The 144,179-nt window shown below is 38.9% G+C and overlaps 1 protein-coding gene across 1 annotated transcript; it reads left to right on the top strand.

The window, feature by feature from the left end:
* The first annotated feature begins 6,145 nt into the window (after positions 1–6,145).
* LOC122012141 (MOB kinase activator-like 1A) lies at positions 6,146–6,807 on the top strand. The gene is made up of 3 exons (XM_042568592.1): positions 6,146–6,312; positions 6,418–6,581; positions 6,673–6,807. Exons 1-3 carry the CDS (start codon positions 6,258–6,260, stop codon positions 6,712–6,714), a joined length of 261 nt encoding a protein of 86 aa, XP_042424526.1. The 5' UTR covers positions 6,146–6,257; the 3' UTR covers positions 6,715–6,807.
* Positions 6,808–144,179: the final 137,372 nt, after the last annotated feature.

The raw sequence follows: 144,179 nt of genomic DNA, 5'->3' as shown, positions 1-144,179 counted from the left end.
ATTTATGGACTAAAGCAAGCTTCTCGGAGCTGGAATCTTCGATTCGATGATGCAATCAAATAGTTTGGTTTCATCAAGAACGAAGATGAGCCTTGTGTCTACAAGAAGGTTGTAGGGGATATAGTTGTCTTCCTCATATTATATGTGGATGACATACTACTCATTGGGAAGGACATCCCTATGCTTCAGTATGTCAAGACCTGGCTAGGGAGTTGCTTCTCAATGAAGGACTTAGGTGAGGCATCCCGCATTTTAGGGATACAGATCTATAGAGATAGATCTAAGAGATTGCTTGGCCTAAGTCAGAGTACATATATTGACAAGGTACTCCTTCGGTTTGCCATGCAGAACTCCAAGAAGGGATTTCTGCCGATGTCACATGGCGTGAGTCTTTCGAAGACTCAAGGTCCCTCTTCTAGAGAGGAGAGAGACCGAATGGATCATATCCCTTATGCCTCAGCCATAGAATCTATCATGTACGCCATGCTATGTACTCGACCTGATGTCTCGTATGCTTTGAGCATGACGAGTAGATACTAGTCATATCCAGGTGAAAGTCACTGGATAGTGGTCAAGAATATTCTTAAGTACTTAAGAAGGAATAAAGAATATTTCTTGAAATATGGTGGCAATGATGAGCTAGCTGTAAAGGGTTACAGTGATGCTAGCTTCCAGACCGACCAGGATGATTATCGATCGCAGTCAGGGTTCGCATTTTGCATAAATGGTGGTGCTGTGAGCTGGAAGAGTTCGAAGCAGGACACAGTAGCTGATTCTACGACAGAGGCCGAGTATATTGCTACATCAGAGGCAGCAAAAGAGGCCGTTAGGATTCGCAAGTTCGTCACTGAACTTGGGGTGGTTCCTAGCATTGCTGACCCTATTGAGCTCTATTGTGACAACAATGGAGGTATAGCACAGGCGAAGGAACCTCACTCACACCAGTGGACCAAACACATACTACGGTGCTTCCATCTCATTCGAGACATCATCGAGAGAGGAGATGTGAAGATTTGCAGAGTACCTACAGAGGCTAACATCGCAGATCCCTTGACCAAGGCTTTGGCACAGAGGAAGCATGATGGTCACACTAGGTCATTGGGGCTTAGAGCCTACACTGATTGGCACTAGTGCTAGTGGGAGATTGTTAGCTAGAACCTCAGAGCCAATCATTTGATGATTGTATTTTGGACTTGTTGTATCATATTCTATATAAATAAAGGCATTTAGTTTTTGGTTATTATACTTACTTGTATTGGTGCCAAATAAACTAATTATAATAACGTCCTTGAGTAGAAGGTTCTTACCTATAGCAATCGATTGGTTGAATCGATAGTGAGATGATATAGTGAACACTACTCTTAATCATTCCTAGTCAAGTATTAACATTCAGGGACAATGTTAATGCTATAAGACTAGCATGTAGGTCAACTCGATGACTTGATATCACAAGTCATGTATATAGAGATATCAAGTTGATACATGGGTATGCATTAGAGAATATATACTGAATGACCCGCCATGAGAAAGTTTCATGGATCGTTATATGAGTGTCATATACTTTCTCATGTGGCTATTAGTATGACTACTAGTCCTTAGACCTGAAGTCACATGGTTCCCTACATAAGGAGTTATGTACTTTGGCTTCGTCAAACGTCACCCGTAACTGGGTGGACTATAAAGGTGATTACTGGATATGTAACAAATTATGCGGAGGGATGTGAGTGATGTAGATGGGATCTATCCCTCCTATATGACGGGAGAGACATCGGTATTCTTGATAGAGTGAGACCACGAAGTGCATGACCATGCCCAAATGAGTCAATATGAGATATTGATCTCATTTGATTTAGTGAGTCTACTTGGAGTTCGGGATTTAGATTGATCAGAGGATGACACGGTCTATGCCTCACATTGATCAATCTAGATGTCTAGGATAGAAGGACACTTGTCATATATTGTGAGAAGTCACAATTAGTAGTCACATGGTGATGTTAAATCTCAACCTTCTTGTAACTTGGGTAGTAATGATGTGTTGCTAGATACCGCTCATTACTTATGCTCCTAAATGGGTTTAGCACTACAAGAAAAACCCTCATAGACATCGGTGGAACAACAACAGTTTTAAGCAAAAATCGATGTCTTTGAGTATTTTACACCGGTTTTTTCAAAAATCGGTGTCTATGAGCACAGATTTTCGCTCATAGACATCGGTTTTTTAGCCGATGTCTATGAGCACCTTTTTTTTTTGTTAATAGACACCGGTTTTAACAGCGATTTTTAAAACCCGGTGTTAATGAACCAAAAAAAAATAATTTAATTTTTCCACCAGCCAAAATTTACAATATTTCGCAAAATTCCCTCCAAACTTAAACCAATATCACGCCCCTTCTCTCACCCTAAATCTAAACCTAAACCTCCGACCATCTCTCAGCCTCATCTCCCTCTTCCCCTACTTGGATCAAAACCACCTGCTTCGGTCCTAAACAAAATCGCAGCATAAATCCTTCCTGCCTCCTCGTCCAATCCTCTCTTCCTCCTCCTCCTTCCTCTCTTCGCTCTTCCCGGCTAAGGTAGGGGCCAACGAGATCGCATCGAAGCACTTGATTCATTCGATTCCAGTTCTCGTTCGCGAAACCAGTTTCTTTCGATCGAGGTGATGGCGGACGTGCAGATGGGGAGACGGAGACCTTCGCATTCCAGGCGGAGATCAACCAGTTGTTGAGTCTCATCATCAACACCTTCTACTCCAACAAGGAGATCTTCCTGCGCGAGCTGATTAGCAACGCCTCAGATGTGAGACAACGCTGCTTTCATGTTGCTGCTCCCATTTTTTTCCCCTGTGTTGTCGTTGCTGAAGCAAATCGTGTGACTGCAGGCACTCGATAAGATCTAGTTCGAGGGTCTCACTGACAAGAGCAAGCTGAACGCCGCACCTTGTCGCACGATCTGGCACCAAGGAGTTCATGGAGGCACTAAACCTCTTCCAACTCGCGTTGCCTCCCTCCCTGAAGCGCCGGTGAAGATTCAGTCACTTGCCCAATAAACATCTTTTCATGTGGGAGGACGAGTCAGTTATGTGACGCCCTGAAGCGTCCCGAAGATCCATGGGAGGATGGACTAACGTTGTCATTGGGTGCCAATCGCACCTCTTCTTTCGCCGCTATAGTTACGTGGAATCTAGAGGTCAAGGAGTATTTTCACATGATCTCTGAAGCTGAACGCCATATCCAGATTTCTAAATTGCCCACGCATCCTTTTTCCTATTTGTATATTCATTCGAACACTCTTAAATCCACAATTAATGCAGTTATTGAGAAACTATAAGTGCCATTCTAAAGTAATGCAACAGGTACAAGTATCTGAAGAAAGAAGACAAGGTCATCCGTGTCCTCAGCCTGGTCTTGAATAGGTTGTGTTTGTTGAAAGTTCTGAACCACATATGCTTGAGGCGGCATTATTCCGTTAGAAACGGATGCAACTGGCGCTACTTAGAAAGAGTTGGTTTATCATAATCTGGATTACGAAGACGGTTTGTAGGATCTCAGATACTCAAGGATCTGCCACCAAATACAGAATAGTCAGCTGACAGAGCACCGATGTGGCTTGGATTGGCCGGTAATAGGATTTTTCACTGGAAAGATAAGTCTGCGCGTCTCATGGTGGCATTTATCTTTTGTGCTTTTATCCTTTTTTTCTATATTAATACTTATATCACCTGGTAGTTTATCCATCTGCTAGATGGATTCTTTTCTCTACTTATAGAGATTATTTTCCTATCAAATTATTTCGCAAGCATGATAATTGGATTTCATTACTTCATATGCGTTACACTTGCTTGCATTAACCTTGAGAAGCATGACTTTCAAATCTAGATGCTAATTTGTAAATCTTGAAAAAAGCATCAAAATGCTTGTCCAAAAACCATTGTGCTACTGTTTTTTCTGGTGAAATTGGACCTTAGTCAAGCTATGTATTGGTTGCAGTAACCTTCTGATCACTTGGAAGCTATTGAAACATTATGAGTTTGGCAGCCAGTGTTATTCTCTATTGTTGTTATTATTCTCTAATTGTTTCTCAATATGCACTATATATGTTATCGACAGAGAGTGCTCATTCCATAATAAAATGTTTGGTTTGTTTAGCTGAATGCAAATGTTAATATATCGATCATTAGATTATTTATGTGGAAGCATGTGAGAGTGGAAGTATCTTTGAAGGTTTAATGCCAGAAGACCTTAATGTATATGTGACAACAGCATCCAATGCTGTTGAAAGCAGCTAGGGAACTTACTGTCCTGGGATGGATCCTCCACCACCACCACCGGAATATATGACTTGCCTTGGTGACTTGTACAACGTTGCATGGATGGAAGACAGGTTTGAGTTTTATACCTAAACAAGTCATATCTGTTGTCAAGTTCAAAAGGTCTAAACATTTTATTGCATTTTATTTATTTTTTTTCATGTTAATGGGCTGACATTAGATTGTTTGGTTCCGCTAAGGAATTTTTTTTTAAATGTATTTCCTTCTTCAGTGATTTTGTTTCTTTTGAGATGAAACAACACAGAGGCACTGAAGTACAACAAATTGGATTAGAGCATCGAATCCAAGTTCAATTGTTGAATTTTCTGATTAGTAACTTAGTTTTAATTACAAGATGTTAGTGCATTACAGAATAGCTACACTTTTAAGTCTTGCTAATGACATAGCTTAATTTGTTTAAAATTTCCCCAAGAAAATTTTGCTTCGGACATTAAATGCTTTTTACCTTTTACTATTCTCAAAGCCATAACTTGGTCTTTCTTGAAAAACTTTGTCAAGAAATTAGCGTGTGGTTACTGTTGTCACAATAACAGAATGTAAATTTTACTGTTGCAAAAGTCATATCTTGGTTCTTAATTTTACACAGCCTGGTGTGCTAACTCATTTAAAAGATAAAAAGGAGCCAGAACTTCCATTTGTAATGGTATTCCTGTTTTTAAGGGTAGAAATCCTCCAAACATAGGAGCCTTTTCAATATGATGGCATTCCTAACCTTCTAATTATATTTATGGCAGTGAGAATCACAATCTAAAGGATCGAACTCATCGGCAATCTAATTTTTGGATCGGATGTTGCACCTTTAGTCCTCAAAACCGTGAGTCTATCTGGTCAGGCTCTGGTTGATGATTGGGTTTGCTTGAAAACAGTGGTAAATATTGTGCTCTAGCGTATTCATCTTCACAATCTATTTTATTAAACATGACCATGTGTTAACAAAAAACCTTTGGTCCAAGCATTCGAGTTGCATTGTGGATCGCTCACTCAATATGGCATGAAGTATATGTGAGCTTTCGCAAACATATGTAACGAGGGTGTCTCGAAGGATGGGATGGAAGAAGCTTGTGGTAATGTCTGTGGAAGCTACAACTCAGCTAAGTGGAGTCCCTTTATCCATGGCTACAATGCATGATCTTGTATCTCAAAATTGCACGTCTAGTGCAATGTAAGCTCATCAGTGCTCATTCATAAATATATACACACTGGCAGTAGGAATAGTCATATGCTTACTTAAACTTGTTCAAGGGTGTTGTTTCAGATAGTTATATGCAATTTTGAAAGTTGAAAATGGTAAAGATGCAATTTTGAAAGCTGGAAATGGTAAAGATGCAATTTTGAAAGCTGGAAATGGTAAAGATTCAGTATGCAGTTGGTCTTAATTAGTTCGGATATGGTTTGTTGGTCGAGTTTTTACTTAAATTCAACTATTATTTTATTAAAGCTTCTTTTATGGTTCTTTAGCATCAAGAGGTTTACCTTGTATTGAAACTTTTGTTGCATATATTTCTTGATTCATAAATTTTCAGTGTATATTTCTAATACTCTTGAGTAAATTCCATTAATGCCTCCTTATTGCAAGATACTAGTTTCAGTGAATCTAACTTGTTATAATTTTTCCATTTTGTCATAACCAGATTGAAAGTTGCTGATACTTTACCTCCCTTAGGAATCATCATTAGCAGAGTTACCTTTGTGGGTCATGATCCATACATATTTCTTAGAAGAATTGCACGATATTTCATCCAATATCATCATAGGGAAGCAAAATATCAAATTTTGCAGATAATTTACTTCTGTGATCCCGCAATGAGTTGTATTTGTATCATATGTTTATTTGCAGATTTGTACTTGTAGGTACGAATATAGATGGGCGGATGGTGTGCAAATAAAGAAACCTATTGAAGTCTCAGCGCCAAAGTATGTTGAGTACCTGATGGAGTGGATTGAAGTTCAGCTCGACGATGAATCTATTTTCCCTCAAAAGCTCGGTAGAGCCTGTCGATCCAAGTGTTCAATTAATCATTCTTCTAATACAACAACAACTAAGGGAGCTTAAATTGCTGATCTTCATTATCTGATGTTTTTTTTTGTAGGAACACCTTTTCCTGCAAACTTCAAAGACGTCGTGAAGACAATATTCAAGCGGTTGTTCCGTGTTTACGCACACATTTATCACTCTCATTTCCAGAAGATTGTGAGCCTCAAGGAAGAAGCACATCTCAACACCTGCTTCAAGCATTTCATTCTTTTCACTTATGTAAGTGCCTACCTCCGCTTAAAATTTCATTGCTTTCGTCAACCTTTCATACCCATTTGAGAATCGACATGTTCGTGTTATTGTGATGCAGGAGTTTGGGTTGATCGACAAGAAGGAAATCGCCCCGCTGTAGGAGCTGATTGAGTCCATCGTTCTATAAGTTTGTTGCTAATCTAAAGCACTTAAATGATCTTTCAGGTAATCAATCTTATTTCACTGCTAAGTTTCTCTTGAGTGGCTTGTATGTTGATGATGCATTGTTTATTACACATAATTAATGAGTAAATATTAATATGCTTTTGTGTGACCCACCTCCACCACCTGTTCCTTGTGGCTCTAAATCAAGAAATTTTGCTGCCACACCTCCTGCCCTCTGCCAGCGTGGTGAGGGCTCGAGAGAGAGAGAGGGAGGCAGAAAGCGGTAGAATTGTATCATTAGAGTAAAATTTGAATCCTATAAGGACGCTTGGGGCCGGCAGTGGAGAAGGCACTTGGAGCGAGGTTACATTATTGCATCTTTACCATTTCCAGCTTTCAAAATTACATCTTTACTAATATATTATTTATGTGTTTTTACAGTTTACAAATCTCAACTACTCTAGAGTTGAAATTGATGAAATGCGGTTCGATTGGGCGGAATGCATGTTAGATTACATTTGAAGTGCGGTTCTACCTTGATGTGTTGTTAAAAGAATGTTCTATCTTGATTTTGATACCTATTAGCTAGCTTTTGATGTAAAAAGAATGTTTGGGTATTTTATGGATACTGTTGTAAGAAGATTATTTATATAATTTGTGAATATTTGTGTATTTTATGGATATTATTGAATGAAGAATATTTGTATAATTTGTAAATATTTGTGTATTTTTTTTTGTTATTGTCGGTTTTAAAATCAAATTTGTGTTGTTAAAAAATATACATATTACATCGGTTTTCCACCGCTGCAAAACCGGTGTTATTAACTAATATTACATCGGTCATTTACCGCTGTAAAAACTGGTGTTATTAACATACAATATTACATCGGTTTTACACCGTTGATGAAACGTTGTCGTTAAGTGATACTACACCGGTTAATAACCGATTCGAAGACTCGTGTCGTTAAGTGATACTACACCGGTTTTAACCCGATGTCTAAAATGGCAAACTTTTAACATCGGCTTCATAGACATCGGTCGAAAATGAAATAGACACCCGTGGAAAACCGATGTCTATGAAGGTTTTTGTTGTAGTGTAGGGGCATTGCCAACGTTACAATAACCTATAGGGTCACACACTAAGGACAATTAGATGGAGATTACGTTCATATGATGAACCAAGAGGATTAGATTCATTTGATGAATCAAATTGGATTAAGAGTAATCCTAATTGGGCTAATTGAGTTGGACTCAAGTTGATTCATGTGTTCAATGAGTCTAATTTAGATTATGACTCATTGAATCAATTTAATTAAATGAATTAGATTCATTATATTAAATTGGCTTGAATTAAATGGTTGGATTAGATCAACCATGAGAGAGATTAAGTCAGGTTTGACTTGACTTGAGAGGAAGATGAAGAGTCAAGTTTGACTTGAATTTATGCCACCTCATTGGTGAGTTGGCATTAAGTGGCCAATGATGAGGTGCCACATCATCATGTTTAGTACATGTGTGTGCCACCTCATGGAGGTTACAAATCTCTATGGCCACACTTAATGCAAAAATGTGGGTTTCACTTTGGAAAGTGGTCGGCCACTTTTGTAGTGATTGAGAATTCATTTTCTCATTCAAGGCAATTCACTTCATCTCCTTCCTCTAGCTCTCCCTCTCCCTCTCCTCCTTAACTTGGCCGAATCATCAAAAGGTGCTAGCACATCTTTTGTGTGATTTTCCATCTACGTGTTCGTGTGGATACATATAGAGAGTTGTCTATGTTGACAACTTCAAGATCCGACACCATTTGGACGAGCGGGAACGCGAAGGGCTTGGCTTCAAAGGTATAACTTTTTTCCCTTGTAGATCTAAGTAGAAACTCGTACTCGTATGTTTTCAAACTTTTCTTTGCACGGATCCATTGGCTAGGATCTTTCGGGGTTTCCGCGACGCGGAAAAGCGATTTTCGCGGCCTGAAAAACCCAACATTGATTTATCAAACTAAATCTCACCCATTGATAAATCAAAGAAATAATTACTAGGTATACGTACTTGTTATTATATCGGGATTAAGAGTACGCACATCCATAATAACAGGGGTTTTGTTCATTTATGTAGTCAATATAAAAAGAAACAACATTAAATGGTCCTGCTCAATATACACATAGTGTACTAGTTAATTTTATAGTTAAGATAAACCAATACCAAAATACACTGCAACCATTCCAATGGTTTATCCCATTCCATCTTAGTTGTGAGCTACTATTTATAATTTATAAGAAACTGATAACATGATCTTCTGTGTGGCAACACACACCATGTTATCTACACTATAAATTAAATGGACAACATAAATGCAGACATTTAACCAATGTGATTCTTATGTTCATACAAAAAGCTAGGCTTTTAGTATACATCCCAACAATCTCTGACTTATACTAAAAGACTATGCTGCCATATATACTGCCATAACATCTGATTTCCATCCTCTCAACATGCCTATCAAAAGCTCTCGCTGGAAAGGCCTTAGAGAAAGGATCTGCTAGGTTATCTACTGATGTAATATTGGCGACAACAACCTCTCCTCGTATTAGGTGGTACTTGCACTCTATGTATTTACTTACCTTATGGGCTCGTGATTCCTTCGAGTTTGCTACTGCACCACTATTATCACAATAAACTGTAATAATTTTTGGCAAACCAGGAATCACATCTAAGTCCATTATGAAGTTTGTGAGTCATACAGCTTTTATGACTGCCACAGAGGCTGCCACATACCCACCTTCCATGGTGGAGATCGAAACGCATTTCTGCTTAACACTCCTCCATTGTTATGGCTCCACCTCCTAAAGTAAACACAAAACCTCGAGGTCGACTTACTATTGCCCCATTCAGTCCAAATCTGTGTAACCCATAGGGGACAAATTATCTGCCTTGTAAACTAGCATATAATCTTTAGTCCTTATATGCTTTTACGGAAGTCCAATGTCCCAGTCCTGGGTTACTTTGATATCTGCTTACCATGCCCATGACAAAACAGATATCCGGTCTTGAACATAGCATTGCATATATTAGGCTTCCTATAGCTGAGGCATAAGGAACTGCCTTCATGTCCTCTATCTCTTTTGATGTCTCAGGAGACATCTCTTTAGATAAGGGTACTCCATACTGAAAAAGGTAAGAAACCTTTCTTAGAGTTTGCACGCTAAAACGAGCAAGGATAGTATTGATGTATGAAGCTTGGGATAAGGGCAATATCCTTTTCTTGCGATCCCTTATTACTTTGATCCCAAGAATATATCCACATTCTCCCAAGTCCTTCATATCAAAACACTTGGACAACCATACCCTTACATCTGACAATCACTTTGACATTGTCGCCAATGAGCAAATTAAAATGTCATCTACGTATAGTACAAGAAATACCACCACGTTTCCGTCACTCTTCTTGTATACACAAGACTTATCCGGTCACTGAATAAATCCATAAGACTGGATCACTTCATTAAACTGGATGTTCCAAGATCTCTTGCTTCATCATATGTCTAGGGATCAGGTTCATGTTCACCAGGGATCAAGTCCAAAGACTCTCCCAAAAACAACCCTCCCACTATGATGAGACATTACTTGTAATTGTGCATCATTTGTGACACGTGATGCAGTTTCTTGTGGTATCTCATCTTGTACTGTTAGTACTAAAGTAGACGTGTCTTCTCTAATTTCATCAAGAACAATTTTACTCATGGGCTAGTGGTTTATTACATAGTCCTCTTCTAAAATTCGGGCATTGGTGCTAACAATGACCTTCTGATTTTTTTTAGGACTATAAAATAATCCTTCTTTCGTTCCTTTAGGATAACCCACAAACTGGTGAATTTCTGTACGTGATTCTAACTTATCAGTGTCTTCCTTCAGCACATGTACGGGACTACCCCAGATCCGAATGTATTTTAGACTAGGCTTATGCCCATTCCATAATTCTATGGGAGTAAAGGGTAACAACTTAGAAGGTACCAAGTTCAGAATGTACACTGTCGTTTCCAGAGCGTATCCCTAAAATAAATTTTGTTGTATCATGGGAGTTATTGGATTTAGAGTATACAAATTGTCAGCCAACATACCAAAATAGATAACTACTCTATTTTCTTTACTAAAAGAAACAGAATATCCATCCATAATTTTAGAAACTGAAATCAAATTTTTTCTAAAACATGGTATATAAAGACAATTTATCAAAATCAATATTTTATTCCTATCTAAAGATAGATAAACATCTCTCACTGTAATAGCCACCACTTTTGTAGCATTTCCCATGTAGACGGTAATCTCCTCTTCATGTAGTCATCGAGTTTCCTAGAACTCCTGCAATGAATTACAGACATGATCAGTGCTCTCGTATCTACACACCAGGTACCGATAGATAACACCACTAAACATGTTTTAACCACTAGAGAATAAGATATACCTTTATTATTCTCCTTTCATAGAGGGCAGTCCACTTTCCAATGTCCAGACTGCTTGCATGTGAAGCACTTGCCCTTCGGCTTCTTCACACCTGCTTTCAGTCCAGTCCCTAGAGATCGATTCACTTTCTTTGCTTGTTTATTCTTCTTCATGCCTTTCGGTTTAGAAGGAGAAATGTTCTCAGTAATGTGAATTTGAGAACTTTGACAAAACAACCCTTCTGCTGCTTGAAGTTCTGTCAAAAGTTTAGCCAATGAATATGTCCTTTTGTTCATATTGTAGTTCAGGCGGAACTGCTCAAAACTTTTAGGCAGTGTTTGGAGAATGATATCGACTTGGGTTTCCCCATCGATTTCAGCTCCAAGAATTTATATCTCATTTAAATGAGCCATCATTTTGAGGATATGATCCCTCACGGGTGTCCCCTCAGTTATGGTGGTCATCATCAAGTTTCTCATAGCCTCCTGCCTAGCATCCCGATTCTGGTGTCCAAACAGTTCCTTGAGATTGCGCATCATGTCATAAGCTGTAGGCATGGCTCGATGCTAATGTTGTAGTACATTTGACATAGAAGTCAAAATGTAACACCGCGTCATCTCATCTGCCCTAATCCATTTCTTATGACACTCAATCTCCTTTTCACTAGAATCACTATTAGGCAAGCATGGACAGATCTAAAAAAGTATGAACTTATAGCCTTCAACAATTAAGACAATGTCCAGGTTTCGTTTCCAATCAATGTAATTGGGACCAGTAAGTTTGTTCTCTTTCAATATAACAGCAAGGGGATTGAAGGCCATCCTAAGAATCACAAAACATTTGGTCAAGACTTTAGAATTTAAAATAATATTGATTCCTCAAACAATATCATTTAAATTCACCAACACCTCAAATACCGTAAATTTTGTATGCCACGTTAGTGTGGACGTATACAAAATCAAACATTTGTAAGAGGAGGGTTTTACCTATTAATTATCTTGTCAACCTAACTTTATGACAAATAAAATTACCTCAAACACCGTGAATTTTGTATGCCACGACAGTGTGGACGTATACAAATTCAAATATTTGTAAGAGGAGATTTTACCCATTAATTTTATTATCTTGTCAACCTAACTTTATGGCAAATTAATAGTTGGTTTTTCTTTGATCACACAAATAATAGCAGTGACTCCGATGGGGTGGATACTATTAAATGCATCTAAGTGTATACCATTACTTGATATTGAGTCCATTAAATAGGATTGTGCCCTACAGTTGGAGAAGATCACACGCTCCTAAATAATTTCCTATAACCATCCAGTAAGGAAGTTTGATCTAGTGATCTGCAAACAAACTCATCCGTTGTGGAGGAAGGCACTCAGAGCCAACACACAAGTTTGAATGCATCACTTACAAACCAGTAATGGAGACTGTGGAATTTAAATAAAATTCCTCTCCCACTTAGTTATTTAGAAATGAGGGATTTTAACATGCACACAAGCACACAAACGCAGCACATCACAACATAAAAGGCGATAAATATGAAAACTAATTTTCCAACTATTATGGCCTCATCCATAGCTGTCCTCCGTGTGCCACCACCAATGGGTCATGTCGTCACATCTATCTTTCTTCCTTTTTCCGCTGCGCCTCTGGTCCTTAAATAGCACCACGCGTCGCAAGGATACGATCCATGACAAAAAATAAAATTTTACATTTATCGATCCTATATTTCACGAAGGAATGTACATGTAATCTAGATCGAATAGAATGTAAAATCCTAAAACTAATATAGCTCCTGTTGTATTTAATAATTACAATCATGCACACATATAAAATGCCCTCGACATGTCCGAGGTGTTGCGCTTTTCGGGCCGCGAAAATCGCTTTTCGCGTCGCGGAAACCCCGAATCACCCATGCCACTGGATCCGTGCAAAGGAAAAATTTGAAAAATTTCGAGTACGAGTTAGAAAAACTTCGATTTACACTAAATCTACAAAGGTTAAGATGTTTATACCCTTGATGCGTGCCCGACGTGAATCCCGCTCGTCCAAAATGTCGGATCTCTAGAGTATCAAAATAGATACTCCTCTAGAAGTATCCACACAAGCAACTCTAGATGGAGAAGACCAAAACCAAGGTGTGCTAGCACCTATGTGGTATTCGGCCAAGGAGGAGGAGAAGGGAGAGAGCAAAAACTTGAGGAAGAGGATGAAGTAAATGAGGCTTGAATGAAAAATTCATTTCATTCCCCTACAATAGTGGCCGACCACATTCAAAAGAATGTAACTCCCATTTCCACATTAAGTGCAATTAATGTGGAGCCATTAAAGAGTTGTAACCTCCATGAGATGGCACCCATGATGATGTGTAGTAACATCATTGGTCCACATCAATGCCAACTCACCAATGAGGTGGCATAAAGTCAAGTCAAACTTGACTTTTAATCTTCCTCTCAAGTCAAGTCAAACTTGACCAAATCTCTTCCATGGTTGATCTAATCTAACCATTTGATTCAAGGCAACTTAATATAATGAATCTAATTCATTAAATTAAGTTGATTTAATGAGTCATAATCTAAATTAGACTCATTGAATACATGAATCCACTTGAGTCCAACTCAAGTTAGCCCAATTAGGATTACTCTTAATCCAATTTGATTCATCAAATGAATCTAATCCTCTTGGTTCATCATATGAACCTAATCTCCATCTAATTGTCCTTAGTGTGTGACCCTATAGGTTCTTGTAACGTTGGCAATGACCTAAACACATTTAGGAGCATAAGTAATGAGCGGTATCTAGCAACACATCATTACTACCCAAGTTACAAGAATGTTGAGATCCAACATCACCTTGTGACTACCAATTGTGACTCCTCACAATATATGACAAGTGTCCTTCTATCCTAGACATCTAGATTGATCAATATGATGCATAGACCGTGTCATCCTCTAATCAATCTAAATCTTGAACTCCAAGTAGACTCACTCGATCAAATGAGCTCAATATCTCATATTGACTCATTTGGGCATGGCCATGCACTTAGTGGTCTCACTCTATCAAGAATACCGATGTCACTCCCGTCATATGGGAGGGATAGATCCCATCTACATCACTCACATCCCTCTGCATAATTCATTACATACCCAGTAATCGCCTTTATAGTCCACCCAGTTACGGGTGACGTTTGACGAAACCAAAGTACATAACTCCTTATGTAGGGATCTATGGTGACTTCAGGTCTAAGGACTAGTAGTCATACTAATAGCCACATGAGAAAGTATATGACACTCATATAACGATCCATGATACTTTCTCATGGCGGGTCATTCAATATACATTCTCTAATGTATACCCATGTGTCAACTTGATATCTCTATATCCATGACTTGTGAGATCAAGTCATCGAGTTGACCTACATGCTAGTCTTATTGCATTATCATTGTCCCTGAATGTTAATACTCGACTAGGAATGATTAAGAGTAGTGTTCCCTATATCATCTCACTATCGGTTCAATTAACCGATTGATATAGGTGAGTACCGTCTACTCAAGGACATTATTATATTTAGTTTATTTGGCACCAATACAAGTAAGTATAATAACAAAAATCCAAATGCCTTTATTTATATAGAATATGATACAATAAGTCCAAAAATACAATCATCAAATGATTGGCTCTAGGGCTCTAGCTAACAATCTCCCACTAGCACTAGTGCCAATTAGTGTAGGCTCTAAGCCCAAATGACCTAGTGTGACCATCATGCTTCTTCTGTGCCAAAGCCTTGGTCAAGGGATCTGCGATGTTAGCCTCTGTAGGTACTCTGCAAATCATCACATCTCCTCTCTCGATGATCTCTCGAATGAGATGGAAGCGCCGTAGTATGTGTTGGGTCCGTTGGTGTGAGCGAGGTTCCTTCGCCTGTGCTATAGCTTCATTGTTGTCACAATAGAACTCAATAGGGTCAGCAATGCTAGGAACCACCCCAAGTTCAGTGATGAACTTGTGAATCCAAACTGCCTCCTTTGTTGCCTCTGATGCAGCAATATACTCGGCCTCTGTCGTAGAATCAGCTACTGTGTCCTGCTTCAAACTCTCAAGACCACCATTAATACAAAATACGAACCCCGATTGCGATCTATCTGGTCGGTCTGGAAGCTAGCATCACTGTAACCCTTTACAGCTAGCTCATCATTGCCTCCATATATCAAGAAATATTCTTTAGTCCTTCTTAAGTACTTAAGAATATTCTTGACCGCTATCCAGTGACTTTCACCTGGATCTGACTGGTATCTGCTCGAGTACATAGCATTGCGTACATGATCGATCCTATGGCTGAGGCATATGGGATCTGATCCATGCGGTCTCTCTCCTCTCTAGAAGAGGGACCTTGAGTCTTCGAAAGACTCATGCCATGTGCCATCGGCAGAAATCCCTTCTTGGAGTTCTGCATGGCAAACCGAAGGAGTACCTTGTCAATATATGTACTCTGACTTAGGCCAAGCAATCTCTTAGATCTATTTCTATAGATCTGTATCCCTAGAATGTGGGATGCCTCACCTAAGTCCTTCATTGAGAAGCAACTCCCTAGCCAAGTCTTTATAGACTGAAGCATAGGGATGTCCTTCCCAATGAGTAGTATGTCATCCACATACAATATGAGGAAGACAACTATGTCCCCTACAACCATCTTGTAGACACAAGGTTCATCTTCGTTCTTGATGAAACTAAACTGTTTGATTGCATCATCAAAACGAAGATTCCAGCTCCGAGAAGCTTGCTTTAGTCCATAAATGGACCTATGCAGCTTGCATACTCTGCTAGTATGCTGTGGATCTACAAAACCCTCAGGTTGTGTCATGTATAGATTCTCGAGTAGGTTTCCATTCAAAAATGCGGTTTTGACATCCATCTGCCATATCTCATAGTCATAGTAGGCTGCAATAGCAAGCATGATCCGAATGGACTTAAACATCGCTACTGGAGAAAAGGTTTCATCATAGTCAATACCATGAATCTGCTTGAAACCTTTAGCTACCAAGCGACCCTTATAGATAAGTCCATCCATGTCAGTCTTTCTCTTAAAGACCCACTTGCACCCTATGGGTTTTACCCCTTCAGGTGTATCAACTAAAGTCCATACTTGGTAGGTGTACATGGATTCCATTTCGGATCTCATGGCCTCTAGCGATTTCTCGGAATCTGGTCTCATCACAGCTTCCTGATAGGTGGTAGGCTCATCCTCTATGAGCATAACGTCATCAGGGTCAGACAAGAGAAATGAGTATCTCTCAGGCTGATGACGTACCCTATCAGACCTGCGAAGAGGTTTGTCTACTTGAACTGATTGTTGTTCCTCAACTCTTTGTGGATCATCATCCACAACACTTTTTGGTTCCAGTTCAATTTCCATCGAGGCATCAGTGCTATTGTTCGCATCTTGAACTTCTTCAAGATCGAACGCGCTCCACTAGTCTTTCTAGAAACAAAGTCCCTTTCTAGAAAGACCCCAGTCTTTGCCACAACTACCTTGTGCTGACTGGGAATGTAGAAGTAATATCCCTTATTTTCCTTGGGATATCTAATAAAATAGTACTTGTCAGATTTGGGTCCTAACTTGTCTGAGACTTGACGTCGAACGTAAGCCTCACAACCCCAAATCCTCATGAAAGACACCTGGGCATCTCTCCCAGTCCATATCCTATATGATGTCTTTATCACGACCTTGGATGGAACTCGGTTGAGTATAAAAGCTGCCGTGTCTAGAGCATAACCCCAAAGGTATGTCGGAAGATCTGTGTGACTCATCATAGATCGCACCATATCTAATAGGGTACGATTCCTCCTTTCGGATACACCATTCCACTGTGGTGTTCCAAGAGGAGTCAGTTGGGATAGAATCCCACACTCAGCTAGGTAGTCACGAAACTCATGGCTAAGGTATTCTCCACCTCGATCGGATCAAAGTATCTTAATACTCTTGCCAAGCTGGTTCTGTGCTTCATTTTTGAATTCTTTGAACTTTTCAAAGGATTCAGACTTATGTGTGATCAAGTACACATAACCATATCTACTGAAATCATCAGTAAATGTCATGAACTACCTATAACCGCCTCTAGCAGCAACATTGAAAGGGCCACATACATCACTATGTATGAGTCCTAACAAATCAGTTGCTCTCTCGCTGTGCCCACTAAAGGGAGTCTTGGTCATCTTGCCTCGTAGGCATGACTCGCATATCTCATATGATTCAAAATCAAATGAGTCCAACAAACCATCCTTATGGAGCTGGGATAAGCACTTGTCATTTATATGACCTAAGCGACAGTGCCAAAGGTAGGTTTGGTTCATGTCATTTGACTTGACCCTCTTGGTATTTACGTTATAGATAGGGCTCTCAAGGTCTAGAATATAGAGTCCGTTTATCAGAGGTGCACTACAATAGAACATATCGTTTAAATAGACGGAAGAACATTTGTTCTTTATAGTAAACGAGAAACCTTTCTTGTGCAAACAAGAAACTAATATAATGTTCTTAGTTAATGCAGGCACATAACAACAATCTACTAACTCTAGTACCAGAGGGCAGAGATAGAAAGTAAGTCCCTACAGCAACAGCAGCAACCCGTGCTCCATTGCCTACTCGTAGGTCCACCTCGCCCTTTGTCAATGCCCTGCTATTTCTCAGCGCCTGCACATCAGTACAAATGTGAGAAGCACATCCAGTATCTAATACCCATGATTAGAAATAGATAGATTGACTTCTATAACATATATACCTGAAGTGGAAGTCTCACTTCGCTTCTTCTTAAGATCCTTTAAGTATACCTTGCAGTTCCTCTTCCAGTGCCCGGTCTGACCGCAGTAGAAGCAGGTAGCATCCTTGGCGACCCCTCCTTTAGGCTTTAGTGCCTTGCCTTTGCCCTTAGCTTGGGACTTTCCCTTGCCTTTGGGCTTGCCCTTGCCCTTATGTTTCTGAACCATCATAACAGTGTTGGGCTTAGCCTTCTTAAGGTTTAGCTCAGCAGTTCTTAACATGCTAAGCAGCTCGGGCAGTGGCTTGTCAATCTCGTTCATATTGTAGTTTAGAACGAATTGACTTTAGCTATCTGGCAAGGATTGCAAGATCAGGTCAGTGGCCAGCTCTTGACCAAGTGGGAACCCCAACCTTTGTAGGTTCTCTATGTACCCAATCATTTTGAGTACATATGGGCCTACAGGAGCCCCGTCTGACATCTTGCAATGAAACAGTGCCCTTGAGATCTCAAATCTCTCATGCCTCGCTTGACCTTGATACAGTTGACGAAGATGTTCAACCATATCATAAGCGCCCATTAACTCGTGTTGGTTCTCAAGCTCAGAGTTCATGGTCGCGAGCATTAGACATGACACATCTAATGCGTCATCTTAATGCTTCTTGTAAGCATCTTTGTCAGCTCGCGGGGCATTGGCAGGAGGAGCCTCTGGATGGGCTGCTCCAGAACGTACAGTTTATGTTCCTGAGTGAGAACTATTCTCAGGTTCCTGTACCAGTCCAGGAAGTTTGCTCCGTTGAGCTTGTCCTTCTCAAGGGCAGATCGCAGAGAGAAGGTGTTCGTATTCAACGTTATGGTAATCTACAACAGAAATAAAAGCAGAAATAAATACCATATTCTAAATCATTTAATTAGGCCTTTAACTAAATGATGCTCCCACTGAATTCTATAATTCATGTGGGACAAGATCCACATCATACTAACCCTTGAGTTAGCTTTGGCTAATACGCCCAAGACTTAGTATGATCGGTAGGTAACGATTACCAATTACATCTCTATGCAACTCTTGTCTATAGGAAAAAATCCGCATTTATATTAAAACTCGAGTTAGCTTTGGCTAATACGCCCGAGAGTTAATATAAACGTGATTTTGTCCTACCTTTCCAACTATTGGAAGAATGCCTATAGTTGTACTCGATCTAACCGAGTAAACTAGGAATACTCAATCTAATTGAGTTTGTATTCACCCATGCGTTGATAGGTGGGACCAAGATTGTCCCTCCGTACCCTACCAAGATAGTATGTGTTGCTCTGCTTTGGCAGATTCAACAACATCATGCGATCGAGGTAGTGATAGGTATGACGGCATGGTAGGCATTAGAGTTGACGTAATTTAGATATAATCTAAACGTCGATGTGTATCAAATACACGATAGATCTAATCTATTCGATAGGGTGCATCTTGTACACGATGTAGATCTAATCTAATCGTAAGGGTGCATCTTGTGCACGATTTAGATCTAATCTAATCGTAAGGCACTAATTAATTTACTAAATTATGCATCACATACACAAAATCAATTAATTAAATAATTTTTGTGATTTAGTCATGGCCCTACTACGATCTTCTCAAGCCAATGAGAAGATCGGAAGGTCAACCTAGGGTCAACAGCTTCTTAAGCGCTTTCCTTTTGACCACCTTGTGTTGCTCGCGCCCTTCTCGTAACTCCGTCTCGAGTGGACCTTCCACCGCTCCAATTTTGTACATTACACTTTTTTAAACTCGAGTTACATTCGAGTCTAAATCTAATTTACAACAAGAATATATAAAAGAGAGGCACGACTCGCAGGTCGCGAATGATATACAGCACACGCAAACACAAATGACGGCGCGCAGGCCGTATTATAAATTACAACACAATTTTCTAATCCAATTGGGTCTATTGGGTCATGACTATCACAAAATCAATATATAATTCTAAATTATATATTTTCATAATTTTCTGTAATTTTTCATAATTTTTTTACAATTTTATGGGTAGATTTTTTCCGGCGGTCCCGATTAGTGATTTCGGGCGCAATCGCGGAGCAAATCCCCTTGCGGGGTTAGGGGAAGTACCCCTACCCGCGATCTAACCATCGCGAGTTGCTCCTAAGCGATCCAATAGCGCCTAAGCCCGCTGTCCCAAAACGTTTTGGGGTCGAAACTTCGCCTTTTCATTAAAAACTTCTCGGTAGTCGAAGCCTACAAGTGTCTAAACACTTGTGCTTCGTTACTATGAGAAAATAACCCATTAAAACTATAAAAACATCAATTTACAGAAAATTTACAGATCTATATTTTTCATAAAAATACGAAACGAAACTCATACTCGCTTTGCACGTGGCTCTGATACCACTATTGGGCTTTTCGGGCCGCGAAAACCGCTTTTCGCATCACGGAAACCCCGAATCACCCATGCCACTGGATCCATGCAAAGGAAAAATTCGAAAAATTTCGAGTACGAGTTAGAAAAACTTTGATTTACACTAAATCTACAAAGGTTAAGATGTTTATACCCTTGATGCGTGCCCGACGTGAATCCCGCTCGTCCAAAATGCCGGATCTCTAGAGTATCAAAATAGATACTCCTCTAGAAGTATCCACACAAACAACTCTAGATGGAGAAGACCAAAACCAAGGTGTGCTAGCACCTATGTGGTATTCGGCCAAGGAGGAGGAGAAGGGAGAGAGCAAAAACTTGAGGAAGAGGATGAAGTAAATGAGGCTTGAATGAAAAATTCATTTCATTCCCCTACAATAGTGGCCGGCCACATTCAAAAGAATGTAACTCCCATTTCCACATTAAGTGCAATTAATGTGGAGCCATTAAAGAGTTGTAACCTCCATGAGATGGCACCCATGATGATGTGTAGTAACATCATTGGTCCACATCAATGCCAACTCACCAATGAGGTGGCATAAAGTCAAGTCAAACTTGACTTTTAATCTTCCTCTCAAGTCAAGTCAAACTTGACCAAATCTCTTCCATGGTTGATCTAATCTAACCATTTGATTCAAGGCAACTTAATATAATGAATCTAATTCATTAAATTAAGTTGATTTAATGAGTCATAATCTAAATTAGACTCATTGAATACATGAATCCACTTGAGTCCAACTCAAGTTAGCCCAATTAGGATTACTCTTAATCCAATTTGATTCATCAAATGAATCTAATCCTCTTGGTTCATCATATGAACCTAATCTCCATCTAATTATCCTTAGTGTGTGACCCTATAGGTTCTTGTAACGTTGGCAATGCCCTAAACACATTTAGGAGCATAAGTAATGAGCGGTATCTAGCAACACATCATTACTACTCAAGTTACAAGAATGTTGAGATCCAACATCACCTTGTGACTACTAATTGTGACTCCTCACAATATATGACAAGTGTGCTTCTATCCTAGACATCTAGATTGATCAATATGAGGCATAGACCGTGTCATCCTCTAATCAATCTAAATCTTGAACTCCAAGTAGACTCACTCGATCAAATGAGCTTAATATCTCATATTGACTCATTTGGGCATGGCCATGCACTTAGTGGTCTCACTCTATTAAGAATACCGATATCACTCCCGTCATATGGGAGGGATAGATCCCATCTACATCATTCACATCCCTCTGCATAATTCATTACATACCCAGTAATCGCCTTTATAGTCCACCCAGTTACGGGTGACGTTTGACGAAACCAAAGTACATAACTCCTTATGTAGGGATCTATGGTGACTTCAGGTCTAAGGACTAGTAGTCATACTAATAGCCACATGAGAAAGTATATGACAGTCATATAACGATCCATGATACTTTCTCATGGCGGGTCATTCAGTATACATTCTCTAATGTATACCCATGTGTCAACTTGATATTTGAAAGGTAGATTTTAATTTTAAGAAAACTTTCCTTTTTTAACCATGTTCATGATTTAAAAGAGAGTTTAAAAATTAAATATCTCTTTTATAAGTTTCTACAAGAGATTAAGAAAAGATTTGATATCTTTCCTTATTTGTAGATTGAAAGGAGATTTTAATTTTTTAAAGATAACTTTCCTTTTTGGAAATTATTCACATGTTTAAAAGAATGATTTTAATTTATAAAATTTTCTTTTTATAATCCACCATGAAAGGAAAAATTATTGGAGAAATTTTTTATAAAATTTTCGGAAGCAAATAAGGAAGTTTTAATTTGTGTTTAAAATTTTACTTGCTTGGAGATTTTGTTGTGGCCGGCCATTATAATAATGAGAAGAAAATTGTTTTTTAATTAAAATAAATTTTTCTTTTCATGGAAAAAGAATTAAGGAAGTTTTTTATTAAAATTTCCTTATTTGCCAAGGCCAAGGATTATAGAAAAGAGGGTAGAGGTGCCTTCATGGGTGCTAACTCTATTATTTTCTTCCACTCTTTTTCTCCTTGGTGTGGCTGGCCCTAGTGGTTCTCCCTCTCCTCTTCTCTTCTTCTTTAGTGGCCGGTTTTATCCCCTCTTGGAGCTCTTGATGGTGACCGGTTCTAGCTAGGAAAAGAAGGAGAAAAAGGAGGTTTTGTTTCTTACATCCCTTGGAGCTTGGTGGTGGTGGCCGAAACTCTATTTCTCATGGAGAATTGTGGTGACTGAATCTTGCTTGGAGAAGAAGGTGGCTTAGGTGGATTCTCATCTCGGTAGATCGTTGCCCACATAATGTCCGGGATAAGAAGAGGAATACGGTAGAAGAGCAAGAGGTTATTTGCTTACAAAGAAAGGTATAACTAGTAATTATTTTCCGCATTATATTAGTTTTCTTTGTATAGTTATTTTTGGAAATATCATACACAAGAGGCATATGATTCTAGAGTTTTCAGATTTGTTTCGAATTTGTGTTTTCTTTGTTTTTGAATTTGTGATTCGATTGTTCTTTTTGGTTAACCAAGAGTTATTTAAGGAAATTAAATATTAGCTTTCCTTAAAAGGCGTTGTATAGGCGGTGGTGGTTGCTCCCATATCCAAGAAGGTCATGTGCCTCACCATGCAGTCTTGGAAGCTAATTTTGAAAATTAATATTTAATGTAATTAATAACATAGGTGGATTTGAATCAATAGTGTTAAGTTCCGCTTGCGATTCAAATCTAAACCATTAAGAACAGATAAGTTAAATTTGGAATCAATGATGTTAAGTTCCGTCTGTGATTCCTAATTTAACTTCTAAAGAACACAATAGGTTATTTAAGGAAAGGTTCGACACTTGTACAAAATTTTTGTACAGTGGAGCCGGTACAGTTTTCCTAGGACTAACCAACAATTGGTATCAGAGCTAGGGTTTGCCTCTGTGTGTTTGGTTTTCAAATTAGGTTATGCACATGTCATACATAATTTAGTTAGGATAATAGTAGGATGTGCTAACTTTGTGGTTGCAGACTCCAACTATTTTGGCTTATAGATGTTGTGTGTGATTGGACCCTTGGACATGTCTAGGACATTATTTTGTGTGTGCTTGATTGTATGTAACTAATACAGCAGGAGCTGTATTATCCCTAGGATTTTAGAATTTTATTTTCGATCTAGATTACATGTACATTCCCTCATGGAATATAGGATCGATATATATAAAATTCTATTTTTGTCACGGATCAGATTCTTGCAAGGCGTGGTACTTTTGGAGCACCAAAGATGCAGCAGAATAAGAAGCAAGATGGATGCGACGACTCGACCCGATGGCGGTGGCTAAAGATGGCAGGAGCTATGGTTGGATCACATGGAAGACAGTGATGGAAAAAGGCCATAATAGTTGAAAAATAAATTTCCATATTATTGCTTTTATTTAATGTGATGTGTGTGTATGCATGTGATGTATGCTAGGATAGTTTAAAATTCCTCACCTTAAATAACTAAGTGGGAGAGGGATTTATTTTAATAAATTCCATGGTCTCCATTATTGGTTTGTAAATGATGCAAACAAACTTGCGCGTTGGCTCTGAGTGCCTTCCTCCATATCGGATGAGTTTGTTTGTAGACCACTAGATCAAACTTCCATTTTGGATGACTATAGGAAATTAATTAAGAGCGTGTGATCTTCCCCATCGGAAAGGGCACAATCTTATTAATGGACTTAGTGTCAAGTAATGGTATACACTTAGGCAAATCTAATAGTATCATCCCCATCGGAGTCACTGCTATTATTTGTGTGACCGAAGAAAATCAACTATTAATTTGTCATAAAGATAGGTTGACAAGATAATAAAATTAAAATCCCCTTTTACAAATGTTGAGATTTTGTATACGTCCACACTATCGTGGCATACAAAAATTCATGGTGGATGAGGTAATTTTATTTGTCAGTTTGACAAGGAAATAAAATTAATGGGAAAAACCCCTCTAACAAATGTTTGGTTTTGTATATGTCCACACTATCGTGGCATACAAAATTCACGGTGTTTGAGGTAATTTTATAAAGACTTATTGACAAGATAATTACTAGGTAAAACCCTGCTCTAACAAATGTTTGAATTTGTATACGTCCACACTATCGTGGTATCTAAAATTCATGGTGTTTGAGGTGCTGGTAAATTTAAATGATATTATTTTGAGGAATCAATATTATTTCAAATTCAAAGTTTTTGACCAAATATTTGATAGACCAACTATTAATTTTATTTGTCATAAAGTTAGGATGACGAGATAATAAAATTAATGAATAAAATCTCCTCTTTGATTTTGTATACGTGGCATACAAAATTCATGGGGATTTTAAGGTGTTGGTCTTGACCAAATATTTTTGTGATTCTTAGGATTTAAAATGTTTGTCAATCCCCTGGTTCCTATACTATAGAATAGACTTAGTAGTCCCAATTGTAATGATTGGAAATAGGACTTGGACATTTAGGTAGACTGTTCTCTTAGAACTAAGAACAAAATAGGTGTATTTCATTCATTAGTTAATACATGATTAGTGGTGTTATCTACCGGTACCTGGTGTGTAGATACGGGAGCCACTGATCATGTCTGTAATTCATTGCAGAGGTTCCAGGAAACCTGATAACTATATGAAGGGGAAGTCACTGTCTATATGGACACTGCTGCAAAAGTGGTAACTGTTGCAGTGGGAGACGCTTATCCTATGATAGGAATAAAATATGAATTTTTAGAAATTGTCTTTTCATACTAATTTTAGAAAGGACCTGATTACAGTTTCTAAACTATTAAAAAAATAGATATTGTGTCTATTTTGATAACAAAGTTGTTATCAAGAAAATAGGAAAGATATCTGTTCTGGTACGTTGGTTGACAATTTATAATCCAATAACTCCCACGATGCAATAAATGGAAATTATTAACACATTTTCTACCTTTAATAAGAGAAAGTAACCTTCGAAGATGAACCAATCATATCTTTGGCATCTAAAGCTAGGTTATATTAACTTGAGCAGGATTCAAAGCATAATAACTAATGAACTCTTGGGTTCATTGGTAGTGGAAATCTTTCCAATCCTGCGGGTCTTACTTGGAAGGAAAATAACCAAAGAGCTTTTAAAGTCTAAGGGGTGTAGAGCCGAGGATGTGTTGGAATTGGTTCATTCTGATTTGTGTGGTCCTATGACTATCCAGACAAGAGGTAGGTTCAAAAATTTTGTCTATTGTATAGACAACTATTTGAGATATAGATACATTTACTTGATGCACCGCAAGACTAAGTGCTTTGATTAGTTCAAAGAGTACAAGGCTGATGTAGAGAAACGTCAAAGTAAAAGTATCAAGTCACTATGGTAATATCGTAGTGGCGAGTACCTCTTGGGAGAATTTAGGAGTCACTTATCAGAAGAAGGGATTCAATCTCAACTAACTGCACCTGGTGCACCCCAACAGAATGGTATAGTGGAAAGAAGGTATGAGCCTCTTATGGAATAATTAGATCGATGATGAGTTATTAAGAAAATTACCAAATTCATTTTAAGGATATGCACTAGAAACGGAAGTGAACATAGTACCTTCTAAGTCAGAACTCTCTACTCCCATAGAATTGCAGAATAGGCATAAGCCTAGTCTGAAGCATATTCAGATTTGGGTGGTCTAGCACATGAGAGACACTGATAAGTTGGGCAGGAGTTCACTTGTTTATGAGTTATCCTAGAGAAATGAAAGGAGATTTATAGTCCTCAAAATCGGAAGGTCATTGTTAGCACCAATGACTGATTTCAGAAAAGGACTATACAATGAACCACAAGCCCATAAGTAAAATTGTTCTTAAAGAAATGACACGGTTAATCGAGTATCAACTGTACAAGATGAAATATCACAAGAAACTGCAACACGTATCACAAATGATATACAATTGCAGAAAGTGCCTCGTTATAGTGGGAGGGTTGTTAGGCAACCTAAAAGATTCATGTTTTGGGAGAGTGTTTGGACTTGATCCCTTGTGGACATGAACCTGATTCCCGAACATATGACGAAGCACTCCAAGATAAAGATGCAGCATCTTTGCAAAGAGCAATAAATACAAAATTAGAATATATGTATTCTAATAGAGTCTGGGAGCTTATAAAACCACCAGATGGTGTAAAAGTCATTAGGTGTAAAGAGGTCCACAATAGAAAAAGAGGGATTGACGAGAAGATAGAAACTATCAAAGCAAGGTTTGTTGAAAAAGGAAACTTTTCACCGGTAGCCATGCTTAAGTCTATCCTGATTCTTTTATCTATTTAGTAAGTGTATGTCATGACAGCTTTCCTTAATGGAAGTCTTGAAGAAAACATCCATATATAACAACCAGAAGGGTTCATTACAAAGAGCAAAGAGCATCTTGTGTGTAAGCTCAATCAGTCTATGGACTGAAGTAAAGCTTCAAGGTCTTAGTACAACCAATTTAATAAAGTAATCCACACCTATGGATTTATTTTATAACCGAATGAGTTTTGTGTATACAAGAAGTGTGATGGAAATGTGGTGGTATTTCTTGTACTAAACGTAGATAACATTTTTGGTAGTTGGAAACAATATCAAAGTGTTGTCAGAAGTAAGGGTATGGTTGTCCAAACAATTCGATATGAAGGACTTGGGAGAATGCATATATTCTTGGGATCAAACGGATCGTAAGAAAAGAATATATTTTACTTATCCCAAGCTTCATATATCGAAACAATCCTTGCTCGTTTTAAGCATGCAAAACTCCAAGAAAGGTTTCTTACCTTTTTCAGCATGGAGTAGCTTTATCTTAAGATGTCTCCCAAGATATCAAAGGAGATAGAGGAAATGAAGGCAGTTCCTTATGCTTCGGCTGTCGAAAGCCTAATGTATGCTATGCACAAGATCAGAAATCTTCTTTGCCGTAGGCATGGTTAGCAGATATCAAAGTAACCATGGACAAGGACATTAGACTGCGGTAAAGCATATATAGAAGTACCTTAGAGGCACTTGAGATTATATGCTAGCTTACAAGGAAGATAATTTGCTCCCTGTGGGTTGCACGACTTTTGACTTCCAATCGGATAGGGACAATAGTAAGTCAACCTTGGGGTTTTGTGTTCACTTTAGGAGGTGAAGTCATAACTATGGAGGAGTGTTAAGCATAGGTGTTTTTTCGGACTCCACCACAGAAGCTGAGTATATGGCAGCCTCTGAGGTATCTATAGAAGATGTATGGCTCAGATACTTCAAGATAGACTTAGATATGATTTCTGGTTTGCCCAAAATAATTTGGTGCAGTAGCAAACTCGAAGAAACCATAAGTCCATAAGGCAAGTAAACACAATAGAGCGCAAGTACTACCCAATACGAGGAATCGTATAACGAGGAGAAGTTGTTGCCGCTTAGATTGCATCAAGTGATAACTTGGAAGATCCTTTTACTAAGGCCCTTAAGGCAAGAGCTTTTGATGGGCATGTTGAAGGGTTGGAAATCAGATGTATGACAGCAGATATGGCAGCCGTCTTTTAGTATAAGTGGGAGATTGTTAGGATGTATACTGAAAGCCTAGCTTTTGGTAAAAACATTTATCTAGAAATAAAAATCATATTGATCAAATGTCTACATTTATGATAAATGTAGTTGTTCAATTAATTTATATTGTAGATAACATGGTGTGTGGAGTCACACACAGAGGATCATGTTATCAGTACCTTATAAATTATAAACAGTAGCTCACGACCAAGATTAAAAGAAGCAAACCATTGGAAAGTCGTAGTGTAATTAGGTATTAGTTTATCTTAACTATTTAATTACACTAGTACACTTAGAGTGTATTAAGTAGGACCATTAGAGGTCGTTTATTTTTATACTGACTTTATAAAGGAACAAAGACCTCAGTTATTATAGAAGTGTGTGCTCTTAATCCTAATATAATAACAAACACATATTTTTTATATTTATTTCTTTAATTTATCAATGGGTGAGATTTAGTTCGATAAATCAATAAGCCCGATAAGTTGGGAAATGATATTACTTATAGTGTGTGTTGTTGATTATAGAAGGAAACTGTGTCCTAGTAATCTAGGTTGAGAATGAACCCAAGAGGAGCTCATAAGGATTGTCATGTTAAACCCTGCAGGTGGATTTAGTTCGACATGACGATAAGCTTGAGTGGTACTACTCTTGGACTAAGATATTAATTAAGTGAGTTGTCAGTAACTCATTTAATTGGTGTCATTTGACATCTTAAACACTGGGAGACTCTCATACTCGTAATAAGAAGGAGCCCAAAATGTAATTTGGGATTGGTGCGGTAGTTCAATAATAATTCTTTAGTGGAATGAATTATTATTGATGAAATTAAGTTGTGTGTTCAGGGTGAACACGGGAAGCTTAATTTTATCGGGAGACCAAAACCAATTCCTTCTCTCGGTCCCTATCGTAGCCTCTTGTATATAGAGATTTATACCCACCACATACCCACTTCTTACCCAACCTAAAGGGGCTGGCCAAGCCAAGCTTGAAGCTCAAGCTTAGGGTCGGCCAAGCCTAAAGGTTGAGCCTTAAGGTGGCCGGCCACTTGCTTGGAGCCAAGCTTAGGTGGCCGGGAACATCATATTAAAAAAAGATTCTTATTAAAATTATTTCTTATGTGGATATCATGGTTTTAAAAGAGAGTTTGAAATTTAAATCTTTCCTTTTATAGCTTTCTACAAAAAAATTAAGAAAAGATTTGAAATCTTTCCTTATTTGTAGATTGAAAGGTAGATTTTGATTTTAAGAAAACTTTCCTTTTTAACCATATTCATGATTTAAAAGAGAGTTTAAAAATTTAATATCTCTTTTATAAGTTTCTACAAGAGATTAAGAAAAGTTTTTGATATCTTTTCTTATTTGTATATTGAAAGGAGATTTTAATTTTTTAAAGATAACTTTTGTTTTTGGAAATTATCCACATGTTTAAAAGAATGATTTTAATTTATAAAACTATATTTTTATAATCCACCATGAAGGGAAAAATTATTAGAGAAATCTTTTATAAAATTTCTGGAAGCAAATAAGGAAGTTTTAATTTGTGTTTAAAATTTTATTTGCTTGGAGATTTTGTTGTGGCCGGCCATTATAATAATGAGAAGAAAATTGTTTTTCAATTAAAATAAATTTTCCTTTTCATGGCAAAAGAAATAAGGAAGTTTTTTATTTAAATTTCCTTATTTGCCAAGGCCAAGGATTAAAGAAAAGAGGGTAGAGGTGCCTTCATGGGTACTAACTCTATTATTTTCTTCCTCTCTTTTTCTCCTTGGTGTGGCCGGCCCTAGAGGTTCTCCCTCTCCTCTTCTCTTCTTCTTTAGTGGTCGATTTTATCCCCTCTTGGATATCTTGATGGTGCCCGGTTCTAGCTAGGAAAAGAAGGAGAGAAAGGAGGTTTTGTTTCTTACATCCCTTGGAGATTGGTGGTGGTGGAGGACCTCTATTTCTCATGGAGAATTGTGGTGGCCGAATCTTGCTCGGAGAAGAAGGCGGCTTAGGTGGATTCTCATCTCGGTAGATCGTTGCCCACACAATGTCCGGAATAAGAAGAGGAATACGGTAGAAGATCAAGATGTTATTTGCTTACAAAGAAAGGTATAACTAGTAATTGTTTTCCACATCATACTAGTTTTCTTTGTATAGTTATTTTTGGAAATACCAAACACAAGAGGCATATGATTCTAGAGTTTTTGGATTTGTTTCGAATTTGTGTTTTCTTTGCTTTCGAATTTGTGATTCGATTGTTCTTTTTGGTTAACCTAGAGTTATTTAAGGAAATTAAATATTAGCTTTCCTTAAAAGGCCTTGTCTAGGTGGTGGTGGTTGCTCCCATATCCAAGAAGGCCATGTGCCTCGCCATGCAGTCCTGGAAGCCAATTTGGAAATTTATATTTAATGGAATGAATAACATAGGTGGATTTGAATCAATAGTGTTAAGTTCCGCTTGCGATTCAAATCTAAACCATTAAGAACAGATAAGTTAAATTTGGAATCAATGATGTTAAGTTCCGTCTGCGATTCCTAATTTAACTTCTAAAGAACACAATAGGTTATTTAAGGAAAGGTTCGACACTTGTACAAAATTTTTGTACAGTGGAGCCGGTACTGTTTTCCTAGGACTAACCAACACCTAGCTGCTGCCATCTATAGCCACCGCCATCGGGTCGAGTCGTCGCATCCATCTTGCTTCTTATTCCGCTATGACTCTGGTGCTCCAATAGTACCATGCCTCGCAAGAATCTGATCCGCGACAAAAATAGAATTTTACATAAATTGATCCTATATTCCATGAGGGAATGTACATGTATTCTAGATCAAAAAAAAATAAAATTCTTAAAATAATACAGCTCCTACTGTATTTGATACATACAATTATACACACAAAATAATGCCCTTAACATGTCCAAGGGTCCAATCACACACAATATCTAAATAAGCCATAATAGTTGGAGCCTGTAACCAAAGAGTTAGCACATCCTACTATTATCCTTCCTAAATTATGTATGACATGTGCATAATCTATTTGAATTCTAAACACACAGAGGCAAACCCTAGCTCTGACACCAATTGTTGGTTAATCCTTGGAAAACGTACCAGTTCCACTGTACAAAAATTTTTGTACAAGTATCGAACCTTTCCTTAAATAACCTATTGTGTTCTTTAGAAGTTAAATTAGAAATCACAAACGGAACTTAACATCATTGATTCCAAATTTAACTTATCTATTTTTAATGATTTAGATTTGAATCGCAAGTAGAACTTAACACTATTGATTCAAATGTACCTAAGTTATTAATTTCATTAAATATTAATTTCCAAAATTGGCTTCCAGGACTTCATGGCGAGGCATATGGCCTTCTTGGATATGGGAGCAACCACGACCGCCTAGTCAAAGCCTTTTAAGGAAAGCTAATATTTAATTTCCTTAAATAACTCTAGGTTAACCAAAAAGAACAATCGAATCACAAATTCGAAAAAGAAGAAAACACAAACTCGAAAAATAAATTCGATAAACTAGATCTAATTGCCTCTTGTATTTAGAATTCTTACAAAGAAAATAACTAGTATGATGCGGAAGACAATTACTAGTTATACCTTCTCTTTGTAAGCTAATGACCTCGAGATCTTCTACCGTATTCCTCGCCTTGGACGTCGTGTGGGTGACGATCCTCCAAGATGAACACTACCCAAAAGCTTCTTCCTCTTCTTCTAAAATTCGGCTACCACCACCACCAAGGAGAAGAGAGCAAAAGGGAAAAGAGAAGGGAGAGGGAGGGCCGACCACTTGAAGTTCTCCAAGCAAGAGAATAAGAATTGTGTCTCATGAAGCCCCCTCACCCTTCTTTTATATTACTTGCCCAAGGAAAATAAGGAAAAACTTTTTATAAAAAATAAAATCATCCAAGAGTTTTTCCTTTTTCCTTTTTATTTTTCTTTTTCTTTCCTCTTGATTAAATCAATCACCAATTTTAATTTTGTGATGATTTTAATTAATTTTAATATGGCCGGCCACTTGCTTGGGCACCAAGCAAGGTGACCGGCCACCTTATCAGGGGAAAAAGGAAATATATTTTTTTATAAAATTTTACAGGAAATCTCTTATAAAATTTTACAAGCTCTCTTTCCTAAAGTAGGAATTAAAAAAGGAAAATTCTAAAAATTAAAACCATGTTTTAAAATTTAAAACATCTCTTACAAAATTTCCTTTTTTAACATGATGATAGAAAATTTTAATTTAAAAACTTTTCTCCCTTTTTTTTCTTAAACCATGAGGATGGTTAAAAAAGGAAAGTTTTAAAACTTTTAAAACTTTTAAAACTCTCTATTAAAACATGTGGCCAAATTCAAATATGGAAAGTTTTTAAAATTAAAATATCTCTTTTAAAACTTATAGTTTTCTACAAAGAGAAGATTTTAAAAATTCAAAAACAACCCTGCTTATTTGAATATTCTGGCCGATCCCTTCATACTTGGTCACCAAGCAAAGGTTCGGCCCCTATAGAAGAGAATGTGGCCGGCCCTTGCTTGGTCACCAAGCATTGGACCGACCCACTTCTTGGACACCAAGAAGAGCCCTACATTTGGATGGACTTGAGGCTATAATGAGGCTACGACAGGGACCTAGAGTAGAAATTGGTTTTGGCCTTCCGATGAGCTTGAGTATCATGTGTTCGCCCCGAACACACAACTCAAGTTCATCGATAATAACTCATTCCACTAGAGAGTTATTATCGCACTACCGCACCAATCCCAAATTACATTATGGGCTCCTTCTTATCATGAGTGTGTTAGTCTCCCTGTGTTTAAGATTACGAATGTCCACTAATTAAGTAAGTTACTGACAACTCACTTAATTAATATCTAGCTCCAAGAATAGTACCACTCAACTTCATTGTCATGTCGGACTAAGTCCACTTGCAGGGTTTAACATGACAATCCTTATGAGCTCCTCTTGGAGACATTCTCAACCTAGATGACTAGAACACAGATTCCTTCTATAATCAACAACACACACTATAAGTAATATCATTTCCCAACTTATCGGGCATATTGATTTATCGAGCTAAACCTCACCCTTTCATAAGTCAAAGAAATAAATATTAAATATATGTGCTTGTTATTATATTAGGATTAAAAGTACACACTTCCATAATAACTAAGGTCTAGTTCTTTTATTAAGTCAGTATAAAAGAAACTTACCTAAAATAGTCCTACTCAATACATTTAGAGTAGACTAGTGTAATTTATTAGTTAAGATAAACTAATACTTAATTACACTACAACTATTTCGATGGTTTGTTCCTTTCCATCTTAGTCGTGAGCAACTGTTTATAATTTATAAAGAACCGTCAACATGATCTACTATGTGTGACACCACACACCATGTTGTCTACTATATAAATTAATTGAACAATTATATTTAACAAATAAATGTAGATATTGACCATTGTGATTCTTTTATTTCAAAAATAAATGTTTACAAAAGCTAGGCTTTTAGTATACACTTCAACAGTATGTAGATATATCTGCACAAATGCACCGCGCATCATATGCAAATACGCATGCATGCCACATGGTGTCACTCCCACCCATCCCTCCACCTGCCTTATCACCCTGTGTGGCTAAGGGGTCAAGATAATGACAACTATACAATCCTCCAACTAACACTACTCTCGAGTGGTCGAGGAAACAGTGCGCTAAGTAGTTATCTACCTACATAGCGATGGGGTCCCTGACTGCTCACAACGCCATATATCACAAGTCCTAGTGTTCGGGTGGCATGACAGGACAAACGTCTACTTCTCCAACTATCACTACCCATGAGTGGCCGAGTGTGCGGTGCTAAAAAATGACTGACAGCTAGCTCTACCACAAGAGATACATTTGATTGTCAGCATGCAGTGCAAATGATGGGCATGATATAATAATCATGATACAGACCCGGTCATCATTAATGCAACACCTCAATCCATCATAAATACCTTTAGTATAATGATCCATCTAACACCTATATGGGTAGATCCAACTGGTGTCTACTAAACAATAAATACAATAAGTACCAACACCAGACACGTACACATTACAAACGCACGCACCCAACAACATAGGTATAATCAACAAGATATCTCTAATATCACACTATACACATAGTCACCAACATAGGTATTATCGACATAATATCGCCAATAGTCAGATACATGTACATGTAATATAAATACAATCAACATAATTCCTCCAATAGTAAACACTGGACATGTGTACACACAAACATGCAAATAGACAGTCAACAAGGTGACTTCTAAAACTCATACCCAACATGTGTACGCTCAACAACATATACATAATCAGCATGTTAATACAGTCAACTCTACATGTATATACACACTAGAGTATAGATATCCAAAAGTCAAAACTGTATAAGAAATAACCAGAACATCTCTAAGATCAAGTAAATAAGTCACAAGTAGGATAACAAAATGAATAGATTTAAGGTAAAGCAACCTAATCCATTAATCAAACAACCATGCACTAAGTTCAAAGAACTAAAGAGGCAAAGGAAGAAATACCTGCCTTTATCTATCGAATGAGATAAACCAATCCAATGTTGAGACACTCTTCTCGAATCAAAGTCATGCATTTACATGATATATAGATTTAGCTAATTACATATGAATTAAATAGCTAAATTAAATCCCCAAACTAATTTAGGGTAACCACAATCGAAATATGTTCATTCATTAACTCCTGATTGATGATTAACTCTAACTAATATCAATTCCTTGATTGAATTAGATTTAACCCAACATTATCAACTCCTTAATTCATCCATATGCAATCCACTTTCTAACAAATCCACTCAATGTAAAACTGAAATCCACCCTATGTAAATCTGGTATCTAAGGTCAACTTACCCTAATTGGATTGCTCCTTCACCGACTCACAGTTGAAGAGATTCATTACTAGAACAGGATGGATGGAACTATGGATTTCCGACGAATAATGCCGGCTGAATGCTACAAAAACCATCCAAGCATCAAATCTACACATCCCAAACAGAATATGCAATCAACACCATAATAATCCAACACTGAGCATGACTTACCCTTGAACCAGATTCTTGATCTCTCTCGGAGGGAATCGAGATGTTGTTGTGGCGGTGAGCCGAGGCAAAGGATAGGGTGACGCTGGCACTAGGGCAGAGATCAGGCGGAGTGAAATGAATGATCGGAAAGAAAAAGGGGTGATAGTCGATGATGATCGGGAGATCCAGGATCTCCTTGCCCAAAGCCGAACAGGGGCTGTAGGTGATGCTTACACCATCATTCATTGATGACATCAAGAAATCAGGGCATGGCTAAAAGGACTTGGATGCTCAACTTCCAGTGAGCACCAGGTGTCCACGACTCAAAGAGAAGAGCTCGGGTGGTGCTCGGGCGACTGGCAGCCAGTGTTGGACCATGGCGATTAGCAGCGACGCAAAGAGAAGAGTAGAAGAAAGGATAGGGGGGGGGGGGGGAGATTAGTGCGGCCCGGCGAACATCGATCCAAGCTCGAGCATGTCACCAGCCGATGATCGACGCTGACGATTAGTCGAGGAGGAGGAGGATGGCGCTCGCAAGGTGGGGCAGAGACAGGAGAAGGGAATCAGTTCGAGTGAGGATAAGATGAGAAGAAACTAAATATATACTTAGGTTCAATTTAATTAAACACTAAATTGATTCCAAAATTAACTTCCACTTAAGTGGTTATTCCAAACAGGCTTTTCCTATGCTTAATTGATTTATCCCCTTAAACGTGTCATACAGACTCCGTGTAAATTCAGAGAAATTTCTAAAAAATCTATTAAGGTTATTACTCCAATAACACTTATTATTAATTTGCCATATCTTATAGATACATTTTGTGTGAACCAGTGAATGTGTCAACCCACTTTGACACATTTGGATTTTTATTAATTTAGTTGTTTCATCTTGTAAGATTTTATTAATTAGTTTCATAATCAGTTTTGTGGATTTAATTTTGAATTTAGACTTATTTATTGTTCATTACTTTAATGGAACTCGATGATAATTAGTTTTTACATTTAATTTCAAGTTTAAATTTGGATTTGAGTTGTTAAAATTTGTTCATTTATATAGTTGAATTATGGAAATTAATTTCAAATTTTCTTGATTTAATCTTGAATTGACAGTTACATACAAAATGGGAATTAATTATAACAAATTAATTTCATCTGTATATTTTTTATTATTTAAATTAGAGTTTAACATTTAGTTTGAATTTATCAATTTTTTATTTTATTATTATTAATAGTTTCTTAGGGATTTAATTTGTTAAAATTTGCATTTTTTTTTTGAATTTTGGTATTTAAATTTGATTTATTATTCATTGTTTCATAATTAAATAGTACATTATTATAGTTAGTTAAATTTGAATTTTCAGCATAATTAAAATTTAACCTCTTATTTCCTAAAATTTTAAGATTTAATTTTGAATTATTAAGACTTAAATTTAAATTCTATATTATTTCATAATTAAAGGGTAATTTATTATAATTTATTAAATTTAAATTTATAGTATTAACATTTGGACTAGAATTCTTAAAATTTATAGATTTTTAAAATTAATATTTGAATTTTTAAGGTTTATCTTCTTAGAATTAGAGTTTATTTTATTTATAGTTGGGTCTTTTAAATTTGTTTTATTTGGGTAATTATTATTTAAAAATTTAAAAATTATTATTAAGATCAGAATTCATATTATTGAAGTTTAAGGATTTATCTTATAAAATTTTAAGATTTAATTTTAAATTTTTAGAATTAGAATTGATGAAATTATTTTTAGGGTTATCTTGATTAATTAATTCATTATTTAATTCCAAGTTATAAAAATTTATAACATTTGTATTAATTCAATTTGATCTTGATTGGTTGAATTATTAATATTTATTAGGCTAGATTTATCTTGATTATTAATTAAACTATTTGAATTTTTCGAACTAAATTATTTCATCATTTTACTTTAGTTTTTAATTAAATTTGAATTAATTTTATTACTTAAATTTGAATTTTTAGATTAATTTTTTTTAATATTGTTTTAGATTTGTTGAATTAAATATTATATTAGTATATTATCGATTCCATCGGTGCTGACGTGATCATTTTCTTTAGTTCTATTTTAAATAATTTTAATTAATTCTAAATTTTCTTGATTTAAATTTTTAGAATTTAAATTTAAGTTATTAAATTTATTTTGATCATTATCGTATCACATCCTGAAAAGAGTCGGCAAGGTAGCTTACGAACTAGAGCTGTCTCAGGAGATATTAGCTATCCACAATGTGTTCCATGTTTTAATACTCAAGAAATATATTCCCAGTACGGACCAAGTGATCGAGCCACAAACAGTGCAAGTTCAAGAGGACCTGAGTTATGAAAGTCGACCTATTCAGATACTAGATCGAGAAGTTAAAAGACTAAGGAACAAACAGGTGCCCTTAGTAAAGGTCCTGTGGCAAAGTCAACGGTTCGAAGAAGCCACCTAGGAACGCAAGGACGATATAAAACGAAAGTACCCAGAGCAATTCCAAGTTCAAGGACGAACTTTTTATGAGGTATGAGAGATTGTAACACCCATAAAGTCTCAAGTAACTTTATATAAATTTTTGCATGATTAGAATAAGCCTTATGTGGTCTCTTTTAAAAAATAATAATAATAATAATAATAATAATAAGAGAAAATAGAACCAAAAAGAAGCATAGCCAAGATTCGAACCTTAAACCTATTAGTAAGTGACAAAGCTTTAGGTGGTATGGGAGAACCATTAGCTCAAGAGGGAATGCTGTTAGGAAGGAAAGGGAAATTGTAGTTAAGGGTAGGGAGAGTGAAGGGACACCTTTCTCCCTTCACTTAGAAGGAAAAGTTTATCTTTCCTTTCTCCCTTTACTTAGAATGAAAAGTTCATTTTCCTTTCTCCCTTCATTTAGGGAAAATAAAGTAAGAGAATGAAAAGGTGGTTTTCCCTTTCTCCCTTCATTTAGAATAAATAGAAGTAAGAGAAAGAAAAGTTGTTCTTTTTCTTCTTCCTCCTTCTTCCTCCCTCCACCGAAACCCTAAGCCTCTTCTCTCCCATTGCCGAATTCTAGCTAAAGGTTTCTTCCTAGGAAAATTTCACAAAGAGAAGTCCTTAAAACCTACTTCTTCTTACAAGCAAAATAAGGAAAAGGGAGTTCTAGAAGCGAAAAGTCTTCTTCTTCTTCTCCACCAAAGGGTATTCTCTTAGTAAACCAAGCAAGAGGATGTAAGTATTCCCCTCACCTGCAGTACAAGCAGTTTCTTTGTTGTTGTTTTTTTTTATGTTGCTTAAAAACCTAGGATCATGCTCATGAAGTTTCAGCCAAGAAGAGATAAAAGGCTTAGGGAAGTTTAAACTCCAATTAGACTTACTTATGCTTTCTCATGATACCTAATATGTTATGTGATGTTATTAAGATGCTATTCATGGTTGATGTTGCTTAAAACCTAGGAACATGCCCTTGAAGTTTTGGCCAAAAAGAAATAAAAGGCTTAGAGAAGTTTAAACCCCCAATTAGACTTGCTTATGCTTTCTCTCATGATACCTAATATGTTATGTGATGTTATTAAGATTCTATTCATGGTTGATGTTGCTTAAAAACCTAGGAACATGTCCTTGATGTTTCGGCCAAAAAAAAAAAAAATAAAAGGCTTAGAGAAGTTTAAACCCCAATTTGACTTGCTTATGCTTTCTCTCATGATACCTAATATGTTATGTGATGATATTCATGGTTGATGTTGCTTAAAAACCTAGGAACATGTCCTTGAAGCTTCGGCTAAAAAAAAAAGAGAAATAAAAGGCTTAGAGAAGTTTAAGCTTCAATTAGACTTGCTTATGCTTTCTCTCATGATACCTAATATGTTATGTGATGTTATTACGATGCTATTCATGGTTGATGTTGCTTAAAAATCTAGGATCATGCCCTTGAAGTTTCGGCCAAGAAGAAATAAAAGGCTTAGGGAAGTTCACACTTCAATTAGACTCGCTTATGCTTTCTCTCATGATACATAATATGTTATGTGATGTTATTAAGATGTTATTCATGGTTAATGTTGTTAGTTAGAACCCTAGAGCCAATCATTTGATATTGTTGTATGGAATCATTGTATCATATTCTTATGTATATATAAAGACATTTGTTTATGATTATTATGCTTACTTGTATTGGTGCCAAATAACTAAGTATAATAACGTCCTTGAGTAAAAGCTTCTTACCTATATCAATTGATTGGTTGAATCGATAGTGAGATGATATAGGGAACACTACTCTTAATCATTTCTAGTCAAGTATTAACATTTAGGGACAATGTTAATGCGACGAGACTAGCATGTAGGTAAACTCGATGACTTGATCTCACAAGTCATTGATATGGAGATATCAAGTTGACACATGAGTATGCATTAGAGAATGTATACTGAATGACCTGCCATGAGAAAATATCATGGATCGTTATATGAGTGTCATATACTTTCTCATGTGGCTATTAGTATGACTATTAGTCCTTGGACCTGAAGTCACCATGGTTCCCTACATAAGAAGTTACATACTTTGACTTCGTCAAACGTCACCCGTAACTGGGTGGACTATAAAGGCGATTACTGGGTATGTAACAAATTATGTGGAGGAATGTGAGTGATGTAGATGGGATCTATCCCTCCTATATGACGAGAGTGACATCATTATTCTTGATAGAGTGAAACCACTAAGTGCATGGCCATGCCCAAATGAGTCAATATGAGATGTTGAGCTCATTTGATTGAGTGAGTCTTCTTGGGATTTAAGATTTAGATAGATTAGAGGATGACACGGTGTATGCCTCCTATTGATCAATCTAGATGTCAAGGATAGAAGGACACTTGTCATATATTGTGAAGGGTCACAACTAGTAGTCACAAGTGTTGGTTGCTACTCGGAAAACCTAATGGTTCCACTGTACAAAAATTTTGTACAAAGGTCTGAACCTTTTCCTAGCTACCATGTGTTCTTTTAAATTAAACTTGGATCGCCTGCGGAACTTATCACGTTTGATCCAAAGTTTAATCTATTTGTTCTTTTAGGTTTAGACTCGGATCTCCTGCGGAACTTAACACGTTCAATCCAAATCACCTAGGTTATTAATTTCATTAAATATTAATTTCCAAAATTGGCTTCCAGTACTGACGTGGCGAGGCACATGGCCTTCTTGGATATGGGAACAACCACCACCGACTAGACAAAGCCTTTTAAGGAAAGTTAATATTTAATTTCCTTAAATAACTTTAGGTCAACCGAAAAGAACAATCAAATCACAAGGAAAAGAAAAAAAAAAAAGAACACAACATCGAAAACAAATTTGAAATACTAGAATCGCATGCCTCTTCTATTTGGTATTATTTCCAAAAATAACTAGTATGATGCGGAAAGGAAACATACTAGTTATACCTTTTAGAAAGACCTCTTGATCTTCTACCGTATTCCTCTTCTAACCTCGGACGTTGTGTGGGCAACGATCTTCCGAGATGAGAACCACCAAGCACCTTCTTCTTCCTTACAAGTTTCAGCCATCAAAACTTCTCCTAGTATGAAGAGGTTCAGCCACCACCACCATGCTCCAAGGGATGCTAGAAACAAAACTTTCTTTCTCTCCTTCTTCTTCTTCTTCTCTAAACTTGATCCGGCCACCATATGAATCTCCACAAGAAGGATGAGGTTCGTCCATCAAAGAAAAGAGAGGAGGAGAGGATGGCCGGCCACACCAAGGAAGAAAAAGAGGGAGAAAATAGAATAGAGTTGTTCACCATGAAGCATTCTCTACCCCCTCTTTTATAATCCTTGGTCTTGGCAAATAAGGAAAATTTAATAAAAACTTCCTTAATTCTTTTGCCATTCAAAAAGAAAATTTATTTAATTAAAAACAATTTTTATTTTCTATTTACAATGGCCGACCACACCATAAAATTTCCAAGCAAATAAAATTTTAAACACAAATTAAAACTTCCTTATTTGCTACCGGAAATTTATAAAAAATTTCTCCAATAATTTTTCCCTTCATGATTGGTTAATAAAAAGGAAATTTTATAAATTAAAATATTTCTTTTAACATGTGGATAAAAAGAAAGTTATCTCTAAAAATTAAAATCTCTTTTAATCTACAAATAAGGAAAGATATTAAATCTTTTCTTAATCTTTTGTAGAAACTAAAAAAAGAGAATTTTTTTAATTTTTAAACTTTCTTTTAAATAATAAACATGATTAATAGGAAAGTTTTTACCAAAATTAAAATTAACCATTTAATCTACAAATAAGGAATGAAATTTAGCTTTTCTCTTAATCTTTTGTAGAATCTTATAAAAGGAAAGATTTAAATTTTTAAACTCTCTTTTAAATAATGTTATCCACATAAGAAAATTTTTTAAAAAAAATCCTTTTATTTAAATTTGGGCCAGCCACACCAAGCTTGAACCCAAGCTAGGGTCGGCCACCTTGAAGCACCCATGAACCAAACTTTGGGCGGCCCAAGCTTGGTCTCCAAGCTAGCTTGGCCGACCCCTATGGGATGGGTAAGAAGGTGGGTATAGGTGGGTATAGTACTCTATAATTAAGAGGCTACGATAGGGACCGAGAGGAGGAATTGGTTTTGGTCTCCCGATAAAATTAAGCATCCTGTGTTCGCCCCGAACACACAACTTAATTTTATCAATAATAATTCATTCCACTAGAGAACTATTATTGAACTACCGCACCAATCCCAAATTACATTTTGGGATCCTTCTTATTATGAGTGTGTTAGTCTCCCTGTGTTTAAGATGTTGAATGCCCACTAATTAAGTAAGTTACTGACAACTCACTTAATTAATATCTAGCTCCAAGAGTAGTACCACTCAACTTCATCGTCATGTCGGATTAAGTCCACCTGCAGGTTTTAACATGGCTATCCTTATGAGCTCCTCTTGGGGACATTCTCAACCTAGATCACTAGGACACAGTTTTCTTCTATAATCAACAACACACACTATAAGTGATATCATTTCCCAACTTATCGGGCTTATTGATTTATCGAACTAAATCTCACCCATTGATAAATTAAAGAAATAAATATCAAATATATGTGCTTGTTATTATATTAGGATTAAGAGCACACACTTCCATAATAACTGAGGTATTTGTTCCTTTATAAAGTCAGTATAAAAGAAACAACCTCAAATGGTCCTACTCAATACACTCTAAGTGTACTAGTGTAATTATATAGTTAAGATAAACTAATACCTAATTACAATATGACCTTCCAATGGTTTGTTCCTTTTCATCTTGGTCGGGAGCTACTGTTTATAATTTATAAGAAACCGATAACATGATCTTCTATGTGTGACACCACACACCATGTTATCTACAATATAAATTAATTGAACAATTACATTTATCATAAATGTAGACATTTGACCAATGTGATTCTTATTTCTAGATAAATGTTTATACCAAAAGCTAGGCTTTTAGTATACATCATAACAAGCTCCCACTTATACTAAAAGACTAAGCTGCTATATCTGCTACCATACATCTGATTCCCAAACCTTCAACATGCCCATCAAAAGCTCTTGCCTTAAGGGCTTTAGTGAAAGGATCTTCTAGGTTATCACTTGATGCAATCTATGCAGCAACAACTTCTTCTCGTTTATACGATTTCTCGTATTGGGTGGTACTTGCGCTCTATTGCGTTTACTTGCCTTATAGACTTATGGTTTCTTCGAGTTTGCTACTGCACCACTATTATTACAATGAATTGTAATAATCTTTGGACAAACCAGAAATCATATCTAAGTCCATCTTGAGATTATTGAGTCATTTAGCTTTTATGGCTACCTCAGAGGCTTGCCATATACTCAGCTTCTATGGTGGAGTCCAGAAAAACACCTATGCTTATCACTCTTCCATAGTTATGACTTTTCCTCCTAAAGTAAACACAAAACCCCGAGGTTGACTTATTATTATCCCTATCTGATTGGAAGTCAAAATTCGTGCAACCTGTAACACCCATGGAATACTTAGCAGGATTTTAGATATATTTTTATCATAATAAAAATAAATAGGCCTTATGTGTACATTTGCAAAAATGATAAAACAAAATAGAACCAAAAAGAGATGACCAAGGCTTGAACCTTGGATCTCTTATTAGATATATGTAATTGTAAACCAATAGACCAAGAGAAGTTATAATTAAAGAGAGAAGTAACAATATAGTTAAGAGTAAGAGAAGAGTTTTTCTTTGAGAAAGAGAAGTTAGAGTTGCCTTCTCCCTCTCAAAAGAAAAGAGGATTCTTGTTTCCTCTTTTCATTAAGGAGAAATAAAAGAAAGGAGAAGGAAAAGTACATTTTCCCTTCCTTCTCTCATGATGAATAAAAGGGAAATTAAAGAGGAAAACTCATTTTCTCCTCTTCCTCCTCCCTCCTTCTCCTCACCGTGACCAAGACCTCTCCTCACCTCTCCTTGCCAAAATCCAAAAACAAAGGAGGACCCCTCTCTAGGAAGGCTCCACAAGCAAGATATTTCCATTAAGTAAATCAAACAAGGATGTAAGTATTCCCTCACCTATGGTACAAGTCGCTTACGGTATTTCGAAAGATTTGAACTCTTGAAATTTAAAAAATAAAAAGAGAAGAAACCATGCTCATGAATCTTAGTATGTTATGATATGAATTTAGTTAGAAAATAAAAATTATGTGTATGATGTTTTAAGCTTGATCTTCTTATGAATAAGTTTATTGACCTTCTCTTTTCTTTTATAAGGTTCGGCCATGATGAAATGTAGGGTTCATGAAGCTTAAAACTTAATTTAACATGCTCATGAATTTATTTATGATGTGTTATGAAATTAGCTAGAGATTCATGTTTATATGTTGTCTAGAAGTCATTTTCTTGCTTGAGTAAGTTTCGGCCATGATGAAATGGTAGGGTTCATGAAGCTTAAAACTTAATTTAACATGCTCATGGATTTATTTATGATGTGTTATGAAATTAGCCAGAGATTCATGTTGATATGTTGTTGAAAAGTTTAACTCTTGCTTGAGAAAGTTTCGACCATAATGAAAATTTTAGGGTTCATGAAGCTCAAAACCTAAGCTAGTATGCTCATAGATCTCCATATGATATGTTATGAAATTAGTTAGATATTTATGTTTACATGTTGCTTATAAGTTTACTCCTTAGCTTATGAAGTTTCGGCCATGATAGAGTTTTAGGGTTTCATAAAGCTCCAAACCTAATTTAGCATGTTCATAGGCTTCCTTGTGATATGTTATCAAATTGGCTAGGTATTCATGTTCAAAGGTTGCTTAGAAGTTTACTTCTTGTTGTATGATGTTTCAGCCATGATAAATTTTTAGGGTTCAAGAAGCTCAAAAACCTAAGTTAGTATGCTCATAGACTTTTTATGATATGTTATAAAATGTGCTAGAAACTCATGCTTATATGTTGCTTAGAAGTTCATTTCCTACTTGATGAAGTTTCGGCCATGATGAATTCTTAGGGTTCATGAAGCTCCAAACCTAATTTAGTATGCTCATAGACTTCTTTATGATATATGATGGAATTAGCTAGGTGTTCATGTTACATGTTGCTTAGAAGTGTATATTCTTGACTTATGAAGTTTCGGCCATGATAAGGATTTAGGGTTTCATAAAGCTCAAAACCTAATCTAGCATGCTCATAGGACTTCTTTATGATATGTTATCAAATTGGCTAAGTAATTATGTTCATATGTTGCTTAGAAGTTTACTTCTTGTTATATGATGTTTCGGCTATAATGAGGTTTTAGGGTTCATGAGACTCAAAACCTAATTTAGTATGTTCATAGACTTCTTATGATATGTTATGAAATTTGCTAAGTATTCATGTTGTATGATGCTTAGAAGTTATCTTTTGTTATGAACTCTTGGCCATAACTATAACCTAGGATTCAAGAAAGTTTAAACTTAAACTTAGCAAGCCATGAATTTTCTTTATGATATGACATGAAAGTAGTTTGCTGTTTTATGTTCATGTAGAACTTAATTCCATACTCTTAGAGGTTCGGCCACAACTAAGTTGAAAGGGCTGAGAAGCTTAGAACCTACTACCTATGCTCATGACATTCTTATTAGCTTATGACATGAATTTGATTTAAGGTTCACATGCTTATATGTAGTTTTAACCTAAAACGTAGCATGGAGACTCTCGGCCACCATATAAAACTAGGGTTAGAGACCCAATCATGACTTTGCTAGGTGTCTCACATACTAGAATGTGAACTAGGAGATACTAGTAAATGTTTTCCATGTATGATTATGGTTGCCTACGATAATTTATGTACTTAATTAAGGATGCTCATGAATTATGCATGATGATGACCCTTATGATATGTTTTATGTTAAGTATGCATGCTTTATGACAAGACCAGTAACATGTTTGATTATGTATGTTATGAATTATGCATGATATGATTCTTATGATGACTATGTACTCAAGCATGTATGATTTCAAATGTGTTGCATGCTCATTATGTAAGCTTATGAACCAAGCATGATAATGGTTTTATATGATGGCCATGTGCCAAGAATGTATGCCTTATGATATGATAAGAAAATGGCAAAGAGTTGCTTCCCTTAAGTTGGGATTAAGAGCACTCTTCATGTTAAGACAAGAGCATGACATCTATGATGATATGATATGACAGTTATGATGATATGATATGCATGACATGTACTTTACTTTGTATGGCTTGTACCAAGGGTGGGCTCCATAAGAGCCCCTAGACCGACGGACTATGAACGGGTCTAGTAAAAAGGGATGGGGTCCTTAGTACGCTCCTAGGCCGACGGACTATGAACGGGTCTAGATCCCTAGTAGGTTCGGGGCTAGCTACCCTGTCCTAGGGATTGCGCGCATTTATGTATGTATGTGGTACAAGCCGGGGCCTCATGATGATGATATTATGTTCAAGTATTAAAAGATATGTTTAAAGACATCTTGCACTCGACATGACATATGTTTTAAAAGGATATTTTGCATAATGCACCCATTCGTATATGATATGTTTCTTCTATGTTTCATATAATCTGATGATATGTTATGCTTCTCATGACTCTCCTCATATGATTCCTTTATTTATGATATGTTAGAAACATGGTTCATAAGGATACGTTATGATTAGAAATTATGCTCACATTTCATATTGATAGATGATTATGTTTTCAATGATGATATGCTTATATGATTATGCTTGAGATACAGTTTTTGTGAGTAGGAAAGAATCTTACTGAGATCATGTGCTCATAGCTTACTTCCTTGTACCACATATAAAGGCAAGGGATGGATGACCTAAGGGAGCTGCAGGATAGGCAAGGAGGTGTGTGTGGAAGTGGCTCGACTGAGACAAATAAGACCTGCTATAATGTTTTGTTATGTTTGACATGAACCATTGTATTTATGTTACATTCCAGTAAAACTTTATGACATTTCCACTGCTTTATGTTATAAGAAAGAAGTTTTAAATATGCATGTATCCTGGAATAGTTAAGTAAGTAAGTAACCCCGTCCCTTTGAGTAGCAGGGAGGGTGGGCGTTACACAACCCACAGGGACCAAATTAACTGCCTTGTAAGCTAGCATATAATCTCTAGTGCCTCTAAGGTACTTTAATATATGCTTTACTGCAGTCCAATATCCTTGTCTAGGGTTACTTTGATATCTGTTAACTATGCCCTTGGCAAAATAGATTTCTGATCTCGTGCATAGCATACATTAGACTGTCTATCTTTCGAAGCATAAAGAACTGCCTACATGTCCTCAATCTCCTTTGATGTCATCGGAGACATCTCTTTAGATAAAGACACTCCATGCTTAAAAGGTAGAAAACCTTTCTTGGAGTTTTGCATGCTAAAACGAGTTTGTTATATAAAGTTTGAGATTAGCACAACATTCTTTTCTTGCGAACCTTGTTCCCAAGAATATGTGCTTATTTGCCTAAGTCCTTTATAACGAATTGCTTGGACAACCATACCCTTACTTCCGATAACACCTTGATATTGTATCCAACTATCAAAAATGTAATCTACGTATAGTACAAGAAATACACCACGTTTCCATCACACCTTTTGTATACACAAGACTTATCCGGTTACTAAATAAATCCATAGGTCTGGATAACTTTGATAAATCGGATTTTCCAAGACTTTTGAAGCTTTGTCTCAGTCCATAGACTGATTGAGCTTGCACACAAGATGCTCTTAGCCCTTTGCAATGAACCCTTCTGGTTGCTTTATATGGAAGCTTTCTTCAAGACTTCCATTAAGGAATGCTGTCTTGACATCCACTTGCCAAATAGATAAAAGAATCCAGATAGACTTAAGCATGGCTACCAATGAAAAAGTTTCCTTTTTCATCAAGCCTTGCTTTGAAAGTTTCTACCTTCCTGTCTATCCCTCTTTTCCTATTATAGACCTTTTTATACCCAAAGGCTTTTACACCATTTGGTGGTTCTACAAGCTTCCAGATTTTATTAGAATACATATATTCTAATTCTAGTATTCATTACACTTTGCCAAGATGCTGCATCTTTATCTTAGAGTGCTTCATCATATGTCCGGAGATCAGGTTCATGTCCTCCAGGGATCGAGTCCAAAAACTCTCCCAAAACATGAATCTTTTTGCCTAACAACACTCCCACTATGACGAGGCACTTTCTGCAATTGTGTATCATTTGTGATACGTGTTGCAGTTTCTTGTGATAATTCATCTTGTACAGTTAGTACTAGGTTAGACATGTCCTTTATTATTTCCTTAAGAATAAATTTACTTATGGGCACATGATTTATTACATAGTCCTTTTCTAAAAATCGTTCATTGATGCTAACAATGACCTTCTGATTTTTAAGACTATAATCCTACTTTCATTTTTCTAGGATAACCCACAAATAAGTGAATTCCTGTCCAACTTATCATTATCTCTCTTCAGCATATGTGCTGGACTACCCAAATCCGAATATGCTTCAAAATAGGCTTACGCTTATTCAGCAATTCTATATGAGTAGAGAGTTCTGACTTTGGAAGGTACTATATTCACTTCCGTTTCCAGAGTATATCCTTAAAATGAATTTGGTAATAACTCATCATCAATCCACTTATTTCCATAAGAGTCCTATACCTTCCTTTTTCTACACCATTCTATTGGGGTGTACCAGGTGCAGTTAGTTGGGATTGAATCCCTACTTCTGATAAGTGACTCCTAAATTCTCCCAAGAGGTACTTGCCACTACGATCTCACTGTAGTATCTTGATACTTTTACTTTGACGTTTCTCCGCATCAGCCTTGTACTCTTTGAATTAATCAAAGCACTTAGTCTTGCGGCACATTAAGTAAATGTATTTGTATCTTGAATAGTTGTCTATAAAATAGATGAAATATTCGATACTACTTCTTGTCTGGATAGTCGTAGGATCACACAAATCAGAATGAAACAATTCCAACATATCTTTGGCTCCATACCCCTTAGACTTAAAAGATTCTTGGTTATTTTTCCTTCCAAATAAGACTCGCAGGTTGGAAAGATTTCCACTACCAATGAACCCAAAAGTTCATTAGCTACCAATGAATCCTACTCAAGTTAATATAACCTAGCCTTAGATGCCAAAGATATAATTGGTTCATTTCCGAAGGTTGCTTTCTCTTAAAGTTAAAAGATGTGTTATAATTTCCATTTATTGCATCGTCGGAGTTATTGGATTATAAATTGTCAACCAACATACCAGAATAGATAACTTCTCTATTTTTCTTGATAACAGCTTTGTTATCAAAATAGACACAATATCTATTCTATAATAGTTTTGAAACTGAAATCAGGTTATTTCTAAACTTAGTACGTAAAGAAAATTTCTAATAATCCATATTTTATTCCTATTTAAAGGATAAACATGTAACGCCCGAAAATTCTCAAACTTGCATTAGAATTATTCTACGATTTTTCTGGAATTTCTAGATATTTTTCCGGAATTTTCCGAGTAGCGGAAGTAGCAAAAATAAATATAAGCGTAAAACGGCCTAGGCGGGGATTGAACCGAGACCTATGGTTTAGTGGACAAGGCTAGTAACCAGTGGACCCAGCAGGGCTGTGCTGAAAGGAAAGGGGAACAATCCTAGTTAAGTGGGATTTGGGCGGAACTTATCACTAAGTATAAATAGGAAACTTAAGTTGGGTTTGGGTTAATTTTGGTTCGGCAGCCATCTCCTCATAAACCCTCACCGTGACCTATCCCTCTCCCAAAAACCTGCACCGCCGCCCACACCTCTCCCTCCTCCTCTCTCGGCGCCCAAGCCCCAAGGGCTCTCGGATCACTTTCCGACGACGACTCCAACACGAAAAGGGTTCTTCTCCGCGAGAGGAACGCGAAGACGTGAGCGGATCGTCGAGAGGACCATCTCCACCGGAGTTTTAGCGAATAGAATCGTAAGAAATTACGATTAGGAGGTAAGAAACCCCTCACCTGCGGTATAATAGCTTCCGTTTGAGTTTTTATGCTTTAGTTAGGATGTATGCAGATTTTTATCGATATCTAAGGTGTATTTAACTCTCTTTTCAGATTAGGGTCTTAGTTGAACACCTTTAGATGGGCCGGGCATGTCTTCCCTCTTCAGATAGGAGGTTAGATGTTGTCGGGTGCCTAGAGGTGGTCTCCCTAATAGAGAGGAGAGTTAGGGCACGCTAGGTGTTCGATAAAATAGCTAGTTTAGTAAAAATGCACCCTAGGCATCTTTAACAGCTCAGTTAGATACATTAGAAGTATCTATTCAGTATACTCAGTTTATTACAGCTTATATGGATTAGATATCCAATGGGTGGGCTCCCATAGGCGCCTCTAAGTGCAGATAACCTGGTTCTAGGTTCAAATAACCTAGTTAGTAGCTACTTCAGTATTTTACTTTCAGTGGCACTGTACTAGATTAGATATCCATTGGGCTGGGCTCCCATAGTCGGTCCCTAGGTTTAGATAACCTAGCTAGGTTTAGATAACCTAGTTAACCCTACTAAATTCGGGACTTGCAAACCCGGGTCTAGTAAGGGATGCGCGCATAGCAAGTACAGTTGCCAGGGCCCTACAGCAGCATGTTTAGTATTTTCACTTACTATGTATTAGTTTTCAAAACTCAAGAAAAATCAGTTATACCAGTTGAGTTTGATTGCAGCTTCAGTTTAGTTTAGCTTAGCTCAGCATTATGCTTCAGTGTAATTTTCCATGTTAGATCTATGTTCAGCTTATGTTATGCCATGCTTGTATGATACTATGCCATGCCATGCTTGCATATTCAGTATGTTTTCCAAAAGCATGTTTTAAAAGCATATTTGCATCGTATGCATAATTTAGTGAGGTAGATGGTTTCTTACTAAGCTTTTTAGCTTACAGATACTATTTTCCTTATACTGCAGATACAGGTAAAAAGGAAAATGGACTAGCAGCGGAGGCTGGAGGACAATGCGAAGATTGTGTGTGTGTGTGGAACTGGAATCAAAGGTCCTTAGGGGACTTAGCAGGATGAACATTAGACTCTTTAGCCTGTTTACCTTAGCACTTTACAGTTTATGGTTTAATATTTTCATCTTTATGCACCTTTAGTTTTGGAACGTACTAAACTATGAAAGAATGAGTTAGATTGTTAGTAGTCATTATGGGAATGTTTGTTAATGCATGTTAGAAGTAGCTTCAATTGATTTAGAACTGCTGTGTGAGGTTTTGGCACGCCAAAGTGCTGAAATCAGAACTTCCGGGTGAAATCAGACTCTGATCGGTCTCCAGACCGATCAGGGTCTGAGCTGTGCCACTGGATCGGTCAGCCGACCGATCCAGCGAGATACAGTATGCTACTGTATCCTCCTGGATCGGTCAGCCGACCGATCCGAATGCGAACAGAGGGTGCAGCAACTCATGGAGAATTCCAGGTTCCTGGATCGGTCAGTCGACCGATCCAGGCATACCTGGATCGGTCTGCCGACCGATCCAGCCTCTACTGGATCGGTCCCCAGACCGATCCAGCCAGTGTTCGCATGGGGGTCAATGGATCGTTCCACGGACCGATCCAAAGCTCCAATTTTGCCTCCTCAGCCTAGCTATGAATATCTAGAAGGTAGTGGGACATGAAATCTCACTCTCACAGAGTTAACAGAGGCAACTACAATAGTTTAGTAAAATTTTTATTCAGCCCAGTTTTCCGCATTAGTAATTTAGCTGCAGTTAGCAAAGAAACTGTAGCGGTCCGCCTTGCAGCCGAGCAGTAGAAGGTGGGTCGTTACAAAACATCTCCCACTGCAACAGCTGCCACTTTTACAGCAGTGCCCATGTGTACGGTGTTTTTATTTTCATTTAGTTGTCGGGTTTCCTGGAACCCTGCAATGAATTGCGAACATGATTAATGGCATCTGTATCTACACTCCAGGTTCTGGTAGATAACACCACTAAACATGTTTCAACTAATGAATTAAATACACCTATATTGTTCTTTAGTTCTAAAAAGACAGACTACCTTAATGTCCAAGTCCTATTTCCAATTTTTACAATCAGGACTACTAAGTCTTTTCTATAGTATAACAGCTAGGGAATTGACAAATATTTTAAATCCTAAGAATCATAAAAATATTTGGTCAAGATCAATTTCTTAAAATCCTCATGAATTTTGTATGCCACGATAGTGTGGACGTATACAAAATCAAAGAAGAGATTTTATCCATTAATTTTATTATCTCGTCAACTTTACTTTATGACGAATAAAATTAATAGTTGATCTTTCTTTGATCAAATATCTGGTCAAAACTTTTGAATTTAAAATAACATTGATTCCTCAAACAATATTATTTAAATTCTCCAACACCTCAAACACCGTGAATTTTGCATGCCATGATAGTGTGGACGTATACAAAATTAAACATTTGTAAGAGGAGGGGTTTACCCATTAATTATCTTGTCAATAAATCTTTATGACAAATAAAATTACCTCAAATACCGTGAATTTTGTATGCCACGATAGTGTGGACGTATACAAAATCAAACATTTGTAAGAGGGGTTTTTAATTTTATTATCTTGTCAACTTATTTATTTGACAAATCAATAGTTGGTTTTCTTCGGTCACACAAATAATAGCAGTGACTCTGATGGGGAGGATACTATTAGACGTGCCTAAGTGTATACCATTACTTGACACTAAGTCCGTTAATAAGATTGTGTCCCTTCCGATGGGGAAGATCACACGCTTTTAATTAACTTCCTATAGTCATCCAAAATGGAAGTTTAAGCTAGTGATCCGCAAACAAGCTCATCCGATATGGAGGAAGGCACTCAGAGCCAACGCGCAAGCTTGTTGCATCACATATGAACCAGTAATGGAGACCGTGGAATTTATTTAAAAATAAATCCCTCTCCCACTTAGTTATTTAAAGTGAGGAATTTTGACTATGCTAGCCTACTTAGCATGCATACTAACAAGCACACACAACACAGCATAAAAAGCAATAAATAGAAAAACTAATTTTCAACTATTATGGCTTTTATCTATTGTTGTCCTCCGTGTGTCGCCAACCCTAGCTGCTGCCATCTTTGGCCACCGCCACCGGGTTTAGTTGTCGCATCCATCTTGCTCCTTGTTCCGCTACGCCTCTGATCCTCAAAAGGTTCCACGCCTTGCAAGATTCGATCCGCGACATAAATAATAGAATTTTACATTTTTCGATCCTATATTCCTCGAAGGAATGTACATGTAAACTAGATCGAACATAAAATAAAATTTACATCCATCGATCCTATATTCCATAAAAGGAATGTACATGTAACTAGATCAATAAATAAAATCCTAATAAAACTAAATACAGCTCCTGCTGTATTTTATAATACAATCATGTACACACAATAAAATGCCCTTGACATGTCCAAGGGTCCAATCACACACATAATAACTATAAGCCATAATAGTTGGATCCAGCATCCACAAAGTTAGCACATCCTACTATTAACCTGCATAAATTATGTATAACATGTGCATAATTAAACTAATACCAAATACACAGAGGCAAAACCCTAGCTCTGATACCAATTGTTGGTTGCTACTCGGAAAACCTAATGGTTCCACTGTACAAAAATTTTGTACAAAGGTCTGAACCTTTTCCTAGCTACCATGTGTTCTTTTAAATTAAACTTGGATCGCCTGCGGAACTTAACACGTTTGATCCAAAGTTTAATCTATTTGTTCTTTTATGTTTGGACTCGGATCTCCTGCGGAACTTAAAACGTTCGGTCCAAATCACCTAGGTTATTAATTTCATTAAATATTAATTTCCAAAATTGGCTTCCTGTACTGACGTGGCGAGGCACATGACCTTCTTGGATATGGGAACAACCACCACTGACTAGACAAAGCATTTTAAGGAAAGTTAATATTTAATTTCCTTAAATAACTTTAGGTCAACCAAAAAGAACAACAAATCACAAGGAAAAGGAAAAAATAAAAGAACACAACATCGAAAACAAATTTGAAATACTAGAATCGCATGTCTCTTGTATTTGGTATTATTTCCAAAAATAACTAGTATGATGTGGAAAGGAAAAATACTAGTTATACCTTTTAGAAAGACCTCTTGATCTTCTACCGTATTTCTCTTCTAACCTCGGACGTTGTGTGGGCAACGATCTTCCGAGATGAGAACCACCAAGCACCTTCTTCTTCCTTGCAAGTTTCGGCCATCAAAACTTCTCCTAGGATGAAGAGGTTCGGCCACCACCACCATGCTCCAAGGAAAGATTTAAATTTTTAAACTCTCTTTTAAATAATGTTATCCACATAAGAAAATTTTTTAAAAAAAATCCTTTTATTTAAATTTGGGCCAGCCACACCAAGCTTGAACCCAAGCTAGGGTCGGCCACCTTGAAGCACCCATGAACCAAACTTTGGGCGGCCCAAGCTTGGTCTCCAAGCTAGCTTGGCCGACCCCTATGGGATGGGTAAGAAGGTGGGTATAGGTGGGTATAGTACTCTATAATTAAGAGGCTACGATAGGGACCGAGAGGAGGAATTGGTTTTGGTCTCCCGATAAAATTAAGCATCCCGTGTTTGCCCCGAACATACAACTTAATTTTATCAATAATAATTCATTCCACTAGAGAACTATTATTGAACTACCGCACCAATCCCAAATTACATTTTGGGCTCCTTCTTATTATGAGTGTGTTAGTCTCCCTGTGTTTAAGATGTCGAATGTCCACTAATTAAGTAAGTTACTGACAACTCACTTAATTAATATCTAGCTCCAAGAGTAGTACCACTCAACTTCATAGTCATGTCGGACTAAGTCCACCTGCAGGGTTTAACATGACAATCCTTATGAGCTCCTCTTGCGGACATTCTCAACCTAGATCACTAGGACACAGTTTTCTTCTATAATCAACAACACACACTATAAGTGATATCATTTCCCAACTTATCGGACTTATTGATTTATCGAACTAAATCTCACCCATTGATAAATTAAAGAAATAAATATCAAATATATGTGCTTGTTATTATATTAGGATTAAGAGCACACACTTCCATAATAACTGAGGTATTTGTTCCTTTATAAAGTCAGTATAAAAAAAACGACCTCAAATGGTCCTACTCAATACACTCTAAGTGTACTAGTGTATTTATATAGTTAAGATAAACTAATACCTAATTACACTATGACCTTCCAATGGTTTGTTCCTTTCTATCTTGGTCATGAGCTACTGTTTATAATTTATAAGGAACCGATAACATGATCTTCTGTGTGTGACACCACACACCATGTTATCTACAATATAAATTAATTGAACAATTACATTTATCATAAATGTAATCATTTGACCAATGTTATTCTTATTTCTAGATAAATGTTTATACCAAAAGCTAGGCTTTTAGTATACATCCTAACAACAAGGTGATGTTGGATCTCAACATTCTTGTTACTTGGGTAGTAATGATGTGTTGCTAGATACCGCTCATTACTTATGCTTCTAAATCGGTTTAGGATTATTGTCAACATTACAAGAACCTATAGGGTCACACACAAATGGCAATTAGATGGAGATTAGGTTCATATGATGAACCAAGAGGATTAGGTTCATGTGATGAACCAAATTGGATTACGAGTAATCCAATGTAAACTAATTGAGTTGGACTCAATTTGGTTCATGTGTTAAATGAGTCTAATTTGGACTTAGACTCATTGAGCCAATTAATTCAATGAATAGAGATTCATTAAATTAAAAATTGACTTGAACCAATGGTTAGATTTGATCAACCATGGAAGAGAAGTGGTCAAGTTTGACTTGACTTGAGAGGAAGATGAAATGTCAAGTTTGACTTGACCATTGCCACCTCATTTGTGAGTTGGCATTGAGTGGGCTAATTATGATTGCCACATCATCAAGGCTAGCACATGTGTGTGCCACCTCATAAGGGAGATCAAGAGTTGTGACTCTTGATATCCCATGGAGGTTTGAAAGCCTTCCTTGAAGTGACCGGCCACATTACACTCTTATGTGAGTTTCATTTTGGTTTTGTAACCTCCTTCTTCTTCCTCATCTCATCTTCTTCTCCCTCTCCTCCACCTTGGCCGAACCTTCAAAGGTGCTAGCACACCTTTTGTTTGGTTTTTCTCCACATAATCGTTCGTGTGGATACGTATAGAGGAGTGCCCACTTGAACACTCTCGAGATCCGGCAAACTTGGTTGAGTGAGATAAGCGAAGGGCTTCGCATCAAGGATAATCTTTCTACCATGTAGATCTAGAGTAGATCTAGGTTTAGAAACTCATACACGTAAAGTTTTGAAATTATTTTCTTCGCACAGATCCGGTGGCATGGGATTTCGAGGTTTCCGCAACGCAAAAAGCGATTTTTGCGGCTCAAAAATCCCAACAGTGGTATCAGAGCCATGTTCAAAGCGTGTATGAGTTTCGTTTGTATTTTTATGAAAAATTATACATCTGTAACTTTTTGTAAGTTTGTGATTTTTATTTATTTTATGGGTATTTTTCTTGTAGAAGCGAAGCAACAAGTGTTTGGACACTTGTAGGCTTCGACGACCGAGAAAAACCTTCCGAAACGGCAAGGTCTCGCCCAATCAAATTTATTTTTGTTTGGGACAGCGACTTAAGGTGCTGTAAGATCGCTTAGGAACACTCGCGATAGTTGTATCACAAGTAGGGGTGCTGCCCCTAACCCCGCAAGGGTCTTTGTTCCGCGATTGCGCCCGAAAATCGCTAATTGGGACCGCCGGGAAGTTGTGACTCATAAAATTGTAAAAAAAATTAGAAAAATTACAGAAATTTATGGAAATCACATAATTTAGAATTATGTATTATTTTGTGATGTTCATGGCCCAAAGAACCCAATTTGATTGGAAATATGTGTTCTAATTCATAATATGGCCTGCGCGCCATTTTGTGTGTTTGTGCGTGTTGTACTTGATTTGTGACCTGCGCGTCATGCCCTTCTATTTATATTCATGTTGTAAAATAGTTTTAGACTCGAATGTAACTCGAGTTTCACCTTTTTGTAATGTACAAAATGAGGCAGTGGAAGGTCCACTCAAGGAGGAGTTATGAGGAGGGTGCTTGCAACACATGGCGGTCAATGGGAGGAGCTTAGAGAAGCTATTGACCCTAGGTTAACCAACCGATCTTCTCATTGGCTTGAGAAGATCGTAGTAGGGCCAAGACTAATCATAAAATTTAATTAATTGCTTGTGTGTGTGTATGTGATGCATGCTAGATTAGTAATTAATTAGTGCCTTAACGATTAGATTCGATCTAAATTGCGTACTTGATACAAATCGTCGATTAGATTAGATCTCAATCGCGTCAATTCGAAATTCCTACCATGCCGTGATACCCATCACTACCTCGATCACATGTTGTTGTTGAATCTGCCAAAGCAGAGCAACGCATATTATCTTGATAGGGTGCGGAGGGACAATCTTGGTCCCGCCTATCAACGCATGGATGAGTACAACTCAATTAGATTTAGTAACTAGTTAACTCAATTGGATCGAGTTTAACTATAGGCATTTTTCAATGGTTGGTAGATAGGTCAAAATCACATTTATATTAATTCTTGGGCGATTTAGCCAAAGCTAACCCAAGTTTTAATATATATGCAGATCTTGATCCTATAAACAAGAGTTGCATAGAGATGTAATTGGTAATTAGTTACCTACCGATCATACTAAGTCTTGGGCGATTTAGCCAAAGCTAACTCAGGGCGTAGTATGATGTGGATCTTGTCCCGCACAAATTATAGTTGGTAAGAATCTAGTAGGTGTGGTTTGACCACATCCATGACTTGATTCTACAAAAATTCTATAATTCAGTGGGAGCATCATTTAGTTAAAGGTCTAATTAAATGATTAATAGAATATGATATTTATTTTCTACATTTTTCTGTTGTAGATTTCCATGTCGTCAAACACAAAATCCTTCTCCCTATGTTCTGTCCTTGATAAGGACAAGCTTAATGGAGCTAACTTCCTGGACTATTACAGGAACCTAAGAATCGTTCTCACACAGGAACGAAAATTGTACGTCTTGGAGAAGCCCATTCCCGAGGCACCTCCTGCCACTGCCACACGAGCTGACCGAGATGCTTACAAGAAGCATCAAGATGACGCATTAGATGTGTCATGTCTAATGCTCGTGACCATGAACTCGGAGCTTCAGAAGCAACATGAGTTGATGGGTGCTTATGATATGGTTGAACATCTTCGTCAACTATATCAAGGACAAGCTAGGCACGAGAGATTCGAGATCTCTAAGGCACTGTTTCAGTGCAAGATGCAAGATGAGACTCCCGTAGTTCCATATGTACTCAAGATGATTGGGTACATAGAAAACTTACAGAGGTTGGGATTCCCCCTTGGCCAAGAGCTGGCCACTGATTTGGTCTTGCAATCCTTGCCAGAGAGCAACAGTCAATTCGTCATGAACTACAATATGAATGAAATTGAAAAGCCACTGCCTGAGCTTCTGAGTATGTTGAGAACTACTGAGATCAATCTTAAGAAGGTTAAGCCTAACTCCATTTTGATGGTGCAAAAGGGCAAAAGCAAGGGTAAGCCTAAAGGTAAGGGAAAGTCTCAAGCCAAGGGCAAAGGCAAGACACTGAAACCCAAAGGAGGGGTTGCCAAGGATGCTACCTGCTTTCACTGCGGTCAGACCGGGCACTGGAAGAGGAACTACAAAGTGTACCTGGAAGATCATAAGAAGAAGAGAAGTGAGACTTCCACTTAAGGTATATATGTTATAGAAGTCAATCTATCTATTTCTTCATCATGGGTATTAGATACCGGATGTGCTTCTCACATTTGTACTAATGTGCAGGCGCTGAGAAATAGCAGGGCATTGACGAAGGGCGAGGTGGACCTACGAGTAGGCAATGGAGCATGGGTTGCTGTTGTTGCTGTAGGAACTTATTCTCTATCTCTGCCCTCTGGGCTTGTACTAGAATTAGATGATTGTTGTTATGTGCCTGCTTTGACTAAGAACATTATATCAGTTTCTTGTTTAGTCAAGAAAGGCTTTTCATTTATAATAAAGAACAAATGTTGATCAGTTTATTTAAATGAAATGTTCTATTGTAGTGCACCTCTAATGAACGGACTCTATATTCTAGACCTTGAGAACCCTATCTATAACATAAGTACCAAGAGGTTCAAGTCAAATGACATGAACCAAACCTATATCTGGCACTGTCTCTTAGGTCATATAAATGAAAAATGCTTATCCCAGCTCCATAAAGATGGTTTGCTGGACTCATTTGATTTTGAATCATATGAGACATGAGAGTCATGCCTACTGGGCAAAATGACCAAGACTCCCTTTAGTGGACACTGCAAGAGAGCGACTGACTTGTTAGGACTTATACATAGTGATGTATGTGGACCTTTTAATGTCACTGGTAGGGGTGATTATAGGTACTTCATTACATTTACTGAAGATTTCAGTAGATATGGTTACGTGTATATGATGACACATAAGTCAGAATCCTTTGAAAAGTTCAAATAATTCAAGAATGAAGTACAAAATCAGCATGGCAAGAGTATTAAGATACTTTGATCAAATCGAGTTGGTGAATACCTTAGCCATGAGTTTCGTGACTATCTAGCTCTCACTCCTCCTGGAACACCACAATGGAATGGTGTATCCGAAAGGAGGAATCGTACCTTATTAGATATGGTACGGTCTATGATGAGTCAAACAGATCTTCCTATGCATCTTTCGGGATATGCTCTAGACGCAGCAGCCTTCATTCTCAACTGAGTTTCATCTAAGACTGTAATAAGGACACCATATAGGATATGGGCTGAGAGAGATGCTCAGGTGTCTTTTATGAGGATTTGGGGTTGTGAGGCTTACGTTCAACGTTAAGTCTCGAACAAATTGGGACTGAAATCCGATAAGTGCTATTTTATTGGTTATCCAAATGAAACGAAGGGATATTACTTCTACATTCCTAGTCAACACAAGATAGTTGTGGCTAAGACTGGGGTATTTCTAGAAAGGGATTTTATTTCTAGAAAGATTAGTGGGAGTACGTTCGATCTTGAAGAAGTTCAAGATGTGGACCATAGCACTGAAGCCTCGATGGAAGTTGAACTGGAACCACAAAGTGTTGTGGATGATGTTGTTCCATAAGGAGTTGAGGAACCACAACCAGTTTGATTAGACCTACCTCTTCGCAGATCTAATAGGGTACGTCGTCAGCCTGAGAGATACTCATTTCTCTTGTCTGACCATGATGAAATTATGCTCATTGAGGATGAGCATACCTCCTATCAGGAAGCTGTGACGAGACTAGATTCCGAGAAATGGCTGGCCATGAGATCCGAGATGGAATCCATGCACACTAACCAAGTATGGACTTTGGTTGATCCACCTGAAGGGGTCAAACCCATTGGGTGTAAGTGGTTCTTTAAGAGAAAGACTGACATGGATGGACTTATTTATAAGGGTCGCTTGGTAGCTAAAGGTTTCTAACAAATTCATTGTATTTAATATGATGAAACATTTTCTCCAGTAGAGATGTTTAAATTCATTCGGATCATGCTTGCTATTGCAACGTACCACGATTATGAGATCTGGCTGATGGATGTCAAAATCGCGTTTCTGAATGGAAACCTGCTCGAGGATGTGTACATGACACAACCTGAGGGTTTTGTAGATCCACAACATACTGGCAGAGTATGCAAGCTGCATAGGTCCATTTATGGACTAAAGCAAGCTTCTCGGAGCTAGAATCTTCGATTTGATGATGCAATCAAACAGTTTGGTTTCATCAAGAATGAAGATAAACCTTGTGTCTACAAGAAGGTTGTAGGGAACACAGTTGTCTTCCTTGTATTGTATGTGGATGACATACTACTCATTGGAAAAAACATCCCTTTGCTGCAGTCTGTCAAGACTTGGCTAGGGACTTGTTTCTCAATGAAGGACTTAGGTGAAGCATCCCACATTCTAGGCATACAGATCTATAGAGATAGATCTACAATATTGCTTGGCCTAAGTCAGAGTACATACATTGACAAGGTATTACTTCGGTTTGCCATGCAGAACTCCAAGAAGGGATTTCTGCCGATGTCACATGGTGTGAGTCTTTCGAAGACTCAAAGACCTTCTTCTAGAGAGAAGAGAGACCGCATGGATCAGATCCCTTATGCTTCATCCATAGCATCTATCATGTACGTCATGCTATGTACACGTCCTGATATCTCGTATGCTTTGAGCAAGATGAGCAGATACCAGTCAGATACAGGTGAAAGTCAATGGATAGTGGTCAAGAATATTCTTAAGTACTTGAGAAGGACTAAAGAATATTTCTTTATATATGGAGGTGATGATGAGCTAGCTGTAAAGGGTTACAGTGATGCTAGCTTCCAAACTGGTCAGGATGATTATCGATCGCAGTCTGGGTTCAAGTTTTGCATAAATGGTGGTGCTGTGAGCTGGAAGAGTTTGAAGCAGAACACAGTCGCTGATTCTACAACAGAGGCTGAGTATATTGCTACATCAGAAGCAGTAAAGGAGGCAGTTTGGATCCTCAAGTTCATTACTGAGCTTGGGGTGGTTCCTTGCATAGCTGATCCCATAGAGCTCTATTGTGACAATAATGGAGCAATAGCACATGCTAAGGAACCTCGCTCACACCAGCGGACCAAACACATACTACGGCGCTTCCATCTCATTAGAGAGATCATCGATAGAGGAGATGTGAAGATTTACAAAGTACCCACTGAGGCTAACATCGTAGATCCCTTGACCAAGGCTTGGCACAGAGAAAGCATGATGGTCACACAAGGTCATTGGGCCTTAGAGCCTATACTGATTGGCACTAGTGCTAGTGGGAGATTGTTAGTTAGAGCCCTAGAGCCAATCATTTGATGATTGTTGTATGGACTCGTTGTATCATATTCTTATGTATATATAAAGGCATTTGTTATGCTTACTTGTATTGGTGCCAAATAACTAAGTATAATAGCGTCCTTGAGTAGAAGGTTCTTACCTATATCAATCGATTGGTTGAATCGATAGTGAGATGATATAGGGAACACTACTCTTAATCATTCCTAGTCAAGTATTTGTTGGATTCTTCGAGCCGCGAAAACCGCTTTTTCGCGTCGCGAAAACCCCGAAGGACCCAAAGCCGTAGATCCGTGCAAAGATTCGTATAAAAATTCGAAAAACTATTTTTTGTACGAGTTCAAAAACTGATCTACTACTTAGATCTATGAGGAAAAAGTGTTTACCCTTGATGCGATGCCCTTCGCGTTCCCGCTCGTCCAAATGATGCCGGATCTCAAGACCGTCAAGCGTCGGTCCTCTAGAAGTATCCACATGGACACACTAGATGGAGATGACCAAAAACCAAGGTGTGCTAGCACCTATGTGGTTCGGCCAAGGGAGGAGAGGGAGAGGGAGAGCTTGAGAGGGAGAAGGAGGAAGATGCACACAAGTGAATGAAAAATGAATTTTTTCACCCAAAAACCAAGTGGCCGACCACATTTCAAAATTCATATTAATTGCATTAATTGCAATTAATATGAAACCATAAAATCACATTAATTGCATTAATTGCAATTAATATGAAACCATTAAGAGAGTGGCTTTGTTACTTCCATGAGGTGGCACCCATGATGATGTGGAACATCATTATTGGTCCACCTAATGCCAACTCACCAATGAGGTGGCAAAAAGGTCAAGTCAAAATTGACCTTTGGTCTTCCTTCTCAAGTCAAGTCAAACTTGACTCAATCTCTACCATGGTGGATCTAATCCAACCATTTGATTCGAGCCAACTTAATATAATGAATCTAATTCATTAAATTAAATTGATTCAATGAGTCAAAATCTAAATTAGACTCATTTAACACATGAATCAACTTGAGTCGAACTCAAGTTAGCCCAATTAGGATTACTCTTAATCCAATTTGATTCATCAAATGAATCTAATCCTCTTGGTTCATCATATGAACCTAATCTCCACCTAATTGTCCTAAGTGTGTGACCCTATAGGTTCTTGTAACGTTGGCAATGCCCTAAACCCATTTAGGAGCATAAGTAATGAGCGGTATCTAGAAACACATCATTACTACCCAAGTTACAAGAATGTCGAGATCCGACATCACCTTGTGACTACCAATTGTGACTACTCACAAAATAATGACAAGTGTCCTTCTATCCTAGACATCTAGATTTATCAATATGAGACATAGACCGTGTCATCCTCTAATCAATCTAAATCTTGAACTCCAAGTTAGACTCACTCGATCAAATGAGCTCAACATCTAATGTTGACTCATTTGGGCATGACCATGCGCTTAGTGGTCTCACTCTATCAAGAATAGCGATGTCGCTCCCGTCATATGGGAGGGATAGATCCCATCTACATCACTCACATCCCTCTGCATAATTCGTTACATACCCAGTAATCGCCTTTATAGTCCACCTAGTTACGGGTGACGTTTGACGAAACTAAAGTACATAACTCCTTATGTAGGGATCCATGGTGACTTCAGGTCTAAGGACTAATAGTCATACTAATAGCCACATGAGAAAGTATATGACACTCATATAACGATCCATGATACTTTCTCATGGCGGGTCATTCAATATACATTCTCTAATGCATACCCATGTGTCAGCTTGATATCTCTATATCCATGACTTGTGAGATCAAGTCATCGAGCTGACCTACATGCTAGTCTTATTGTATTAACATTGTCCCTGAATGCTAATACTCGACTAGGAATGATTTAGAGTAGTGTTCCCTATATCATCTCACTATCGATTCAACTAATCGATTGATATAGGTATGAACCTTCTACTCAAGGACGCTATTATACTTAGTCTATTTGGCACTAATATAAATAAGTATAATAACCAAACAAATGCCTTTATTAATATACAAGAATATGATATACATGAGTCTGTACAATCATCAAATGATTGGCTCTAGGGCTCTAACTAACAATCTCCCACTAGCACTAGTGCCAATCAGTATAGGCTCTAAGGCCTAAAGACCTAGTGTGATCATCATGCTTCCTTTGTGCCAAAGCCTTGGTCAAGTGATCTGCGATGTTAGCCTCTGTAGATACTCTGCAAATCTTCACATCTCCTCTATCGATAATCTCTCGAATGAGATGGAAGCGCCGTAGTATGTGCTTGGTCCGCTGGTGCCTTCGCTTGTGCTATAGCTCCATTGTTGTCACAATAGAGCTCAAGGTCATGATGCTAGGAACCACCCCAAGTTCATGATGAACTTGCGGATCCAACGACCTCCTTTGCCTCGATGCGGCAATATACTCGACATTGTAGAATCACTCGTATCACTTGAACTCTTCCGGTGTGACACCACCATTAATACAAAATACGAACCCTGACTGCGATCGGTAATCATCCTGATCGGTCTGAAAGCTGACATCACTGTAACCCTTTACAGTTCGCTCATCATTACCTCCATATATCAAGAAATATTCTTTAGTCCTTCGTAAGTACTTAAGAATATTCTTGACCACTATCCAGTGACTTTCACCTGGATCTGACTGGTATCGGCTCGTCATGCTCAAAGCATACGAGACATCAGGTCGAGTACACAGCATGGCGTACATGATCGATCCTATGGCTGAGGCATAAGGGATCTGATCCATGCGGTCTCTCTCCTCTCTAAAAGAGGGACCTTGAGTCTTCGAAAGACTCACGCCATGTGACATCGGCATAAATCCCTTCTTGGAATTCTGCATGGCAAACCGAAGGAGTACCTTGTCAATATATGTACTCTGACTTAGGCCAAGCAATCTCTTAGATCTATCTCTATAGATCTTTATCCCTAGAATACGAGATGCCTCACCTAAGTCCTTCATTGAGAAGCAACTCCTTAGCCATGTCTTGACAGACTGAAGCATAGGGATGTCCTTCCCAATGAGTAGTATGTCATCCACATACAGTATGAGGAAGACAACTATGTCCCCTACAACCTTCTTGTAGACACAAGGCTCATCTTCATTCTTGATGAAATCAAACTGTTTGATCGCATCATCGAATCGAAGATTCCAGCTTCGAGAAGCTTGCTTTAGTCCATAAGTGGACCTATGCAGCTTGCATACTCTACTAGTATGCTGTGGATCTACAAAACCCTCAGGTTGTGTCATGTACACATCCTCGAGTAGGTTTCCATTCAGAAACGCGGTTTTGACATCCATCTGCCATATCTCATAGTCATGGTAGGCTGCAATAGCAAGCATGATCCGAATGGACTTAAACATCGCCACTGGAGAAAAGGTTTCATCATAGTCAATACCATGAATCTGCTTGAAACCTTTAGCTACCAAGCGACCCTTATAGATAAGTCCATCCATGTCAGTCTTTCTCTTAAAAACCCACTTGCACCCAATGGGTTTTACCCCTTCAGGTGGATCAACCAAAGTCCATACTTGGTTGGTGTACATGGATTCCATTTCGGATCTCATGGCCTCTAGCCATTTCTCAGAATCTGGTCTCATCACAACTTCCTGATAGGTGGTAGGCTCATCCTCTATGAGCACAATGTCATCATGGTCAGACAAGAGAAATGAGTATCTCTCAGGCTGACGACGTACCCTATCAGACCTGCGAAGAGGTATGTCTACTTGAACTGGTTGTTGTTCCTCAACTCCTTGTAGAACAACATCATCCACAACACTTTGTGGTTCCAGTTCAATTTCCATCGAGGCATCAGTGCTATTGTTCGCATCTTGAACTTCTTCAAGATCAAACGTGCTCCCACTAGTCTTTCTAGAAACAAAATCCCTTTCTAGAAAGACCACAGTCTTGCCACAACTACCTTGTGCTGAATGGGAATATCCCTTAGTTTCCTTGGGAGATCCGATGAAATAGCACTTGTCGGATTTGGGTCCTAACTTGTCTGAGACTTGACGTCTAACGTAAGCCTCACAACCCCAAATCCTCATGAAAGACACCTGGGCATCTCTCCCAGTCCATATCCTATATGGTGTCTTTATCACGGCCTTTGATGGAACTCGGTTGAGTATGAAAGCTGCCGTGTCTAGAGCATATCCTCATAGATATGTCGGAAGATCTGTGTGACTCATCATAGATCGTACCATATCTAATAAGGTACGATTCCTCCTTTCGGATACACCATTCCACTGTGGTGTTCCAGGAGGAGTGAGTTGAGATAAAATCCTACACTCAGCTAAGTAGTCACGAAACTCATGGCTTAAGTATTCACCACCTCGATCTGATCGAAGTACCTTAATACTCTTGCCAAGCTGGTTCTGTACTTCATTCTTGAATTCTTTGAACTTTTCAAAGGATTCAGACTTATGTGTCATCAAGTACACATAACCATATCTACTGAAGTCATCAGTAAATGTGATGAAGTATCTATAACCGCCTCTAGCAGCAACATTGAAAGGGCCACATACATCACTATGTATGAGTCCTAACAAATCAGTTGCTCTCTCGCTATGCCCACTAAAGGGGGTCTTGGTCATCTTGCCTCATAGGCATGACTCGCATATCTCATATGATTCTAAATCAAATGAGTCCAGCAAACCATCCTTATGGAGCTGGGATAAGCGCTTGTCATTTATATGACCTAAGCGAGAGGTATGTTTGGTTCATGTCATTTGACTTGAACCTCTTGGTACTAATGTTATAGATAGAGCTCTCAAGGTCTAGAATATAGAGTCCGTTTATTAGTGGTGCACTACAATAGAACATATCTTTCAAATAAACAGAACAACATTTGTCTTTTATTATAAAAGAGTATCCTTTCTTGTCTAAACAAGAAACTGAAACTATGTTCTTAGTAAGAGCAGGCACATAACAACAATCATCTAAATCTAGTACAAGCCCAGAGGGCAGAGATAGCTGATAAGTTCCTCCATTGCCTACTCGTAGGTCTATCTCACCCTTCGTCAATGCCCTGCTATTCCTCAGCGCTTGTACATTAGTACAAATGTGTGAAGCACATCCGGTATCTAATACCCATGATGAAGAAATAGAGAGGTTGACTTCTATAACATTTATACCTGAAGTAGAAATCTTATTTCTCTTCTTCTTAAGATCTTCCAGGTATTCTTTGGAGTTCCACTTCCAGTGCCTTGCTTGTCCTTGATATAGGTGACAAAGATGTTCAACCATATCGTAAGCGCTCATCAACTCATGTTGCTTCTGAAGCTCAGAGTTCATGGTTGCGAGCATAAGATAAGACACATCTAATGCGTCATCTTGATGCTTCTTGTAAGCTTCTCGGTCTGCTCGCGTGGCAGTGACAGGAGGAGCCTCCGGAATGGGCTGTTCAAGAACGTACAGTTTACGTTCTTGGGTGAGAACTATTCTCAGGTTCCTGTACCAGTCCAGGAAATTTGCTCCGTTGAGCTTGTCCTTCTTAAGGGCAGATCGTAGAGAGAAAATGTTCGTATTTGACGTCATGGTTATCTACAACAGAAAGTTTGCAGAAATAAATATCATATTCTTTAAAATATTTAATTAGGCCTTTAATTAAATGATGCTCCCACTGAATTCTATAATTCTTGTGGGACAAGATCCACATCATACTAACCCTTGAGTTAGCTTTGGCTAATACGCCCAAGGCTTAGTATGATCGGTAGGTAACGATTACCAATTACATCTCTATGCAACTCTTGTTTATAGAATCAATATCCGCATTTATATTAAAACTCGAGTTAGCTTTGGCTGTCGAGAGTTAATATAGATGTGATTTTGACCTATCTTTCCAACTATTGGAAGAATGCCTATAGTTGACTCGATCCAACCGAGTAACTATGAATACTCAATCTAATTGAGTTTTTATTCACCCATGCGTTGATAGACGGGACCAAGATTGTCCCTCCGTACCCTACCAAGATAATATGTATTGCTCTGCTTTGGCAGATTCAACAATACATGTGATCGAGGTAGTGATAGGTACAGCACGGTTAGGCATTTTAGAGTTGGTTCGATCTAGATCTAATCTAATCGAGAAGAATGCATCTTGTGCACGACTTAGATCTAATCTAATCGCAAGGGTGCATCATGTGCACGACTTAGATCTAATCTAATCGTTAAGGCACTAATTAATTAATTAATTATTAAACATGCATCAAATACATAATAATTAATTAATTAATCTATTTGTGATTTAGTCATGGCCCTACTACGATCTTCTCAAGCCAATGAGAAGATCGATTGGTCAACCTAGGGTCAACAGCTTCTCCAAGCGCCTCCCTTTGACCACCTTGTGTTGCTCGTGCCCGCCTCGGAACTCCGTCTCGTGTGGACCCTCCACCGCTCCAATTTGTACATTACAATTTGAAACTTGAGTTACATTTGAGTCTAAATCTAATTTACAAAAGGAATAAAAGACGAGGCACGACGCGCAGGTCGCGAATAATAAAATAAATACAACACGCGAAAACACATCACGGCACGCAGGCCGTATTATGAATTACAACACAACCAATCATATTGGGCTTTGGGCCATGACTATCACAAATTAATATATATAATTCAAAATTATATATTTTCATAATTTTCTATAATTTTAAAATTAATTTTTACAATTTTACAAGTAAAATTTCCCGGCGGTCCCATTTAGCGGTTTCGGGCGCAATCGCGGAACGGATCCCCTTGCGGGGCCCAGGGGCAGTGCCCCTACCCGCGATCTAACCATCGCGAGGGTTCCTTTGCGATCCAACAGCGCCTAAACCCACTGTCCCAAAACAATTTGGGCCGAGACATTACCGTTTCGGAAAAATCTTCCCGACAGGTTCGTTTTTAGCGATTTCGGGTGCGATCGCGGAGCAAATCCCCTTGCGGGGTTAGGGGCAGCGCCCCTACCCATGATCTAACCATTGTGAGTTGCTCCGTTGCGATCTAAAGGCACCCGAGTCCGCTGTCCCAAAAGATTTTGGGTCGAAACGAAGTCGTTTGGAAAAATTCTTCCCGATAGCTGAAGCCTACAAGTGCCGAGACACTTGTGCTTCGCCTATAAGGAAAAATTACACATAAAAACATAAAAATTGAATTTTTACAGAAAATCACAGAAGCTTTTTGTTTTCCAAAAACCAAAAACTAACTCGTACAAGTCTTTGCACGTGGCTCTGATACCACTGTTGGATTCTTCGAGCCGCGAAAACCGCTTTTTCGCGTCGCGGAAACCCCGAAGGACCCAAAGCCGTAGATCCGTGCAAAGATTCGTATAAAACTCCGAAAAACTATTTCTTGTACGAGTTCAAAAACTGATCTACTACTTAGATCTATGAGGAAAAAGTGTTTACCCTTGATGCGATGCCCTTCGCGTTCCCGCTAGTCCAAATGATGCCGGATCTCAAGACCGTCAAGCGCCGGTCCTCTAGAAGTATCCACACGGACACACTAGATGGAGATGACCAAAAACCAAGGTGTGCTAGCACCTATGTGGTTCGGCCAAGGGAGGAGAGGGAGAGGGAGAGCTTGAGAGGGAGAAGGAGGAAGATGCACACAAGTGAATGAAAAATGAATTTTTCCACCCAAAAACCAAGTGGCCGGCCACATTTCAAAATTCACATTAATTGCATTAATTGCAATTAATATGAAACCATAAAATCACATTAATTGCATTAATTGCAATTAATATGAAACCATTAAGAGAGTGGCTTTGTTACTTCCATGAGGTGGCACCCATGATGATGTGGAACATCATTATTGGTCCACCTAATGCCAACTCACCAATGAGGTGGCAAAAAGGTCAAGTCAAAATTGACCTTTGGTCTTCCTTCTCAAGTCAAGTCAAACTTGACTCAATCTCTACCATGGTGGATCTAATCCAACCATTTGATTCGAGCCAACTTAATATATTGAATCTAATTCATTAAATTAAATTGATTCAATGAGTCAAAATCTAAATTAGACTCATTTAACACATGAATCAACTTGAGTCGAACTCAAGTTAGCCCAATTAGGATTACTCTTAATCTAATTTGATTCTTCAAATGAATCTAATCCTCTTGGTTCATCATATGAACCTAATCTCCACCTAATTGTCCTAAGTGTGTGACCCTATAGGTTCTTGTAACGTTGGCAATGCCCTAAACCCATTTAGGAGCATAAGTAATGAGCGGTATCTAGAAACACATCATTACTACCCAAGTTACAAGAATGTCGAGATCCGACATCACCTTGTGACTACCAATTGTGACTACTCACAAAATAATGACAAGTGTCCTTCTATCCTAGACATCTAGATTTATCAATATGAGACATAGACTGTGTCATCCTCTAATCAATCTAAATCTTGAACTCCAAGTTAGACTCACTCGATCAAATGAGCTCAACATCTAATGTTGACTCATTTGGGCATAACCATGCACTTAGTGGTCTCACTCTATCAAGAATACCGATGTCGCTCCCGTCATATGGGAGGGATAGATTCCATCTACATCACTCACATCCCTCTACATAATTCATCATATACCCAGTAATCGCCTTTATAGTCCACCCAGTTACGGGTGACGTTTGACGAAACTAAAGTACATAACTCCTTATGTAGGGATCCATGGTGACTTCAGGTCTAAGGACTAATAGTCATACTAATAGCCACATGAGAAAGTATATGACACTCATATAACGATCCATGATACTTTCTCATGGCGGGTCATTCAGTATACATTCTCTAATGCATACCCATGTGTCAGCTTGATATCTCTATATCCATGACTTGTGAGATCAATCATCGAGCTGACCTACATGCTAATCTTATTGTATTAACATTGTCCCTAAATGCTAATACTCGACTAGGAATGATTTAGAGTAGTGTTCCCTATATCATCTCACTATCGATTCAACTAATCGATTGATATAGGTATGAACCTTCTACTCAAGGACGCTATTATACTTAGTCTATTTGGCACTAATATAAATAAGTATAATAACCAAACAAATGCCTTTATTAATATACAAGAATATGATATACATGAGTCCGTACAATCATCAAATGATTGGCTCTAGGGCTCTAACTAACAGTATTAACATTCAGGGACAATGTTAATGCGACGAGACTAGCATATAGGTCAACTCGATGACTTGATCTCACAAGTCATGGATATGGAGATATCAAGTTGACACATGAGTGTATGCATTGGAGAATGTATACTGAATGACCCGCCATGAGAAAGTATCATGGATCGTTATATGAGTGTCATATACTTTCTCATGTGGCTATTAGTATGACTATTAGTCCTTGGACCTGAAGTCACCATGGTTCTCTACATAAGGAGTTACGTACTTTGGCATCGTCAAACGTCACCCATAACTGGGTTGACTATAAAGGCGATTACTGGGTATGAAACAAATTACGTGGAGGGATGTAAGTGATGTAGATGGGATCTAACCCTCCTATATGATGGGAGTGACATCATTATTCTTCATAGAGTGAGACCACTAAGTGCATGGCTATGCCCAAATGAGTTAATATGAGATGTTGAGATCATTTGATTGAGTGAGTCTGCTTGGGATTCAAGATTTAGATTGATTAGAGGATGACATGGTCTATGCCTCATATTGATCAATCTAGATGTCAAAGATAGAAGGACACTTGTCATATATTGTGAAGGGTCACAACTAGTAGTCACAAGGTGATGTTGGATCTCAACATTCTTGTAATTGGGTAGTAATGATGTGCTGCTAGATACCGCTCATTGCTTATGCTTCTAAATGGGTTTATGAGCATTGCCAACGTTACAAGAACCTATAGGGTCACACACAAAGGGCAATTAGATGGAGATTAGGTTCATATGATGAACCAAGAGGATTAGGTTCATGTGATGAACTAAATTGGATTAAGAATAATCCAAAGTAAACTAATTGAGTTGGACTCAATTTGGTTCATGTGTTAAATGAGTCTAATTTGGACTTAGACTCATTGAGCCAATTTAATTCAATGAATATAGATTCATTAAATTAAAAATTGACTTGAACCAATGGTTAGATTTGATCAACCATGGGAGAGAAGTGGTCAAGTTTGACTTGACTTGAGAGGAAGATGAAAAGTTAAGTTTGACTTGACCATTGCCACCTCATTTGTGAGTTGGCATTGAGTGGGCTAATTATGATGTGCCATATCATCAAGGCTAGCACATGTGTGTGCCACCTCATTAGGGAGATCAAGAGTTGTGACTCTTGATATCCCATGGAGGTTTAAAAGCCTTCCTTGAAGTGGCTGGCCACATTACACTCTTATGTGAGTTTCATTTTGGTTTTGTAACCTCCTTCTTCCTCATCGCATCTTCTTATCCCTCTCCTCCACCTTGGCCGAACCTTCAAAGGTGCTAGCACACCTTTTGTTTGGTTTTTCTCCACCTAATCATTTGTGTGGATACATATAGAGGAGTGTCCACTTGAACACTCTCGAGATCCAGAAATCTTGGACGAGCGGGATAAGCGAAGGGCTTCACATCAAGGGTAATCTTTCTACCATGTAGATCTAGAGTAGATCTAGGTTTAGAAACTCATACACGTAAAGTTTTGAAATTATTTTCTTCGCACGGATCCGATGGCATGGAATTTCGAGGTTTCCACAACGCAAAAAGCGGTTTTTGTGGCTCGAAAATCCCAACAAATGTTGCTTAAGACCTAGGATTAGGTTTTATAAGTTTCGTCCAAGACTTGAAATTAGGGTTAGAAACTCATTTGCGCTTGCTAAAAGTCTCACTTGCCATGCCATATATTATGTGATGTTAGTTTAAAGTTTTATGTTTGAAGTTGCTTAAAAGAAACCTAGAATCATGTTTCCAAGTTTCGGCCAAGACATGAAATTAGGGTTAGAAACTCATTTATGCTTGCTAAAAGTCTCACTTGCCATGGCATATATTACGTGATATTAGTTTAGAGTTCATGCTTAAAGTTGCTTAAAAGGAACCTAGATTCATGCTTTATAGGTTTCGACCAAGAGATGAAATTAGGGTTAGAAACTCATTTTGTTAGTTAGAGCCCTAGAGTCAATCATTTGATGATTGTTGTATGGACTCATTGTATCATATTTCTTATGTATATAAAGGCATTTGTTAATGGTTATTATGCTTACTTGTATTAGTGCCAAATAACTAAGTATAATAGCATCCTTGAGTAGAATGTTCTTACCTATATCAATCGATTGGTTGAATCGATAGTGAGATGATATAGGGAACACTACTCTTAATCATTCCTAGTCAAGTATTAACATTTAGGGACAATGTTAATGCGACGAGACTAGCATGTAGGTCAACTTGATGACTTGATCTCACAAGTCATGGATATAGAGATTTCAAGTTAACACATGGGTTTGCATTGAAGAATGTATACTGAATGACCCACTATGAGAAAGTATCATGGATCGTTATATGAGTGTCATATAGTTTCTCATGTGGATATTAGTATGACTATTAGTCCTTGGACCTGAAGTCACCATGGTTACATATATAAGGAGTGTTAGCTAGAGCCCTAGAGCCAATCATTTGATGATTGTATTTTGGACTTGTTGTATCATATTCTATATAAATAAAGGCATTTAGTTTTTGGTTATTATACTTACTTGTATTGGTGCCAAATAAACTAAGTATAATAAGGTCCTTAAGTAGACGGTTCTCACCTATATCAATCAGTTAGTTGAACCGATAGTGAGATGATATAGGGAACACTACTCTTAATCATTCCTAGTCGAGTATTAACATTTAGGGACAATGTTAATGCAATAAGACTAGCATGTAGGTCAACTCGATGGCTTGATCTCACAAGTCATGGATATAGAGATATCAAGTTGACACATGGTATGCATTGGAGAATGTATACTGAATGACCCGCCATGAGAAAGTATCATGGACTGTTATATGAGTGGCATATACTTTCTCATGTGGCTATTAGTATGACTACTAGTCCTTAGACCTGAAGTCACCATGGATCCCTACATAAGGAGTTATGTACTTTGGTTTCGTCAAACATCACCCGTAACTGGGTGGACTATAAAGGCGATTACTGGGTATGTAACGAATTATGCAGAGGGATGTGAGTGATGTAGATGGGATCTATCCCTCCTATATGACGGGAGCGACATCGATATTCTTGATAGAGTGAGACCACGAAGTGCATGACCATGCCCAAATGAGTCAATATAGGATATTGAGCTCATTTGATTGAGTGAGTCTACTTAGAGTTCAAGATTTAAATTGATTACAGGATGACACGGTCTATGCCTCACATTGATCAATCTAGTGTCTAGGATAGAAGGACACTTGTCATATTTTGTGAGGAGTCACAATTACTAGTTACAAGGTGATGTTGGATCTCAACATTCTTGTAACTTGGGTAGTAACGATTTGTTGCTAGATACCGCTCATTACTTATGCTCCTAAATGGATTTAGTGGAATTGCCAACGTTACAAGAACCTATAGGGTCAGACACTACGGGCAATTAGATGGAGATTAGGTTCATTAGATGAACTTAAATGATTACGTTCATATGATGAACAAAATTGGATTAAGAGTAATCCAAAGTAGGCTAATTGAGTTGGACTCAATTTGGTTCATGTGTAAAGTGAGTCTAATTTGAATTTAGACTCATTTAATTAATTTAATTCAATGAATAGAGATTCATTAAATTAAAATTGATTTGAACCAATGGTTAGATTAGATCAAACAAGGGAGAGAAGTGGTCAAGTTTGACTTGACTTAAGTAGGAAGATGAAGAGTCAAGTTTTGACTTGACTTTGACTTGACCAATGCCACATCATCAAGGCTTCTTCATTTGGTCAAGTTTGACTTGACCAAATGCCACCTCATGGAGGAGATCAAGAGACTTGTCTCTTGATATTCCATGGGGGTTACATGTCTTGAAGTGGCCGGCCACTTTTAGGTGGAATGAAAAAATTGATTTTTCATTCAAGTGGTTGTAACTCCATCTTCTTCTTCCTCTTGAGTTTTCTTCTTGCTCTCCCTCTCCTCCCTACTGATCTCTAAGGTTGCTAGCACATCCTTAGAGATTTTTCTCCATCTCTTGCTTGTGTGGATACACATAGAGAAGTGTCTACTTTGACACTTTCGAGATCCGGCGAACCGAGGACAAGCGGGATTGGAAAGGGCTTCGCATCAAGGGTATATTCTTTCTTCATGTAGATCTAGGAGTAGATCTAAGTTGTAAACTCATACTTGTATTTTGTTCTATACTCTTCATACAGATCCGTTGGCTAGGGTGATTCGGGGTTTCCGCGACGCGAAAAAGCGATTTTCGCTGCCCGAAAAACCCAACAGTGGTATCAGAGCCACGTGCGAAGCGAGTATGAGTATAGATTCGTATTTTTATGAAAAATATAGATCTGTAAACTTTCTGTAAATTCATGTTTTTATAGTTTTAATGGATATTTTTCTCGTAGAAGCGAAGCACAAGTGTTTAGACACTTATAAGCTTCGACTACCAAGAAAAATTTTCCGAAACGGCAATGTTTCACCCCAAAATTTTTTGGGACAGCGGGATTAGGCGCTGTTAGATTGCAAAGGAACCCTCGCGATGGTTCGTTCCGCGATTGTGACCGAAAACGCTAAACGGGACCGCCGGGAAAAATTTACTCATAAAATTGTAAAAATTACAGAAAATTATGAAAAATATATAATTTAGAATTATATATTAATTTTGTGATAGTCATGGCCCAAAAAGACCCAATAAGATTGGAATTGTGTTGTAATTCATATTACGGCCTGCGCGCCATTATTTGTGATGTGTGTGCTGTATTTATTTTTATTTTTATTTTCACGACCTGCGCGTCGTGCCTTTCTCTTATATTCTAGTTGTAAATTAGATTTAGACTCGAATGTAACTCGAGTTTCAAAATTGTAATGTAAATTTAGAAGCGGTGGAAGGTCCACATGAGACGGAGTTACGAGGAGGGCACGAGCAACACGAGGTGGTCAACGGAAGGAGCTTAAGAAGCTGTTGACCTTAGGTTGACCATCCAATCTTCTCTTTGGCTTGAGAAGATCGTAGTAGGGCCATGACTAAATCACAAATTAATTTAATTAATTACTTTTGTGTGTATGTGATGCATGCTAGTTAATTAAGTAATTAATTAGTGCCTAACGATTAGATTAGATCTAAGTCGTGCACATGATGCACCCTTCGATTAGATTAGATCTATCGAGTATATGATACGCATCATCGTTTAGATTAGATCTGAATCACGTCAACTCGCAATGCCTACCATGCCGTGATACCTACCACTACCTCGATCACATGTAGTTGTTGAATCTGCCAAAGCAGAGCAACACATGCTATCTTGGTAGGGTACGGAGGGACAATCTTGGTCCCGCCTATCAATGCATGGGTGAGTACAACTCAATTAGATTGAGTATTCCTAGTTAACTCGGTGGCTCGAGTATAACTATAGGCATTCTTCAAACGGTTGGAAAGTTAGGTCAAAATCACATATATATTAACTCTCGGGCGTATTAGCCAAAGCTAACTCGAGTTTTAATATAAATGCGGATTTTGATTCTAGAAACAAGAGTTGCATAGAGATGTAATTGGTAATCGTTACCTACCGATCATACTAAGTCTTGGGCGTATTAGGCAAAGCTAACTCAAGGGTTAGTATGATATGGATCTTGTCCCACATGAATTATAGAATTCAGTGGGAGCATCATTTAGTTAAAGGCCTAATTAAATGATTAAGAATATGATATTTATTTTTGCTTTTATTTCTGTTGTAGATTACCATGACGTCGAATATGAACACCTTCTCCCTGCGATCTGTCCTCGAGAAGGACAAGTTCAACGGAGTAAACTTCGTGATCAAGAACATAAACTGTACGTTCTGGAGCAGCCCATTCTGGAGGCTCCTCCTGCCACTGCCTCGCGAGCTAACCGAGATGCTTTCAAGAAGCATCAAGATGACGCATTAGATGTGTCTTGTCTAATGCTCGCGACCATGAACTCTGAGCTTCAGAAGCAACACGAGTTAATGGGCGCTTACGATATGGTTGAACATCTTTGTCAACTGTATCAAGGTCAAGCGAGGCATGAGAGAATTGAGATCTCAAGGGCACTGTTTCAGTGCAAGATGTCAGACGGGGGCTCCAGTAGGCCCATATGTACTCAAAATGATTGGGTACATAGAGAACCTACAAAGGTTGGGGTTCCCTCTTGGCCAAGAGCTGGCTACTGATCTAATATTGCAATCCTTGCCGGATAGCTACAGTCAATTCGTTCTAAACTACAATATGAACGAGATTGACAAGCCACTGCCCGAGCTTCTTAGCATGTTAAGAACTGCTGAGCTAAACCTTAAGAAGGATAAGCCTAACACTGTTCTGATGGTTCAGAAACATAAGGGCAAGGGCAAGCCCAAAGGCAAGGGAAAGTCCCAAGCCAAGGGCAAAGGCAAGGCACTGAAGCCTAAAGGAGGGGTCGCCAAGGATGCTACCTGCTTCCACTGGAAGAGGAACTGCAAGGTATACTTGGAGGATCTTAAGAAGAAGCGAAGTGAGACTTCCACTTCAGGTATATATGTTATAGAAGTCAATCTATCTATTTCTACATCATGGGTATTAGATACTGGATGTGCTTCTCACATTTGTACTGATGTGCAGGCGCTGAGAAATAGCAGGGCATTGACAAAGGGCGAGGTGGACCTACGAGTAGGCAATGGAGCACGGGTTGCTGCTGTTGCTGTAGGGACTTACTTTTTATCTCTACCCTTTGGGCTTATACTAGGGTTAGTCGATTGTTGTTATGTGCCTGCATTAACTAAGAACATTATATCAGTTTCTTGTTTGGACAAGAAAGGTTTCTTGTTTACTATAAAGAACAAATGTTGTTCTGTCTATTTAAACGATATGTTCTATTGTAGTGCACCTCTGATAAACGGACTCTATATTCTAGACTTTGAGAGCCCTATCTATAACATAAATACCAAGAGGTTCAAGTCAAATGACATGAACCAAACCTACCTCTGGCACTGTCGCTTAGGTCATATAAATGACAAGTGCTTATCCCAGCTCCATAAGGATGGTTTGCTGGACTCATTTGATTTTGAATCATATGAGATATGCGAGTCATGCCTACGAGGCAAGATGACCAAGACTCCCTTTAGTGGGCACGACGAGCGACTGATTTGTTAGGACTTATACATAGTGATGTATGTGGCCCTTTCAATGTCGCTGCTGGAGGTGGTTATAGGTACTTCATCACATTTACTGATGACTTCAGTAAATATGGTTATGTGTACTTGATGACACATAAGTATGAATCCTTTGAAAAGTTTAAATAATTCAAGAATGAAGTACAGAACCAGCTTGGCAAGAGTATTAAGATACTTCGATCCGATCGAGGTGGAGAATACCTTAGCCATGAGTTTCGTGACTATCTAGCTGAGTGTGGGATTCTATCCCAACTCACTCCTCCTGGAACACCACAGTGGAATGGTGTATCCGAAAGGAGGAATCGTACCTTATTAGATATGATACGATCTATGATGAGTCACATAGATCTTCCGATATACCTTTGGGGCTATGCTTTAGACACGACAGCTTTTATACTCAACCGATTTCCATCAAAGGCCGTGATAAAGACACCATATAGGATATGGACTGGGAGAGATACCCAGGTGCCTTTCATGAGGATTTGCGGTTGTGAGGCTTACGTTCGACGTCAAGTCTCAAACAAATTAGGACCCAAATCCGATAAGTACTTTTTCATTGGATATCCCAAGGAAACTATGGGATATTACTTCTACATTCCCAGTCAGCACAAGGTAGTTGTGGCAAAGACTGGGGTCTTTCTAGAAAGGGACTTTGTTTCTAGAAAGACTAGTGGGAGCGCGTTTGATCTTGAAAAAGTTCAAGATGAGAACAATAGCACTGATGCCTCGATGGAAATTGAACTGGAACCACAAAGTGTTGTGGATGATGTTGTTCCACAAGGAGTTGAGGAACAACAACCAGTTCAAGTTGACATACCTCTTCGCAGGTCTGATAGGGTATGTCGTCAGCCTGAGAGATACTCATTTCTCTTGTCTGACCATGATGACGTTATGCTCATAGAGGATGAGCCTACCACCTATCAGGAAGCTGTGATGAGACCAGATTATGAGAAATGGCTAGAAGCCATGAGATCCGAAATGGAATCCATGTACACCAACCAAGTATGGACTTTGGTTGATCCACCTGAAGGTGTAAAACCCATTAGGTGTAAGTGGGTCTTTAAGAGAAAGACTGACATGGATGGACTTATCTATAAGGGTCGCTTTGTAGCTAAAGGTTTCAAGCAGATTCATGGTATTGACTATGATGAAACCTTTTCTCCAGTAGCGATGTTTAAGTCCATTCGGATCATGCTTGCTATTGCAGCCTACCATGACTATGAGATATGACAGATGGATGTCAAAATCACGTTTCTGAATGGAAACCTGCTCGAGGATGTGTACATGACACAACCTGAGGGTTTTGTAGATCCACAGCATACTAGCAGAGTATGCAAGCTACATAGGTCCATTTATGGACTAAAACAAGCTTCTCGAAGCTGGAATCTTCGATTCGATGATGCAATCAAATAGTTTGGTTTCATCAAGAACGAAGATGAGCCTTGTGTCTACAAGAATGTTGTAGGGGATATAGTTGTCTTCCTCATATTGTATGTGGATGACATACTACTCATTGGAAAGGACATCCCTATGCTTCAGTCTGTCAAGACCTGGCTAGAGAGTTGCTTCTTAATGAAGGACTTAGGTGAGACATCCCGCATTCTAGGGATACAGATCTATAGAGATAGATCTAAGAGATTGCTTGGCCTAAGTCAGAGTACATACATTGACAAGGTACTCCTACGGTTTGCCATGCAGAACTCCAAAAAGGGATTTCTGCCGATGTCACATGGCGTGAGTCTTTCGAAGACTCAAGGTCCCTCTTCTAGAGAGGAGAGAGACCGCATGGATCAGATCGCTTATGCCTCAGCCATAGGATTGATCATGTACGCCATGCTATGTACTCAACTTGATGTCTCGTATGCTTTGAGCATGACGAGCAGATACCAGTCAAATCCAGGTGAAAGTCACTGGATAGCGGTCAAGAATATTTTTAAGAACTTAAGAAAGACTAAAGAATATTTCTTGATATATGGGGGCAATGATGAGCTAGTTGTAAAGGGTTATAGTGATGCTAGCTTCCAGACCGACTAGGATGACTATAGATCGCAGTCGGGGTTCGTATTTTGCATTAATGGTGGTGCTGTGAGCTGGAAGAGTTCGAAGCAGGACACAGTAGATGATTCTACGACAGAGGCCGAGTATATTGCTGCATCAGAGGCAGCAAAGGAGGCAGTTTGGATCATTGCTGACCCCATTGAGCTCTATTGTGACAACAATGGAGCTATAGCACAGGCGAAGGAACCTCGCTCACACCAGCGGACCAAACACATACTACGACGTTTCCATCTCATTCGAGAGATCATCGAGAGAGGAGATGTGAAGATTTGCAGAGTACCTATAGTGGCTAACATCGCAGATCCCTTGACCAAGGCTTTGGCACAGAGGAAGCATGATGCTCACACTAGGTCATTGGGGCTTAGAGCCTACACTGATTGGCACTAGTGCTAGTGGGAGATTGTTTGCTAGAGCCCTAGAGCCAATCATTTGATGATTGTATTTTGGACTTGTTGTATCATATTCTATATAAATAAAGGCATTTGGTTTTTGGTTATTATACTTACTTGTATTGGTGCCAAATAAACTAGGTATAATAACGTCCTTGAGTAGACGGTTCTCACCTATATCAATCGGTTAGTTGTACCGATAGTGAGATGATATAGGTAACAATACTCTTAATCATTCCTAGTTGAGTATTAACATTCAGGGGCAATGTTAATGCAATAAGACTAGCATGTAGGTCAACTCGATGGCTTGATATCACAAGTCATGGATATAGAGATATCAAGTTGACACATGGGTATGCATTAGAGAATGTATACTGAATGACCCGCCATGAGAAAGTATCATGGATCGTTATATGAGTGTCATATACTTTCTCATGTGGCTATTAGTATGACTACTAGTCCTTAGACTTGAAGTCACCATGGATCCCTACATAAGGAGTTATGTACTTTGGTTTCGTCAAACGTCACCCGTAACTGGGTGGACTATAAAGGCAATTACTGGGTATGTAACGAATTATGCAGAGGGATGTGAGTGATGTAGATGAGATCTATCCCTCCTATATGACGGGAGCGACATCGATATTCTTGATAGAGTGAGACCATGAAGTGCATGGCCATGCCCAAATGAGTCAATATAGGATATTAAGGACATTTGATTGAGTGAGTCTACTTAGAGTTCAAGATTTAGATTGAGTAGAGGATGACACGGTCTATGCCTCACATTGATCAATCTAGATGTCTAGGATAGAAGGACACTTGTCATATTTTGTGAGGAGTCACAATTAGTAGTCACAAGGTGATGTTGGATCTCAACATTCTTGTAACTTGGGTAGTAATGATGTGTTGCTAGATACCGCTCATTACTTATGCTCCTAAATGGGTTTAGGGGCATTGCCAACGTTACAAGAACCTACAGCGTCACACACTAAGGGAAATTAGATGGAGATTAGGTTCATTAGATGAACCTAAATGATTACGTTCATATGATGAACCAAATTAGATTAAGAGTAATCCAAAGTAGGCTAATTGTGTTGGACTCAATTTGGTTCATGTGTAAAGTGAGTCTAATTTAGACTTAGACTCATTTAATTAATTTAATTCAATGAATAGAGATTCATTAAATTAAAATTGACTTGAACCAATGGTTAGATTAGATCAACCAAGGGAGAGAAGTGGTCAAATTTGACATGACGTAAGTAGGAAGATGAAGAGTCATGTTTTGACTTGACTTTGACTTGACCAATGCCACATCATCAAGGCTTCTTCATTTGGTCAAGTTTGACTTGACCAAATGCCACCTCATGGAGGAGATCAAGTGTAACGCCCGCCCTTCCAGGTACCCCTAAGTCTACCCTAGAGGGACGGACGTCACTTAACATAGACATCATTTACTAATGCATATGGATTCATGGCAACGGAAGACTTATATATTTTTTTTTTTTTTGACATCTACCATATGCATCTAATTCACTTAACATGGCATGTGAAATTAAACGTACCAACATAACATGAGTAGGATATCATACTAGTTGAACATTATCATAAGCATAGGTCCAACATTGTTCACATGCATAACTTAGATAACCCAAAAGCATAAATAGATCTATCCACCAGCACTTCCACACACATCTTCATCGCCTTTCCTGCTGCTCCCCTTAACTGATCCATTCCTTGCCTTTATCTGCAGTACAAGGAAAACGTGTAGTTATAAGCCAAAGGGCTTAGTGAGCTCCTTTCCTACTCATAAATCTGAATCACAATAATACATAAAGTGACACATGAAATCAAACATATCATATCATCAAATGGTATGGAAGAACATAACATAATCGTCTCCTATCATATAAGGAACATAACATAGCATGGCATAAAATATGTCATAGCTTGTAAGTACACATCATAACATATCATATCATATAAGCATGTCTCATGAAAATCTATCATGTCATGTGAATTCATATCATGAAACGTATCATAGAAACACCTATCAAAACATATATCATGTCAGGTGAGCATATCATACCTCCTTTTTATTTCCATGTAAGGATTTCATATCATGTGAACATGTAGATGCAAGATGTAGAATGATTTTCAAAACATGCATCATGGAATGAACGTTTGCATCATGCTTCTTGTAAAACATATCGTATACATATACTTGAACATAATATCATCAACATGAGAAGGGCCCCGGCTTGTACCACATGTAAACATAAATGCGCGCAATCCCTAGGACAGGGTAGCTAGCCCAGAACCTACTAGGGATCTAGGTCCGTTCATAGTCCGTCGACCTAGGGGCGTACTAAGGAGCCCATCCCTTAACGAGATCAGTTCATAGTCCGTCGACCCCGGGGCGCTTATGGAGCCCACCCTTGGTACAAGCCTTACAAAGTAAAATATCATGCATGTCATATCATATCATACTTGTCATAATTCTTGTCATATCATGAAGAGAGCTCTTGATCCCAACTTAAGGGAAGCATCTCTTTACCATAGCATGTAGAGTGCTCTTGATCCCAACTTAAGGGAAGCAGCTCTTTTTCATAACATGAAGAGTGCTCATGGTCCCAACTTAAGGGAAGCAACTCTTTTTCATAACATGAAGAGTGCTCTTGGTCCCAACTTAAGGGAAGCAACTCTTTTTCATAACATGAAGAGTGTTCTTGGTCCCAACTTAAGGGAAGCAACTCTTTAGGCTTTTCCTCTTACATAAGCCATTCATACATGCATTATGAAACATAACATGGTCCTATCATAACATAAAGTATAACATATTATTTTCAAATCATCAAACATGGCATATCATCTCATGAACTTGGCATACATATCATGAACATGGCATATCATATCATGAGTCTAGCATATCATATCATTAACATGGCACATCATATCATAAGTCTATCATATCATAAGACATAGCAATGAAACATATCATAAGGCATATTTTCATCATATCATGAAGCATGAAAGCTTAATCTACTCATATATCAAAGGCTACATATCATGAGAATACATAAGCATGTTTAGTTAGGTTTAAAATCTTTCCTAACCCAATTAATCCATCTTGGCCGAACCACATCAGTAGGTTTCCACATTATTTTATTCCATATGAAGCATAAAAACTCAAACACATAACATGCAAATTTGTTCCAAGCACATACAAGACATTATTTTTCATGAATACACATGTTTAAGTTCAAAAACTCTAACCCTAACCCATTTATCTTAATTTGACCGAAATCTATCAGTAGGGTTCTCATATCATTTTGTTCCATATGAATCATAAAACTTAACCACATAACATGCAAACTTGATCTAAGCATATACAAGACATTATACTTCATGAATAAGCCTATTTGTGTTCAAAACTCTAACCCTAACCTATTTTTCACAATTTGGCCGAAACATATCAGTAGGGTTTCATATCATTTTATTCCATATGAAGCATAAAACTTAAACATATAACATGCAAATTTAATCAAAGTACATACAAGGCATTGTACAAGCACATATAAGTCACCATACTTCATGAATAAGACTATTTGAATTCAAAATTCTAACCCTAACTTATTTATCTCAATTTGGCCAAAACATATCAGTAGGGTTTCATATCATTTTATTCCATATGAAGCATAAAACTTAAACATATAACATGCAAACTTGATCTAAGCACATACAAGGCATTATACTTCATGAATAAGCATGATTGAGTTCAAAACTCTAACCCTAAACCATTTATTTTGTTTAGGCCGAAACATATCAGTAGGGTCTTCATGGTTTTCATTTCATATAAAACATAAAAGCTTAGGTTATCAACATGTAAAAATTTTATACATCATGAAGGAGTACAACTACCATGATTTCTATCCAAAATTCTTAACTTAAGGCCTAAAAATCATTTTGGCCGAATCATATGGTAAGTATGTCCCCTTTTTTTTTCACAACACGAATTATGAAACTAAGCCATCAACATATAAAATCCACACCTCATGGAAGCCTAAAATCAAGTATGTTCTCACAAGAAAATTTAATCTCACCCTTCTTGTGTCCTAGGCCGAAACATGGTAAGTAGGGCCTTAGTTTTCTTTTTTTTTTTCTATCATGCCCTAAGTGACTACCCATATTTACCTTGACTGAAATTTACAAGAGAGACATCTTTAAAATTTCAAAAGAAAACGTTTACGATTGAAACCGATCGAAGCTACTTGTACTGCAGTGAGGGGATACTCACATCCTTCACTAAATTCTCTAAGGAGGGAACCTTGCTTGTGAATCCTTCCTAGAGGAGAGCTTCCTTGCTCCTTGGTCTCGGCAAGAAGAGGAGAGGGAGGGAGAGTCACGGTGAAAGAGAGAGTAGGAGAGAATGAGAGCAAAATGCCAACTCATTTTTCATTTCTCCCTTTTATTCATCATGAGAGGAGGAGGAAAAACTATATTTTTCTTCCTCCTTTCCTTTACTCTCTTCTTAATGAAAACATTGTCTAGATGCATCCCTTCTTAGAGAGCAAGAAAAGAATATTCTAGAGCATCTCTTCATTAGAGAGGAAGAAGACAATTCTAACTTCTCTTCCCAAGAGAAGAGCTTTTACCTCTTTACCTTTAACTATAGTTTCCCTTTCTTTTCAACCACAATTACTCTTGATCTAATGGTTATCTTATTCATGAATCTAGTGGGAGGTCTAGAGTTCAAATCCTAGACCTTATATATATATTTTATTTCTATTTTGTTTGTTTAAGTGTTCGGTTAGGAGCAAAAATTTAACTAAGGCATATTTTTATTCATGATAAAAATTATTCTAAAATTTTTGCTAAGAACCCTATGGGTGTTACATCAAGAGACTTGACTCTTGATATTCCATGTGGGTTACATGACTTGAAGTGGCCGGCCACTTTTAGGTGGAATGAAAAAATTGATTTTTCATTCAAGTGGTTGTAACTCCATCTTCTTCTTCCTCTTGAGTTTTCTTCTTGCTCTCCCTCTCCTCCCTACTGATCTCTAAGGTTGCTAGCACATCCTTAGAGATTTTTCTCCATCTCTTGCTTGTGTGGATGCACATAGAGAAGTGTCTACTTTGACACTTTCGAGATCCGGCGAACCGAGGACAAGCGGGATTGCGAAGGGCTTCGCATCAAGGGTATATTCTTTCTTCATGTAGATCTATGAGTAGATCTAAGTTGTAAACTCATACTCGTAAATTTTGTTCTATACTCTTCGCATGGATCCGTTGTCTAGGGTGATTCGGGGTTTCCGTGATGCGAAAAAGCGATTTTCGCGGCCCGAAAAATCCAACAAGGAGTTACATACTTTGGGTTCGTCAAACATCACCCGTAACTGGGTGGACTATAAAGGCGATTACTGGGTATGTAACAAATTATGCGGAGGGATGTGAGTGATGTAGATGGGATCTATCCCTCCTATACGACGGGAGAAATATCGATATTCTTGATAGTGTGAGACCACTAAGTGCATGACCATGCCCAAATGTGTCAATATGAGATGGTGAGCTCATTTGATTGAGTGAGTCTATTTGGGATTGAAGATTTAGATTGATTAGAGAATGACACGGTCTATGCCTCTTATTGATCCATCTAGATGTCAAGGATAGAAGGACACTTGTCATACATTTTGAAGAGTCACAATTAGTAGTCACAAGGTGATGTTGGATCTCAACATTCATGTAACTTGGGTAGTAATGATGTGTTGCTAGATATTGCTCATTACTTATGCTTCTAAATGGGTTTAGGAGCATTGCCAACGTTACAAGAACCTATAGGGTCACACACAAAGGGCAATTAGATGGAGATTAGGTTCATTTGATGAACCTAAAGGATTAGGTTCATGTGATGAACTAAATTGGATTAAGAGTAATCCAAATTGAGCTAATTGAGTTGGACTCAATTTGATTCATGTGTTAAGTGAGTCTAATTTGGGTTTAAACTCATTTAATTAATTTAATTCAATGAATAAAGATTCATTAAATTAAAATTAACTTGAACCAATGGTTAGATTAGATCAACCAAGGGAGAGAAGTGGTCAAGTTTGACTTGACTTGAGAGGAAGATGAAGGGTCAAGTTTGACTTGACCATTTGCCACCTCATTGGTGAGTTGGCAAAGAGTGGGCCAATGATGATGCTCCACATCATCATGGTTGCTTAAGTGGGATGCCACCTCATGGGAGTTACCAAGAGTTGTGACTCTTGGCATTCCATGGAGGTTATAATCCCTCTTAATGTGGCCGGCCACATCAACTCAAGGGTGTGTTTCATTTTGGTTTGGTAACCTCCTTCTTCTTCCTCTCTACCTTTCTTCTCTCCCTCTCCTCCACCATTGCTGATCCTCTAAGGTTGCTAGCACATCTTTAGAGGTTCTCTCCATCGATTTGTTCGTGTGGATACACATAGAGAGTTGTACACTTGACAACCTTGAGATCCGGCGAACCTTGGACGAGCGGGATTTGCGAAGGGCTTCGCATCAAGGGTAATCTCTTTTTCTTTATAGATCTAGTGTAGATCTAGGTTAGAGAAACTCGTACACGTAAAACAATTTGGTTTTATAACTTCGCACGGATCCAGTGGCATGGGATTCGGGGTTTCCGCAACGCAAAAAGTGATTTTTGCGGCCCGAAAATCCCAACACATTTATGCTTGCTAAAAGTCTCACTTGCTATGCCATGTATTATGTGACATTAGTTAAAGTTTCATGCTTAAAGTTGCTTAAAAGAAACCTAGATTCATGCTTTGTATATTTCGGCCAAGACAAGGAGATAAGGTTACGAAGCCCATCTATGGTTGCTAAGTGTCTCACATGTTATACTAAGGATTACGAGATATTAGGTTAATATTCTCCGTGCTTAAAATAGCTTAAAACCTAGGACTATGTCTTGTGTATGTTTCGGCCAAACTAAGAAACTAGGGTTAGAGGACCTCTTATGTTTGCTAAAGGTCCCCCATGTTATGATAAGTACCATGCGATGCTAGTATGATGCTTTCCTTTTTTTAAAGTTACTTAAGACCCAAGACCATGCCCTTTTAAGTTTCGGCCAAGACATGGAATTAGGGTTTCAAGAAAGTTCAAAACCCCAACTATGCATGATAATGACTCTCTATGATATGCTATGTGATATGTGAACCTTATGTCGCCATGTTATGTTTATGCAAGGCTTATGTATGATGAAATGCCTAAGAGTTGCTTCCTTATAAGTTTGGATTAAGAGCACTCTTTATGATACGACAAGGAACATGATATGCTATTTTACTTTTGTATGGCTTGTACCGGACCCTAAGCATGGTCCAGGGGATAGGCTCCTACGTCGCCCCTAGGTCAAAGCACGGGCCTAGTTTCCTAGTAGGTTCAGGATTAGCTACCTCGGGTTTATTTAGGATACACGCAAATCATGTATGTGGTACAATGTCGGACCCTCATGTTGAGATTTATATTTAAGTACCTATATGATATATGTTTTCAAAAGAACATTTTTGCATATACTTATTTCATGGTATTTGATTATTATGCTTCATGAAGATGCTCTCTTGTGATATGTCTATGATGCCTAAATGAACATGCTACTACCTTATGCTTATGCTCTCATATGCTATGTTTATGATTTTCCAAATGAGGATGACACTACTTATGCTATTATGAAAAAAATGTTAAATCTATGTGTTGATTAGATGAACATGTCATTACTCTATATCAATTTCATGATGTATGTTTTGTGAGTAGGAAAGGATCTTACTAAGCCTATGTACTTATAGTTTTACTTTTCCTTGTACTACAGAAAAGGGTAAAGAATGGCTAAACTAAAGGGAGCAGCAGGAGGGGCAAAGGATGTGTGTGGTAGTGGCATGGTGGAGGAGATCTGTTTTGTGTTTCAAGACTTATGCATGTTCTAAGTTTTGCATGTTAACTTGTTTTTCTACTTGATGCTTTTAATGTTTGCTACTTGATTATCTCTTTTAATTATTTCCATGAATCTTGAACTAATAGGCACTTGGTTTAGTTAAAGAATTGCTAAGAACCTTTTTATTATGCTTGAATGTTAAGGTAACTAAACTATGCTTGAATTCTATGTTATGTTCAGTGATTAAATATTCAATTAAGTTACGCACATGAATGCTAAGCATGCTCACATGTTTAATATGTTTATATGATTATATAGTTCTCTATGTATGTTATAAACTTTAAATTCTTCCGCTGCAATGATCGCACATGTATGTATGTTCGCGTAGCGCCGCCCTTGCTATTAGTAGGGGAAGGGCGGGCGTTATAGGTTGGTATCAGAGCAGGTCTGCCTTTCCTCTACACACACATCAAGCCTCCATCCTGCCGCTCCAAGTAAGAAGGTCTATGCCTACTCTATTTCTTTTATGTATGATAAGGAATGCTTTAGTTTAAGTAAGCATGAATGTAGGTTAAAATGATAATAATCTTATGCTAGCCTTATTGTGATTGATGAAGATAAGTATGGCTAGAAGACGTAATAATAGAGTCGAAGAGACTGTACCCCCACCTGATCTGATGCATGTAGTTACTGAACTCCAGCGTCAGGTTACAGAACAGCAGGAAGTGATTAATACTCTGATGAATCAGCAAGGGAACCCTACCACCCCACCAGTGAACCAGAATTAGATGCCAGTCGTTCCTACAGCTGCACTAGTACCACCGTTAGGCCCAGCCCAATAGTTCGACAAGAGGCGTATCTAATTCAGTGGCAGAGGCTAAAGTCGAAAAATTTCTCTGGCACTTGTGAACCATGGGACGCTCAAGCCTGGTTCAAGACTGTAGAAAGTATAGTAGAGCTACTGGACTGGCCTGAATATAAAAAGGTCAAGTATGCATCATTCTGCCTTTTGGGAGATGCTAGAATGTGGTGGGACAGGGTTAAAGCAAAGAGGCAAGTGAACCAAATGAGATGGACGGACTTTGACGCTAAATTATTCGAAGAATTCTTCCATATGCGTGTGATAAACAAGCACTACGACGAGTTCACCGAGTTCTGGCAAGGTGACCTATCAGTTAATGAAGCTGTGAAAAGATTCAACTGACTCGCACGCCTATGCCTAGAGTTGGTCAGTACCGAAAGAGAAAGGGTCCGACTCATGCTGAAGATGCTCCGACTCGAAATAGCTCTGAACGTGGCCAGCGGGGTTAATAGACCACAGACCGCAGAAGAGTTGTTCAGCAGTGCCCTAATCACCAAACACAACCTGAAGGCACTGAATGAGGGCAAGAGTCAAGCCTAGTCAGGAGGACAGAAACCTCAAAGTACCAAAGCTAGCTGGAAAGGGAATCACAGTGGTAAGAGAAAGCTATGGAACAACTCTAAGGGCGGTCCAGCAAACAAACAACCCACGTACCCTCAGTGTACTACATGTGGAAAGAAGCATCTCGGGGTGTGCCACAAGGGCACAAATAGGTGCTTCAACTATGGACTGGAAGGACATAGAGCTAGGGACTACCTTACCCAGCTTCAGGCACCTCCTCAGCAGTATATTCAGAACCGGGGAGCTCCCTCACAGCTACACCAGATGTAAGCTGCAATAGAAGGTACTCAGATAAGCCAAGGGAGATTGGAAGCCCCGCCAGTTACGAAAAATGCCAGGATTTTCTCTCTCACCAAGGAAGATGTGGCAAATGCTTCTATGGTTGTCACAGGTAAGATATTTATTTTTAGTCAGCATGCTACTATATTATTTTATACTGGGGCAACGCACTCGTTCGTCTCTATACCTTTCACAAAGAAGATAGACATGCCACCACAAGCTTTAGATTGCAAGTTCTTAATGACCCTGCCCTCGGGAGAAATGATGTCATCTACCCATATGCTGCATACCGCTCCTATCAGAATCGCAAACAGAGAACTCTATTGTGATCTGATAGTGCTCGACATACAGGATTATGACATTATATTGGGCATGGATTTCCTGAGCAAGTACGGGGCTTCGATCGAGTTCCGTAAAAGAAGGGTGATCTTCCTACCTAAAGTAGAACCGATGTTTGAATTTATTGGAAAGCAAAGGGAAATTATGGGTTACGGGGTCGAAATCATGTCCGGACAGCTCTCTACCCTGACAATAGCATCGACGATGTTCGATGATATATTAGAAAAACAAGCACGTGACCCGAGCATCCAAAGGATCAAGAAAGAGGCCCTAGAAGGAAAGAATGATGGATTTCGTATCGCTAACAGTGGAATACTATACCTCAGAGATCCCTTATGTATTCCTGACGATCCAGAGTTGTGAAAGAAGATATTGGAGGAGGCTCATGGAACACCTTATGCGATGCAACCTGGATCCACCAAAATGTACCAAGACCTGAAAGGGAAGTTCTGGTGGTTCGGTTTGAAAAGAGATGTGGCTCGGTATGTCAGTACCGGCTTGACCTACCAAAGGGTTAAAGTAGAACACCAGAGACCTGGAGGAGTACTGCAGCCAATTCAAATTCCAGAATGGAAATGGGAAGATATTTCTATGGATTTCATCTCATGACTACCCAAAACGATGAACGGATATGATGTTATATGGGTAATCATGGACAGATTGACAAAGTCTGCCCACTTCTTAGCAATCAAGATGACTTACTCGATTGAGCAACTAGCTCAATTATATGCTAAGAAAATCATCAGATTACATGGGATTCCTAAGATCATCATTTCTGATAGAGATGGTTGCTTTATTTCACATTTCAGGGAATGTATTTAGAAGGCCCTTGGCACGAAGCTATTATTCATTACTGCCTTCCATCCTCAGACCGAGGGGCAAACAAAAAGGGTGAACCAAGTGCTAGAAGATATGTTACGAGCTTGACCTTAAATTTCAAGGGGAGCTGGTGCCGATATCTATGCTTAGCGAAATTCGCCTACAATTATAGCTACCAAGCTACTATTGGAGTGGCGCCATACGAGATTTTGTACGGGAGGAGATGTAGGTCTCCTATATGCTGGTACGAAAGTGGTGAAAAGAAAGAGATGGGACTCCAAACAGATTTCATTGACGACACCACCCGAGCTATACAGAACATCCGCCAAAGAATAGAAACTGCTCAGAGCCGACAAAAGAACTATGCGGATATGCGGCGTAGGCCGTTGGAATTCAGTGTCAGGGATTTGGTATTTCTTAAAGTAGCTCCTATGAAAGGAGTGATGAGATTCGGAAAGAAGAGTAAGCTAAGTCCACGATATGTGGGACCGTATCAGATCTAGAAAAGAGTCGGCAAGGTAGCTTACGAACTAGAGCTGCCTCAGGAGATGTCAGCTATCCACAACGTGTTCCATGTTTCAATGCTCAAGAAATGTATTCCCAGTACAGACCAAGTGATCGAGCCACAAACAGTGCAAGTTCAAGAGGACCTGAGTTATGAAAATCGACCTATTCAGATACTAGATCGAGAAGTTAAAAGACTAAGGAACAAATATGTGCCCTTAGTAAAGGTCCTGTGGCAAAGTCAACGGTTCGAAGAAGCCACCTGGGAACGCGAGGACGATATAAAACAAAAATACCCAGAGCTATTCTAAGTTCAAGGACGAACTTTTTATGAGGTATGGGAGATTGTAACACCCATAAATTCTCAAGTAACTTTATAAAAATTTTTGCATGATTAGAATGGGCCTTATGTGGAATCTTTCAAAAATAATAATAATAATAATAATAATAAGAGAAAATAGAACCAAAAAGAAGCATGGCCAAGGTTCGAACCTTGCAACTTTTAGTAAGTGACAAAGCTTTAGGTGGTATGGGAGAACCATTAGCTCAAGAGGGAATGTTGTTAGGAAGGAAACGGAAATTGAAGTTAAGGGTAGGGAGAGTGAAAGACACCTTTCTCCCTTTACTTAGAAGGAAAAGTTTATCTTTCCTTTCTCCCTTCACTTAGAATGAAAAGTTCATTTTCCTTTCTCCCTTCATTTAGGTAAAATAAAGTAAGGGAATGAAAAGGTGGTTTTCCCATTCTCCCTTCATTTAGAATATATAGAAGTAAGAGAAAGAAAAGTTGTTCTTTTTCTTCTTCCTCGTTCTTCCTCCCTCCACCGAAACCCTAAGCCTCTTCTCTCCCATTGCCGAATTCAAGCTAATTAAAGGTTTCTTCCTAGGAAAACTTCACAAAGAGAAGTCCTTAAAACCTACTTCTTCTTACAAGCAAAATAAGGAAAAGGGAGTTCTAGAAGCGAAAAGTCTTCTTCATCTTCTCCACCAAAGGGTATTTTCTTAGTAAACCAAGAAAGAGGATGTAAGTATTCCCCTCACCTACAGTACAAGTAGTTTCTTTGTTGTTGTTTTTTTTATGTTGCTTAAAAACCTAGGATCATGCTCATGAAATTCGGCCAAGAAGGATAAAAGGCTTAGGGAAGTTTAAACTTCAATTAGACTTGCTTATGCTTTCTCTCATGATACCTAATATGTTATGTGATGTTAATAAGATGCTATTCATGGTTGATGTTGCTTAAAAACCTAGGAACATGTCCTTGAAGTTTCGGCCAAAAAGAAATAAAAGGCTTAGAGGAGTTTAAACCCCAATTAGACTTATGCTTTCTCTCATGATACCTAATATATTATGTGATGTTATTAAGATGCTATTCATGGTTGATGTTGCTTAAAAACCTAGGAACATGTCCTTGAAGTTTCGGGCAAAAAAGAAATAAAAGGCTTAGAGAAGTTTAAACCCCAATTAGACTTGCTTATGCTTTCTCTCATGATACCTAATATGTTATGTGATGTTATTAAGATGCTATTCATGGTTGATGTTGCTTAAAAACCTAGGAACATGTCCTTGAAGTTTCGGCCAAAAAGAAATAAAAGGCTTATAGGAGTTTAAACCCCAATTAGACTTCTACTTTCTCTCATGATTCCTAATATATTATGTGATGTTATTAAGATGCTATTCATGGTTGATGTTGCTTAAAAACCTAGGAACATGTCCTTGAAGTTTCGGCCAAAAAAGAAATAAAAGGCTTAGAGAAGTTTAAACCCCAATAAGACTTGCTTATGCTTTCTCTCATGATACCTAATATGTTATGTGATGTTATTAAGATGCTATTCATGGTTGATGTTGCTTAATAACCTAGGAACATGTCCTTGAAGCTTCGACCAAAAAAAAAGAGAAATAAAAGGCTTAGAGAAATTTAAGCTTCAATTAGACTTGCTTATGCTTTCTCTCATGATTCCTAATATGTTATGTGACATTATTAAGATGCTATTCATGGTTGATGTTGCTTAAAAATCTAGGATCATGCCCTTGAAGTTTCGGCTAAGAAGAAATAAAAGGCTTAGGGAAGTTCAAACTTCAATTAGACTTGCTTATGCTTTCTCTAATGATACCTAATATGTTATGTGATGTTATTCATGGTTAATGTTGCTTAATACCTAGGATTAGGTTTTATAAGTTTCGGTCAAGACTTGAAATTAGGGTTAGAAACTCATTTGTGCTTGCTAAAAGTCTCACTTGCCAAGCCATATATTATGTGATGTTAGTTTAAAGTTTAATGTTTGAAGTTGCTTAAAAAAAATCTAGAATCAAGTTTCCAAGTTTCGGACAAGTAATATAAAAGATTATCGTATTCACAGGAACTGGAATAAACACTAGAAATATCTCAAAGCGAATTAACTAGACAACTAATCAATTGGGTTCAAATTCTAAGGATGAAAAACAAATCTAAAATGAAAGACTAATAAACAAGAATTTGGGGGTTTGAGTTATGATAAAGGGAGGTTCTAGGAGTTTTGGTTTCTTTGTAAGATCTCTTGAATGTATATGGTTTACCAATTCTTATTTCTCAATTGTCTAAAAATTGTAGAAGGTTGTCGGTTCTCTCTTGTAATAGATCACCGACTTAGGACTGAAATTGTACCTAAATGTAATCAATCAGATATGAACCTACGTTGTCCTTACACAGGATTGCACCTATTACTATGCTTCCCTCGGATATCAACATAGAAGTTCATAGCTTCTTAACCCATAAAGATACAAGGATTGAATAATAAAATCTATCCTACCCTCTTGAATATTCTCATTTCCCCTTCAAGATTATCCTCCAAACGTCCTTACACGGGCTTGCACCTGTCACGTGGATCCCTCGAAAAATCGAGTGAGGGTTTATCCCTACAAAGTCTATAATATATCCAAACGATCAATCAAGAATGAGAATTAAGCCCTAATCACAATTAATCATTCAAGATCCAATCGATACAAACTAGGCAACATGATAGAAAACAAGAAATGGCAAATCCACAAGTGTTTAAATCAATTTATCTCACAAATACTCCCTCCATCCTAGAACAACAAGATCTAATCCATAAAACAAAGGAAGAAGACCAAAGATAAGAAGATTACAAGCATTCTTCAATCCCAATCCAAGAAGAGGAAAGAAAGAAAACTTATCTACAATATAGCTCCATCTTCGGATCCAATCCTCGCTTCCGGAGTCGAATTCGCCAAGATCTCCCTTTAGATCGCCCAAAAATCCTCCTAAGAATGGGAGAAATCCACCAAATCTTGCTTTCTCCCAAAGGGAAGAAGATCCCCTTTCAAATCTCCAAGGAGGCCTTAAATAGAGGGAAGCTTTTGGGCGCCACACGACCCCGAGGCATGGTCGTGTGAGGTTCACATGGCCAGAGCCTTTCCCCTCTCTGCCATGTATACATGGCCGTGTGTGGTACACGGTTGTGGACAACACTCTTCAAGACCTCCAAGCACGGTCGTATAGATCCACACGGCCTGGAGTGCCCCAGCTTCTGGAAACTTGGCACGGTCGTGTGGTGCACACGGCCAGAACACTTTTAAGCTCTGGGAACTCTACACGGCCGTGTGGTGCACACAACGAGGGCCTTCTTAGTCTCTGGAAACCTTGCACGGCCATGTAGATCCACACGGCCATGTAAGGATTGAACTTTGATTTGCTTCAAAACTTGACACGGTCGTGTGAGGTTGACACGGCCTGGACTTCTTCCTTTGCTATTGCTGTCACACCGCCTCTGAACTCCACACGGCCAGAGCTCCCTACCAATGCAGGGCCATGTCTGGTAAACGGTCAGGTGCTTTCTCGCTTGCTTAGCTCATAAGTTTTATCCAAGAATGCAGAATCTTCACCGAATTCGACTCCTGTGTATAGAAAATGTACAATAGCAGATCTCCGAACAAAAATAGTAAATATGCTAAAAAGAAGACTGGAAGTACAAAAATGCATAGATCAAGCATGCTCAAAGTATGTAAATGTGCGTTAAAACAAGCATAAAAGTATATAAAATCTACGCACATCACACCCCCAGACTTAAACCTTTGCTTGTCCTCAAGCAAAATGCTGCAATCTAAATTCATATGTTCTACAACGCATTCATAAACCCTAATGTACTTTCCTAACTCTATCAAAGAGTTCTAATAACAAGCATAATCATGAAAACAACTCAAGTATGGCTCAAGCTTAAGCATCCTGTGCACAGTGTAAAAGTAACTCAAAACCCCTTTAAGTTTCAATCTATGTCCTAGTCAAGTCGTCATCAAATTTGAATTCCTAATGTTTTCGGTGAGAGACAAGTAACCAGTGATAGGCACTTACTTGTCACTCACTTAGTTCATATTTCCCAATCAACCCAAGGTCTCAAAGGTGTGCTCAATCTCAAGAGAAACTAAGTAGTCATTTCCCCAGTAACCTAACTCGGTCTCAAAGGGGTGACTTGCTTGATTCCACTCACGACAACTGCTTTTTATATCCTATATTCACTTTATTTTTTCAATTTTTTTCATAAACATTTGCATTGTGCAAATCTTATTTCACAAGTGTACTTTTAGCACAAATGTTGGGATATTTTGATTTTTCCAAATGAGCTTGCATGAGTTAAACCTCATCCAGTAACCAAAATGAAGTTTGAAAAATCACCATGGAAACCAAGTACTAAGCAAACAAGATGAATCATGACTATTTCAATGATATCAACCATTCAAGCATCAAGTCAAAGTGTAGTAAAAATAAGATTCTTAAGGTCAAGCCAAGACTAAAGCTCATCTCCATATGATTCTTAGCTTATTTCATGCTACCCAAGATAGAGAAAAGAAGTACATAAAGCTTACTATTAGCATCATTTACAACATCATGAACCTAGATAATGAACGTGCTAACATTTTATCTTGAAGATAAGAAAGCATATAAGTGAAGTTTTGATGCTCTCAAGATGTTTGCCAAAATTATTTCAAAAACAAAAACAAAAACTCAAGCAAGACAAAAACTACACATTCAGAAAACAAAAAGAAATCAGGTTTGACACCCCCCCTGGACTCAAACTTTTCATCGTCCCGATGAAATCAATATGGTGGAGGTGGAGGAGGTGGAGGTAGATCAGGAAATTCAGTATGGTGGAGGTGGAGGAAAAGGGAGAGGCCGTGTAGATCTACACGGCCCGTGTGGAGAAGCCCTTAAGAGGCCGTGTTCTCCTTACACGGTCAGGTTTTGGTCGTGTCCTGCATACACCCACCTCTCTTAAAACATCTTCTTTTCTCTCAATCTCTTTAAAATCCCTCTTTTCTTCAACCTTTTCCTCAAACTCTCTTAGATCTTGATTCTTTTCCTCTCCAACACTCAAGATCTTTGCTCTCCTAACCTCAGATCTTGTTCTTCAAAAATTTGTTTCTTTGAGATCTTACTTCTCTAACCCTAAATAGCCCCTTCCCTCATCTAAACTCAACAAGATGTCCAATCTTTTGAAGAAACTGTGTAAAGGAGGTGGAGGAAGATCAGGAAATTCAGGCAGAATAAAAGGGAAATAATCTATAAACCACCTTACTTCATTTCTAACAAACATATGATATTCGAAAAGTTTGTCAACATCATCTTGGAAAAACCTTATATACCCCCGAAAATCTTCATTAAACTCAAAATGGGTCCTATAGGAATTCATAAATTGACAAATCTTTTCACACAATTCCCTCTCACTCCTAAAACAATCTTGTAACTTTTTAAATTGTTCCTCTTCCATGTGTTCCTTACTTGTAAGGAATTCATTAGTCGAGTCTAAATCATTATGAATATTGTTCAAAACAGAGTGAAGTTCTTGGAAAATGAAACTATGGACATCTTGACTAGCCTTGGGAACATTCCTTGGGGTAAAAGCTGACAATGTTCTAGATTGTTGCCTAGCTAATTTCAAACACCAATTTTCTTTGTCATGGATGGTAGTAAGATCATGATTTGGAAATTTCAAAGGAAAACCATTTTTAATAATTTGACTAAATTCATGTTCTTCACTCTTAATCATTTTAATTGCTAAACATGAATCTAAATCCAATCCACAAGAATTTTCAACCATTTCCAATTCGCTTAAATCACACCTTAATATTAAAGCCACTTGAGTAAGTAATCCTCCTAGAACAATGGGTGTAGTAGAATCCGATTTTCCTAATTTCACCAAATGTTTAAGAAAGAAATAACCAGAATTAATTGGTGCACTTTCAACCATTGCCCACAAGCAATACAAATCCATAAGTCTTACCGACCCCTCTTTATCTTCTCTTCCAAATATGATATTCTTCATGACCAAATAAGCATATTTAAAAATCGGGTTAATAATGTGAAGAGCTCTGGAATTATGAGGGTTAAAGTGTGATTGTTCAGAAATGTGTTGCCAAAAACGTGAACTTTTAAACTGAGGTAAAATTGTACACAAATCATTCTGAGGAAACTCATAACAAGTGTTAAAATCGATTAATGTCCATTCATAATCATCATTAAATAGTCGAAAACTTAGTTTAGCCCCACCTTGAACATTATCAACCACTATAGAGCTTAAAAATTCAAAAACAATTCTAGGGTAGGTAGGGTATTTCATATTGATTAAACCATTCCAACCTATTCTTTCAAATAACCAATTCAAATCATCCCTAAACCCTAGAGTTTCCAAAGTTACTTCATCAATAAGCTTAGTGCTCACAAGAGGACGTTTACATAAAGAACTATATCTAAGTTGTTGCTCTTCACTAGAGAAAATGATATCAAAGTTATTAGAGATACCTTTAAAACAAGAATTCCTCCCTTTTATTGCAACCATCTTCTCTTTTCCTTTTCCCGTGGATGAAGTCTCCTTAATCACATTTGCCATGAAGAAATGATTCAATCCTTTCAAGAAGAATGAGAAAGAAAAGTTAGAAGAAGTAGTTTGAAACCCTAGAAATAGAAAAATGAGAAAGGTGGATAAAGAAGAGGATATGCGGCGGTACACAGCCGTGTACCGCCCACGCCCTTCGCCCTAAACCTTTTAGAGGGTATAGACTAGGTCGTGTTTCATTACACGGCCTCATTCACGCCCCATCACATGGTCGTGTCTGGGACACGACCATGCCCATCTTCTTTTCTGGAATTTTTTTACATGGTCCTGTCTGAGACACGGCCACAACTTCCTTCTTCTCGGCTTTCTCACACGACCATGTCTGGGACACGACCAAAGAACTCTCCTTCTCTGGATTCTTTGCACGGCCGTGTTTGATACACGACCATGCTCCCTTCCTTCCCTGCAGACTTCACACGGCTGCGTCTGGTAGAGATGGCCAGATCCTTTTCCTTCTCTGCATCCTTTGCCTGGCCGTGTGCAGTACACGACCATGCCATGTTTTACTCCATTTGATGTTTACTCTCCTAATCCACTTCTCCAATACTTCCATGCCCATGAAGAAGTCATGGCCAGCTCATAGAAGTAGATTTCAACCTGAAAACAAAACTAAAACATAGTGAAAACAAAATAAAGATGAAAATACAAAATATAACTAACAAAAAGAACTCTTGGGTTGCCTCCCAAGAAGCGCTTGTTTAGGGTCTTTAGCTCGACCAATCCAACTTATTCTTCTCGTTTCCTTGCCCTCGGAGGGCAAACATATTTTTCATTTTTGTTAGGAGTTCTCCTCCCAATATCCTCCACCAAATTGTTCTTTTCATTAGGTGGCTTTCCATGAGGATGGAAATTCCATTCCTCAAGTTTGTAAATGTTTGCCCTGCTACAAGCATTTAAAAGAGAAGAAACATGGTTAGAGACATTAGATAAATCATACTCCAACCGTTTCTTACCAATTACCAATGCCAACTTATGATTTTTAACATCAATAATTGCTCCAGCTGTAGCAAGGAATGATCTTCCTAATATAATAGGAATTTTGGGGTCCTCTTCCATGTTCAACACAACAAAATCTGTGGGAATAATACTCCCACCAACTTCTACTGGCACATCTTCAATAATACCCATAGGGTACCTGCAGGAATGATCAGCAAGTTGTAGTGCCATAGTAGTAAGTTTAATGTTTTTGAGACCTAACTTATTACAAATTGAATAGGGAATGAGGCTAACACTCCCTATGAGGCTAACACTTGCCCCCAAATCACAAAAAGCTTTTTCAATGAATTATGTTCCTATATTGCAAGGAATATAAAAGCTCCCTGGATCCTTCAATTTCGGGGAAGTGTTCTTCACCAAAAGAGCGCTGCATTCCTCAGTAAGTGCAATGGTCTCTACATCTCCTCTCTTTCTTTTATTTGGCATGATGTCCCTCAGGAACTTGGCAAACTTTGGCATTTGAAGAATAACATCTATAAGAGGAACTTCAATGCATATCTCTTTAACCTTCTCCAAAAATTTGCCAAATTCTTCATCCTTTTTAAACATATTGAGTCTTTGGGGAAAAGGGATAACTTTGCTCTGATGATTCAGTGGGAGAGTCTCTTCAACCTTAATGGTATTCTCCTCATTATTAAAAATCTGATTAGGTGTAGGAGGAGAGAGCTCTTCTTCATTTTGCATCCCTTTTTGAGCAGTCACTTGGGGATTTCCCAAGGTCCATCCACTCCTAAGCTCAATTATGTTGCAATGCACCATAGGATTTACATCAGGTTTTCCAGGAATTGTCCTGGTGCTCTAGAAGATGAGGAAGCTAGCTGGGCAATTTGGCTATCCTGAATCTTTTGATGCTTTTCAGAATTATCCTTTCTCTGAGTAAGCTTCAATAGATCCTGCTTTATTTCATTTTGAGTGGAGATAATTTCTTTAAGCATCTTTTCAATTTTAGATGTAGGAAAGCCTTGAAAAGATTGTTGCTGGAAATTTTTTTGCCCAGATTGAAAATTTGGTCTTGCCCCCATAGATGGTCCTTGATCTTGATTATTTCTGTAAGAGAAATTTGGATGATTTTTCCATCCAGGGTTGTAAGTATTTGAGTATGGGTTGTTTTGTCTTTGATTGAAACTCATGATTGCATCGCATTGCTCCAATTGATTAATTTGTGCAGTGATAGCTCCCAATGGACATGAGTTATTTAAATGTTCTGAACTCCCACATACTTCACAAGATACAGCAATGACATTTACCATATTTGAACTAGTCCCCATATTCTCAAATTTCTTTGTAAGAACATCAAGTTTTGCAGCCAATAAAGTCATTGCATCAACATCAAACTTTCCTGATGCTTTTGTTATTGGGTTTATTGAAGAATGACCACCACTTCTTTCATTTGCCCATTGATGATGATTTTGTGCTACACTCTCTATGATTTCCTCAGCTTCATCCAAATTTTAATTCATGAGTGCCCCTCCAGCAGCTGAATCAAGGGACACTTTGGTATGATAATTAATACCATTATAGAAAGTGTGTAACACTAACTATCTTTCCAAACCGTGGTGAGGGCACTGTCTAAGCATACTATTGTATCTATCCCAAGCTTCAAATAGAGATTCTGAGTCAGCTTGTTTGAAAATTGCAATCAAATTCCTCATATGAGCAGTTTTACTTGGGAGATAGAACTTATCAAGGAATTGTTGCACACATTGTTCCCAGGTGGTGATACTGTTAGGAGCCAAAAAATTCAACCATTGCTTGGACCTATCTATCAAAGAAAACCCAAATAATAATAACCGCACTGCTTCAGAAGGAACACCATTCATTTTCATTGTCCCACATATTTCATAAAAGACCTCTAAGTGCTGATTAGGGTCTTCATGTGGTCCTCCACCAAATTGATTTTGCAACACCATGGAAATAATTGCAGGTTTGATCTCAAAATTATTTGCCTCCACTGAGGGTCTTGAAATACTAGATCTAAAACCCCTATCATAAGGTGCTGCATAATCCTTTAGTGGTATATTAGCCATGTTCAAATGCTCTTGTTCTTCAATTTGTCTCTGCAAAATTCTTCTTCTATGAAATGTTCTATCAATTTCAGGGTCAAGAAGAAAAAGTTCTCCTACAAAATTAGATCTTCGCATACACAAGAACAAGATTGTAATAGAAACTAAATCGAACAAAGAAATTAAAAACAGAGAAAAGTAAGATTGGAATGTTAGAAAACAAAAAATATGTAGAATTAAAATTGCTACAAAAGAGTTCCCAAGAAGTTAGAAAGTATACAGGAAAATGAAAACACAAAACTAGAGATTAATTACAAATATGCAAATAAAAAGAAATAGAAATGTTATGTTTAGTCTAACTCAATTGATAATTTCCAATGTTATAGCGCAGTCCCTGGCAACGGTGCCAAAAACTTGTTACGTTCCGCAAGTGTACAGAAATGTCGTAAGTAATATAAAAGATTATCGTATCCACAGGGACTGGAATAAGCACTAGAAATATCTCAATGCGAATTATCTAGACAACTAATCTATTGGTTTCAAATGCTAAGGATGAAAAACAAATCTAAAATGAAAGACTAACAAACAAGAATTTGGGGGTTTGAGTTATGATAAAGGGAGGTTCTAGGAGTTTTGATTTCTATGAAAGATCTCTTGAATGTATATGGTTTATCAATTCTTATTTCTCAATTGTCTAAAACTTGTAGAAGGTTGTCAGTTCTCTCTTGCATTAGATCCGCCGGCTTAGGACTGAAATTGTACCTAAATGTAATCAATTAGATATGAACCTACGTTGTCCTTACACAGGATTGCACCTATTACTATGCTTCCCTCAGATATCAACATAGAAGTTCATAGCTTCTTAACCCATAAAGATACAAGGATTGAATCATAAAATCTATCCTACCCTCTAGAATATTCTCATTTTCCCTTCAAGATTATCCCCCAAACATCCTTACACGGGCTTGCACCTATCACATGGATCCCTCGGAAAATCGAGTGAGGGTTTATCCCTACAAAGTCTATAAGATATCCAAACGATCAATCAAGAATGAGAATTAAGCCCTAATCATAATTAATCATTCAAGATCCAATCGATACAAACTAGGCAACATCATAGAAAACAAGAAATGGCAAATCCACAAGAGTTTACATCAATTTATCTCACAAATACTCCCTCCATCCTAGAACAACAAGAGCTACTCCATAAAACGAAGGAAGAAGACCAAAGATAAGAAGATTACAAACATTCTTCAATCCCAATCCAAGAAGAGGAAAGAAAGAAAACTTATCTACAATATAGCTCCATCTTTGGATCCAATCCTCGCTTCCGGAGTCGAATTCGCCAAGATCTCCCTTTAGATCGCCCAAAAATCCTCCCAAGAATGGGAGGAATCCACTAAATCTTGCTTTCTCCCAAAGGGGAGAAGATCCCCTTTCAAATCTCCAAGGAGGCCTTAAATAGAGGGAAACTTTTGTACGCCACACGACCTCGAGGCATGGCAGTGTGAGGTTCACACGGCCAGAGCCTTTCCCCTCTCTGCCATCTATACATGGTCATGTGTGGTACACGGCCGTGGACAACTCTCTTCAAGACCTCCAAGCACGGCCGTGTAGATCCACACGGCCTGGACTGCCCCAGCTTCTGGAAACTTGGCATGGCCGTGTGGTACACATGGCCAGAACACTTTTAAGCTCTGGGAACCCTGCACAGCCGTGTGGTGCACACGACCAGGGCCTTCTTAGTCTCTGGAAACCTTACATGGCCATGTAGATCGACATGGCCATGTAAGGATTGAACTCTGATTTGCTTCAAAACTTGACACGGTCGCGTGAGGTTCACACGCCCTGGACTTCTTCCTTTGCTGTTGCTGTCACATGGCCTCTGAACTCCACACGGCTAGAGCTCCCTACCAATGCAGGGCCGTGTCTGGGACACGGCCAGGTGCTTTCTGCCTTGCTTAACTCATAAGTTTTATCCAAGAATGAAGAATCTTCACCGAATTCGACTCCTGTGTACAGAAAATGCACAAAAGCAGATCTCCGAACAAAAAGAGTAAATATGCTAAAAAGAAGACTAGAAGTACAAAAATGCATAGATCAGACATGCTAAAAGTATGTAAATGTGCGTCAAAACATGCATAAAAGTATATAAAATCTACGCACATCAGCCATATATTACGTGATATTAGTTTAAAGTTCATGCTTAAAGTTGCTTAAAAGAAACCTAGATTCATGCTTTATAGTTTTCCGCCAAGACTTGAAATTAGGGTTAGAAACTCATTTATGCTTGCTAAAAGTCTCACTTGCTATGCCATGTATTATGTGACATTAGTTAAAGTTGCTTAAAAGAAACCTAGATTCATGCTTTGTATATTTCGGACAAGACAAGGAGTTAGGGTTACGAAGCCCATCTATGGTTGCTAAGTGTCTCACATGTTATACTAAGGATTACGAGATATTAGGTTAATATTCTCCATGCTTAAAATAGCTTAAAACCTAGGACTATGCCTTGTGTATGTTTTGGCCAAACCAAGAAACTAGGGTTAGAGGACCTCTTATGTTTGCTAAAGGTCCCCCATGTTATGATAAGTACCATGTGATGCTAGTATGATGCTTTCCTTGTTTTAAAGTTGCTTAAGACCTAAGACCATGCCATTGTAAGTTTCGGCCAAGACATGGAATTAGGGTTTCAAGAAAGTTCAAAACCCCAACTATGCATGATAATGACTCTCTATGATATGCTATGTGATATGTGAACCTTATGTCACCATGTTATGCTTATGCAAGGCTTATGTATGATAAAATTCCTAAGAGTTGCTTCCCTATAAGTTGGGATTAAGAGCACTCTTTATGATATGACAAGGAACATGATATGCTATTTTACTTTGCATGGCTTGTACTGGACCCTAAGCATGGTCCAGGGGATGGGCTCCTACGTCGCCCCTAAGTCGAAGCACGGGTCTAGTTTCCTAGTAGGTTCGGGATTAGCTACCTCGTATTTATTTAGGATGCGCGCATATCATGTATGTGGTACAATGTCGGGCCCTCATGTTGAGATTTATATTTAAGTACCTATATGATATATGTTTTCAAAAGAACATTTTTGCATATAGTTATTTCATGCTATTTGATTATTATGCTGCATGAAGATGCTCTCTTGTGATATGTCTATGATGCCTAAATGAACATGTTACAACCTTATGTTTATGCTCTCATATGCTATGTTTATGATTTGCCAAATGAGGATGACACTACTTATGCTATTATGAGAAAAATGTTTAATCTATGTGTTGATTAGATGAACATGTCATTACTCTATATCAATTTCATGATGTATGTTTTGTGAGTAGGAAACGATCTTACTAAGCCTATGTGCTTATAGTTATACTTTTCCTTGTACTGCAGAAAAGGGTAAAGAATGGCTAAACTAAAGGGAGTAGCAGGAGGGGCAAAGGATGTGTGTGGCAGTGGCATGGTGGAGGTGATCTGTTTGGTGTTTCAAGACTTATGCATGTTTTAAGTTTTGCATATTAACTTGTTTTTCTACTTGTTTTTCTCTTTTTATTATTTCCATGAATCTTGAACTAATAGGCACTTGGTTTAGTTAAAGAATTGCTAAGAACCTTTTTATCATGCTTGAATGTTAAGGTAACTAAACTATGCTTGAATTTTATGTTATGTTCAGTGATTAAATATTCAATTAAGTTACGCACATGAATGCTAAGCATGCTCACATGTTTAATATGTTTACATGATTATATAGTTCTCTATGTATGTTATAAACTTTAAATTCTTCCGCTGCAATGGTCACACATGTATGTATGTTCGCGTAGCGCCGCCCTTGCTATAAGTATGGGAAGGGCGGGCGTTACACAGTTTATGATACAAGTATAAATAATGATAAATTAAGTATAATTTGTAATAAATAAACCAAACAAAAGATGGCGGTCGATTGGAAAGTCTTGAGTGCAGCACCCCACCCCTTGAGCTTCCCCAGTCGTAGAGCTTCATAGTGTAGCTTTCTGAGCGTAGAGATGGAGAGTAGAATTGAAGAAGTTATCTTGAATGTAGAACCTTTGTCTCCTTTTATAGAGTTTGATCATATCCTTATCTGGATCAACTCTTATCGGGATGAAGCCATATCTGGATCAAGTCTTATCTTTATCCACATCATCTATTTTATCCTTATCCTTATCCAAATTACAAAGATGAATAAGATATTTTATCATATTATCTTCCATGTCAACATTTCACAAATCAGTAATTTGGACTAAATGCAGTCGGTTTACCAAACTACAGGTTCGGTCTACTAAACATGTTTGGGTCTGGTTCGACCCTAGTCAAATTCGGTTAACCCATTTTCATTTGTTTGCTCTCTGTTTTTCTTCCAGCTCCAATTTCCTTCAAAACAACCATACAAATACAAATAAGTAACCTAGCCTATATCTATAACCTGACCTACTTGGCTTACCTTTTGATTGGAGGTCCCTCCTCCAAGTCTATCACCAAAGGATCAATCCCTTAGAATCAAGTCACACTCTTGTAAGTCTACCTGACCTACTAGGCTTATCTTTTAGTTGTATGCCCCTCCTCTAAGTCTACCATCTAAGGGTCAATCCCTTAGGATCAATTCATACTCCTATAAGTCTACCGGACCTACTAGGCTTCATGCTTAGAGTTCACTCCTCAAAGACTTTCCATTACCTAGGGTTATCTCATCCTATAATTTTCCATTGCCTAGCTTTACTCACTACGACTTTCACCACCTACCTTCACTTACTAGGACCTAGCTTCACTCACTTGGACCTCCACTGCTTTGCTTCATTCACTAGGACTTCCACCACCTAACTTCACTTACTAGGGCCTAGCTTCACTCACTAGGGCTTCCATTGCTAGGCTTCACTCACCAGAACTTTCCCTTGCCTAACCTGTAGTTAAGACTATTCCTTAATATTCATCTAGTCTTGACTAGAATTTTATCTTCCAAACATCATGTCTTATTTGTATCAACTTTTATCAAATTGAAAAGACTTAGGTACATTAACAAACATCAAAACCTTGGAAGCTGATTGCACCAACACCCTAGACTTGAGTTAAGCAAGTTTGGATTAGTTAATTGATCAAGTAATCGATTAAGCCATAGCCTAATCTATTAGTGCATTGATTGGGTAGTGCTTTTTGATTTGAGGAGCTTAATCGATCAAGTGATCAATTGAGAGGAAATCTCGTGATCACAAAAGGCTTCTCAATCGATCAACTGATTGATTGGGCTACTCCAATCGATTAGTTGATTGATTGGAGTTGGTTTTCTCACCATGATGCGAGACTATCAGAATTGATTGGTCAATTGATTTTTAGGTCTTCTATGAGAGCACAAAAGACATTTGGATTGATTAGATCTAGCTATCCCAATTGATTAGTTGATTGATTAGGATATGACTGATGCACATGTTGTGAGATTTGGATTGTTAGGATTGCTTGGATCTTATGTGGCAATTGATTGGGAGTAAACCCAATTGATTGGGAGCCCTAGATTGTGTAGAGATAAAGCAATTGGCAAGTTCAAACGACACATCTCTTCTTAACTACTCATTGAGCTTATAGATCTTCACCGCAGTTCTTGCAGGCTTAGGACTGAAGTGTTGTTGCACTTCCAATCTTACAAGAGGCATTCACAAGTAACAAGATATCAAGCAAGTAGAAGTTTTGAGTTATATTCTTACATTTACTTCTTGTTTAGAGTTGTATTCATGTTCTTGTGTTGTACGAGGTTTCTCTACCGTCGGATTGTTCCGAGAAGGAGTGTATTTCTTAGTTGATAGTGTGCTCGTATATGGATCCTTGGATTAGTCACCTCATCTTGAGGTTGATACCAAGTAAATCCTTGGAGTTAGAATTGGAGGAGCGTGCATTGTATTTTCTGCTGCAAATCAACATCGACGAAGCGAGATGAGCTATTCACCCCCCTAAGCTCCGGAGTGTCCCAACAAGTGATAATAGAGTGAGGCCACTCTTCACACAACTCATCACCGAAAAGGGAAACAAGCTAGAGGAAGAAGAAGTTGAAACTCTAATTTCAACAAAGTCAAAGACTTCATCAACAAGCTCTACTTCAAGATGGATTTCCAAGATGGACTTGGATTTGATACACTAGCACCTCCACCATATGGATTTAGAAGTTCTGGTCTTTGGAGATCAAGGATAAAAAATTTCCCTGTGATGGAGATAGAGTAATGGTTTTATCTAATGGAAGGATTTGAGGCTCCAAAGTATAGCAAAGGGAAAATTATCAATAGAAGCAAATGACCAATGATAAAGTGACTAAACTATTGGTCAATTTATTGTCTAGCAACAACTTGAACAAGATAGGAGAATATGAAGATGCCAAGGAGGTTTGGTGCAAATTGGCAAAGATTCATGAAATTCCCTCCACTATACCAAGTCAAGAAGCATCCAAAGAGGGAGACTCATTGGATCATGGAGAAGAAGATTTGGAGGTTGAGAGATGCTCATCATCCAAAAGAGAAGAAATTGAAGAAGATTCATCCTCAAGAGAGCACAAGGATAAAAGCAAGGTTTCGACGATGAGAGATACTCAACATACAAGGATGAAGATGATGAGACATCCACCTCAAGAATTGAGGGGGAGTGTAGATCATCAATGTTGGATCAAAAAGAAGCCTCTATATCAGAATCGAATGAAGAGTGTGCCACTCCTACAAGCCAAGAAGATATAACAATTTCAATTGTAAATAATAAAAGTCACATTATTTCTTTTGAGTGTAGGGAAAGTGGATATTACAAGAGTAAGTATCCAAAGTTGACCAAAACGAAGGGTCAATTGTCATCTAAGGGCAAGGAAAAGCCCAAGGAAGTTAGCCCTATTGTATGAAAGGCAAGGAGAACATTGTGTGCTTTTCTTGCAACCAAAAAGGGCATTATCGGAGTCAATGTTCTAAGGGGAGGAAATCAACCAAGGTCAAAGGAGAAAGCTCAACTCAAGGTGGAGCTCTCAACAGCAAACCCAAGGTATCATTTATTGAAGCAATTCCTTTAAGCCATGATAAAAATCATGTTAGGTCTAATCTTTATCATTTTAATGCTATTTTTCATGAAAATAGGAAGCATGATAGAATTAAAGAAAAATATGTATCGTATCATGTCAAAACTATCGTACCTAAGGATAGGAAGGTAGATAACAAATTAAGTAAGAATTCTAAGGATTCTAGATATAAGCCTAAAGATAAAAATTGCCAAAGGCAATCTAGGAAAATCCACATCCAAGGATTTAAAGATGGAAAACCAAGCCTTGAGGTCAAGGCTTGATAAATTGGAAAAGGCCCTAAAAAGAATGAAAATATTTTTAAGGGGTCAAATGAGCATAATCTAGGGATAAATTTACTAGAACCATCCAATGGACGGAGAGGTTTGGGATACAAATCTCAAGCCATGATAGATGCCCCTTCTTATTATAGAGTTCCATATAGTTATGGAAGTAATCCTAAGACTAGGGGTCAAGTAAAGGCTACAAGGGAGGTCATCCCTAGAGTTAACCTTGAAGAGACCAATGTGATTAAGGCTTTTAAGAAGCTTAAGAAAGTCACTAAGAAGGTCACAAGGGAAGTTATCCCTAGAATTGACCTAGAGGAGTCTAGCATGACCAAGGCTTCTAAAAAGCCTAGGAAGGTCATTAGGAATATAACTAGGAAAGTTATCAACTCCTAAGGAGCAGATTTTGGGTTCCTAAGAGTGTGTTCTCTACACCCTAGATGGGTTTAGAGAGTGTCAACTCTAATTGGAAGGATAGTTAACCCAACCTTGATGAAGTTGACACTTGGAGGCATTTTCAAGGTTTTTGATTAACCTTTAAAAATGTAGGTTTAAATGTTTACTCTTTGGAAGATTAAAATATGCCAAAATTTAAAGAATTAGGAATAATTAAAATTGTCACAAATAAGATAAATCAAAGGAATGCAAGTTAGGATTTTGGCATTCTCTTGGAGATTAGACAAAACTTAGGTCTATTATTTAAATTTAGAAATTAATTAGGGATACTTAGATAGATCATCTAGGCTTATTATTTAAGCTAAGTTTCCATAATTGTTTTCCCAACATATATCATGACATCATATGTTGCATTCATATCATTAAGAAAAATATCGCATGTCATGTCATACATACATTGTCGCACCCCTAAGGTAAGGTTGTCCAACGAAAATTAGATAATACCTCCCCTATAGCAATGACAATTGAAACATGTATACAATGTCACAAGGCAACTCATAAGCCATCAAAAACCCACACGGCTGGAACATACACAACCACTCAGTTATATACATAGCCCACATGGTTGGAACAAAAATAATATAACCACGTAGTTGTATAATAAGTAACCCACACAACTGTACGTAAACACAGCGGAAGATACAAAATAAAAAATGGAAAACTATAAAATAACTGTAGTATCAATGCACTAGAGGGGGTGAATAGTGCTCATGGTTTTTATATTCATTTAAAAACAATTAGAGAGAGCAAAGGCAGCAGAAATAAAGACACAATAAACAATTGCAAACACCAGGATTTACTTGGTTCGGAGCCTGTGGCGACTCCTACTCCAAAGTACGTGAGAGTGCTTTCATTGGCTAATCACTAATCAATCGTAAAGAGTATAAGTACAATTTCAAATGAGTACAAGTAATTAAAAAAATAAAGAATACTGAAAACTCAGAAATTTAAATCTTTAGCGCGGTGGTCGTCGGTGGAGATTTTGAAAGTCGAGGAATTATTTTCACAACAGCACGATGACGTGAAAGTTGCTTAGAATGTTGTGTTTTAGGTGCTAGTCAAATGCTACTTTTATAGGCTATTCCAGGTGCCTGTATCCCTTTTGAGAGCCTATACCTTGACGTAGGCCCGTCTAATCAGTGTGCTCCGGCTTGGTGATGAGATAAAATTTGGCGTTTCGGGCACCCGAAGCAGCTCGAAGCGCCTGGACTGCGAGTCGCTTGCCTAAGCGCCTCGCCAGGGCAAAAGCTTCTCGGGCGCCTGGAGAAGCTCTGGGCTCTCGGACCCCCTAATTTTGCTACTTCATTTTCCTATAAAACAAAGTTAGTCCATGTAATAATATATAATGAAATATAAGTTTTGACAGTCTTTGGACTGTCCAGTCTTGACTTTGAGCTTAAATGAAACTCTAGGTCGGACCTCACCTACTCCTTTCAGGAGAAATATCCTTTTGTTAGATCAGCTCTTCAGACCATCAAGACTTTTTCATAGCGTCCGAGACTTCAGGAATTTATGCTGAACGTCCACTGCACGACCCATTCAGACATTCACCTAGTATGCGACCCCCATGATTTTCACCTAGAGTCCTCAACTCTAGGATTTCGTCTAAAGTCCTCGACCCACCAAGACTTCGCCTAGTCCATCAGTGTCACACCCCGAGGGTGTACTTGTCCGTCAAACCGGACGGTACCCCCTAGTGACAATATAGGAAATATGATATTGATCAATTCAAGCCAACATAAAAATACCGATGTAATATAGCAACACCAAGTCACAAAATGATAATGGGTGTATGTATGCATGTACATGTGAAAATACACAAATTTTGATATAGAAAGAACTACAATAATAAACAACAGGAACAATAATATAAAGCAACTCAATGGAAACCCAACTCGAGCGGGACTGGCAGCCAGGACCTCTGTGTGACACAACACCGCCTCTATCAGCTAACCTGAAAGTCAAGGGAAAAGCAAAAGGGTAGTGAGTACAACCACTCAGTGGATAGAACAAGATAGTGCATGCATAATATACTAACAAGAGATCAATGGATGTAGTCTCAGGTAAAATACTTACTAACCAACGTAGGTGTCCCAATATAATCACCAGCTAACCAAAAGTATAATCAATAACATAACACCTCACTAACCTACTCAACTGAGTATAACCAATAAATTGGGAGTATATACAGTACATCTAAACCTGCATGAACAAATATAGGATCGACATATAGCAAGTATATAACAAATACTGACTGTAGGAGAATGCTCTACCACAGATGGTCCCATGGACAGTCATGGTAAATGACTAGTCACTGTCCGTAGGAGAACGCTTTACCACGGATGGTCCCGTGGGCGGAATGGGTAAATAACTAGTCACTGTCTGTGGGAGAATACTCGACTACTAATGGTTTCGTGGGCAGATGGGGTATACTAATGGTCACTAACAACTCTCTCAACCATGAATGGGAGACAATAGTTGATAGGATATACCAACGGTTGCTAACGACTTTCTCAACCACGAATGGGAGACAAAGGTCGGCAGGATATACCAATAGTTGCTGGCGACTCTCTCAACCACGAATGGGAGACAATGGTCGATAAGGTATAACAACCAAGGGTCTAGTAGGATACTTGAAATCCTACACTATGGTATAATTCTGTAACACCTATAGGATCCCTAGAAATTTTACATAAATTATGCATGATTAAATGGGTTTCATGTGGATCCTTCTTTAAAAAAATATATAATAAAAATAACCAAAAAGAGGCATGACAAGGATTGAACCTTGGACCTCTTAATAAGTGGTTCCATGTTATAACCAGTAGCCCCAACAGGGGTGTGCTGTTAGAAAGAGGAGGGAAATGATAGTTAAAGGTAGGAAAGGTGAAGGCTCCCTTCACTTAAGAAGAAAAGTTTGAGTTTTCTTCTTCTTCCTCCAATGAAAAATTTCATTTGTCTTCTTCTTTTCATGAATGAGAGTAAGAGAGCTAAGGGAAGAAAAGACCATTTATCCTTCTTCTTCTCATTATGAATAAAAAAGAAAAATGAGTAGGAAAAACTTCATTTGTTCTCTCTTCCTCCTCCTCCTTATCTCCACCGAAAACCAACCTCTTCTTCCTCACCATTGACGAACCAAGCAAAGGAGCTTCTCTCTAGGAAAAAGTTTCACCAAGCAAGGTTACTTTCCTTAGTAAATCAAGCGAGAGGAAGTAAGTATCCCCCTCACCTGCAATACAAGTAGCCTCCTACGATTTCTATGTTTGAAAATGTTTTGGAAAAATTTAGGATGTTATCTTGTAGGGTTCGGCCATGATAAGAAAGATGGAAACATGCTATCTATTAGTTTTTTTTTGGTTATCTATGGTTGTTAAATAGTTTTATGGACTCATGTTGTTTAAAACTTGGAATCACACTCTTGAAGTTTCGGCCATGAGAAGATAAAGTGATTATTAGAAAGTTTAAGATATAAATTATGCTTGTTCATGATTTCTTATGGTTTTTACCTCACTACATGATGTTAGGTTAAGGTTTTTCATGTTGATATTGCTTAGATTTTTGGAACCTTGGTCTTTAGGGGTTCGGCCATGAATAGATAAAGAGGTTTAGGGAAAGTTTAAGATATAAACTATGCTTGTTTATGACCCCTTATGGTTTATAACTCACTACATGATGTTAGCCTAAAGTTCTCATGTTTAGGTTGCATAAAAGGGTAGATCCATAACTTAGGGTTTCGGCCAAGCAAGAAACAAAGGCATAAGAGGATGTTTAAAAATTCAACTAAGCTTGTTATGATTCCTCATGATAAATAACCCATTGTATGATATTAGCTTAAAAGGTTTTATGCTTCAAGTTGTTAAAAACCTAGATGTATGTTCCTAGGGTTTCGGCCAAGAAGGAATAAGGAGACTAGAGGAAGTTTAGAAACTTAACTTTGTTACTAATGATTTTCTCATGATGTGTACCCACTATATGATGATTGGTTTAAAAGTTTCTAGTTTCATATTGTTAAAAAAAAAAAAGAAAAGAGAATCCAAAACCAAGACATGTATGTTTCATCCAAGTAAGAAAATTAGGGTTAAGGAACTTCCCATGAAATCTAAAGGCCTCACATGTATGCTATGTATAATGAGATATTAGGTTAAAGATCCATGCTTAAAATGTTGCTTGAAAAACCTAAGAATCATGTCTACAAGTTTCGGCCAAGGTTGAACACTAGGGTTAGATACCTAATTATGCTTATTAAGAACCTCACTTGCTATGCTATGGTGGTTAAAAGTTTCATGCTACATGTTGATTTAAAAGTTAGAAACCATCTCCTTAGGTTTCAGCCAAGAGGAAAAAAAAAGGGTTTAGAGTAAACTTTTGAAACCTAACTATGTTTATTCATGATTCCTTATGATGAAGGGTTCACCTATATGATGTTAGTTTAAATCTTTCATGCTTATGTTGCTAAAAAAAAAAACCTAGAACCATGAAATGTAGGTTTCGGCCAAACTAAGAAAACTAGGGTTTATATTTGCTAAAGGTCCTCTATGTTATGATAAGTACCATGTGATATTAATATGATGCTTTCCTTATTTAAAGTTACTTAAGATACAAGACCAAAACCCTTGCAAGTTTCGGCCAAGTTTGATTAGGGTTTGTAGAAGGCTCAAAACCCCTAACTATGCATGAAAATGATATGTTTTATATGACAAGAACATGCTATGTTTCGTTATATGACAAGAACATGCCATGCTTCATGATACGATAAAAATATGCTATGCTTCATGATATGATAAGAATATGCTATGATTCATGATATGATGAGAATATGCTATGTGATCCTGTCTGAGAAGCTGACCGTGAAGGAGATCCGGAAGAAGGAAACCCACTATAATGACGAGGAATAATGCCGGTGAAACCTCGACCCGAGAAACCCAAAGCGGATCGGAAGAAAACCAGAATCACCGAAGGAAATCTGATAAGTAGGAAGAAATCCCCGTCCGAATAGGAGAAAATCGAACTTTCAAGCTCCCGAAGCTCCCTGCGCACAAGAGACCAACCAACACTATCGTCAGTGACCTAAGACCGGGGTGGGAATCCCTGGCTAGGCCCTCCGACGCTCAAGTTAGTGATCTCTCTTGATGTCGAGGAAGGAAGAAGAAAGAAGATGAACAGTCGCCAGAAAATTAGGGATGTGAACTTACCTAGTCAACGAAGAGGATTCCCCCTTTTATATCATTTCATATAACCTCCGTAGTCATGAAGTGGACTCCGGTTTGTTAGAGTTCGTTATGACATCAACTGCGTACTTCGGAAAGATGATTTTTAAGGAATTTTTTTTGTACCCCAGATGTACCTTCTTTGTCGTTTAGCGCCAGCAAGACAAGCTGAAAGCATATTTTCCCGCAAAAAAATATATATTCTCTATCATGAATTATTCTATTTGATATATTCATGTATGATTCTTCTTCACGTGACTTCTATTTGTATCTTTACTGTGTCAAAATAATATTTTATCCAACATGTTTCTGAAGTATTCATTAACCTTTTTGGCCGATATTGGTCTATCTTCGTTCGGCAGGCATGTATCGGCCGTTATTGGTTTACCTTTGTTCTGAAGGTATGTCCCGACCAATATTGACTTACCTTCATACGGCAAGCATGTATCGACCGATATTGACTTACCTTCATACGGCAAGCATGTATCGACCGATATTGGCCTACCTTCGTTCGACAGGAATGTATCGGCCGATATTGGTTTATCTTTGCTCTAGAGTGTGCATCGATCATTATTAACTTACCTTCATACGGCAAGCATGTATCGACCGATATTGGCCTACCTTCGTTCGGCAGACATGTATCGACCGATATTGGCCTACCTTCGTTCGGCAGGCATGTATCGACCGTTATTGGTTTACCTTTGTTCTGAAGGTATGTCCCGACCAATATTGACTTACCTTCATACGGCAAGCATGTATCGACTGATATTGACTTACCTTCATACGGCAAGCATGTATCGACCGATATTGGCCTACCTTCGTTCGGCAGGAATGTATCGACCGTTATTGGTTTACCTTTGTTCTGAAGGTATGTCCCGACCAATATTGACTTACCTTCATACGGCAAGCATGTATTGACCGATATTGACTTACCTTCATACGGCAAGCATGTATTGACCGATATTAGCCTACCTTCGTTCGGCAGGAATGTATCGGCCGATATTGGCCTTCCTCCTTTGACTCTTTCTTCCTTTTCTTTCCTCATCTGAATACCCTTAAAACCTAACCCATATCACTAGCCTTCCCCTTAAGTCTAGTCGAAGGAGGTGTAGACGACTGACTAGACATAAGTATGGTCTTGTCTTTTCCTACCTGTGCCTCTGCTCCAGATTTTGAAATGACCTCACAGATTTTGTGTGCCACTGTCTTAATAAATTAAGTATAGCAATCCTGTGAGCCTTTTTCTCCTTTTAAATAGGGCTACCAGCCTACAACCTTCTCTTCACCCACAACCCTTCTCAGTTCTTTTTCTTCCTTGCCACTTTTTGTTGCTAAGGCCATGGTCGTGGATCCTCCTCTCTGGAGGCAACTTTTGTTGGACCAGGTGAGATCTATATACGAGTTTATTGGGATTTTTGCTCCGGTTACTCCATGGGTACAAGGGATCGTCTTAAGAGAGGAAGCTTCACAGTTCAAATCTTCTATCCAAAGATGCAGGTGCTCTGAAGGACCCAAGAAACTTCAGAGAAATTTTTACTACTTATAGGGGGGCAGCCAAATGACCCATGGGTGTTGTGTGAAGGGCACAGCACATGTTACCCTTGGGCTAAACTTGATTGCTCCACTCACTGAGCTCATACGGCTTGAGAGGGGAAGTGGTTTTTACATTTACTTTTCCATCATGGAATGAATCAATGTTCCCCTGTCTCATTGCCCTTGAGCTTTTTTGTTTTTTGTTGCTTTCTTCATCCAGGGCAAAATATTGCCTCTTATGTGCCTTGGCAAGTCCGGACGAAGTGAGCTATTTCCATCTCCGCTCCATGGTAAGTTTGAATCCAGTGGTGATTGAAATTTTCTGCGTGCTCCAAGATTGTATACTTGTAATATTTGTTTTCTATTTGAGGTTTGTTGTTCCTGAGGGGAATGTAATATTGTGTATCTGATCATATCATAAATGTAAAGACCAACTTTTGTCTCAGATGCTTTGTTCTTGTTACTAAATCTTCTATTATTTACAAGATGTTGTGTTGCACTCATCATTTCTTCGGGTATTTTATGTGCTATTCATCATGGCTAACACTATCTTACCTGTTGGCATGGTTCGGTATTTCTACATCAACGGATGCTATTCCTTAGACTGAAACATTCATACCCGCAATTATCTCTGTAAACATAAAGTTATTTCAACAAATACTAACTTATGTTTCGTACGCCCAAATTAAAATTTATCCTTCTCCTAAAATATTACCCTTAAAATATTTTTGTCTTTAGCCTGAGTATGGTCAAAAAGTTCTGTCCTTTCTATTTCATTAGGCCCAGTCGATCACGTTTCCTTTCGAGGTTTCTGAACTGGTGATTGGCTCTCCTTCAGGTAAGAGAATGTTCGAGGCACTACCAACCCCATCGCGATCCGATTCGTTACGTCTGATATAAATGGCCCTCTCCTCTTTTTTTTTTTTTTTTTTTATGATGACCTGACACATGCCTTTTCTGATCACCACGTCACATAGGCCTTTCGCCTTTCTATTGCGATCCTCAGTGTCTCCTGAGCTACCAACGTCCTAATCTGACGACCGTCTTGCGTTTTTCAAACCCTAAACCTTTCGTCTCCTCTTTAAACCTCGTCCTTCCTTTTTCCTTCTCTAGAGCTTTTTTCCTGTTGCTGTCTTCAACCAGTCCTCGTGCTCGCCGTTTCACGACGATCCCCTTTCTTGTCTTCAGTAAGTAATCCATTATTGCTCTAGCCCATACCTTTGTCCATGGCTGAAGAAGCAATTGCTCCTTGGTATGTCCATATGTCTTCTATCTTTGATAAGAATGCTAGATTATCCATCCGTCGCCAATATGAAATTCCTAAGGAATATAAAATCATACTCCCAACACCGAATGCTCGACCTCATCATCCCCCTGATAACTGCGTGACTTTTTCCAGGGACCAGTTGATAGGGGGCTTAAGGTTCCCCATTCCTCCTTTCTTAATTGAAATAAGTCGATATTTTGATATTCCTTTGCAACAATTTGCTCCTAATGCATTTCGTTATCTATGCGGTACTTATATGTTGTTTCGTCTACGAGATATTCCTCCTACTCCTCAAAATTTCTTCATGTTTTCCTACCCCAAGCTCTCAGAACCTGGTGTCTTCTTATTCCAGTTGAGAACTAAAATGGTCCTTTTTGGAGATATGCCATCATCTCTCAAAGCCTGGAAATCTCGTTTTTTCTTTTTAAAGTTTCCGGGACCTATTCCTTAGTCTCATGCTTGGAAATCTTTCTTGCCTCCCTTACCCGATGTTAGAGAGTTTCATCTCCTTCCTGCTTTTCCTATTTATTGTGAGAAGTTATTAGGTCACCGGCTCTCGATTCCGAAATGGTTGAAGGTCAAGCTTTTATACCTATTTGGTTTAAGCCCCGTCAAACCCGATACTCACATTTCCTTAGGTAACGTCTTGTTCTTTTCTTTTTTCTTATAACTGCCTAAATTATTTCTCTGTTCTATACAGTGGAGAGTTTCTATGATGCTTTGATTGATGAAGAAATACGCGTGGAAGAAGAATTGCTTCGCGCCAAGGAGGCCGAATTTCTGGCCGCTATCGCCCCTCCACCGTCAATTGAAGAGTCGGCTCCCTTAGCCGAAATACCTTGCTCTTCTGGGCTTCATGAGACTCCAGGAGGCTCTTCTAGGGATCCTGCTGCGCAGATCCTCCCTGATCCTGCTCCCGCTATTACGTCTCCCGCAGCTGTCACTGTCTCCCCATCTGCCTCTATTCCTCTTATTGAGCTTACATCCCCTGGTAGTTCTGATAAACCCCTAACTGAGATTTCTGTGGGCAAGCGTCCGGGACGCAAGCTGACCAGGGCTCCTCCTCCAAAAAGGAGGCTCATTCTTACTGCTGATGAGCTTGCTTCATAAGATTTTGTGTCAACTGACCTTCTTTCCGATGAGCCCACATTAGCAGAACTTTATCCTTCCTTGAATTTTCCTACCTCTCCTTTTCCTAAAACTAGTACTTCTAGTGACGTTTCTTTTACTTTTCCTCTGTCTATTCCGACTTCAGGATCTCTACCCTCTTCGCCTTCTTCTTACATGGTTTTTGCTCCACCATCTATCCCTACTTCTTCCTTCTCAACTGGCTCTTCTACCATTCCTGTTCTCCCCATATTACTGGGGGGTTCTTTCGCTAGTTCCTGGGATGAGGTGCGTCCCCTCTTTGAGGGGCTTTCCATTCCTGAAGCGATTGACCACTTTTCTAATAAAGAGAATAAGGTATGTTTACATACTCCTGCTTTTTGTTTATGAAGTATCGTCTTATGGTTTTGAATATGCTCCCAGTGGTGGCTAGAGAACATGGGTTTCTCCCGACTATTGCACAATCTGTACACTGAGAACGAGAAATTGAAATCAGAGAACAAGGGGTTGCGACAGCAGGTTATCGAATTGTCTTCTATCGAGTTTTTCGCTGCCGCCAAGAAGCAATTTGAAACTCAAATTGAGAGCCTTGAAGCCCAATTCAAATTGGTTACAGACCTCAATCAAGAGCTGACCTCAAAACTTGGCGAACTAAAAGAGAATTATGAAGCAGAATTGATTGAGAAACTCAAAGCCTTACAGTTGAAAGAGGACGAGGTAGCCTCTTTGACCACCTCCCTTGATTCGTCTAAAGCCGAGGCTTCTGCCAGAAAAGATGAATTAAAAACCTCTCAGATGGCGCTGGTAGTCTACAAAGGGGGTGAGGATGTTCGTTATAAGGAGCGACCCACAGCCATGATTAAATCTCCCAAGTTCAACAGACCGATCGTGAGGTCCATTCTATCCGCTTTTACTGCAGGAGCTCAAGGGGCGATTCGACAATTAAAAGAAGAGCATTATTTATCTCACGATCCTCCTCCTAATTTCTTAAACAAACGTAAACTGATTGAAGACAAACCTCCTGATCTGTACCCCAAGCTGACTCTAACTTAGGTTCGAGTTATTGCAATTCAGTACTGATAAGCTTGTGTGACTTTGATTACTCTTCTTGGGTTGTAAATTTTACTCTTTCTCAAGATAAATATCTGTTTTATGCAAATGTATCTAATGTTATGACGCGAGATTTCCCTATGAGTCTTTTCTTAATGATCGCCCGATATATATTAAGATTGATAGATACCGTCCGATATTTTATAGCTTAGTTACATCCCGTCCGATTTAACACGGCTTCGTCATGCTATCCTTGATATTGGTCGATTTGTTCTGCTAGACTGGTTTATCATTGTATCTTCATATGTCTTTTTTCGCATAGTAATTGAGTCTCACTGGGTTTTATCATAACGTATATTATTTGCCTCACTATAATAAGCCTTTGGTCAATATATTTTGAACGATCTTTAGTTCGGCCGGTTTATCAAAATCGTCCGATTTTCATCTACGGATTTTGTCTATTAACTATTATCTGACGCTTGACTTCCATTTTATTAACTACTATCTGACGCTTGACTTCCTTATAGTTTATCATACTAATTTCTATCCGTCCTTGCCTGGATTTCCTAAGAACACTTCTGAGGAAACTCACACCTGTTTCTGAGGTAGCTTTTTCCTCTTGATTTTATTCTTTAATATTATTATCTATTTATAACGATTGATACTCCAAGCACCTTTTTCCCCCTTTTGTTGTTTCATCTTAAGGGTTTTAGCTCAAGGCAAAAAGAAAGATAAGGGCTTATGAGGTTTTCTCTTGTTTTTCTTCATCTTTCGTCTTCTTCCTTGATTCCTTGTTCTGTGATTGCTTCTCCCCATGGCAGTTTCTTCTCCTACGTGGTTTCTTTTATGCTCTTCTGACCTCACGGATACAGAAGTAGTGGATTTACAGGCAACTTATGGTTTTCCTTCTTATATCACTCATCCTGCTTCTCATGAGGGTCCACATCTTCCCCCCCTAGGATGCATTTCCATATTCAGGGACCAAGTCTTACAAGGTTTTAGATTTCCCCTTCATCCTTTTTTCTGTAATGTCAGCCGTTATTTTGATATCCCGCTGAACCAACTTGTCCCTCAATCTTTTTCTATTCTAATGGGTTTCATTGGGGTATCGAAACTATTGGATTTCCCCTTGTCTCCCCGTCTTTTTCATCACTTCTTCATTCCTCGCCGAGTAGATGTGGGCATTTTTAAATTTCAGTCTCGTCCTAAGGCCATTCTGTTTAACTGCATTCCTCCCCAAGGCGAATGGTATCGTAAATTTTTCTATATGCGTCAACCTTCTCCACCTTCGTTTCCTATTCAATGGATACATGATATGCCTCCGCTTCCTAACACAAGGTCTCCTCAATGATCCCTCTGTTGTCTCTACCTTACCTAAACTGCGGGGAGCGAAATTCAGTTTGCCACATCTAATTGAAGAGGGTTTAATGTTTCCCTTCGGGATAGGCAACATTAACACTCCTTTGGATAGTTCCTTTGGTGAGTATAATTATATTACTTCGCCTTTGCTGATTAGTATATCTCTATAGTAATGATGTTTATCCTCTGTTTTTCTGCCGATGCTATTCTTCCGGCTTTTATTTACAGGAATTCTGCTATGACCAAGTCCTTTATCAATATTCTTGGAGAACAATGGTTGTTGGCTCGCCGATCCGATCCCAATCCCTCTACCTTGGGCTTGCTTTCCGAAGAAGAACGACAAGCAGAGGGTGTCGCACTCATGGAAGAGGAAGAAGAAGAGCCTTTTGTTACTTTAGTTAAAAAGCCAAATCTTACCAAGGATTCTCCCTTTGGTGATTTCTTTGGTACTTTTGTACAAACTCCTCTTGTTCCGACGCCTATTTCTTTTGAAAGAGGTAAGGCACCGATGACTCCCACCAATATCATCTCCAATCCTGCTCTTCGATTGATGAGGCCCGGTCTGCTTATCTCATCTTCTTCTATTGTTTCAGCTTCTCCTGATTCTACCTCTGAGATGGCCGCTATCTCTCCTGTGCCTTCTACATCCTTGGCACTGGCCTTGCCTCCCTTGGCTTATAGGCCTCGAGCAAAACGAACGCCTTGCCGGAGATCTTCTCCCATTGTCAGCCCTTCAGCCGTTAGTGTTTCCACAATTGCAACAACCCCTCCTACACTACTACCTTCTATTCCATCTAGTTCCTACTCTGCTCCTCCTGCTTCTACTATCCCTTTTCCTTCCATTGCCTCCTCTTCTTCTCCATCTCCGGTTTCCTCTAGTCCCCCTCCTTTATTTAGAGTGGCTGCGGGCTTACCTTCTCAATTGGGACAGCCTTCTAGTCCTCCTGGCTATGGCACTTTGCAACTGCAAGGTTTATTGGCTGAATCTTGGTCGCAAGGTTATGAACAATTACTAGGCCTTAGTCTCCCACATCGAGTGGATCGCCATAGTCGTCAGGCAGTGGCTGTAAGTATTCCTAGTTATGTGTTTATTAGCTTTGTAACTTTCTCTTTAACCTACATTATCCATTCATTTAGTTCCTAGCCACAAGTCTGCATATCGATCAGCTACTCACAGCTAAAGATCATGAGAACACTAAGTTGAAAGCTCAACTAGAGACATTGAAGGTTGCCTCGCCCTCTTCTAGTAGTGATAGGGCTCAGTTGCAAGGGCAGGTGGCCTTGCAAAATCAACAATTGGGAACCCTGAAGCAAGAATTAGAGGAATGTCAACAACTGTTGAAAGCCAAAGAGCTTGCTAGAAAAACCTTAGAATTACAGGTGGATCGACTGCATTCAGGTCTTCGATTGGAGATCGCTTTAAAAGAGAAAGCTCTCTTAGATGCTTCTCAGAAAAGTCTTATCTTAGAGAAAGTAGAGAAGCTTCATAATGCCTATCTTTCTGACCAAGCTCAGGACCTGGCTTCTCATGATTTCACTATTCTACAGGAACAAGAGCTGAGAAAAGCTCAAGATAATGAATTATCACTGCTCCAGAAGGAATTGGAACAGCTAAGATCGGAGAAGGATGTTTTAAAAGAGCAAAACTCAAAACTGCAAGCTGATTTCCAGCGTTATAAGGAGCAGGAAAAGAGTCGATGGGAAGAATGGCGGCAAGCTTACTTAAAGTCACCGGCATTTGCCCGGGAATTTGTTCGCAGGATAGTGGGTGCGCTAAATCATTCCGTATCGGGGGTTCTTCAACAACTAAAAGAGGGTGGATATCTACCCAGGGAACATCCCCTCTCTTTCATAAATCGCTGCAGGCTTAATGAAGAACTACCCTTAGATTTGAAAGGCCCTTTCCCGAATGTTTAAAGAATGTATTCATAAAAACTTGTAAAGCAAGAATTGACAATGAGCAAAAAGGTGCAGTTGGTACTGAGTAACTAAGTATTTGCAAGGTATAAGGAAATTTTAACACTTACTTGCTTCTTCTTCATGCCAGTTTGAGATTACCCCTTTTGGAATGCTATTGCTTACTGAATATAAATTTTATTAAAAAATTCCTTGCTCATCCTTCAAAGCGGAGCCTTATCTTGATGGATTCTTTTTTAAGTAACCTCCCGCATGCTTTATATCTCCCCGAGGATGAATAATCTCAATTGAGACTGGATATGAAATTGCATAAAACTATTGGCCTCCGAGCTGAATATAATATCCTGGACGACTTTTGAGTAAAGACTTTCACTTTCACATATCTGGGCTCCTCTATGGAATCCCCTCTCGAAATTAGGCTTCGAAGCCAGGAGATTCTCTGATTATTTATATCTTGCACGGGTTTAGAATCTTTGATCTCTTTTGTGAAGACTCATCTGATGTATTTCATACAATTTCCCGATGGTTCTGCTTCATATTGGTTTATAGTCTCCGACTTCTCCTATGAAGGCCCGTCCGGGTTGCTTCATAGGATTTTGCCCATCGACTTTGGTCTGTCTTGGTTTATAGTCTCCGGTTTTTTCTATGAAGGCCCGCCGGGTTACTTCATAGAATCTTCCCGATCGACTTTGGTTTATAGTCTCCGAGTCTTCCTATGAAGGCCCGCCGGGTTACTTCATAGAATCTTCCCGATCGACTTTGGTTTATAGTCTCCGAGTCTTCCTATGAAGGCCCGCCGGGTTACTTCATAGAATCTTCCCGATCGACTTTGGTTTATAGTCTCCGAGTCTTCCTATGAAGGCCCGACCGGGTTACTTCATAGGCTTTTCTCGATCGACTTTGATCTGTCTTGGTTTATAGTCTCCGATTTTTCCTATGAAGGCCCGTCCGGGTTACTTCATAGAATTTTCCCGATCGACTTTCGTTTATAGTCTCCAAGTCTTCCTATGAAGGCCCGACTGGGTTACTTCATAGGCTTTTCTCGATCGACTTTGATCTGTCTTGGTTTATAGTCTCCGGTTTTTCCTATGAAGGCCCGCCGGGTTACTTCATAGAATCTTCCCGATCGACTTTGGTTTATAGTCTCCGAGTCTTCCTATGAAGGCCCGACCGGGTTACTTCATAGGCTTTTCTCGATCAACTTTGATCTGTCTTGGTTTATAGTCTCCGGTTTTTCCTATGAAGGCCCGCCGGGTTACTTCATAGAATCTTCCCGATCGACTTTGGTTTATAGTCTCCGAGTCTTCCTATGAATGCCCGACCGGGTTACTTCATAGGCTTTTCTCGGTCGACTTTGATCTGTCTTGGTTTATAGTCTCCGGTTTTTCCTATGAAGGCCCGCCGGGTTACATCATAGAATCTTCCCGATCGACTTTGGTTTATACGAAAGTATAATACTTGGGCTAACCTCGTGTTGGCTTGTAATTCCTTGAGGGAAGCTGAATAGGCCTTTATGATTTCCCCTTATTTTACTGCTTAAAAAATAGAAAGGAGGCTTCTCCTGATACTTATCAATTTGTATGAACCACCTTTATTTCCTGTGTCAATATTTATCTTCCTTGACTTTCATCAAAGAAACAAAGTACATAAACTGCAAGTATCTTAATTCGCCTGGGAATTCCAATAACTGGGAACATATTTAAAGTAATATGATCAAATCAGGCTCGATAGGGTTGCAAATGCTTAGCACTCCAAGGGCGTTCCAACATTCTTCCTTGGCATCTTGGAGATAGTATGAGCCTGACGTGAGCTTTTCTATCACTTTATAAGGCCCTCCCCATTGTGGTGCCAACTTGCTAACATCTCCCACAGGCTTAACTCGTTTCCATACCAAATCCCCTACTTGGAAGAATCTGGGGATGACCCTTTTGTTATAATTTTGTCTCATCCTTTGTCGATATGATATAAGACGAGTAGCAGCTTTATCCCTTATTTCCTCGATCAGGTCCAGCTCCATAAGCCGTCGGTCTCTATTATCCTCATCATACAATTGTCTTCTGTCAGACTCTACTCCTACCTCAATGGGGATTACTGCTTCTCCTCCATAGACTAACTGGAAAGGAGTGATTCCTGTAGATTCACGAGGCGTAGTACGATATGCCCAGAGAACACTGGGTAACTCGTCTACCCAGCTACCTCCGACATGATCTAGCTTAGTTTTCATTCCTCTAATAATCTCCCTATTAGTTACTACTACTTGACCATTGCTCTGCGGGTAAGCCACAGAGGTGAAGGCCTGGGTAATCCCATAACTCTGACACCAGTCTAGGATTCTATCGCCTTGAAACTGCCTTCCATTATCAGAGACAAACTTATCAGGAATGCCAAACCTGCAGATTATATTTTTCCATAAGAATTTAATGACCGCGTCTTCTGTGATTCTAGCAAGTGGTTCTGCTTCCACCCATTTAGAGAAATAATCCACGGCCACCAACAGGAACCTCCTCTGTGCAGCAGCCATAGGAAATGGACCTACTATGTCCATACCCCACTGATCAAAGGGACACGAGACTATAGAGGTTCTTAATAACTGGGTAGGGTGATGTAATATATTCTGATGCTTTTGACAAGAAATACAAGTTCTTACCAGTTTAGCGGCATCTTCATGTAGAGTGGGCCAGAAATATCCCGCTAAGAGGATTTTACGAGCCAAAGATCTTCCTCCTATATGACTACCACAAGAGCCTTGATGCACCTCCTGTAAAATAAATTGGGTGTCTTCTGTGCCTACACACTTGAGCAAAGGTCTGGAAAAAGCCCTTTTATATAATTGCTCCCCCACCATGGTATATTGAGCAGCTCGTTTCTTAAATACCCTGGCTTGTTCTGTATCTCTCGGAAGAAGACCTTGCTGTAAATATAATATAATTTGAGCTCGCCAATCACCCTGAATTTCTATATCAGTCTGTCTTTCAATACAGGAAATTAACAGGGTCTGTTCCACTGGTCGATCAAGACTCCATGGTACTACAGCAGAGGCTAGTTTAGCTAATTCATCTGCCACCTGATTCTCCGATCGGGGAATTTTCTGTATGCTCACATATTGAAATTGAGATTTCAACTTATCGAATGCCTCAGCATATAACTTGAGCCTGTCATTATTGATTTCAAAATTACCTGATAATTGTTGAGCTGTTAGCTAAGAATCAGAATATATAAGGACTCGAGCTACTCCTACATGCCGAGCAGCCTGTAAACCAGCTATTAGAGCTTCATATTCAGCCTCATTGTTGGTAGCTCTGTAATTTAATCTAATGGAGAGTTGAAGTCTGTCTTCTCTTGGGGATATAAGAAGAATACCAATTCCACTGCCTTGTCTAGTTGCAGAGCCATCCACATAAACTTTCCAGGTATCTTCTTCTTCTGGGCCTTGAACCTCTATGATGAAATCTTCTAGAGCTTTTGCCTTGATGGCCAAGCGGGGTTGATATTGGATGTCATATTCCCCAAGCTCGGTTGTCCATTTGACTAACCGTCCTGATGCCTCTGGGTTGAGCAATATCCGTCCGAGAGTGCAATTGGTTAAGACAATAATCTCATGTGCTAAGAAATATGGGCGCAACCTCTGAGCAGTCAATATTAGAGCATAGGCCAGTTTTTCCAGTGTAGTGTATCTACACTCCGCTCCTTTTAATAAATGACTAGAAAAATATACAGGTTGTTGCTCTTTTCCTTCCTGTCTGACTAATACAGAGCCTACGGCATTTTCATTAGCCGACAAATATACCCACAGAGTTTCTCCTGCTATAGGTTTAGCCAATACAGGGAGGGTAGCCAAATAATCTTTCAATTCTTGGAAAGCCTTATCACATTCCTCATTCCATTGAAACTTATTAGCTTTTCTGAGTATTTTAAAGAAATGGAAACTACGATCAGCTGATCTAGAAATAAATCTAGACAAGGCTGTGATTCGGCCTGTCAATCTTTGAGCTTCCCTCAGGTTGCGGGGTGGCTCCATGCTTTGCAATGCTTTGACCTTGCTCGGGTTGGCCTCTATCCCCCGTTCGGACACCATATATCCTAGGAATTTTCCTCCCTTCGCGCCGAACAAGCATTTACTTGGGTTCAACTTGAGCCCATACTGTCTTAATGTCTTGCAAGTCTCCTCTATATCCCTGCACAGATCAGCAGCTTTAAGAGACTTAATTAAGATGTCATCAACATATACTTCCATATTCCTACCAATCTGCTTCTGAAAGACCTTATTCATAAGCCTTTGATAGGTTGCTCTTGCATTCTTTAGTCCAAAGGGCATAACATTATAATAATAAGTGCTTTCAGATGTTATAAAACTAACCTTTTCTTGATCCTCTTTGGCCAAGGGGACTTGATGATAACCTTGATATGCATCCAGCATGGAAATATATTCGCATCCGGTAGTAGAATCAACCAGTTGATCAATCCTGGGTAAGGGATAGTAATCCTTCGGGCAAGCTTTGTTGAGATCTCGAAAGTCAATGCACACTCGCCATTTATTCCCAGGTTTAGAGACTAACACCACATTAGCCAACCAGCTTGGGAATTGTACTTCCCTTATGTATCCGGCCTCCATAAGCTTGGCTATTTCTTCCTTGATAATCTGATTCTGTTCCGCACTAAAACTCCTCTTTCTTTGCATGACTGGGTGGGCATCCGGGAAGACATGCAAGGAATGTTCCATGACGGCAGGAGAAATGCCCGAAACTTCTTTGGGAGTCCAGGCGAACACATCATTATTCTTCTTCAAACATTGCACCAACTCAGCTTTAAGATCAGGATCAAGATCGGCTGCAACGTAGGTGGTAGCTTCTGGCCGCCCAGTTTGGATTTGAACTTCTTCCTTTTCTTCATAAACCAAGACGGGCTGCTTTTCGCGAATGGCATTAACTTCCATTTTTTGAATCTTCCGAGCAGTGTTGGCCTCAGTTCGAATGATTTCTACGTAACATTTTCTGGCTGTCTTTTGATCGCCTCGTACTTCTCCGACCTGATCCTCCATGGGAAACTTAATCTTCTGATAGAAAGTAGAAATGACCGCCCTGAACTCATTCAGGGCGGGCCGACCCAATATCACATTATAAGAAGATGGAGCATCTACCACCATAAAATAAGATCTCCTGGTTCTCATCAGGGGTTCCTCCCCCAAAGAAATGGCCAACTTTATTTGCCCCAGAGGTTGCACTTCATTGCCTGTGAATCCATACAGAGGAGTTGCAATCGGTTGAAGTTCCATTGGATCAATTTGCAGCTGATCAAAAGCCTCTTTGAATATAATGTTGACTGAGATGCCAGTGTTTATGAAGGTACGAGCGATGGCGTAGTTGGCTATCACAGCTTTGATGATCAATGCGTCATCATGAGGTATTTCTATCCCCTCTAGATCTTTGGGCCCAAAACTTATTTCAGGACCGGCTGCTCGTTCCATGCTGCATCCTACTGCATGAATCTCCAATCTTCAGGCATGTGCTTTTCTTGCTCAGTTAGAATCCCCATCAGTGGGTCCGCCCGTAATCATGTTAATATTACCCCAAGCAGCATTGTTTCTATTCTCTTCCTGACGAGTCATTGTGGTTTCGGAAGGTGCTTTATCTGATACTTGGCTGGTACCAGCTGGGACCGGTATTGCTTCTTGCCGGGTTACATCCGGGTGATATTCCGATTTGAGCGGACTTTGCTGCCTGGGGTACTGTTGCCGGTAATAGTTCTGCCTCTGATAGCGCTCTTTATTGACTCGTCTATTTCTCAAAACAAAATAGTCATCAGAGTGATGACTGCTAGTTTTATGATAAGTACACCATCTCCTCGGTGCCTCCGGCTGCATCTCTACATGTTGTACAGCTTGTGGACGATAATCTGGTTGCCGATGAGGTGGATGAGTGGTTCTAGGTCCTCTTGGTGGGGGTACCGGGGTCGGAGCCTTCTCCTTCGCATGAGTAGGAGAAGAGGGAACACCCTCTTTCCTACGAGCATCTTGGGCTTCTTCTACGTTAATGAACTCAGTGGCACGTTCAATCAGGGAATCAAAATTAACAGGAGGATTTCTTACCAAATCTTTAAAGAAATCATTATTATTTAGACCCTGAGAGAAAGCACTTACTAATATTTCAGTAGTAGCATTAGGTACATCTATAGCTACCTGATTGAACCTTTTAATATATGCTCGAATGGATTCTTTAGACGTCTGCTTAATTGAAAATAGGCTCCAAGGGGTCTTATGATACCTTTTGTTGCTGGAGAAATGATGTAGAAAGACTTTCTTGAAATCTTTAAATTTTCGAATAGACTTTTCAGGTAATCTATTGAACCAGCGCTGCGCTGCTCCCCCAAGAGTAGTGAGAAACATCCGACACTTCACCCCATCGGAGAATTGTTGCAACTAGGCTACATTCTCAAATTTTAACAAGTGATCTTCCGGATCTGTGGTTCCGGTATATTCTCCAATTTGCATATTCTGATATTGCTTAGGAAGTGGGTCATCTAATACACTTTGTGAGAATGGGGAGATGACTTTTTCTGGTGAACTATCACTAGTTATCATTTTAATCTTACGCTTCTCTCTGTCAGGCGCCTCACCAGAGGATTCTTGGAACACAGGCCTCTTACCCCCTGGATCCAAGGGAGTGCGAAGCAAGGCTCGTGGATGCTTGGTTGGAGAAACAGTAGCTGGAGGAAAATACAAAGGTTCTTCTCCTTCCATCTCCTTTCCTTTCCGATGCTCAGTAGTTGATATCGCCGGATGATGAGCAATCGGCAGAGTGGCCCCAGTATGAGCTTGCAGTTGTTGCTGCTGTTGTTGTAGGGCTTTCTGAACATGAGAATTAATGAGGAGATCCAAATCCTCGTGACTGATAGTAAGTAGGTTCGACTTCCCAGCTTCTTCCATCACGTAGTCTCAGATTCATGTGAAATTCCCACAGACGACGCCAAATTTGATCCTGTCTGAGAAGCTGACCGTGAAGGAGATCCGGAAGAAGGAAACCCACTATAATGACGAAGAATAATGCCGGTGAAACCTCGACCCGAGAAACCCAAAGCGGATCGGAAGAAAACCAGAATCACCGAAGGAAATCTGATAAGTAGGAAGAAATCCCCGTCCGAATAGGAGAAGACCGAACTTTCAAGCTCCCGAAGCTCCCTGCGCACAAGAGACCAACCAACACTATCGTCAGTGACCTAAGACCGGGGTGGGAATCCCTGGCTAGGCCCTCCGACGCTCAAGTTAGTGATCTCTCTTGAAGTCGAGGAAGGAAGAAGAAACCTCGACCCGAGAAACCCAAAGCGGATTGGAAGAAAACCAGAATCACCGAAGGAAATCTGATAAGTAGGAAGAAATCCCCGTCCGAATAGGAGAAAACCGAACTTTCAAGCTCCCGAAGCTCCCTGCGCACAAGAGACCAACCAACACTATCGTCAATGACCTAAGACCGGGGTGGGAATCCCTGGCTAGGCCCTTCGACGCTCAAGTTAGTGATCTCTCTTGATGTCGAGGAAGGAAGAAGAAAGAAGATGAACAGTCGCCAAAAAATTAGGGATGTGAACTTACCTAGCCAACGGAGAGGATTCCCCCTTTTATACCACTTCATATAACCTCCGTAGTCATGAAGTGGACCCCGGTTTGTTAGAGTTCGTTATGACATCAACTGCGTACTTCGGAAAGATGATTTTTAAGGAATCTTTTTCGTACCCCAGATGTACCTTCTTTGTCGTTTAGCGCCTGCAAGACAAGCTGAAAGCATATTTCCTGCCAAAAAATATATATTCTCTATCATGAATTATTCTATTCGATATATTCATGTATGATTCTTCTTCACGTGACTTCTATTTGTATCTTTACTGTGTCAAAATAATATTTTATCCAACATGTTTCTGAAGTATTCATTAACCTTTTTGGCCGATATTGGTCTATCTTCGTTCGGCAGGCATGTATCGGTCGTTATTAGTTTACCTTTGTTTTGAAGGTATGTCTCAACCAATATTGACTTACCTTCATACGGCAAGCATGTATCGACCGATATTGACTTACCTTCATACGGCAAGCATGTATCGACCGATATTGGCCTACCTTCGTTCGGCAGGAATGTATCGGCCGATATTGGTTTATCTTTGCTCTGGAGTGTGCATCGGTCGTTATTAACTTACCTTCATACGGCAAGCATGTATCGACCGATATTGGCCTACCTTCGTTCGGCAGACATGTATCGACCGATATTGGCCTACCTTCGTTCGGCAGGCATGTATCGACCGTTATTGGTTTACCTTTGTTCTGAAGGTATGTCCCGACCAATATTGACTTACCTTCATACGGCAAACATGTATCGACCGATATTGACTTACCTTCATACGGCAAGCATGTATCGACCGATATTGGCCTACCTTCGTTCGGCAGGAATGTATCGACCGTTATTGGTTTACCTTTGTTCCGAAGGTATGTCCCGACCAATATTGACTTACCTTCATAAGGCAAGCATGTATTGACCGATATTGACTTACCTTCATACAGCAAGCATGTATCGACCGATATTAGCCTACCTTCGTTCGGCAGGAATGTATCGGCCGATATTGGCCTTCCTCCTTTGACTCTTTCTTCCTTTTCTTTCCTCATCTGAATACCCTTAAAACCTAACCCATATCACTATGCTTCATGATATGATAGGAATATGCTATGCTTCATGATATGATGAGAATATGCCATGCTTCATGATATGATAAGAACATGTTAAACTTCATGATAAGACAAGAACATGTTATGCTTCATGATATGTTTATGAAAGGCTTATATAAGATGAAAAGCCTAAGAGATGCTTCCCTTAAGTTGGGATCAAGAGCACTCTTCATGATATGACAAAGAGATGATTCCATTAAGTTGGGATTAAGAGCACTCTTCATGATATGATAAGAAACATGATATGCTATGATATGATAACATGGTATGCTATTTTACTTTTATATGGCTTGTACCAAGGGTGGGATCCATAAGCACCCCTAGGTCGATGGTCTATGAAACGGGCCTAGTAAAACGGGATGGGCTCCTAATTTGCCCCTAGGTCGATGGTCTATGAAACGGGCTTAGTTCCTAGTAGGTTCAAGATTTGCTACCTTGGATCTATTTAGGATGCGCGCATTCATGTATGTATGTGGTACAAGCCGGGCCCTCATGATGAGATTATGTTTAAGTATGTATATGATATATGTTTTCAAAATGGACATTCTGCATATGTATTCATCTCATGACACATGTTTTCAAAGAACATCTTGCATCTACAAGTTCATGTTATGTGTTTCCTTTATGCTTATGTAGGATGCTTTTGAAATTATTTCTTTGATGCTTATATGATCATGTTGCTATTTTATGTTTATGCTCTCACATGATATGATATGATGTAATGTGTATGATCTCACATGTTATGATATAACTCTATGCTTTTGCTCTCACATGTTATGATATGACTCGATGCTTATGTATGATTCATGGTTTTAGTGAGTAGGAAAGGGACTTACTAAGCCTATGGGCTTATAGTTTCTTTTCAAGTTTCCTTGTATTGCAGAAAAAGGAAAGGAATGGCTAAACTAAGAGGAGCAACAGGAAGGGCCAGAGTGTGTGTGGCATGGCATTGTGGAAGAAAACTGCCTTGAGCTTATATGTTATAAGTTTTGTATATGAACCATGTGTTGTCTTTATGCTTGATAGTACTTGAACTAGTATGGATTGTTATGCACTTATGTTCTCCTGGTTTCATGTTAGTATGCTTATGATATCATGAACCATGTTTCAAGTAGTCGATATTAATGAAGTTTTATGCATGAATATTTGCATGTCTACAAGTTCAGTTGATAAGCATGATGATTAGTTTAGTTACAAATAAATAATTGTTTCCGCTGCCATGATTTTATATGTATGCATGCACGTATATTTCAAGTAACCCCGTCCCTTCCTAGGTAGTGGGAGGGCGGGCGTTACAGTATGGTATCAGAGCAGGTCTACCTTTGCACAACACACACACATCAAGCCTATATCCTGCCGCTCCAATTAAGAATTTCTATGCCTACTCTATTTTTTTATGTATGATAAGGAATGCTTTAATTTAAGTATGCAAGTTTACTCTATTTTGATTTTGATAAGTCACAGTATTAGTGTAAGTATGCATGATGGTAGATTAGGATTAATAATAACTTATGCTAGCCTTATTGTCATTATGAAGATAAGCATGGCTAGAAGACGCAATACCAGAGCTGATGAGACAGTACCTCCACCTGATCTGATGCATGTATTCACCGAACTTCAACGTCAGGTCATGGAACAGCATCAAATAATAAATACTCTGATGAATCAACAAGGAACCCTGCTACCCCACCAGGGAATCAAAATGAAATGCCAGTTATACCTACAGCTGCACCAGTACCACCGGCACCTGTACCACCGGTAGGCCCAGCTCCAGTGGTTCGTCAGGAGGCATATCTGATTAAGTGGCAGAGGTTGAAGCCTGAAGCTTTCTTCGGTAACTATGAACCATGGGACGCCCAAGCCTGGTTCAAGACTATGGAGAGCATAGTGGAGCTATTGGACTGGCCTGAACACGAGAAAGTCAAGTGTATATCGTTCTGTCTTACGAGCGATGCCAGAATGTGGTGGGACCGAGTTAAAGCGAAGAGACAAGTAAATCAAATGAGATGGACAAACTTTGAGACTAAATTCTTCGAGGAATTCTTCCACATGCGTGTGACCAACAAGCATTACGACGAGTTCACCGAGTTCCTACAAGGTGACCTCTCAGTTAATGAAGCTGTGAAGAGATTCAACCGTCTAGCACGCCAATGCCCAGAGTTGGTCAGCACAGAAAGAGAAAGGGTTAGACTTATGCTGAAGATGCTCAGACTCGAGATAGCTCTGAATGTGGCCGACGGAGTTAATAGATCGCAGACTGCCGAACAGCTAATCAGTAGTGCCCTGATCACCGAACACTATTTGAAGGCGCTGCATGAAGGTAATAGCCAAGCCCAATCAGGAGGACAGAAACCTCAAAATACAAGAGCTAGCTAGAAAGGAAACCACAGTGGCAAGAGAAAGCAATGGAACGACTCTAAGGGTGGTCCAGCGAGCAAGCAACCTACGTTCCCTCAGTGTACCACATGTGGGAAGAAGCATCCAAGAATATGCCGTATAGGCACAAATAGGTGCTACAACTATGGATTGGAAGGACATATGGCCAGAAATTGTCCTACCCAGATTCAGACACCTCCTCAGCAGCATGTCCAGAACAGAGGTGCTCCCCCACAGCAACACCTGATGCAAGCTGCGATAGAAGGCCCTCAGATAAGCCAAGGGAGATTGGAAGCTCCACCTGTTATGAAGAATGTGAGAATCTTCTCCCTCACCAAGGAAGATGCAGCGAATACTTCTACCTTTGTCACAGGTCACATATTTATTTTCAGACAGCATGCTACTGTATTATTTGATACTGGGGCAACACATTCGTTTGTCTCTACACCTTTCACAAGGAAGATAGACATACCACCACGAGCCTTAGATTGCAAATTCTTAACAACCCTACCTTTAGGTGAAGTAATGCCATCTACTCATATGTTGCGAGCTACACCCATCAGAATCACAGACAGGGAACTCTACTGTGATCTGATAGTGCTTGACATGCGGGATTATGATATTATTTTAGGCATGGATTTCCTGAGCAAGTACGGTGCTTCGATAGAGTGTCGTAATAGAAAAGTGGTCTTCCGGCCAGAAGCAGAACCGACATTAGAATTTATCAGAGAGACAAGGAAAGAAACTAAGAAATTCTTTTCAGCCTTAAAGGCACGGAAGATGTTGGACAACGGATGCACTGGGTTTCTAGCACATGTGGTTGATACAAGCCAAGCAGAGGACCAGAAGATAGAAGATGTCAGAATTGTATGCAATTACCCAGAGGTATTCCCCGATGAACTACCAGGGTTGTGTTGGTTGCTACTCGGAAAACCTAGAGGTTCCACTGTACAAAAATTTTGTACAAAGGTCTGAACCTTTTCCTAGCTACCATGTGTTATTTTAAATTAAATTTTGGATCGCCTGCGGAACTTAACACGTTTGATCCAAAACTTAATCTATTTGTTCTTTTAGGTTTTGACTTGGATCTTCTGCGGAACTTAACACGTTCGACCCAAATCACCTTAAGTTATTAATTCCATTAAATATTAATTTCCATTATAGGTTCCCAGTACTGACGTGGCGAGGCACATGACCTTCTTGGATATGGGAGCAACCACCACCGACTAGACAAAACCTTTTATGGAAAGCTAATATTTAATTTCCTAAAATAACTTTAGGTTAACCGAAAGGAACAATCAAATCACAAGGAAAAGAAATAAACATAAGAACACTGTTGGAGCAATCTAGGTGCCCTTGGTTTTGATGTTTGGGCAAAGGTTTAAGTTAGGTTTATTGTTGTATTTGATATGCATTGTGAGTGTGCAGGATACAGGTACAACAACGTAAGTTCAAGTGTGATCTTGGCAAAGGAGGAAAGTCCAAGGATGAGTCTTGGCGGTGTAAGTCCAAGCATGTAGTCTTGGCAACGTAAGTCCAAGTGTGACTTGGCAATGGATGAAATCCCGGAGGCGCGACCTCTTGGCAAAGGAAGACCCGACAACAATGACAAGGCCGATGGAAGCTCCAGAAGGCAAGACGTGAAGGATGGGAAGGCATCCGAGGGACGCAAGGCTGATGGAGGAGGCTAGAAGGCTAGGTCTAGGTTGGTCGGGCGAGAACGAGTGCTGAGTGAATGTACTCGGGGTAAAATCCAAAATTAGGGTTTACTGTAGCAGTACTGTAGCAGTCGACTGGTGGTTTCATCAGTCGACTGGTGCACTGTAGCTTGACTAGTAGAGAGCCGTTGAGAGAGCCGTTGGGCTGGCACCAGTCGACTGGTGCAAGGACCAGTCGACTGGTAACGGGAAAATCAGCTTACTGATTTCTTCCAAGCTCTATAAGAAGGAGCTTGGGATGGCCGGCCAAGGTGACGAAATTAAACTTGGTTAAAGCCTAATTAGTAGTCACCAAAGTGCTCAAGGATCTCTTGTGTCCAAGTGATCTTGGTTGGAGTTGTGGTGAGGTTTCTCCACCCACAAGGAGGTTGAGCTAGCCGGAGTTTGCCGGGGACTAATCCACCGACGGATTGAGGGATCGCCCACCTTACGGACACGCCGTGGAGTAGGAGCAAGTTATCTCCGAACCACGTAAACACCTTGTGTTAGGGTTTGTGTTTGGTTTGTTGTCTTCTTCTTTCTTGTTTTAGGTTAACTTTTGTATTTGTTAGTTTGTTTTTGTATTCCGCTGTGCACTAACATTATAGGAAGTAAAGTTTTGGGTGAGACGCTATTCACCCCCCCTCTAGCGGACGTCAAGGTCCTAACAAGTGGTATCAGAGCTAGGTGAGCTCTTGTTGGACTAATCGCCAAGAGAGAGGCTAGAGGAAGAAGATGGAGTCGGAGGGACCTCTCGGATGGGACATCCGAATCCCACCTCCATACGAGCGCGAGGACTTCGACTATTGGAGGAAGCGCATGGAGATGTGGTTCCAAATGAATTGGAACCAATGGATTGCGTTGGAGGAACCGTTTAAAGCTCCAATGGACAAGAAGGGAAAGCGTCTCCGACGTCGATATTGGACCGATGAGCAAAGGGAGCAATCGGAGACGGACAAGGAGGTAACTAGAATTTTAATTAATTTATTACCTCCTAATGCGATATTGAATGTAGGTGAATACGAGAATGCAAGTGACCTTTGGAAAAAGGTAATTGCACTTCATGAGAGTCCTACACAAATCCAAGAAGAGAATGATCAATCGAATGTTGACACGAGTTCAACATCCGAGGAGGAGAAGGAAGATGAGGAGGTATCATCCACATCTTCAAGGGAGGAAGAAGTGGAACCGCCCACATCTTCAAGTGAAGAGGAAGAAGAGCAATCCAAGGAAGAGGAGATCTTGGAAGCTCAACCCTCCACCTCAACTACCAAGAAGAGCACAAAGGATCACATCAAATGCTTTGAGTGTGGTAAGATGGGGCACTACAAGAGTAGGTGTCCTTTGCTCAAGAAGGTAAAGGAGGTAAACCCTAAACTCACTAAAGTTAATTTAGAAACTAATGTGAGTTGTAGGAAGAAGAAGGAGAAGAAGCACATTAGGTGCTTTACATGTGGTGAGTGGGGTCACTACCACACAAAGTGCCCAAGGAGAGGAGAGCTCAAGAAATTGGCGCACTTGAAGAAATGGGAAAAGAAGAGGAGCACAAGTCAAGGGGAGCTTCAAAGGTAAAAGGGAAGGTAATCCCTATTTTGAAGTTTAATCCAATCTCCAATTCTTATATGCTTGTTAGAAATAATGTAGATTATTTACCTAAGCATAATCATGGATTTAGGTATAATGATAGAAATAGGGTTAACATGGTAGATAATCCTAAGAAATCATACATTAAGGGTAGACCTAATAAGACCCAAACCACTTTTCCTAAGGGAATAAAAGTGGGTGAAAACCTAAGCATTAATCCCAAGAAGGGGAGACACATGCCTAGGAAGGGTAGGTCTAGGAATGTCCATGATGGACATGTTGATTCTAGGGTTAGAACCTTAGAATTGGAAAATCAAGCCTTGAAGACAAAGCTTGAGGAAATGGAGAAAGTCCTAGAGAGGTTCATTATTGGACCTAAAGGACTTGACATGTATTTGGGTGGTCAAAGACCCAAAAATATCAAATTAGGTCCCTCCAAGACCAAAAGGAGGTCAAGTGCTAAGGTAGCACATGACATTGGTAAGAGAGGTGTGACCAAGGATAAGGGAGAGTCATCTAAGGCCAATAAGAAGGAATATGCTAGGGTGGCATATAATTATGGCAAGGATGGGATGTCCAAGGTTAAGGACAAGAAGAAATTAACCAAAAACAATGTATCTAAGGTTAAGAAGGTGAGTTTTGTAGGCCAAGTGTCACCTGAGGTGCACCGAAGTGGCCTAGCCATAGTGGATGAGTCACCAAGGGAGGTGACTAAGGTTAAGATTCCTAAGGTTAGGAAGAGCCTTTGGGACCCATGGTAGATGGGTTATCAAATGTGCCAAGTGGTTAGGAGACAGACTTAAGCCTCTAACCTAGTGGGTTGGCACAATTGGGATATGTTTCATGCATAGAAATATGAATTGGGTTCATATTGCATGAAAATTAGTTTTTGATGTATAGATGTCATATAAACTAATGCTAGTGATGCATTATGGTTTAGTATGGGCAGATACATCAAGAGGAAGCCAAAACTAGGATTTTAGGTCAATGTTCAATTGAACTATTTAGCTAGTTTTGAATTTTGTGTCAATCTTGGGATCTGTGATAAATATATTTATATATATATTTTTCCCAAGTAGACAAGGGTACAATAGACCTCTCCACAAAATTTGGGGATTTTTGGAGGTCTAGGGAATTTCTGGTGCATTTTTGAAGTTGGCCTGAAAAGGCTGATTTTTGCAGAAATAGGGTGCCAGTCGACTGGTGCAGATACCAGTCGACTGGTAACAGTATTTTTGAGCACAGAATGTCTCTGTAAGCTCATTTTTCGATACCAGTCGACTGGTGATGATACCAGTCGACTGGTAACAGTAGATTTCGACCACAGAATGCTTCTGTGAGGTTCTGTCGAAGGGGGCAGTCGACTGGTACCTAGTTCAGTCGACTGATACCAGCCTAAAAGTGTTTTTCGACATTGTTCTTGACCATGTCAACTCGTTTAAATGTATGAGATCAATGGGGGATAAATACATGAGTTTAGGGTCAATTTGGATGACATGTTTTCAACAATTGGGATATTGTTGGAGCTCTTTTTGATGTATGGCAAAGGGGGAGAAGTCTAGGTTTAAGTGGGAAACCTATACACCTTTTCAAGAAATCCTAACTCAAGGGGGAGCTTAGGTGAAGGGGGAGCGATTGTTTAGGCAAAGGGGGAGAAGTTTACCTTTGCGGGAAATCCTAGCTCAAGGGGGAGCTTAGGTGAAGGGGGAGCCTAGAGATTTAGGTTCCATTATTTATGCATGAGTTGATTTGCATATTTATTTGCATATGTATTGCATTTATGTTTCCCTAACTTAAACAGGTTGCCAAACATCAAAAAGGGGGAGATTGTTGGAGCAATCTAGGTGCCCTTGGTTTTGATGTTTGGGCAAAGGTTTAAGTTAGGTTTATTGTTGTATTTGATATGCATTGTGAGTGTGCAGGATACAGGTACAACAACGTAAGTTCAAGTGTGATCTTGGCAAAGGAGGAAAGTCCAAGGATGAGTCTTGGCGGTGTAAGTCCAAGCATGTAGTCTTGGCAACGTAAGTCCAAGTGTGACTTGGCAATGGATGAAATCCCGGAGGCGCGACCTCTTGGCAAAGGAAGACCCGACAACAATGACAAGGCCGATGGAAGCTCCAGAAGGCAAGACGTGAAGGATGGGAAGGCATCCGAGGGACGCAAGGCTGATGGAGGAGGCTAGAAGGCTAGGTCTAGGTTGGTCGGGCGAGAACGAGTGCTGAGTGAATGTACTCGGGGTAAAATCCAAAATTAGGGTTTACTGTAGCAGTACTGTAGCGTACTGTAGCAGTACTGTAGCAGTCACTGGTGGTTTCATCAGTCGACTGGTGCACTGTAGCTTGACTAGTAGAGAGCCGTTGAGAGAGCCGTTGGGCTGGCACCAGTCGACTGGTGCAAGGACCAGTCGACTGGTAACGGGAAAATCAGCTTACTGATTTCTTCCAAGCTCTATAAGAAGGAGCTTGGGATGGCCGGCCAAGGTGACGAAATTAGACTTGGTTAAAGCCTAATTAGTAGTCACCAAAGTGCTCAAGGATCTCTTGTGTCCAAGTGATCTTGGTTGGAGTTGTGGTGAGGTTTCTCCACCCACAAGGAGGTTGAGCTAGCCGGAGTTTGCCGGGGACTAATCCACCGACGGATTGAGGGATCGTCCACCTTACGGACACGCCGTGGAGTAGGAGCAAGTTATCTCCGAACCACGTAAACACCTTGTGTTAGGGTTTGTGTTTGGTTTGTTGTCTTCTTCTTTCTTGTTTTAGGTTAACTTTTGTATTTGTTAGTTTGTTTTTGTATTCCGCTGTGCACTAACATTATAGGAAGTAAAGTTTTGGGTGAGACGCTATTCACCCCCCCTCTAGCGGACGTCAAGGTCCTAACAAACACTATATCGAAAATAAATTCGAAATACTAGAATCGTAAGCCTCTTGTATTTGGTATTATTTCCAAAAATAACTAGTATGATGCGGAAAGGAAAAATTACTAGTTATACCTTCTAGAAAGACCTCTTGATCTTCTACCGTATTCCTCTTCTAACTTTGGAAGTTGTGTGGGCAACGATCTTCCGATATGAGAAACCACCAATGCACCTTCTTCTCCTCCTAGCTAGGTTCGGACAAAACAAAAGAGCTTTACCAAGGATGAAGAAAAAACCACCAACCAAGCTCCAAGGGATGCAAGGTATGCAAGCTTTCTCTCCTTCTTCTTCTTCTTCTCCAAGTAGTATCCGGCCACCACAAGAACTCCAAGCAAGAGGAAGGATTCGGCCACCACAAAGAGGAAGAAAGAGAGAGAGGTTGGCCGGCCACAACACCAAGGAAAAGAGGGAGAGAATAATAGAGGTTGTTCACCCATGAAGGCAGCCCCACCCCTTCTTTTATATTCCTTGGCTTTGGCAAATAAGGAAATTTATTTATAATAAAATTTCCTTAACTTTCCTTGACAACAATTAATTAAGAAAAATTAAATAAAATTTCTTAATCAATTAATCATGGTCGGCCACCTCATGGAGAGTAAATAAGACAATTTTTAATAAACAATTAAAACTTCTTATTTGTCTTTGAAAATTTAAAAAAATAAAATTTCCCTTTAAAATCCTTTCATGGTTGATAAAAGAAATTTCTATAATTTTAATTTATCATCATGTGAATAATTTTCAAAGAGAAAAAATAAAATATCTTTCCAATCTACAAATAATGAAAGAGATCTAATATCTTTCTTTAATCTTTTGTAGTTCCTTTTAGAAAAGATATTTTAATTTTAATTCTCTTTAATAAATTATATCTTCCACATAATAAAAATTAAAATTAAAACTCCTTTTAATTTACTGGGGGCCGGCCACCTAAGCTTGGGTTCAAGCTAGGGCCGGCCACCCGTGAATTAAGGCTTGGCCGTCCATAGCTTGAACCACAAGCTAGCTTGGCCGGCCCCCTTATCATGGGTATGAAGGTGGGTATAGGTGGGTAGAGTACTCTATAAATAAGAGGCTAGGATAGGGACCGAGAGGAGGAATTGGTTTTAGTCTCCCGATAAAATTAAGCATCCCGTGTTCGCCCTGAACACACAACTTAATTTTATCAATAATAATTCATTCCACTAGAGAACTATTATTAAACTACCGCATCAATCCCAAATTACATTTTTGGGCTCCTTCTTATTATGAGTGTGTTAGTCTCCCTGTGTTTAAGATGTCAAATATCCACTTATTAAGTGAGTTACTGACAACTCATTTAATTAATATCTTTATCCAAGAATAGTACCACTCAACCTCATCGTCATGTCGGACTAAGTCCACCTGCAGGGTTTAATATGACAATCATTATGAGCTCATCTTGGGGACATTATCAACCTAAATTACTAGGACACAGTTTCCTTCTATAATCAACAACACACACTATAAGTAATATCATTTCTCAACTTATCGAGCTTATTGATTTTTCGAACTAAATCTCACCCATTGATAAATTAAAGAAATAAATATCAAATATATGTGCTTGTTATTATATTAGGATTAAGAGCACACACTTCCATAATAACTGAGGTATTTGTTCCTTTATAAAGTCAGTATAAAAGAAATAACCTCAAATGGTCCTACTCAATACACTCTAAGTGTACTAGTGTAATTATATAGTCAAGATAAACTAATTCCTAATTACACTACGACCTTCCAATGGTTTGTTCCTTTCCATTTTGGTTGTGAGCTATTGTTTATAATTTATAAGGTACTGATAACATCATCTTCTGAATGTAGCATCACATACTATGTTATCTACAATATAAATTAATTGAACAACTACAACTAAATGTAGACAATTTGACCAAATGTGATTCTTTTTTCAAATATATGTTTACAAATGTTTAGGCTTTCAGTATACACTCCAACAATCTCCCACTTATACTAATGACTAAGCTTCCATATCTTCTACCATACATCTGATTCTCATTCCCTCCACTTGCCGATCGAAAGCTTTCACCGGAAGGGCCTTAGTGAAAGGATCTGCCAGGTTATCCGCTGATGCAATCTTGGCGATGACAACTTCTCCTCGCTTCACGATATCTCGTATCAGGTGGTACATGCGCTCTATATGTTTACTTGCCTTATGAGCTCGTGGTTCCTTCGAGTTTGCAACTGGACCGCTATTATCACAATAAATTGTGATGATTTTGGGCAAACCAGGAATCACATCTAAGTCCATTAGAAAGTTCCTGAGCCATACTGCTTCTTTAGCTGCCTCAGAGGCTGCTACATACTCAGCTTCCATGGTTGAGTCCGAAACACATTTCTGCTTAACACTCCTCCATGAAATGGCTCCACCTCCTAAAGTAAACACATAGCCTGATGTAGACTTACTGTTGTCCCTATCTGATTGGAAATCTGAATCCGTGTAACCCACAGGGAGAAAATCGTCTGCTTGGTAAACTAGCATATAATCTCTAGTCCTTCTCAGGTACTTTAATATATGCTTTACCGCAGTCCAATGTCCTTGTCCAGGGTTACTCTGATATCTGCTGACCATGTCCACGACAAAACAAATATCAGGTCTCGTACATAGCATTGCATACATAAGGCTTCCTACAGCCGAAGCATAAGGAACTGCTTCCATGTCTTCTATCTCCTTTGATGTCTTTGGAGACATCTCTTTAGATAGAGCTATTCCATGCCTAAAAGGTAAGAAACCTTTCTTGGAATCCTGCATGCTAAAACGAGCAAGAACTGTATCTATATATGAAGCTTGGGAGAGACACAACATTCTTTTCTTACGATCCCTTATAACTTTGATCCCAAGAATGTGTGCACAATCTCCTAAGTCCTTCATATCAAAACCTTTCTTTTCTTACCATACCCTTACGTCTGATAATACCTTGACATTGTTGCCAATTAACAAAATATTATCTACGTATAGTACAAGAAATACCACCACGTTTCCGTTACACTTCTTTTATACACAAGACTCATCCGGACTCTGAATAAATCCATATGACTGGATTACTTTATTAAACTGGATGTTCCAAGATCTTGAAGCTTGCTTCAGTCCATAAATAGACCGATTGAGCTTGCACACTAGATGCTCTTTGCCTTTTTCAATGAACCCTTCTGGTTGCTTCATATGGATGTTCTCTTCAAGACTTCCATTAAGGAAAGCTGTCTTGACATCCATTTGCCAAATCTCATAATCCATATGAGCAGTAATGGATAAGAGTATCCGGATAGACTTAAGCATGGCTACCGGTGAAAAAGTTCCTCATAATCGATTCCCTCTTTCTGAGTGTACCCTTTCGCAACAAGCCTACCTTTGAAGGTTTCTACCTTCCCGTCTGTCCCTCTTTTCCTTTTGTGGATCCACCTGCATCCAACGGCTTTTACACCATCAGGTGGTTCTACAAGCTCCCAGACCTTATTAGAGTACATAGACTCTATTTCAGAATTCATCGCCTTTTGCCAAGATGCTGCATCTATATCTTGGAGTGCTTCGTCATATGTCCGGGGATCAGGTTCATGTTTACCCAGGATCAAGTCCGAAGACTCTCCCAAAAACATGAATCTATCAGGCTGCCTTACAACCCTCCCACTACGACGAGGCACTGTCTGTGGTTGTGCATTATTTGTGACAAGTGTTGCAGTCTCTTGTGGTACTTCATCTTGTATTGTTGGTACTAAGGTAGACGTGTCCTCTCTAAGTTCTTCTAAAATAACTTTGCTACTGGGCTTGTGATCCATTATATAGATTTCTTCTAAAAACTGGACATTGGTGCTAACAATGACCTTCTGATCTTTAGGACTATAAAATAAACCACCTTTCATTCCTCTGGGATACCCCACAAACACACGAACTTCTGTACGAGATTCTAACTTATCAGCATCTAGTTTCAGCACATGTGCTGGACTACCCCAAATCCAAATATGTCTTAGACTGGGCTTTCGCCTTTTCCATAATTCTGTGGGAGTAGAAGAAACTGATTTAGAAGGTACTAAGTTCAGAATGTACACTGTCGTTTCCAGAGCGTATCCCCAAAATGAATTTGGTAATTCTGAATAACTCATCATCGATATAACCATCTCCATAAGAGTCCTATTCCTTCGTTCTGCCACACCATTCTGTTGGGGTGTACCAGATGTGGACAATTGGGATTCAATCCAAGCCTCTGATAAGTAATTCCTAAACACTCCTAAGAGGTATTCGCCACCACGATCAGACCGTAGTGTCTTGATACTTTTACCTAGTTGTTTCTCCACATCAGCCTTGTACTCTTTGAACTTATCAAAGCACTCGGACTTGCGGCGCATTAGGTAAATGTATCCATATCTTGAATAATCGTCTATGAAAGAGACAAAATATTCAA

The sequence above is a fragment of the Zingiber officinale genome, chromosome 8A (assembly GCF_018446385.1).
Source record: "Zingiber officinale cultivar Zhangliang chromosome 8A, Zo_v1.1, whole genome shotgun sequence".
Lineage (NCBI taxonomy): Eukaryota > Viridiplantae > Streptophyta > Magnoliopsida > Zingiberales > Zingiberaceae > Zingiber > Zingiber officinale.
The sequence above is the reverse complement of the archived record's forward strand: the minus strand, read 5'-3'. Positions and strand labels throughout refer to the sequence as shown.

Bases quoted from the DNA above. Each gene is read 5' to 3' on its own strand.
- LOC122012141 (XM_042568592.1), top strand. From the start codon at position 6,258: ATGGAGTGGATTGAAGTTCAGCTCGACGATGAATCTATTTTCCCTCAA. The intron at 6,313-6,417 runs GTAGAGCCTGTC...TTTTTTTTGTAG, and splicing joins TATTTTCCCTCAAAAGCTCG to GAACACCTTTTCCTGCAAAC. The intron at 6,582-6,672 runs GTAAGTGCCTAC...ATTGTGATGCAG, and splicing joins ATTTCATTCTTTTCACTTAT to GAGTTTGGGTTGATCGACAA.